This window comes from Rhamphochromis longiceps, linkage group LG19 (genome assembly GCF_057381845.1).
Source record: "Rhamphochromis longiceps isolate RC_006_pf linkage group LG19, R_longiceps_female_GT1.1, whole genome shotgun sequence".
Classification (NCBI taxonomy): Eukaryota; Metazoa; Chordata; class Actinopteri; order Cichliformes; family Cichlidae; genus Rhamphochromis; species Rhamphochromis longiceps.
This window is the reverse complement of record NC_140575.1, coordinates 5,666,405-5,810,583: the sequence shown is the minus strand read 5'-3', so window position 1 is coordinate 5,810,583 and position 144,179 is coordinate 5,666,405. Positions and strand designations below refer to the sequence as shown.

Sequence of the window (144,179 nt, the reverse complement as noted above, 5' to 3'; positions counted from 1 at the left end):
TACCTTCTATTGTCATCCTTGCTATTCAAAAGTTCAAGTGCATTCACACAGACAAGTACAGCTACATGATGTTTGCCCACTCCTGATCTGGTCCATGGCATTAACAACCACTCTATAGTTGTCTTGTAAGTGCCTTTGCATTCTCAGGAAAAGCATGCAGCTCCATTTTCCACTTCTGAAAATGTTCTGAAAATCAATCCCTCTCATCAGCTGTGTAGCAAAGTTACGTTCACAGCAGCAGGAGGACAATAGCTTTCCAGGGGCCAGATAAAACATACCATTCTTGCTGTTGGTGGATGCTGCTGTCAAGTTCTCCTCCTTATATTCTCCACATCTTTGTGGAGAATGTAATGACATTGTTACCAACCAGTCTACCAGTTCAACCAATGCAAAACCCACTCCACTGATATGTGAAGTGATTCCTCACATACACACTTCACAACGAAGGGCAGGAAAAAAGTGTCTGGTCATGGCAAAGATGTTGATGGACCACACCACTGCCAGGGTCCGCATTCAGTTTCCAAAAGGTTGTTGGGAGTCTGCATTTGGTCCCTGAGAGGATTCCGATTTGTGGTTTTACCTAAGGCTGGTACGGTTGCCTTTGGAGGCACAACTGCACTGAAAGTTGAAGGTAGCTTCCTTTTAAAGTAAGCATTTGGATACTCATTCAACTTACATGGCTGTTTTGAGATATCATCTGTGGAAAAAGTGCTGACAAATTTCAGGATGGCATACACATGATGGCATAAACCAAGTACTACCAGTTCTTTGGATTTGCCAAAATATGATCAACAGCACAATCATCTTAGCAGTAGTGCAGAACTCTCTGCTGCAATATCATTCATATGTGGCACCCCTCAGGGCTCAGCACTAGAGCCATTATTTTTCTGAAAACATTCAGTACTTAATAATCCATTTTTACTCTATGCAGACGACACAACTCTATGTTAGAACAAGTTTGCAGAAGTGAGCGATGATTCAACTGTTCTTTGACTTTTTTCACTGTTAAATTTTTATCAGTGTACTTTTTTCTATGAATCAACTCTTTAAAAATGTGAAATGAGCACAAATGTGTTTACAAAATGTATTTAAATAATTCATACTTTTCCCAGTGATATTAACAAGTATAGAAAATATATTTCCCATCCATCCATTTTGAAATGGACAAACAAAATCAAACATAGTTTTTTTTCACAGTGTTCTTGTTGAGGTCTGTTCAGCACTACTGAGCCACCTCAAAAACAATTTCTATTTTAATATCCCCATGAATGTTTGCAGAAGGATGACATTTTTTATGTCAGAATATTCCAGTTAATTTAGCTTGTTTTCATGTTTACTTTATGCCTTATTTCTTGTCTTTCTGTCAGAAGTCATCTTTCATTTCAAAAACAGATGTATGTCTTAATTGAAGGGGAAATTAAACTTTAAGTCACTAAATATGAATGATACCTAATATTTAGTTCATGAAGTTGCTTCTGCTTAACACTGTGCTTGTTAACAGGCTCATTGAAATGTATTTAACCTTTGTGTTAACCTCTTGAGAAAAACATAGAACTGCTCCAGCAGTATAATGTGGATAATGAATATCACAACAGGCTAATTCACGTTTAATTTCCATATAACATTTTTTCCATTTATGATTAAGGGTGACTTATGAGAAAATATGTGTAACTTCTGACCATTGACTTCTCTAGTAGTGTTACTTGGAGAGATGGAACATAACCATTTTACAATATTTAAACACACTGAAACTTCTTTCCCACTTTTTTTTAATTTGTCTTTAAATAATACCTCTCAGTGACATTTGTTGCAGTTCTATGCAGACAATGCACAAATATGCATACCTTGCTCCTACGTTACAGTTAGTCTGCAGTGTGTGATTTTTTTTAAAGTTGAGTGCCAATTTTGCAGCGCATATTGGTGTATATTTCTGATGCCCTATCTATCTCATCAGCATCTGTAGGATATTTTTTAAAAATCTACTCTTCAGGTTTACATCAGCTGAAATGTTAAAAAAAAAAATTGTCTTTCAAGAAACTACCCGGAGTGGGTTTAATTTCATATTGTGATAAAAACAGGGTTATGTGTCTGCTTTTCTCTTTATTAGCTTCTGCGTTTGAACTCTAAAAGCCATCCAATCTGTGTCCAGAGGCTTTGCTGAAAAGGTGTAATAGGAACATTTCTAGGAAGATAGATGACAAAGACAAATGACATCATACCTGTTCTTACATAAAAACTACACTTTGTCTTAATAAGTCTCCTAGTTCCCTACTTCTAATGCTGCACATGACTCCCAGCCCATCTGTCTCCTCTCTCCAGGGAGACAGAGGGGAGTAGAGGGGGGAAGGAGGAGCAGGAGGAATGGAGGTAAATTAACAAGTTGCCACATGTTTCCAGGCTGTAGGTGAAAGTGGCTCTGCTGCTTTTAATTACACCTGGAAGTCACTCTCAAGGCCTTAATGTAACCAATTGGGAGAGAGCAACACACAGCAAGAGAAAAGAGGGAGTTAGAGAAAGGACAGCACTTCTCAACAGCCCTGCAACTAACAATTAAATCAGTCAAGCCACTGCTCATCAATAACTTTATTGTTTTGCTGTTTTGTTTTGCACAAGTTAAAAAAAGCTGAAAGCGACATCTTTAAATGTCTTGCTACAATCTAAACCACTCAAATGTTAATTTTTGTCACTATTTATACCGCTGTTAACACCCCTATTGTGTCTATCAGTTTAGCAGAATAATGCATAACTGTTGTTGTGTCTCAGTTGCACCTCTATGTCATTTTGGTCACTGTCAGCACATAAATAAACCTAGAATCTGTGAAGCTTTGCTAGAAAAGATGTTCTGAAAGCTGGTTTCAAAATACAGCGTGTTGTAGGTGCATTAAAAACAATACGTTCTATGTATGAATATAAAATTTTATGTAAGTGAGTTTGTATCTAAGTTGGGTTTAGTGCAATTTTGAAACACTGAAATGTTGATTTACATTTCAGTAAGAAGAGACCCATTGTCCTGCAGCTAGTACACCATGGTTCAAAAATCTAAAATAAAATATATATTATGTTAACAACATAACCAATTATAATACAGGCAATAACCAACAGCACAGAAAAAGAGTCAAGGCTAATCATTTTATAGAAAGTTGCTTAAATAATCCTTGCCAAGATTTACGTTTTAGCACTTTTTATACCATCATGCAGGTAAAGGAATACCTTTATCATTAATGTACACTTGCTGCCATCATAAACAGGAATCATAGTTGTTCTTTACAGAAGAAGTATATTTTTCAAATGAAGTATATTCTGCAAAGAATTGGCAAAAGGTAAGATCTGAGGGTTTGGGGTTTTGGGGGGTTTCTTTTGCTCTTTTGCAATTAGATGGAACAAAGGTGTTTTTATTCAGTTAATGTACAGAATTCACCTGCTTGCTGCTTACATGCTATTACTGCACATTCACCTAATGTATATATTATATATAATGTCCCCCCCTCTCCCCCCCTCAACGTTTTTGCACAAGTCGAGGAGTGTGTCAGGTTACAGTTCACTGTGTGTTATACCTGTATAACTATGCATGTGACAAATAAAGAACCTTGAACCTTAAGAGGTTTTACTTACTTATGTACAACATTAAGTGGTCCTTGGGATATTATCCGTTGTCAAAAGAAGCTAAAAGATGAACTTAAAAGACAAACATATGATCAAGTGAGTAGCAGAGTATTTTTTACACAATCTCTGGGCATCAGAAATGATGGAGTGGAATTTTTTAAATAAAAATTTTAAATGTGAGTAGTTAAAAAATATTAGGGTGGATGTTTCTATACTTGAAATAAACTAAACTAAATGATGGTAAGCATTTGTTTGTAGTAAGCACAGACCCATCCATCCACCCCAACCTCTCATTTGTTCTGTTCTCCTGACACTGTAGCTATATCTTTACTTTATTCCTGCATTTGAGTCAATCGAAAATTTTTTGAGCCAAGAGAAGGTGCTCTTGTTTCAAAATAAAACTTATACCTATACGGCATTAGCTAATAGACAGGTTTACGTTTTTTTTATTTATTCCACATATTTTTCCTGCAGTGCAGTAAAGTCTAGTGGAACTTTTTTCAGGACACAAACTTTGCATAGTTTTTTTTCCCTCTGTCTTTAATCACATATTTTTAAATTCTTTTCACACTTAATTCCGTTCTCTCTTTCGCTTCTGTTCCTCTTTTCTTTCCATCCCCTCCTCTCCTTTTCACTCTCTTTGGTATAATTGGTCTCAGTGTGTTTTTCTGGTTCTATGCTACATTAATTATCACAGCAATCAGACCTGGGACAATATGGCTTTATTTGTTCCTGCGGGAGAGCACTGTGTGTGTGTGTGTGTGTGTGTGTGTGTGTGTGTGTGTGTGTGTGTGTGTGTGTGTGTGTGTGTGTGTGTGTGTGTGCGCGTATGCATGTGCAGACAGGTAATATTCACATGCATGCTAGATACAGCTGAGCACTTTTATAGCTCATTATAAGCTCTAACAAGGCATCAGTAGCTGTATGTGTGGAGCCCACTGGGAGCTGCTGTGAACACCTTCTCTCAGAGGGCAACTGAAAATACACATTGAAAAGACAGAAAAAAAAACACAATAAAGAAAGAAAACAATTATAGTGAGTTATTCTGTGCATGTCCATCTCAAATGTCAGAGGTCCACAGACAGTTTTCTAAATTTATTTTGTTTTCTCTCTGTAGTACCTTAAACTCTTGAATGTTTCCCAGAATGTTATTAATGTGAATATTAACATTACAGTGTGTAAAACACCATCGTATTTCCGTTTTCGTTCGTCCTATTTCCTATTTTTCTTATTGCTGGTGTTTTCTTAAGTTGTAGTCCATTCCACTCAAGGACACCGTACCAAATTTTAGCTCTCATTTCAAAGCAAACAAATTTGGCTGAGAGACTGCTCGGACCTCCTCCTGGTGGGACATGCCCGGAGCACCTCACCCAGGAGGCGCCCAGGAGGCATCCTTGTCAGATGCCCGAACCACCTCAGCGGGCTCCTTTAGATGTGGAGGAGTAGCGTCTCTACTCTGAGCCCCTCCCGGATGGCTGAACTTCTCACCCTATCTCTAAGGGAGAGGCCAGCCACCCTTCGGAGAAAGCTGGCCTCCGAAGGGTAGCTTCGGAGGCCAGCTTCACCGCATCACTGCGACCGCAGCACCAATCCGTCTGTCGATCTCCGGTTCCCTTCTCCCATCACTCGCAAACAAGACCCCGAGATACTTGAACTCCTCCACTTGGGGCAGGAACTCATCCCCGACCCGGAGTGGGCACTCCACCCTTTTCTGGCTGAGAACCATGGCCTCAGATTTGGAGGTGCTGATTCTCATTCCCGCTGCTTCACACTTGGCTGCGAACCGTTCCAGTGCGAGCTGGAGGCCATCACTCGATGAAGCCAACAGAACCACAAAAAGCAGAGATGAGAGTCTGAGACCACCAAAGTGAAAGCCCTCCGCCACTTGGCTGCGCCTAGAAATCCTGTCCATAAAAATTATGAACAGAATCGGTGACAAAGGGCAGCCCTGGCGGAGCCCATCACCCACCGGAACAAGTTCGACTTATTGTCGGCAATGCGAACCAAGCTCTTGCAACGGTTGTACAGGGATCGAATGGCCCGTAGCAATGGGCCAGACACTCCATACTCCCGCAGGACCTCCCACAGGACACCCCGAGGGACACGGTTGAATGCCTTCTCCAAGTCCACAAAACACATGTAGACTGGTTGGGCAAACTCCCATGCACCCTCAAGTATCCTTGAGAGGATAGAGAGCTCGTCCAGTGTTACGCGACCAGGACGAAAACCGCATTGTTCCTCCTGTATCTGAGGTTCGACTAGCGGACGAACTCTCCTTTCCAGCACCCTGGCATAGACTTTCCCAGGGAGGCTGAGGAGTGTGATCCCCCTGTAGTTGGAACACACCCTCCGGTCCCCCTTCTTAAAGATGGGGACCACCACCCCGGTCTGCCAGTCCAGGGGTACTGCCCCTGATCTCCACGCAACATTGTAGAGGCGTGTCAACCAGGACAGCCCTACAACGTCCAGAACATTCAGGAACTCGGGACCTCATCCACACCAGGGGCTCTGCCACCAAGGAGTTGTTTAACTGCCTCAGTGACCTCGCCCCCGGAAATTGGCGAATCATCCCTCATCATCCCCAGACTCTGCTTCCTTCTCGGAAGATGTGTCAGTGGGATTAAGGAGGTCCTCGAAGTATTCCTTCCACCGCCCGACAATTTTCTCAGTCGAAGTCAGCAGTGCTCCGCCAGCACTATACACAGTGCAGGTAGAGCACCGCTTACCCCTCCTGAGACGCCTGATGGTTTGCCAGAATCTCTTTGAGGCAGTCCGAAAGTCTTTTTCCATAGCCTCTCCGAACTCCTCCCACACCCGAGTTTTTGCTTCAGCCACTGCCCGAGCCGTATTCCGCTTGGCCTGTCGGTACCTGTCAGCTGCCTCTGAAGTCCCACAAGCTAACCAAGCCCGATAGGACTCCTTCTTCAGCCTGTTGGCTCCCTTCACCTCTGGTGTCCACCATTTGGTTCGGGGATTACCACCACGGCAGGCACCAACCACCTTGCGGCCACAGCTCAATGCAGCAGCTTCGGCAATGGAGATGCTGAAACATGGTCCATTCGGACTCAATGTCCCCAGTGTCCCTCGGAATGCTGTTGAAGCTCTGCCGGAGGTGTGGTTTGAAGATCTCGCGGACTGGGGCCTCTGCTAGGCGTTCCCAGCACACCCTCACTACGCGTTTAGGTGCACTGGGTCTGTCCAGCGTCCTCCCCCACCACCTGAATCCACTCACCACCAGGTGGTGATCAGTTGACAGCTCAGCTCCTCTCTTTACCCAAGTGTCCAGAACATATGGTCGCAGGTCTGGTGATACGATTACAAAATCGATCATCGACCTGTGGCCTAGAGCGTCCTGGTGCCACGTGCACTTATGGACACTCTTATGTTCGAACAAGGTGTTCGTTATGGCCAAACTGTGGTTTGCACAGAAGTCCAATAACAAAACACCGCTCGGGTTCAGATCAGGGAGGCCGTTCCTCCCAATCATGCCCCTCCAGGTCTCGCTGTCGTTACCCACATGAGCATTGAAGTCTCCCAGTAGGATAACAGAGTCTCCAGGTGGAGCACCTTTCAGCACCCCACCCAGGGACTCTATGAAAGCTGGGTACTCTGAACTGCCACTCGGCGCATAAGCGCAGATGACAGTCAGGACCCTAAGGCGCAGGGAACAAACCCTCTCATCCACCGGGAAGAACCCCAACGTACCGGCAGCAAGCCGAGGGGATATTAGAATACCCACCCCAGCCCGCCACCTCTCACCATGGACAACTCCAGACTGAGACAGAGTCCAGCCCCTCTCCAGGAGACTGGTTCCAGAGCCCAAGCCATGCGTAGAGGTGAGCCCGACTATATCTAGCCGGTACCTCTCAACCTCACGCAGGTTCTCAACTCAGGCTCCTTCCCCACCAGAGAGGTGACATTCCATGTCCCAATTGTCAGTCTTGGTAGCCGGGGATCAGCCCGCCAGGGCCTCCGCTCCTGGCCGCCGCCCGGCCCACAATGCACCCAACCCCTACGGTGCCTCCTGCGGGTGGTGGGCCTGCGGGAGGATGGGCCCATGTCCCCTTTTCGGGCTGTGCCTGGCCGGGCCCCATGGACTAAGGCCTGGCCACCAGACGCTCGCCCTCGGGCAACCTCCCCGGGCTTGGCTCCAGGGCCGGGCAGGGTAAACTGTTCCCTCGATGTTTTCCTCATAAGGGTCTTCTGAATCGCTCTTTGTCTGGGGACTCACCCAGGACCAATTTGTCATGGGAGACCCTACCAGGGGGCAAAACCCCCCAGACAACATAGCCCCTGGGATCGCTGGGACACACAAACCCCACCACCACGATAAGGTAGAGGTAGATTCACGGAGAAGGAAAATGGCGCATCAGGCCAAAATCCTTTCCACGCCCACCCCCATGACATCACGCTCCAAAGCCCTATTACTGATAGCATCATTTGTTTACAGAAAAGATCAGTTACATAGATAGATGGATGAAGAGCTGCTTATGTCTCCTGTACAAAACACGCTTCACACAGTCCCACTCTTCCACAGAGACACACACACACACACACACACACACACACACACACACACACACACACACACACACACACACACACACACACACACACACACAGTCAAACACCTGTGCTAATGAAGCTGAGCTGTCAGTCAAGAGCTTACTAATGGCCCTCTACACATGCACACGCACACACGCGCGCGCGCGCGCACACACACACACTTAGTGAAACACGTGCGAACACTTAGTAACACACAAATGCACACATACACTCACAGCTGTACCTTCCAATTGAAAGGGATTTCATTGAAAAGGCTGTAATCTGCCCACACAGACTCTCAGTCAGCAGGATAATAAGAGACAGGGAGGATACATTTTAACAAAATAGTCACATAAAATGAAAACATGTACATACAGAGATACAGTGCCCTCCTTAATGTTTGGGCCAAAGTCACATTTTTTGTAGTTTTGCCTCTGTACATAACCACAGTCGATTGTAAATCAAGCAATTAATATGTGATTGAAGTGCAGACTTTCAGCTTTAATTCAAGGGGTTTTACAAAGCTCTGGGTGTTTCCTCCTTTGGGTTGCTAGATTGCTAGTTGCTAGCTAGACTAGACCTTTACAGCAGACACTTTGAGTTGCTGCAGTCCCCTTGCAGGCCCCGAGCTGCTGGGGAAACAGGATGGCTGGGTGATGGTGGGGAGGAAGCATAGTACTAAACAGAAGCCCCAGAACCAGCCAGTTCATGTGTCTAACTGATTTTCTCCACTTGACGACCAGTAATGTGATTACTTTTTTCAAGTAACGAGTAAAGTAAGGGATTACTATTGCAAAAACGGTAATTAGATTACCGTTACTTTCCCGTAGGAACGCTGCGTTACTGCGTTACTAAAACCGTGATTTTTTGCGAGAATGTCTCACGACAGTGACGTAAGCAAGTGCGCCGTTAGTGACAACAGCTGTGTGCAGATCAACAATGGATCACATATCGATTGTGGGAGAGAGTATGAGCATGCAGCGTTTAAAGCGTGGAAGTACTGACCTTACTTTGAGTTTCATTCCATAAAAAGTGACAAAAACATTAGCGTCCATCGTGCGTGGGAAGAAAACTTCTTTTTAACAGTGAAAAAAACCTCTAAACTTCCAAGCAAGCACAGAGTGCGCTACGACGTAATGGGAAACTCACAGAGAAACTCGCGGATTCTTCAACTGACCGCGGCACACCTGAACCAGGGTAAACCTCCGCCTACCTCAGTCCTGCTTTACAGGTGAAAATAGAGCAACAGGACCGCTGAGTCTTTGACTTTATTTATTTTCTGCTGTGTTTTACTTGCATCTATTTGAAAGAGTGAGTGTAAACACAAAAAATATTTTTATTTTATGTGCTGGAATGTGTAGAAAATAGGTTTAAATGTTAAACAAATTTATTCAACTCAGAGAATGTTGCATATAATTAAATTTTTGCTTGATGCATAAAGTTAAAAGATTAAAACTGATAAAACAAGTTAAAAAAAGAGACTTTTCCATTTGATTAAATTTTGTATGATGGATTATGTAGAAAAAGTAGAATTGGGCTGAAAGATCTATCACTTTATCACCTCTTCAGGTTGTAAATCGTGTTTTTAAAAAGTAACTAAGTAACTAAGTAATTAATTACTTTTGAAAATAAGTAATCAGTAAAGTAACGGGATTACTTTTTTGGGGAAGTAATCAGTAATTAGTTACTGATTACTTTTTTCAAGTAACTTGACCAACACTGTTGACGACACACCCACTGAGGATCAAACTCTGGTAAGTGGCGATTTTGTTCTGAGACATGTGAAGCAAGAGACACCAGCAATCATAGTCAATTGTCTTCCAGGGGCCAGAGTAGGCGACATTGAGTGGCCTCCGACTGTTTCATCAGCAAAACGAAAAACCAGCAAAAAGCAACTTAATTATAAAAACAATCACAAAGAAAGAACAATACAGTACCCTCAACAGGACCAAAGAGTAAAACAGTGAAATGTGGATTATTAAACATGAGGTCTCTCCCTTCATACTATCAGAATTCTCAAAGTGCAACAATTTTCCACACCAGCCTATTAATCAACCAAAGACCAAGACAGACTTATAATTAATTTGAAAGACTGATGCTTGGCCTTGACCACCCTAGCTGCAAAACTCAAAAACCAGTCTTATTTGTTATCATCTACCATCCACCTGGGCCTTACATAGAGTTTCTGTCTGATTTCTCAGACTTTTTATCTGACTTAGTGCTCAGCTCAGATAAAATAATTATTGTGGGTGATTTTAACATTCATGATCCTAAAAATGACAGCATAAACATGGCATTTAATCTGTTATTAGACTCAATTGACTTTTCTCAAAATGTAAAAGAACTCACCCACCACTTTAATCACACTCTACAGGGTGGGGCAAACTCCTCAAGATGGGTGGTGACCATGGTGGCCATTTAGAAGTTGGCCATCTTGGATACAACTCTATTTTTTTTAATAGGAAGAGGGCCATGTGACACATTGGTAATGTCACAAGAAACACAATGGTGTGCTTGGTTTCAATGTAACTTTATTCTTTCATGAGTTATTTACAAGTTTCTCTTTGTTCACAGCCATTGACATGTTGAAGAGGTTAACACGTGAGGAGCGGATCGAAATTGCGTTGATATCTGGTGAACGCAGTAACTGGGTCATTGCAGCAGATTTCAATGCAAGACACCCTACGAGACCACCCATCTCCCATGCTACAGTTAGCAAACTGCTTGCTAAGTTTCGTGAAACTGGTTCAGTGTTTGATTTGCCAAAATGTGGACTCAAGAAAACTGTCACTAATGAAGAAACATCAGTGGCTGTCCTAGCTTCATTCAGCAAGAGCCCACAGCGTAGCACTCGCCGCATGTCACTGGAGACTGACATTAATCAAACATCCCGTCGGCGGATATTAGCTACTCACAAATGGCACCCTTTTAAACTCCAGCTACTGCAGCATCTCAACGAGGATGACCCAGATCGGCGCACAGAATTGGCAGAATGGGCAAAACAAAAATTGGAACAGGACCCTCAGTTCACGCAGAAGATTCTGTTCAGTGATGAGGCAAACTTTTATGTGAATGGTGAAGTTAACAAACAAAACCACCGCTATTGGTCTGACACTAACCCACATTGGATGGAGCCCTCCAAGACTGTTGGAACAACAAAAGTGATGGTTTGGTGTGGTATATGGGGTACAACGATAGTGGGTCCATTCTTCATCAATGGAAACCTCAAGGCCGCTGGATATGTGAAATTGCTACATGATGATGTGTTTCCCTCTTTATGCACTGAAGCTGGCACGTTCCCTGAGTTTTTCCAGCAAGATGGTGCACCACCACATTATGGGTGCCAGGTCCGAGCATTCCTAGATGAACAATTTCCTGGAAAGTGGATTGGTTGTCGTGGGCCAGTTGAATGGCCCCCAAGGTCTTCCGATCTGACCCCCTTAGACTTTTATCTTTGGGGTCATCTGAAGGCAATTGTCTATGGTGTGAAGATACGAGATGTGCAGCACCTAAAACTACGGATACTGGATGCCTGTGCTGGCATTTCTCCTGTGGCGTTGCTATCAGTGTGTGAAGAGTAGGAGAAGAGGGTTGCATTGACAATCCAACACAATGGGCAGCACATTGAACACATTTTATAAGTGGTCAGAAACTTGTAAATAACTCATGAAAGAATAAAGTTACGTTGAAACCAAGCACACCATTGTTTTTCTTGTGACATTACCAATAAGTTTGATGTGTCACATGGCCCTCTTCCTATTGAAAAAACAAAAGTTGTATCCAAGATGGCCAACTTCTAAATGGCCACCATGGTCACCACCCTTACAATTGATCTTCGTATGGCCTCTGACAGTGGACTCATCTCTGTGCTTGTCCTGCTAGACCTTAGTGCAGCGTTCAATACTGTTGACCATAATATTCTATTAGAGCGATTAGAACATGCTGTAGGTATTACAGGTACTGCGCTGCAGTGGTTTGTATCATATCTATCTAATAGACCCCAATTTGTTCATGTAAATGGACAGTCCTCCTCACTACGGTTAATTGTGGAGTTCCACAGGGTTCAGTGCTAGGACCAATTCAGTTTACATTATACATGCTTCTCTTAGGCAGTATCATCAGAAGACATAGTCTACATTTTCACTGCTATTCAGATGACACCCAGCTCTATTTATCCATGAATCCAGATAACACACACCAATTAGTTAAACTGCAGGAATGTCTTAAAGACATAAAGACCTGGATGGCCTCTAATTTTCTGCTTCTAAATTCAGATAAAACTGAGGTTATTGTAGTCGGACCTGAAAATCTTAGAAATATGCTATCTAACCAGATTCTTACTCTGGATTCTAGGCTGGACTACTTTAATTCATGACTATCAGAACATCCTGATCCTGAAAAACTCCCTGAAAAGTCTTCAGTTAATCCAAAATCCTAGAGGGACTAGAAAAAGAGAGCGTATTTCTCCTATATTAGCTTCTTCAATGATCCATGATGCATTGAGTATTTCTTCTTCAGTCACCTTTCTCACCTTTCTCAGTCACTGTTAATAGACCTATCTGCCCTGAATCTGCACTGTCATTAATCTCTGGCTCTCTTCCACAGCATGTCTTTTATACTGTTTTCCATCTGGTCGCGGCAGATGGCCCCGCCCCTCCCCAAGCCTGGTTCGGGGAGGGGCGGGGCGATTCAGAAGACCCTTATGAGGAAAACATCGAGGGAACAGTTTACCCTGCCTGGCCCTGGAGTTTTCTTCCTGTTAAAAAGGAGTTTTTCCTTCCCACTGTCGCCAAACTACTTGATTGTTGAGTATTTCTCTGTGTGCATTATTGTAGGGTCTACCTTACATTATAAAGAATTGAATTAAGATTAGGTGATTGATTTGGCCATCGAAAAAAAACTTCTTTACCCTGTTAAATTTTCTTTTCATGTATGCTCTGGGTCATTATCCAATTACACTTGATTAGTTTTGAACTTCCTGGTATTGAGTGTAATCAATGGTTGCACCTTGCTGTAAACTCTTGATTCTAGACTTTGACAATGATACAGCTGCCTCCTCAAGACTGTTCTTGATTTCAGTATGTTGTGAAGTTAGAAACAATTTTGCCTTCTGTGGTCTTTCATGCCTTTTGGTTTTGCAGAGCTGGCCGGTGCATTCATTCTTTTTAACAATGAACCAGACTGCTGATTTTGCCGCTTCTAAAGTTTTTACTATCTCTCTGTTTTTCAGCCTAATGATAGCCTCCCTCACTTACTTTAACATCTCTTTTGGCCTCATATTTACAATTACAACAAAACTACAATGGGAAGCTATAAGATACACATTCAACACTTTGAACCAACTTTAGATAACATGTCTGCTTCATTCATGACATAACAAGTGACCAGGCCTAACCTGGCCGTGGAACTGCTTGTCAGTCAGTTGTCCCATTAATTTTGTACATCTAAAGTGGTGTGATGGTGTATAAAAATTGCTGTTTTGTTTTTTTTATTTGCAATTCACTGTGATGGTGTACCGATCCAAAATGTAAAAAAATTGTGCCACTGTCCCAAACATTATGGAGAGCACTGATAAAAAAATCAAGACAAAGACAGAAAATGTATAGCAAAGAAAAACTAAATAATAACTAATAAAATATAAACCCAGGACATTTCATTCAGTTCATGATTGCATTGTGAAGAGAAAAAGGAGCAAAAAAATGTAGTTGGTGAATGACACTTTACATGCAGTCAAACCCAGCACTGTTAAATCGCACGTGAAATTGTCAATTATTCATCTGTTTGTACTCAGCTTATTATTCCTCAAGCCTTGGGGGTGTTGGTAGGCATATGTTTGTGTCAGGGTTCCTGGGTCGTTGACCAAGTGTTTTCGGTTTTGTCATGTTCAGTTTATTTCCCACTCATTCTCATTGCCTGTGTATTATGTTCCAGTTACCTCCATGTGTCTTTATTCAGATTAAGTTCAGCTGCTCACTCACCGGTTTTTAATCACTCATCATCCAGCCTGTATTTAAACCCTCAGCTTCTCTCTTTTCAGCGTCTTGTCGTTGATGTTGTCACTGCCGTCATACCCGTGTGTGTTTTCAGTTCAGCCAGCCTTTCAGTCATCCAGCCAGTCAGCGTTCGTTCATGTTGTGTTCATCCACTCACTATAATAAACTTCCGTATCCTGCACCATGAGTCCTGCGTTTGGGTCATCTCTTCCTCGCATCCACACACGACCCCTGACAGTTTGCACTATGACTTACTGTTTCTCCCCCATCTTCGAGTAGTTTCTATATTAACTTAAGTGAAGTTAGCTACTAACTAAAACTCCTGTTTCAGAGGTATTAATTTATTCCTATAATGTAAATGAAATAATTACTAGTAGACTGCATTTTAAGGCATCCAACTTAAGCAACTGTGAAGGTCAGTGTTATGCAACTAGGGGCCCCCTTGCCAAATGTAGAGCACCATAATAAATTGTCAAATAGTGCTCTTTAATTAACTGTATAAACAATATTTTTTTTATACAGACGAAGAATTTATAAAAAGGTTTATAAATTCAAATAAATGTGGCCTTTTAACACCCGTGTTGTTCTTTTTTTTTTTTTTTTACTGTAGCAAAAGCATTTATTTATCAATTTTCATCAGAATCAATGATTGACCTTTAAATTTGACCTAAAATGATTTCTTCTTCCATCTTTAGAAAATCTCCTCTGTCTGTCAAGTTTAGGACTCTATTAACATATTACTGGCTATCAAAATGCTAATAATGTGTGGGGTCTCTTCAGTGTAGTCATAATTCATTACATTTTCCATATCAGTTATAATAAATAAGAAAACAATGAAGAAAAAAATAAAATATATATTTTTATCTGCTTTGGTTTAGCCGATAATGAAGAAAGATGCAAGAATATATACTATACCTGAATTTACCATATTTTACTATTTGATATGGTGAAATTTCAATCATTAGGCTACCTCTGCAAAAGAGCTAAACCACAAGTGTTCTTTTTTGCATTTGTATGTTGTTGTGTTATTGTGTAGTGAGCCATGTGTGAGCAAGGGGTAAAAACTACAGAGAGAGAGTATTAATGGATTCTTGATTGGGCAAAAAACTCAACAGCAGCCCGGCTTATATTAATTTTGGAGGAGAAAGTGAGTGAGGGATAAGAGGAGGGATGAATAAGAGATGTGTGATGATTTTGCAAGTCAGCTGTAGCAAAACCACACACACACACACACACACACACACACACACACACACACACACACACACACACACACACACACACACAAAGGGTATAGGTGTTTGTGAGGGTGTGACAGTTTTGGTTGTCCTGCTGCGTATTGTTGCTCTTTTCTTCCAACAAATAAACATCATCAAGATCCTGAAGTCTACAGGATGTGGCTGTTCAGAGATTATGGTCCCCATGTGAAAATATACACATCCAGTAGAAGAATTATCAGATTTTGGAACAAAAATAAGAACATCAACAACAACAACAACAAAGAAGAGCATAAATGCATAAATGACAGACCCACAGCCAGGATTTTCTGCAAAATCATGAATCATTGCTTTTATATGGTTCACAATTGTTAGACTTTGCCGCTTAGCTTTGGGTCAAATAATGTTAACCAGCTGGACACAAGCAATGATTATATATACACTCTATACTGAGTGTTATAGCTACTGGTTGAATCTTCAAAAAGAAAAAAAAAGAAAACAAAAACTTCATGAACAATACCAGGATGTGATTGGCTGGCAGGTTTATAATGGAGCGACAAACACCTGAGCTGTGCTTTTAGCACAAACAGGGCGGGGTCTCACCCAAACTCCCACGCTCATCCTTTATTGGTAAACAGCAGTGCTCTGTTCGCTCAATAGATTTTTTGAGTGGGAGTGATGCTGCATTTAAGAACACAGCAGTGGACTGACAAACAACAACAAGATGGGTTTAATGAAAGAGACATGAGGATGAGATGGGGGAGGGTATGGGGGTGTTTGAAGGGAGAGAGGGCTGTAATTGGTTGTTAAGATGTCAATCAGAGAAGAGACAGAGAGGCTGCAAAAGGAACGAAAAAGAGAATGAGTGGGGAGGGAAAAACAGAGGGGGGTCGTCATGGTAACTACGTAGTAATTGGTTGTTTGGATGTCAGTCAAAAAGAGTGTGATGAAAGCAGAAATAGAGAGATTTAGATGTACCTTTCATTATTTGTTCATCCATACATACGTCTTTATGTTTGCATGTACAGAAGGTAAGCTATGTTCAGGGTATAAAACTGCTCTGAATAGCTTGTTTCCCCCTTTTTTTTAAATGAAGTTGCACCTTGCAGTTTGACTTTTATGCATAAGAGTAAGTGTGAGATAAATTTCAGAAGAAGGGAAAAGAATAAGTTTCTATTACAACTGCGTTTGACCTCTAACTGATCTTATACAAATACATGTTCAAGAAGCCTTGGTGTTACAGTGGACCGTCTTTAGCATGAGAAACATAATGCTAAAAGCTGTTATGGAACAAATGGGCTTAGATTTTTTTGCATGTCACAGTATTTAAATATTGGAAAATTTGACTTTAATTTAGTACAACAATACAGATACACCATTTAGGTTTTAATAATCATGTTGTTATGGTTAATATCTACACCCCTTATTATTTTCAAAAGGTTTTGTAAAAGTACCAGCGATACACAGAACACAGCTATTGTGGACATCATTTGTTTTACAACATTTTAAATTTCTATGCTATGAAGCAAACCTGCTTTGTTAGTACTGTTACTAATTATGGTCAAGGCAGTAAAGCAAATTTGAATTTTAGAAAAACGTGAGAGAGTGAGAGACGTAAACAAGGAGAAGAGAGAAGAGGATGAGTGAGCAGCAGTAATTGGTGTGAGGCTGTTTTGGAGGCAGATGAGGGTCGAGTTAACGAGCTGAGCCTCCAGCACCAATTAACCAACAACCTGCAAACATGAACAGAACAGAGCTGTTGCAATTAAACACGCACTCACAATTTAAGGTGAGGTGTGAGAAAGAAGAATCTGTTTTTCAGATGGTCAGATGGTTAGCATGTCACTAATATAACTAGAATAAAAATGAGAATTAAAAAAAAAAACACCTGCCGCAGGAGCAGGAAAAATGTGTTACCCTTATGATAACTTTGGCAGAAAACAGACAAGAATAACAATTGGTCTTAATTGATTCTGTCACAGACATTATACCTAGTTGGATATATGTTAGGTTTTATTATTATAATCACAGTTTTGCAAATCAAACATCCAAATCAGTTGCTTCATTCCATAATGGAAGGAAATAAATGACTTGCTGTGGTCACGTCCGAAGGGAGGTGGAAGAAAAAAGTTATCATATTTACAATTTAATCTTTTGTGGGAATGGCTCCACCCACTCATATCATGTTCATTTTACAGGAACACAAGCTAAAGCACAAACATTAAGAGGAACGCAAACAGTCGGTTTTTCCCGGCACAACAATAGATGTTGAACAGTGCAAGTCCTGCTTAGACGACTTGGCATCACCCGGCCCCACAGTTCCAAAATTTTCAGCTAATAAAATTCTAACCTGAAAAATATAGATAGATAGAACTTTATTAATCCCTCGGGTGGGTTCCTCTGGGAAATTCGATTTCCAAAAAAGCACAGCACCGACAGAAGTTACAGAGTTATACACACACACATATATATATAAATACAGAGACAATATAAATAAAATATACGAAGCGGATAAATAGAATAAATAGGAATAAAAATAAAAATACAAGTGAATTGCACATTTCATATAACCTAATTAGGGATGCTACGAAAAAACATACAGTAACAGCGAATACAGCCAAGTACCAGTTTTTTTTCTTTTGGCATGTGTTCTGTTTTTGTAATGTTTAACAAGGCAAATCACCTAAAACTCCTTATTTAATTAAATATAAACACGCAAAATATCAGATGTTGTTGTTTTTTGTTTTCCACACAGTGCTTTCTGCAACCTCGAGATCGCCACCATTCAGTACTAGCTTCAGGCCTTTGGGCTTTTTTTTGTGTACAACTTTATTCTGAACCTTTTATTGCTGTTACTTTTGCTGATATAAGAGCATAATCTTACTTATGATAAAACCTAAATTAGCTCTACCCCTACATGAGGATATTTGCTTTATTTTTAAATATGTTTCACTTTTGTGTCTGCTTCAGCTTTAGGGTCACCATACCGTGACCAGGCTGATGGTCTCCTTCTTGGCTTTGGGAGACCACCAGCCTGGGTCAGAGCATGCATCAAGCGCATGAGCCAGACAAAAAGGAGCTACACACAATTGCATGCAATTTATTAAATCGTTCCCAAAACAATATCCCAATAAAAACTGTAGAAACTCTTATCTCAATAAAAATATTGCATTAAACACATATATAACTTCAATTCATAATTATTGTAAAAACAGCAGAAAGCATCTCGCACTCAAAAAACAAAGCAGACCATTAAATTCTAAATCACTGATCCTGCTGATTCACCTCTTCATCAACTCGACCCACAACACTTAATAAAAAATGTTATTCTATCAATTAGCTTGAATACTTTTCCACTGTATTCTCTTTTATTTATTTTATCATGTGTTTTTATTTATCGTCCCGTCTTCTGTGAACACAGAGTACAGACTGATTATCTGTCTGTCTACATCAATGACAGTCCCTCTGACCTGAGGAGGGCTGAAAGCTCTAATTATTAGTGCAGCAGTGTGACTCTCGTAGGTCTGTGTGTGTGTGTGTATGAGTATGTGTGTGCGTGTCTATGTGTGTGAGAAACAATAAGGGCCTGTGGGAGAGATAACAGTTATTATAGCTCTCTGTGGACAACCCCCTCCACATACACACGGGTCAATTTACAGCTAGTAACTGTAGACTTACTTGTGTCCCAGTGGGCTCTATTACTGTGTGTGTTGAGCCATGGACTGATGGCCCACACACATATATGCACAAAAACAACATGGGCATTGTGGGTACAGAGGTGTGTAAACAGCATGCAAAAACATGCAAGCTGCCAAGCACAAAAACATGCAGACTCTCATACAAACATGCTGTAATTTGTGTACACACTATGACAAACAATTTGTGTATATGTGTGTGTGTGTGTGAAGGTGCAGAGGTGAGTAAACAATCATAAAACACTCACACACAAACGCACAAAATTAAATGCATGTAAACCAGTGCAATGAACACATACACACCGCTGTAAACTGTAAATGAGACTGGTCTTTATTCACACCGCCTTGCACATAACAAACATGTTTTCTTATCACGCCGCTCAGCATCATGGGATGCTGCTCAACCTCACCATTCACCTGCCTCCTCACTGATTTGTTCAATCACTCCATGTTGCTTTCAGGAAAAAGCAGTGTCGGGTGAAGGTTTATTTTCAAAACAACGTGACAAGTGTGGAAAACGTGAGCAGCATTTTCATCAAGGTTTTTGTGTGAAGATGGAAAATGAGAAAGGCTTTAATAAACAAACTGTCACGGCTGGCGGAGGGAGCCGTGTGGTGTGGAGGAAAAGGAGGACCCAAGATGCAGCAAACTGATGATACGAGTGATGTTTTATTTACAAAGGTGGTGGTGACAAAAACAGGCAACGAGGTATGAGTACTTTACAAACGGAAACCTAAACTGGGAGAAACTAAGTGACAAACCTGAGACCATACAAAAGGGGTGCGGGGCAGAGACAGGAACACCATAGAACACAGAGGTAGACGGATGAATGCAGACGAGCCGACAACAGGCAGGAGAACACACAGGGCTTAAATACACACCAGTAATCAGGGGATGAGGGACAGGAGGGCAACACAGCTGGGAGAAATCAGAACTGACGGGACAGGGGAAATGTAAACTGAACACACTCACATCAGACAGAGACCTTCACAATAAAACAGGAAACTCAGACACGGGGAACCAAACAAGACACAGATCTAAACAGACAGCTTCACAAACAGATGGGGTGACACCATAGACAGACAGATCCAGACGCAGACTCAGAGGCAGACCGAATATAACACAGAACTAAAACAATCATCATCATGAAAATGATAACAAACTAAAAGCGCTGGGTCACCGACCCAGGACCATGACACAAACAAATAATAGCAAGGTGAATGAGCTTTAAAACACTACACAGAAAGTATATGCTGTAAGGTTTGATTACTGGGGCAATAAAACATTCATTTGATTCAATAAAACCTCAAATCATTTGCCTCTAGCAATAAACTTTGGGTTTTAATGAATGCACACTGACACTGGATTATACAACAAGCTGTTTTATCAGCTTTCCCTGAAGGACAGTTTCTGGGTTACACTCCTGAAAATTATGCTGTTGTTGATGAGCTATTGTATGTTGTGACATTCGTATTCAGATCATATAAAAGCAGAGTCACAGTATAAGATCACAAAAATGTTCAAATACGTTGGATTACTGGTGAAGCTGTTATATTGTTGTTGTTTTTAGCCTTTCTATACCTCACATGAATAGTTTTTCTGGAAAATAATCAATACCTGAATCCAGAAGATCTTACAACATTGGCCTTCAGCTGCCAGACAGAAAGATGAGCCATAAATCATCGGTTTGGCCAGAATTAAAACTGATTCAACTAGCAGAAAAAAAGAGAAAAAAATGCCTCATTTGTCCATCCATGGTTGACCCTGACAGAACAGTGGAGTGGCATAATGGTGCATCTTATAACCATGAGTGCTTGACCATGATTAGTCATTACTGTGCTGAATGATTTGGGTGTTTTAGGTGTCACTCTAAGAGACGTTACAGTAACTGGCACAAGAATTCTAAAATATGCAGTCATAATCAAAGATATTCATTGAGTTTGTTGTTGTCAATGACATAATCTAGAGTGGTAACAGCAATATGAATCTTGAATTAGACCATGACTGTATTTGTCAAGGAACAAATACATGACGGACAGAGCAAAATGGCTGAATCAAAACTGAGAAAAACATTTCATGGCATTAAAGGCTTGGTGAGTTGTGGAGTAATCTGCAGTATCTGTCAAGTAATCTTTAGAATACCTGAAAAACGAGGTTCTGGTGGTCCAAAAGAGTTTTGGAAAAGACAAGGATGTTGTCCATGTAGATGAAGATGTAGTGGTTGAAGAAATCCAAATGCGTGTGATTAACTAACACCTGGAAGTGGGAAATCACAACAGGAATCGCATCTTGTATTGTAAGGTAGAGAGCTTACAATAATAGAGAAAAAGGATCCAAAAATCAAAGGACCACCACTTGGCAACATAGGGAATGAACAACTCCCTTTTAACAAGAAGAAACCTCCAGCAGAACAAAGCTCAGGGAGTGGCTACCAGTTGGGGTGATGGGAGGAAGACAGGGCAAACTATTTAAAACTTGGATATAGATGGACAGATGAATGATCAGGCAAATGATCTGCAACTCCAATCAGCCAGTTATTAAAATACCACCAAAGATTGTGCTCCATTTCTGCCCTTGAAAGACGTAGGTTTGTCCCAAAGCTGCTGAATTTGCTGCTACATCCTGATAAAAGGTGCTTCATTTAGCTGTGAGTGGCTACAACTATTTAATTTGAAAGTCTTGACATATTTGTTTGCAAGGTCACATGAAGAATCTTCTACAGTTAAATGCTGTTCCAAGCTAACTTACCTTAAGATGAAATGAGTCATAAAGGCCTATAAACTGAGCTTGCAAAGGTGCATGTCTAAGCACACAACATTAAGGAATTAGGATCCTTTTTACAATTATTATTACTGATATTATTATTGTTTTATATATTTGATGTTTTAAATGTTGATGACAAAGAACTAGAAAAAGTTCTCATTTAAACTAGAAAAAGTTCTCATTTATGCTACTGATAGTAGCATAAATGAGAGAAATTGATGAAAGGTTCCCCTGTGAGAAAGGTGAGGGCATCCCAAAACGTGCTGCTGTGTTTATACCTGAATCCTTAATTAAGACACCCTTCATCAGTCGCAAATGCAACTCCACAGAGGCATACTCATCATAGAGTAGGAGAGTGTATGGACTGGATAAGAACTGTACCTGATGAGAACGAATAAGGTGCAGGTGTGTTGGCTGTTGAATGTCTGGGGATGTGGAAAGGTGGGAAGACAGTAGGGACAACTGCTGGACAATGAAATGGCAAGTCTGAAAGGGAACCACAGGTTAGAACTGACAAGTGTGAATAACTGGAAGAAAAGTACAGAAATATATGGTGAAGGCATCGTGTTGCATGGTGGGTGAATTCATTCAATTAAGTTGATGGAAAGGCTTGTTTGAACAGCACCTCAGGTTTTCAGAGCTGCTGGGAGTACCATAAAAAACAGGTTACACTCTTACAACTATTACAGTTGGTTTCTTCATGCATAAACATTTTAGAGGTTAAATCAGCATCCTGCGTTATAATTAAAACAGGCCTCCAAAACCATCAGTTATTTACTTTCTACTTTTTCATAAACGTTATTATGTAATAAATGAAATTGTGTTTCCATTCAGCATCAGTATCACTGATATTAAACATGTTTGGCTTATACATTGTAGATAATGGACAGTCACCTTATTCACAGCTTCTAATTATCATTGTTGGATGCTCACACACACACACACACACACGCACACACACACACACACACACACACACACACACACACACACACACACACACACACACACACAGAGAGAGAGAGAGAGAGAGAGAGAGAGAGAGAGAGAGAGAGCCAATTAAAGTTGTTTGTCAGAGTGGGAAAAAAATTAAATATTTCTTGTTGCTCCTGTTGATGTCGCTGTGTGTTTACAGAACTGTGGCAGTGTGTGAGTAATTCTACCTTCTCTTCATTCATTTTTAAGCTCGGGGGACACACCTGGTCTTTAAAAATCACACATCTGATCTGTTACATGAATAAAACAATAATCCAAATCAGTAAATTTGGTTTATGCTTCTTAGAAGTAAAGATGACAATGAGCTTTCTGCTTTATTTATATTTCTTGTCAAATGCCTTGGTGGCATTGTTCTGTGACTTTACCTAACAAATGTACCAATAAACAAAAACTATTCATAATGTTTTCATAGAAGTGAAGTGACAATGTTGCTTCAGGAAAAGACAACTGCTTCTCATGTGAGCATGTTACCAACAATTTCTTTGATTGATTTATTAAAGTGCTCTCTGAGAATTCTTTCTAGCGAGACACATTCAAATTTGGGACACATTAAGGCAATGCTATAAAACCTTTAGGAAGATTTAATTATTCACAAGTTAAGGTGGTAACCAAAAATACAACAATTCCTCTAAAATAACTTTGTGGATATTACAGAGCCTGCTGGAAGAACAGCTTTATGACTAAAAAGCACCTCTACCTGGAGCAGAACTCCAAGCGCTGTTTCTGCTAAATGTCCTCCCAACAGTGAAGCATGGTGGTAGTATACTAACAATATAATGAAACAATTATCTTAATGTATGAATGCTGTAAAAGCTATAAATAAAAAGCCTACAACAGACTGGTGACCCATCCCCAGCTGAGGTAGCTGTTGCTATCCTCATGGGGACATTTCATTGACATAATGCTTTCCCTAGCTGCTTACCCTAACCATCAAAAACGAATGCCGAACCCTTACCCTAAACCTAACCATAACCCAATTGTAACTCTGACACTAAAACCACATTTTGAGTGTGAAAAATGCATTCAACCCCATGGGGACCTGGATTTTGTTCCCCACTAGGGCTGTTGGTTCCAACCAATATAGTAAATTTCAGATTTAGTCCCCACCAAGATAGGAAGAACCGGAATACTGTTGTATAATATGGATGTAATAGTTCACATCTCACAAAAGAAAAAAAAACGTAAAAACAATACTTAATAACTGTAGTTAAAAAACAGCATATGATGGGGACAAGTCTCTGAATGAGAAGTGCTTGAATGGTCTACTCCAGTGGTTCTCAAACTTTTCACAATGAGTACCACCTCATAAAATATTTGGCTCTTGAAGTACCACCCTTATGACGAACGGACATTTTACATGAGACAATTTTATTTCTTATATGAATGCTATTTATTTTAACTGTAATAAACAGGATGTGACAAGTGATAATAATAACAACTGTACTGCATTAAAACATTCACAACAGGTGGAATATCCAATCTTTAAGTGATGACCTGATGACACCTGCTTTTGGGTACAAAACAAAAATCGTCAGGCAAAAAGAGCCCCAGTCCAAAACATTTCAAAAACCCAGCTGCACTTCCAGCAGCGGGGCACACAATCCCAAAAAGAAAAAACCGACTCACCGCAAGTCCGACGGTGGTACAACAAAGTTCTGGCAGCCGGCCCGATAGATGGTGACAGCAGGAAAACAGCTGGGGCAGCCTGGCACGGGTCCGGCGGCAGCGGCATAGCAGCTCCGGCGGCCTGCCATGGGCCCAACGGCAGCATTGCAGTTCAGGTGGCCTGCCATGGGTCCGGCAGCAGCAGCAAAACAGTTCAGGCGGCCTTCCACGTGTGCGGCAGTGGCAGCGTTGTGGCTCCCGTGGCCTGCCAAGGGTCCAGTGGCAACGTCGTTGCGGGTCGGGTGGCCTGCCACGGGTACAGTGCCGGCAGCGTTGCGGCTCCTTAGTTGATGGCCAGTGTTTATGGGTCTTGGCTGATGGCTGGTGTTTGGTTGCTGGACATGAATGTGCAGGCCGTGCTGGATGTGATCGGTGTGCAGGCCGTGCTGGACGGGGTCGGCGTACAGGTCCCTCTGGCTCGCTAACCTCTTGCTCGGACAGCACGGGCCCCTCCAGCGTGCTGAGCTCCTCCCGGCTCGCTGACCTCCTGCTCGGGCAGCACGGGGCCCTCCGGCTCGCTGAGCTTCTCCGGCTCGCTGACCTCCTGCTCAGACAGCACGGGCCCCTCCGGCGCGCTGAGCTCCTCCAGCTCGCTGACTTCCTGCTCGGACAGCACGGGTAGCATGGGCCCCTCTGGCTCGCTGACCCCCGGCTTGGACAGCACGGGCTACAGCAGGGCGATATGACCAAAAATATTTATCACGATATACATTTGAAAATTTGGGATAACGATATAACTGACGATATAATTGACACTAGACAAAATATTTTACAACTCCACAACTTTATTAGTGCAAAAAAAAAACCATCAATGTATTTTCACTTAAACAAGCAGCTGTGTTTTATGTGCATTAAAGTTATATAAAAATGTAACAGTGCAAAAGCAAATTCCTTGCTGACAGTTTAACCAAAAGGCATTTCCAGTGGAAATTGGCCGACATATCCTCAGCATAACCATGTATAATATCAACAAAACTTAAGAGGTTATACACACACAACACGGTAATATTATGTTGAAGCACAGTACGTATCACTCCGCGAGGCTCCTGCCTACGATAGCCGTAATGCTCCGACAATCCATCAAGCGGTGCGGCTTCGTAACTTAGCGAAGTTGTACTAAAACATTTGACAGATTTTCGAGCGCCGTGCACACATAAAATCGTTTCGAGGTCAGTAAACACAACCAGAATTCCTACATAAGGCACACAGGATTATAAGGGGCACTGTCGATTTTCAGAAAAATCAAAGGATTGATTTCAAGTGTGCCGTATTTTCCAAAAAACATGGTAATAATGACAGCCCGCTAACATGCTCTACCAAAAATAGTGCTTTGTTGTGTATCTGACGGACGCAAGCTAAACCAGTTCCACACCACTGAAGTTGCAGCATTTTTACAAACCAATTCTGGTTCATCCGTTTCATTCAACGATCCGCTTTCGCCCTTCTCATTCTCCGTCGCCGCCATGCTTTTTCCGCCATGTGCTACGGCGGGCTGTGCTGATGATTCTGGGTCCTCTGGCCACAACTCACACACCCTAAACCAGAGCCCACAGTCTCAAAGTCAACCTTTTCAGAGATCAAAAATACCATTACAGGTTCTGCCGGTTTGGGGTTTACAGCTTCAAACCTAATAGTTACTGGGCTCACTGACTCTGGGTTCACCGTTCAGGCTCTGAGCCTACATAAAACACTACCCCTGAGCTGGCAGGCAGACAACACTTATTGGTCGGCAGTTCAGAAATACAATGTCCATCCACCCTTGTGGGTTTAGCCACACCTTTAACAGTAGTCTCAGATGCCGGTAGCGGCACAGGGCGTCAGCAACGTTGTCACAGTCTTCTCTTAGGAGCCAAAACAATAGAGCTGATTGCTCCCTCCTCACATTGTCCTTTAACATTAGCTGAAGCAGTGTCACTACTAGGCTCTGAGACAGAGTAATCAAAACTCTGTCTGCTTAACTGCTCCGGGTCTAAAGGCTCAATAAAACAATCCTTCGACCCCGGAGCCAAACCCCAGTTCTCTGTACTTCTCCGGCTGGCACAAAACATGACTCCTGTTCTGATTACCCGACCAGGCCCACTACACACCTTGTCGGTGGTCTTAGACCCCGAAACACACAACGAAACAGGCCTAGCCAACAACCCGCCTTTCTCAACACTGCCTTGTCCCTCCGCTAATGCGGGTCCAATTACCCTTGAAAACAACTTGGTATTGCCATACGCATAGAAAAAACAGTCTCCATTCCTTGCCTCACAGTGAGCGAATTTTCCGGAGTGACAGAGGCTGTTTTACTCACCGTGGCGAGTACTCCAAGCCGGCGATCCAAGTCAGTGGTCCGACAGCAGCTGCTCCTGTTGCAGCCGCTGAAGTGAGTTTAACTGTGGTGAAACGATGGTCTGAGCGTCGCTTTTCCCAAAAAGGAGGGTCGAATGAGCAAGTGACGGAGAAAACATCGTCCAACGATTTCGGAAATACCAGGAGGCGAGGGTTTCCTGGAGGATGGCGGCACTCACCTTGCCTGGGCTGCCAAAGCCGAACAGCTCAAAGCAGGAACTTGCTCTCAAGTCGGTGGTTATTTGACAGTTTTCTCGAATGTCCAGAAATCTCTGGGAAAAAGGGCAGGAACTCATCCAAGAATACCGCATGCCAGTGCCTCTGGTTGCGATCCGTGGCCCAGATTATGCTCCGGCAGTGGTCCCAGAGCCGTGCGACAAACTCCTCCTCCGAGCCAGATCCTGAGTCCATGGTGGCGGGATGATTCTGTCACGGTTTGCAAGGGCAAGCCGTGGGGATGTGGAGGAAAATAGGACCCAAAGCACAGGACTCTTCACTGCAAACGGTGCATTTATTTACAGTGCGATAAATGATCATAAATCCCCGTGCTCTCCCTTACTCCCGTGTCGTCTCTTTTTCCCAGCTTCATCGTGCTCTCCCAGTGCTTGCTGCTCTCGGGCTTCCCACACTCCTCATGGAGTCTCACTCAATCATCCCGCGTCAGTGGAGGCTTCACCACACCATTAAAACAGTAGCATCCCCAGGCTTCTACCTTTCTACCTTTAAAACCCGGAGAGCAGCCAAATGGCTGGTAGGCTTTTAGCTAAGCTTTAGCTTCAGCCAAGTGGAAGCTAAATTGGCTAGTCATTCATATGTATATTAGGTTGTTACCTGGGAATTCTGGAGGGAGGGGAGTGGGGGTTTGAGTGGATTGAGGAATTTCCCTGCGAATCTTGTTGACTGTGCAGAGGATGGTGGTTTTCCGTCTAAGAAGTTTTTGCGCAAGTGAAAGTGATGTGAAAAAATTGTCCGTGGTAACATTTCTGCCCTTGTCTAGGAATGGTTCCATCAGCCTCATTGCTACATTTTCAGAAAGTCTCTCCCCAGTGGGACGATTGGGGTCCTTGCCAAGATATGGGAAGACATTGCAAATGTACTTGGATTTTAGGTCGCAAGCCACCCAAAACTTGATCCCAAACTTGTCAGGTTTACTTGCAATATACTGCAGGAAACAGCACCGAGTCTTTGATGGGAAAAGCTGTTCATCAACAGTGATATGTAGACCAGGGTTGTAGCACGTGATGCAGTTGGTGACAAATGATCCCCACACACTGGAAATTGCAGCGAACTTATCAGTCTTTGCTCGATCACTGCGGGTGGACTTGTCATCAAAGCGTAGGTGTTGCATGATGTCTTGGAAGCGGTTTCATGCCATAGTTCCAATTATCTGTGGGTTTCCCAGGTTTGCTGACCAGCAGTCATTTAGAGATGGAACCCTGTTAACCCCCCGCAAGATGACAATTGCAATAAATGCCATTAGTTCAGGGAGGTCCATGAACCAATGAACATGCTCCATGAACCACTCAGCAGGCCATTTGTAAATATGTGTACAAATGGTTGGTTTTTTGTACTGTTTTTATCAATAAATGTCATGGTCCGCGGCCCGGCATCCGAGGTGCTGATGGGATGCCCACTCCCGTGGGTGTGGCTGCTAACTCCACACCTGCATCCCATCCCAGGCGATCACCAGGTGGACTATTTAATCCTGCCCAGCCTGCTGCTCCACGCCAGTCCGTAGTCGTCCTTCAGCGGTAACGTACACCTGCGGGAAAGCCCTTATGCAAACCTATCCGTGTGAACTAACACTAACTCTGCCTTGTATACTCAGATCAGAGCTCGGCGTGTTTGAGCCACCAGCCTGTCCACCTGCCTGTCCGGAATTTGGATCACGATCAGCCCCAGCCGCCTCGACCTTTCTGAAGCTTCTCCCCACGGACCCTCACCCCTCCCTCCGGTTCCCTCGGCCCCGCTATCATCGTAAGACGCGTACTCTACTTCCCCTCGTATGCTGCCGTTTTCCCCGCACCCCAATAATCCTTTTTTCCTTTTTCTGTTTCAGCCTCCCACAGTCCCGCTCTCGGCGTTCCTGCGCGATTCACCTCCCGGTCCCTCGGTTTTTCTGGTTCTGTGCGTTTTTTTCCCTTCTACCCTCCCGGGACACCCTCAGTTATAATAAAGTTTATTTTTTGTTCTCTCGTACCGCTGTGTGTGTGTTCTGCTCCTCCGTCCAGCTTGTGCGTGGAACTTCGGTTCATGACAATAAATCTCAGCAAGGACATACACCCATGTGTGTTGATTTCTCCCTAAGATGGCAAACTGAAACACTCCAAGTTGGTGACTTTTGGAGATTTATTTCCCTGGATGATTGAGAATGCATCAAGATGAAACACAAAAGGAAGTTCACAGCTTTTAGCAGCTCCCCCACCCCCTCAATCACACACCCCCACTCCCCTCCCTCCAGAATTCCCAGGTAACAACCTAATATACATATGAATGACTAGCCAATTTAGCTTCCACTTGGCTGAAGCTAAAGCTTAGCTAAAAGCCTACCAGCCATTTGGCTGCTCTCCGGGTTTTAAAAGTAGAAAAGCCAAATGGCTGCTCTCCGGGAGTTTAATTAAGTAGCTCCCTCCGCCGCCCTACTACTACTCTTTATAGGGGACTCACGCTCGGGGACACGTTTTCTGGTTGACTCCGGCTCCCAGAAGAGCCTCGGGAACTCTCGTGTCATCTTTGCATACCTCCACAATAGTATATTATTTAATCTTAAAAACAATGGAGATTTCCCACGTACCGCCAGAGAGAGCTCTAGACTGGTCTAGCCAAAGCTCAGACATAAACGCCAAAGAGCGTCCGTGAATGGGCCTAGAGATGATTTGGCTGATTAGTCAGGTGAGTGAGATAAACTGTTCAAACTTGGTGAGTAAACTCAAAAAAATAGCACTTTTAACCACTGCCAAAGAAGAAATTTCTGAGAAGCGTTTTGAATATAAATAAAAGAACATGGTTTTTTTGTATAATTACCAACAAAATAAAGTGAAGAATCAATCCACAGTAAGAGTAACAGTAACATTCAAATAAATTCATAAATCTTGCGTTGATGAATTGTTTTGATGAATATCAACTGTTGTTTTTCTCCAGATGATTATTTCACATCATGTTTTCCTCGAATGTTTGTCTGTAAACAAGCAAAGTGTGTGTGCATAGTGGTATTGTTCATCTTGTGAGGACACAGATCTGTTTACGTAGTTAAACCGTCAAGTTTGAATTAGCTTGTGAGGTCGCATCCTCAGGGTTAAGGCATTGTTTAAGGTAAAGCAAAGGGGATGTAAGGTTAGGCTTAGGTCAAGTCTTCAGGAAATGAATGTAAGCCTAAGTAATGTCCTCTGGAGTGAGGGAAACACAACGGCGTGTGTGTTTCCAGTGGGAGGTCTGTTTCTTAAACACAACACAATCACTAACAGGCTGATTAAAGCCTCACCTCCACTCTGCCTGCCTTTTCTTCTTTATTGATGTAGCATTTAAATGTTAAATATTCATTATATAGACAAAAAGCTTAATTCAACTTCGCTCTAATCACAGCAGGAAGCATACATTCATCTCACCATATGTCAGATTCTTTTTTCCAGTGCATTATTTAATTTTACTCTGAATAAATGCTTCTTTTTGTTGGATGTTTGTGCCCTTTGGTTTGTGTATATCTGTGACATAAAATGTGTGTTGTCATTTGCAAATTGATAATTGATTCACAGCAGGATGGGTCACAGTCAGAAGCAGCCACAGCAGGATTTTCCACAGACTTGTGGTCGTCAAGTGAAATGCATAAGAAGCAAAGAGCATCTGCAGACCTTTCACAGAAGCCTTGCGGTTCATATGTCAGCACTTTCACAACAAGCTGCAGCGCTGTTGTGATAATATTGACATGTTTACATTGTACAAGTGAAAATTTATGAATTGACACCTGGCTTTCTCCTTATGTACTTTACTATTTTCAGAGTAAATGAGAAAAAGAGTAATGACATGAAATAGTAATAAAAATGAATAACATTTTAGTTGCATCAAAGTCAAGAGAGCAGGCTGGATTTGTTATTTTGAGTTCCTTTATAGGTTTTTTGGATGGAATTACATTTAGTAATTATTATCAAATATTATGGATGGATTGTGGATTTAAAAATGTATTTTGGTTAAGTGTAGTATTAGTTATACACTTAACCAAAATAAAAACAGAGTGCTCATTGTGAAACACACATTTTAAAATTGACCTCACAGTTGGCGACAACAAAATTGAAAACATATTTTAAAAAACTGATTAGTATAAAAGTACAACAGCATCCAAATTTGCACCAGACCTGCACCCCCTCTCTTTCATCCACTGTTCACACTGCTCTGCCTCAGTTTGCAGCCCTCAGCTCCTCATGTATCTTGTTTAGGACTGAAACCCATTCGATTTGGCTGCTGTGCTCCAGATTTTACTCTTTATTTCCTAAGTTTAGTTCTACACACTTCTGCATAATTCAGCTATGGTTTCCTCATTGCTCTGCACACCCAGCATCTGAACCTGTTTTTCACCTATCAAAATAATCCCCTTGGCAGTTCTAGTGTACTGAAATCAAATGCCATCATGCCATGTTTTACTAGAATAGGTTCATTCACAATATAGTGGGTTATACTTACTTATAAACACCAAGGATGTAATTTTGACAACAGAAATGAATGAATAAAGGCAAAATGACAACGCCTGTGAACAAGTGAACAAAATTGAGCCACAATGCAGAAGTAGCATATGAAAAATACTACTGGTCAAAAGTTTTAGGACACCCCAATGTTTCTAGATTTTTTTTTATTGGAAAAATATGCAGTGTCTCATTGCACTCTGAAATCAAAGCATAATACATATACGCAAATGGAGTTAACATTTTTTTTAAATAAATCATGGAATCAAATGTATTCTAAACCTTTGACTCATTAAAGTAGTCACCTTTGGCAGATATAACAGCTGAACACACCCATGGAATTGTTTTTACAATAGAAGTTATTCCTATATCTTTTGCAGAAGTTCCCATAAATGTGTGGTACTTGCTAGTTGCTTTGCTTTTTGTCATGGTCCTGGGTCATTTGACCCAGTGTTTTGTGTTCTTGTATTTTCACATCATCTTGTATTATGGTTAAGTTCATTTGGTTAGTCTTGAGTTCATTTCTATATAAACTGAGACTTGCGTACTGTGACCACTATGAAGCTTTGTCCCGCCAATCACGCAAGCTTTTAACTTGTCCTCTGATTCACTTGTGGCTTTAGGTCTGTCAGACCTCTTCCTGTCAGTGTTTTCCCCAATTTCTGAGTGCTGTTTGATTGTGCAAGGAAACTGTGTACTGTGCACCTTGACTCTTCTCTGTAGCAAAGACCTACATTTTTAAGTGTTATGATGGTCTGTCTCTTCCATTGTTAATTGCCTTTTTCTCACCATTAATTTTCAAGGCTTGATCAAACGCCACTGTGGCAGAACAGTTTTAAATTGTTAACCCATTTTGTGTTCCTTGAAAAAGGCCTTTTTTGTATAATCCTGAAATGTACATTATTTTCAGTTTGGGGGTAACCTTACCCTTTTTTTTAACCTCTGGCAGATCACCACTAACCTTTGTAGCCATTTCAAGGTATTTGGATTTGAACAACCTCCATCCATCCATCCATCCATCCATCCATCTTCATCCGCTTTGTCCGGGGCCGGGTCGCGGGGGCAGCAGCCTAAGCAAAGAGGCCCAGATCTCCCTCTCCCCAGCCACCTCCTCCAGCTTATCCGGGGGAATACCAAGGCATTCCCAGGCCAGCCGAGAGATATAATCTCTCCAGCGTGTCCTGGGTCTGCCCCGGGGCCTCCTCCCGGTGGGACATGCCTGGAACACCTCACCCAGGAGGCGCCCAGGGGGCATCCTTGTCAGATGCCCGAACCACCTCAGCTGGCTCCTTTCGATGTGGAGCAGCAGCTGCTCTACTCTGAGCCCCTCCCGGATGGCCGAACTTCTCACCCTATCTCTAAGGGAGAGGCCAGCCACCCTTCGGAGGAAGCTCATTTCTGCCGCTTGTATCCGCGATCTCGTTCTTTCGGTCACTACCCACAGCTCGTGGCCATAGGTGAGGGTAGGGACGTAGATCGACCGGTAAATTGAGAGCTTCGCTTTTACACTCAGCTCCCTCTTCACCACGACGGACCGGTGCAGCGTCCGCATTACTGCAGCTGCAGCCCCAATCCGTCTGTCGATCTCCGGCTCCCTTCTCCCATCACTCGCGAACAAGACCCCGAGATACTTGAACTCCTCCACTTGGGGCAGGAACTCATCCCCGACCCGGAGTGGGCACTCCACCCTTTTCCGGGTGAGAACCATGGCCTCAGATTTGGAGGTGCTGATCCTCATTCCCGCTGCTTCACACTCGGCTGCGAACCGTTCCAGTGCGAGCTGGAGGCCCTCACCCGATGAAGCCAACCTAAATTGAAATAAATAATTGGGGTGTTCTAAAACTTTTGACCGGTATATAAATAACCAAGAATTCCCCTCTCGCCCCTGCAGGAGGTCTATCCTTAAAGCTTTTGTCATCTACCAGAGGCCTGGGCACTTGAGGGTCCTTTGCAGTATTTTAGCTGTTCCTAGGACTGTGCTCTTCTGGACAGAGATCTCCAATGTTGTTCCAGGCATCTTCTGGAGCTACTCACCTAGCTTGAGAGTCACCGCACCTAGTGCTCCGATTACCACTGGCGTTCCAGGTGTGCCCTACCTGCTAGCATCTTACACCCTGCTGTTATGTGCTGGGTTGTCTCAGGGGCATCTTTACACAGCCTGCACCTGGGGTCTTGTCTAGTGTGGTAGACCCCAGCCTCTATGGATCTTGTACTCAGAGCTTGTTCTGTGCTGACATGATTAGTGCCTCTGTGCTTTTTTTCAGGCCCGCTTTGTCCAGCCACTGGTAGGATTTCTGGATCCCAGCCACCTCCTCTATTTGCCGGTGGTACATACCGTGCAGGGGCTTGTTCTCCCATGATGGTTCCTCGTCTCCCTCCTCCTTGGGTTTCTGCTGCCTGAGGTATTCACTGAGCACTCGGTCAGTTGGGGCCATCTTCCCAATGTATTCTTGGATGTTCGTTGTCTCATCCTGGACTGTGGTGCTGACACTCACCAGTCCCCGGCCCCCTTCCTTCCGCTTAGCGTACAGCCTCAGGGTGCTGTGCTGGACTTGGGGTGAAACCCTCCATGCATGGTAAGGAGCTTTCTTGTCTTTATGTCAGTGGCTTCTATCTCCTCCTTTCGCCAACTTATTATACCAGCTGGGTACCTGATCACGGGCAGGGTGTAGGTGTTGATAGCCCGGATCTTGTTCTTACCGTTCAGCTGACTCCTCAGGACTTGCCTGATCCTCTGCAGGTACTTGGTGGTTGCAGCTTTCCTAGCAGCCTCTTCGTGGTTCCCATTCGCCTGCTGGATCCCCAGGTACTTGTAACTGTCCTCTATGTCTCCAATGTTGCCTTCTGGTAGCTCCATCCCCTCAGTTCTGACTACCTTCCCTCTCTTTGTTATCATCCGACTACATTTCTCCAGCCCGAATGACATCCCGATGTCATTGCTGTATATCCTGATATTGTGGATCAGTGAATCAATGTATCGTTCACTCTTGGCATACAGCTTGATGTCATCCATGTACAGGAGGTGGCAGACAACTGGTCCGTTCCGTAGTTGGTATCCGTAGCCAGTCTTGTTAATGATCTCACTGAGCGGGTTAAGGCCTATGCAGAACAGCATTTGGGACAGAGCATCTCCTTGGTAGATTCCGCACTTGATGGTGACTTGTGCTATGGGCTTGGCCTCTAGTGTTGTACGCCACATCCCCATTGAGTTCCTGATGAAGGCTCTTAGGGTCCTGTTGATCTTATATAGTTCAAGGCATTCCAGGATCCAGGTGTGGGGCATTGAATCATAGGCCTTCTTGTAATCAATCCAGGCAGTGCACAGGTTGGTCAGTCTGGTCTGATTCCCTTATCGATTCCAGTCGCCCCGAATGACGTCACCACGTTGCGGAGCGTCATTTACCTGGCAGGAAACATGGCGGCTCAAACGCTCAAAAGTTTGATTATACTTTACGAGAACGGATGACAACAGGGCAACTTGCAATACTTGCAAAGTAGCTATTTCATTTAAGGGAGGAAACACTACGAATATGCAAAAGCATTTGCTCACAAAACACACGATGACCTTAAATGAATGTCATGTTTTTAATTCCGCTCCGGACTCGTGAATCTCAACCCAGCAGCAGCGGTAACGTTTGCACGTCCTAATGCGGCAGGTAAATAATCAACTAACAGTGCATATTATGTTAGCGCGATCTGCCTTATTACAAAACCTGCCATTACTGTGCATTTAGGTGACCATGATGAGAGAGACAGACAGAGTCTGGCTGGCTCAGATGCTGGCAGTTCTCGCTGCAGTCTGTCGGTAGTGTCTCCTTTCAGGCCAGGATAGACGAATGTCACCGAGCAGTGACTAAGTTTGTGGTAAAAGGCTTGCACCCATTTGCCACAGCAGATGCCCACGATTTTCGGTAAGTGAATGTGTTTAATTGTAGGCAGGGACATTACTGGATATTCTTGTGTAATTGCTACAGAATACCTTTTCATTACAGTTTTCCAAAGTATTCTGGACTCTTTCAGCTTTCCAAAAGTGTGTGCAGGTTGCTCTGAATTTCTTGGTAGAACATCTGCAATGCTGGAAGAAAGATGTGGATAGATGTCAACAATTAACATAACTGTTTAACATAACTCAAGTCGTGTTTGTGGAGAAAGCTAACTCCATTCTTAGAGGAATATCTTTGATGTATCAAAGAAATACAAAAGAATGTGATTGCCATTAGGAATGTTCGGTTTTACACACACACATGGTGTGATTGCCCCAACATGTATCAGTACATTATAAATGAACAATATAAATAAAATCATTGATCTAACAGGCCATCAATGTGCTTTGAGAAATTGTTTTCCCTATTGTTTCCTACAGTGTCAGGTACCTGCAAGTTGACTATTTTGTTAATGATGCTTGAACCTCAGAGCATATGACACTAGAGCCTCTGGCTTCTCTGAAGTTCACAAACTCCTTAAAGCAGGTAAACAGAAGATAGATAAATCTCATTTTGTATTTTTTCTCAGTAGTAGCACTTTCATAAGCTTTTTTACAACTAATCTTTAGTTATACTGCTATGCACAACCTATGTAGCTCATGGGTTTAGTCCACTGTGTTAAACTAACTAATTTAACCCACATACCATTCCAGCAACATAAGAGCAGTTCAACAATTTCAAAATTTTGAAAATAAAGTTGGCCAAATTCACAATCAGTTGTAGCTGGACAATGCTTAAACACCGGGAACACAAGGAGAGGGACGGAACGGGAACTTTGCAGAGCAGTATTGATTAGTCCTCCATGGGGAGGGTGTCCATGGGAGTCCTGTAGGGAGAGAGCACAGTGAGAGGTAAAGGTACTGTTCCAGAGAGTCCAGAGGGGGTACAGGAGAGTCACAATGGGCAGGAGGGCAGGCAGGTAAGCAAGGTGAGTGTGGAACCCTTGGATTGTAGACTGGCTGTAGAAGCGGAAACAAATAGGACCAGCGCTGGAGAGCACAGCAGGGAGAGAATCTGATGGAACTGCAAACTGGAGTAGAGACACAGAAAGGCAACATGGAGGCCTAGTTACCACCAAAAATAGCAGGACGAACTGGCAGAGAGTGGAATGCAGCACTGGTTTTAAAACCCTCCTGCTGATCACTCTGGAATCAGGAGCAGGTGAGATGCAGGAAACTCCTCCCCAGAGGATGAACCCTGGAAGTCCTCCCGCACAAACAGCATAAACCCCAGACACACTATGTCATGGTCCACGGCTCGGTGTCTGAGGAGCGGTGGGGATGCCCACGCCTACGGGTGTGGCTGTCGTCTTCACACCTGCATCCCATTCCAGGTGATCATCAGGAGGACTAACCCCGCACGGCCGGCTGCTCCACGCCAGTCCGTCAGTCACCATTCAGTGGTAACTTGGCCGCTCATGAAGGTTGATGTGGAATTGCTGGTTTCTATGAACTGTGTTAATCCTGTTACCGCATGCTCAGGTTATTGTCCGGCGTGTTCGACCCTTCACCTGCCTGTCCTCCTGCCCGCCTGGAGTTCAGATAAACCACCTGTCATCATCCTCTCCGTCTCCCTGCAATCCTCTCCCGTGGACACTCACCCCTCCCTCCGGTCCCCACGGTCCGGTCCCGAACGTAAGATAAATAGCTCTACCCCTTTGTATGCTGTCATTTCCCTGCTCCCCAGTAACCCTCTCCCTTTTCTGTTGCAGCCTCCCACGGTCCTGATCACGGTGTTCCTGAATCGTTTATCTCCCGGTCTCTTCTGTTCTAACATTTCCCTTTGGTTATTCCAGGTCACCTAGTTAAGAAATAAAGTTTATTCTGCGTGCATTTCCTGCGTATTGTGTTTGCTTCTGGGTCCAGCTTGTGTGTTAGAACTACAGTTCTTGACACACTAGCATGGAGCATGACAAAATGGACATCAGTTTTTACTTTTTTGTGCCTATAAGGATAATTTACTTGTACATGTATATTTCAGGCAGGAATCCTAAAATTGCAAACCTTGAAACAGGTTGCAAATGCTAAATTTTAACCTTGATATTTTGGGGTGTTTAAGTCTAACCAAGTAGTTAGACACCTAAAAATAGGTCTCTGACTGTCACGGCTGGCGGAGTGAGCCGTGTGGTGTGGAGGAAAAGGAGGACCCAAAATGCAGCAGTGACTGATGATACGAGTGATGTTTATTTACAAAGTGGTAGTGGCAAAAACAGGCAACGAAGCGTGAGTAATTACAAACGGAAACCTAAACTGGGAGAAACTAACTGACAAACCTGAGACCATACAAAAGGGGTGCGGGGCAGAGAGACGCAGAGACAGGAACACCATAGAACGCAGAGATAAATAGATGAACGCAGATGAACGCAGACGAGCCGACAACGAACACAGACCGACACCCACTAAATATACAAACACAAGGTAATAATAATAATGGATTGGATTTATATAGCGCTTTTCAAGGCACCCAAAGCGCTTTACAATTCCACTATTCATTCACTCTCACATTCACACACTGGTGGAGGCAAACTACAGTTGTAGCCACAGCTGCCCTGGGGCAGACTGACAGAAGCGAGGCTGCCATATCGCGCCATCGGCCCCTCTGGCCAACACCAGTAGGCAAGTAGGGTAAAGTGTCTTGCCCAAGGACACAACGACCAGGACAGAGAGCCCAGGGATAGAACTGGCGACCTTCTGGTTACAGATGCGATTCCCAACCCCCTGAGCCACGGTCGCCCTAAGGTAACCAGGTAATCACACACAGGAGGGAAGAACAGCTGAACCCAATACACATGAGGACCGGAGGAGACAAGCTGAACACAATGACAACAGACACAGACTTTCAGAACAAAACAGGAACTCTAGGACACGAGCCTTCAAAGTAAAGCAGGAAACACACAGACTGATTTACAACACAACACGGGGACATGAACAGAGCACCAAGGACAGACACAGGTAGAGCTGAATATACACCAAACTTCAGGTTCAACCCTAAACTAATACAAAATCAGAATAAACACAAGGCACAAAAATGAACTTCAAGGAAACACAAAACGCTGGGTCAACGACCCAGGACCATGACACTGACAGCACTGAGCAGCTCCTTCAGTGGCAGGCTGCTGCACCCACGATGTGGGACGGAGAGATTTCGCAGGTCTTTCCATCCAGCTGCTGTCAGACTCCACAACATGGTCACTGCAGATGACCACACACACATCCCATACCCAATGGTAACTTTTCGTCCTGTCTCCCTGATGTGTAATAGTACCAAGTGTGCCAAACCAGGGTTTTAATAGTTTTGCAATTTTCATTAGTTTTTATTTTTATTTAGTTTTGACTTCAGATTTTCAATTTTATATCAGTTTTAATTAGTTTTTACCAATTGTTTGCTAGTTTAGTTTAGTTTTTATTTTTTTTGAAAATCCTTAGTTTCAGTTTAGTTTTGATTAGTTTCAGTTATAGTTTTAGTTGTGTTTGCAATAATTAAGTGTAACAAAATCCCAGTTTCATCATATCAGTCATTCTCTTCTGCATAAGCAGGGTGCAGGGTATGGTAGCTGGAATAGCAACATACCCGGGTATGTTGCTATTCCAGCTACCATACCCTGCACCCTGGACAGGTCGCCTGTCTGTCGCAGGGCTAACACGCAGAGACAGACAACTCACATTCCCACCTATGGGTTCTTTAAATAAATAAATAAATATAGGCAGATGAACAACCATTGATACCAGGCAACTATAAAGTTATATCTTGGCCCCAATGAGACTATTAACTCTTGCAGCACCGGGTGTTCGTAATTTTGTTTCAAGTGAATTGATAAACTTTTTGAAGGCAATTGACTCACACAGTTATGTAGATATCCCAGTCCTGTTGTCTCGGGATGCATCATGCTGCCTTGCCTGGGGTTAGCGTCTGTTTCTGGGGATGAGGGTTGAGTGTGCTCCCTTCTCAAGATAAGCTAGGTTAGCCTTCTTGTGTGAGCTTTTCAAGTGCACTTTAAGGTTTGTGGGATTTTTTTCCCTTTAGAAATGTCCCTCATAATTTGTCTCTTTCCACTACAAGACACTTGCTTTATCCAAAACACAGTCATATTCAAAGTAATCCCAAATTGGACTCTGGCGCTTTCTCCCGACTTTTCCTGACATGATTCTGTGCGTGGACGGAGCAGCAACACAGACGACTCGACTAACGTACTGCCACCTGCTGGCATAATGAGACACAGCAAGAAAAAAATCTGGAAACTAAACTTCATTTTCACCCTTGACTATTGTATGACACGCACACATCAATGAAAACTAAACACATTTTTGCTATAAATTCAGTTAATTTTAGTTAGTTATGTGAACACTCATTACAGTTTTAGTTAGTTTTCCTTTTTTTTTTATAAATTTTTATTTCCGTTAACGAAAATGTTTTTTCACTTCTAGTTTTCGTTATTTCGTTAGTTTTCGTTAACGATAATAACCTTGTGCCAAGCATTTTGTTCTATTTTGTATAGTATGTTATTCTTTTCTTTTCTTTTATCTTATTTTATTCTATTGGGACTAATAATGATCTAATAAATCTTATCTTAGCCTATGTGAGCTAGCCATATGAACTTCTGACTCTGGTTACTTTGTATTATTTTATGTAACGTAATTTAAAACTGTTACTTGAATGAATTTTGGGCCTTATTTACTTAAAGTCTATTTAACTACATCGCTGTAAGACCTGCAGTTTTCCCCCAATTTTCCACAGAATGAAGTATTCTAATGTTTTATTTTCTCTCTCTAATAGTCCCAAACCAAAAAATATTAATAGTGGTTTGTGGTCAAACATGGCTACCAGTTCTTTCTTCCCTTCATGCTAGAAGTATTGGGATTGTGATCTCTTCTAACATTGACATGTGACATCAGGTTGAGGACACTTGCAGGCTCTATAAAAGAGAAACAAGATGAAGAACAGAAATAATGAAAGGCAGTTCACTTTCTGTTATCAACAATAACTGAAGATTAGATCAAATAAATTGCAGGCATTGTCACTTTTTGCAGTGCCACGTCTACCCAGTTGTTCATCAACATATGTCAAAGGAAATGAAACATGAAAGCTGACGGCTCCTGCACAGCAGTTCAGCTGCAGGCATAGGCACTCATCAGTATTTACATAAAACTCACAGGGGAAACAGCTAGCATCGAAGAGGGGGTGGCACTGTCACCTTGATATTCACAATGATGAGTGTCTGTGTGTGTTTGCATGCCCCTGTGTTAAGGTTGCAAATTGTGTTTGGTGAAACTTCAGGACTTGCTATTGTTGATGCCTTTAGGGGGAAAAATAATGAAGCTGTTCAAGCAAACACGTGATCATGAAAATGCCTCCGGAACACGATTAATTATCCTTTCATTTTCTGCATATGGATGGATAATTAAAATGACAGGGAATGAAATTAACAGAAGATCATTTCCACTTGCAGACAAAGTAAAGTATGATCATTTATACTATGTGGCTGATTGATTGATTGAAGTTGTGAAAATATTAAAAAATGACGCATTGCAGATATTGCTTGGTTCATTTATAGTGAAAATACTCACCATGGGAAAATGCTTAGCAATAATAAGAACACAAAATCATGAAATATAAAACAAAATTATGCAAGTCTGATCAAGATGTCAGAAGTCCAAATAAAGAAATCTGACTATGGTGAACCAAAAAAGTTATTTATGAGGCTTTTGAACACATTCAAAGGCCTCATAAATATGTTATATTCATGTAATTTATTCATGTATATGAATTTCTTCCTGGTCATTTGCAGTTTTTCATGGTTATTTCTTCTGGTTTTCTTATTCTCTTTGCAGCCATTTTATATGTATTTGTTTTGTGCGTTAAGCACAGCCTTTGGGGGCCTTTTGGGGCCCTTTGTAGTCATCTTGCTTTTCAGTGTGGTAATTTTCACTTTCACTTTAGTCATTTTGCATCTTTTGTTTGTCCTTTTTGTGTGTTTCTTCAGTTGTCACATATTTTATAATAGTTGTCAGATGTCAGTCGATTTGTTTACGTAGCATACTTTTCAGTTACATAAACACGTGCAAGTTTAATCTGTTCATCTTGGAAACTGTCTTCATCATTCTGTTAAACATTTCTTAATTAGACCAGATATTATTATCATTTACATTTTCATTGCCTTTTAAAGTTTGTGATATAATTGATGATTATAGTCATTCACAGAACACCTTGCAATCCTGCATCAGTCATTCCCAGGAAGCACTGTGGCTTACTATCCGATATACTTTTGCACACATGCATCTTTTGCAAATTGATGAGTTTCCCCACATCTCTCCTGGGCCCCTGAAATGTGACAGTTCTTGTCTTGCAACAAGAACTTATGTCTCGTTACATGTTGCCATATAGCTATTGTGTATCAGTCATTGTGATCCACTCCACATAAGTGAAGTCATTCAAAATAAGTATTATAATCTTCTATTACTCATTTCCAGCAAGCATTGCAATCTTCTGTCAGTCATTCACAGGATACCTTGTCTCTCGCATCATGCCCAATCGGTCATAGCAGATGGCCACCCCTTCCCGAGCCTGGTTCTGCCGGAGGTTTCTTCCTGTTAAAAGGGATTTTTTCCCTTCTATTGTCACCAGGTGTGTGCTCAAAGGGGCTTGTTTGATTGTTGGGGTTTTCTCTGTATTATTGTAAGGTTTCTACGTGATAATATATCTGATATATCTGATATCATATCTCACAGTACAATAATATTGAATGGGTTGCATTGTTGTATTTTGTCATGTTTCTCAGGTCTTTGTCTGAATTTCTACGAACATTATTGCTAAGGATTGTCTTATTGCATTGGAGTCACACTGGGTTAAATATGTACACTTGGGTTTTAAGGGGTATTTATTATTTTCTTCTTTTTTTTGGGTTGTATGGAAGCCCCAAACGCAATTTCATTGTTCTTGACAATGACAATAAATAAATAAATAAATAATAAATAAATAAATATAATGAGCCTTGAGGTGACTGCTGTTGCAATTTGGTGCGACATAAATAAAACTGAAAATCTACTGAAAACACATGTGATCTACTGATAGGTTTGTAGCTTGAACCTATTCGCTGGAACGTTGAAGACAGTATAATTACACAGCAAGCAAGACACGAAGTAGGCAAAGTTCCTCATGTTTCTCGTGCACGGGAGAGAACCGGACAAACGCCGTTCCTTCGCTTGACCCCAGTTGCTCTCGTCCGCTCCCCCATAACACTGCTCTTCTATTGAGGTTACATGAATATACATAGGTTCATTAACATATGACGTCTACATACAAACAAAGAGTACCTTGCAACTAATTATAAAACACTAAGCATATATAAGTAGATATTTCTAAGCATAAATGACAATCAACAATACAAAACCTAACATCTACTGTCAGTCATTCACAGGATGTGTCTCCCAAGTGCTTTATAAGAACAAGTCTATTTGCCATTTACCATGTATTAACATAGTACACACTTGTTTTGATCTTATATTTGGCATTCCTACCATGGATTGCGATTTACTGTCAGTCCTTCACAGAAATGATCTAGAATATAAACAAGGAAGAAACACCTACTTCACAGCAAATATCTAATGTATAAATAAAGAATAATCACCTGTTGTGATCTGCTAAGAGTCATTAAAGTAAAATGTCCATAAACAGTCATAGAAATACACCCGTTGAGATCTACTATCAGTTATTCACTGCATACATTGTGATTTACTGTGAACCATTTACAGAAAGCTTCCAGCACCTACGTAGAGACTAGACAGTTCTAATCTACTGTTAGGCATTCAAAGCACACACAGACATCTTCTATCAGTCAACAAAATCTGATTTCATTGTAATACGTAGCTCATAATCTCATGCTCGTGTCATCATTCCTTTTTAAAACATTCTAAGGGCATTTAATGACACAGTTGCTAGGCAACAGTTGCATGGTAACAGTAAACATCTTTTTTCTCTGATGTGGTTCCTTGATTGCCCATCTGTAGCAGAAACCTGATTTGTTTTAAACATGCAAAAATGGGCCTACTTCCATCCCTGTAACCGTTTAAAATGAGTATTTTTCTTGCTGCTGTTGAATGGACTTTGTAAGATGAATGTTATGTTCATATCAATATCAATTTTGCCATGAAATACATGTGACATGGTTTTGAATTTTTCTTCTTATAGGACCATTAATAGCTGATTTTTTTTCTATTGCGGTACACTTTGGTTTTTCTTTGTTTGTATGTGGATGCGTGTCTGGGTGGTTATGCTTTTAAATATAGAAATGTATAAAGGATACTTGACTCAAAGTATACGTTTATTGATTAATTATAATTAATAAATATAATACATATAATTAATTATACAAATAATTAATTTAATTATTTGTATAAGTTTATTGTCACTTTTACTGTACCTCTGAAATGACTGGTTGGCAATAGTTCCTGGAAGGTGTTGTTTGGTGAAAAAAACTGAAAACACTAGAAACTTAAAAAAGGTGCTCTTACCATTACTTCCATTCAAGCCTGCAGTAATATGGCAGTGGCCAAAGCAATCACAATATTTGGTTTGGAAATACACATTTTCCATAGCGACTAGTGGTTGCTGGGGGGTCACTGACCAGTATGTAGGTCTGTGGAACTGGGGATTTTGCAGTCATTTTCCCCAACCACTGGCAGGTTGTCAGGAATACTTATTTCTCCCAGATTACTAGCAGACACATGATTGTTCAGCAGTCTCTAGCTCTGTGTCACTGGGGCCTCCTTCAATTGTTACACATCCAAAATGGTGGACACGATAATGCTGCATGTTTATTGGTCAAGTGGAAAGGACCAGACAATCGCTTGCATTGAAATAAAGCATTTTGTGATTTAACAATGAAATATGCCGTAAAATACAAATTAGCGTCTCCATTTAGCATTTCCATGACTCTTTTGGTCCTTGTAGAAAAAAAAAGCAATGCAAATTAGTTATAGACACAAAGGCTAGCAGCCTGGATTTTGTTGCTTTTTTTAAAATCTGAACTGAACGGAATCGCCATTTTAATATGTTGGGGAAAAAAATCTGTATTCCTAATTTAGTTTTTGAATTCATTTACTTATTTCTCTTTAAAATATGTTGAAAATCTATTTTTTTAAATCTGCATCTGAAAGTGGATTTTTTTTAGGTTTTTACTGAGAGTGTCTGTAAATCTTTTTTCATGTTTAATAGCTCATTAATTAATTAACAGTTGTTAGTTGATTAATAAGGTTAATTGTTATTTCAAAATATTTATTTATAATCCCTTTGTTTACATCTAAAAAATGAATTATTTTACTAATTTCTAAATAAATAAGCACAATTAAACATTAATTTGTAAATGAATCACTAATGCATTAAAAGGTACACTGATTCCACAGTATAATATCGTTGCCATTTGTATAGATTCAAAAAAAGGGAAATTGGAACAAAAATATTTGTTTTTGCAACAGGCTGCTAGTAACAAAGTGCCTCAACATGTATTTTCAAACCTCAGTTTTCTGCAGTGTTGGGGAGTAACGGAGTACATGCACCGTATTTAAAATACAAAATATGAGTAACAGTATTCCGTCACAGTTACAGTTTAAATAGATGATAATTAGAATACAGTTACTTTGTTGAAATAAATGGATTACACGGCAATCTTTTCCTGTGTCATATTTTAGGCTATCCCCTCTCTAACTCTCGTGATTCCACTCACTGAAACCCAAACAAAACACACAATAAGAGGCTCTAATGTAAGCGTCTTGTTAATATTGATGATGTCAGTTACACAATGGACCCGAAGCCAGCACAACAGAGCCAGCAGTGCATGGGCAGGAATGCATTTCTTACTTGGAAATTCCAACACCACTTCATAATCATAGAAGAAAGAGATGGGTGAAATCTCACCGTGCAATGCAACTTCTGTTTGCCAGAAACCAAGCTGCTCTCAGCATCAAAAGACTCCAACCTAAAGAAACATCTGGAAGTAAGTTCTTTTTTAAAAACTAATGTCAGCCTTCTGCAACTACCTTGTTTTAGTTGAGGTAGCTACCTGGGTTATGTGCCACTTCAGTATCTTTGAAGTACTATTGCTGTGGGATTTATTACTATTACTGAAGGCTATTCGCCACCGAGCTAACACTGTTAGCTGGTGTTAGTTGAGGTTAGTTCATAGACTTGATGGTTAGCATCAACAACCTGCTAGCTGCAAATAATCATGTGCAGTTCTGAAAGCAGACAAAAAGAAAACATATTACTGATACAGAAATATTTTTACGAGTCCACTGCAAAAAGTGTAGCCTTACCTAATGTCCACCTTACTGTTACTCATTTTATATTAAGATTTAAAAATCTAGTTGGTATTGGTATGGCGATTAGCAAGTAAAAGAATAAAGCAAGAAAAATAAAATAATTATATAATAAATAAGTAAAGCAACACAAATAAACACATTCCCCTCGTATTCCTCTCGAAAACAGCAGCCTAAGTGCATTTATTCAACATTAAGTGATATTATTGCTTTAGGATAGAAACTCTTTGCTAACGTCACCTCAGCCTTTAATTTCACATCATCAGCTTCTCTTTACATGTTGCTGCCTCTTGCTCACTGGCATGAAAGAAAGAAACTCAGCTTTAACTTGTCCTTTGACAGTCCTCAAGCTATAGATGTCATGGATGTTAGTTGCTATTCAGAGGATGATAGAAGATGAAAACACACAAAAAAACACCTGAGCCATAAATCACTGTTCAAACAGTCTTCTGGTTTTTTCAATGGTTTTCTTTTTTTTCTTTTTTGCAGGGAGGGGGGTGTTAGGTTTAGGTGCAGGGGTTAGGCTTAGAGGGTTAGCAGCCTCACTTATTGGAGCGTTCTTTTGATGAATCAACATTCAGTACGAGTTTGGAATTGACACTAGTTTAATCATTTTTCTACTCACAGATCATCTACATTTCTACACATTTTTGCAAATGTGGCTTTGCACTTAGCAAATTTGATTCCTAATGTTTAATATTTAGGTTAATTTAGTAATTAGCATTCAGCAGGTTACTGGATGGAAATATAAGCATCACATAAATATGACTCCCCTCTCCCAGCAACGTATATCAGAATTTCAAAATCATAGAGGTCATGTCCAAAATAAAAAGGAATAATGTTGCAAAAATAAACAATTATACTACCAAAAGGAAACAAAAGAAAACAAGAAAATGGGTGATGTTCCCTTACAAAAGGGATAAGTAAGCATTTTAAGGTAATAACCACCCCATTCCTAACTTTAAACAGGTCAGCAGTTATGGCAGATATTAAATGTTAACTGTGGTATAGGACTGAGGTATATAAAATCTAATATTGAAGGATGCATGCACAAAAACATTTGGGACATTGTGGCTTAAGTTTTGCACAATGCTGAAGAAAGAATGCGAGTACTTTGGGAGGAACAGAATATTACTGGGTGTAAGAAAACACACACGCACACACAAACAGGGTGTCTTATGTTTGTGTCTTTGTTTTGAATGTTTTGTGAAAGTGAAGTATGATTTCAGAAAATGTGAAAATAATTAAGACAAACAGTAACATTCAGGAGGCGTGCCCTGTGACCTGCACACTGACACGTGTGGACTTCCTGCGGAGTACTCCAATCCCCTCCTACTGCTGCCCTTTGACTACTGTTGTGCCTCGCCATGCGTCGGCATCAGCAAACTTCCTCTCAAAACATTTGCACAACAACATACAACAACGGCACCAAGTTTACTGGGAAAAGACGACAGCTTTTTAGCACTTTTTCCGCATCTCACACACCCCACGGTGACGGGAATAGCACCCATGGAGGGAGGAGGGGGCTGCAAAAATGTAACGACGGGTGGTGGGTGTCAAATCTGCCGAAGTGGAGTGTGTTCATTCTGACACAAGTGTATATGTGTGTACGCGTGTGAATAAGCGGTTTGTGTTCATTTTGCCACAATGGTGTGTGAATAACTGAGAGTAACCAAGTGGTGCGTGAGTGTGTTTTGAGGTGTTGCAGGAAGTCCAATCATCCTGAGGTTGCTCAGTGGAGCGAGGCAGACATCTACAACTTTGAAGGAGAGAGAGGGACAGGAAGGAGTCCCTGTCATGTAAAAGCAAAGACATTTACATTTCATTTTATTTGTTCAACAACTTGTGCACCCTGTTACCTTTTGTTTTTGACAATTTCTTTTTGTCGGCACCTCCTGCTGAGTATTTGTTTGGGGTTTCACACATTGATGTACATCCTTAGTCTTTTGTTTTTCCAGGATGATTGCTTGTAGAGTCAGAGGGACTTAAAAAACAAGCAACTGCTGTTTGTGATGATGCAACACGGTTGTCTTATTCGTTTTGTCCATATTCTGTACATTTTTACACATCAGACTCAACTTAGTTTTGTTTGTTTCAGCCTCTTGGTCAGTTCATGGACTTCTGAACCATACTGCGGACTCACTTTAAGCCAACTACTCAGTGGTTGCCCCCTCTCGAAAAGAAAAGAAAAAAAAATATATAACAAATAGGAGAGGTTTCACTGCTCACAGCCAGAGGTACATAACTGAGAATAATGTTTTCACTGACATTATAAAAATTACTTTCATGTATGCTGACCTCATAACGTAAAACTTTGTCCACGTTTAATATGAGCTTCCATTATTTTAGCAGTGAAATAAGAACGTGCACAGTTGCAATAGTATGACAACTTTTGCCAAGTAATTGTTTGTTTTCATCTGTGCATCCCTTCCATGATAGAAAGGGTACCTTATTTTCAACTATAACTATATGCAATTTTGTGTGTTATATAATGGGATATAATTAGCTTAGCACGAGCCTTACTTGAAGAAAAAAGGTGAGTGTGAGCAATGGTGTTTACATCAGGCAGTGCCCCTGAAATAAAATCCCTAGTGTAGTTAGCAAATGTCCAATCCATGTCAAGTTCCATGTTTATTTTTCTAAATTATAACAAACATTCAAAATGGTTCATTTAAAAATCACATCACTTTTTTGGGATGTAATTGAATGCAAAGCTAGTTCCAAAGAAAGTGCACCAACTAAACCAGAATTCTCCCATAACAGGCTTTATTTGGTTCTCGGTGCGGAATCAGGGAAATTCCCACCCCCTGCTGCTCTTCTTGTCCTCTTTCCAGCCTTTTGTTCAGTTTGTTTGATGCACTATAAAAACACCTTCAGAAACACATTTCGCTCAAACATGCACATCTCTCTGGTTTTTCATTCAATAAGGTAAGACCCCCTTGTGTCACATTCAGCTCCACACTAAATGAAACTTGCAGCGGGATTCTTGTATCACTCCATGTGGTCCAGTTTCACCCTGGTGGCTCTAAGTTGTGACTCTCAGCTGACATGTTTTCACACCGTGGGCCTCAGCTGCTGATTTCAGGTCCTGTCAACTTTTTGGGCCCCCAGATGGACCGAGAGAACTCAAACAAACATATCTGCTCCGAGTTGTTAATGTCACAGTGTGCTTCACACATTATATGATAGTGACCATGGAGGAGACAGTTCAGTGTCCAGAGCTGCTACAGTGTTGATCTCACTTTACTATGGAAACAGTGGACAAATCTGAGATACTAGTGTAACTGATTTGTTGGTTGATTGGTTTTAATTGACTGACTGAGTTTTTCTTTAGCAGTTTTGTATATGAAACTGATTTATAAGCTGTTGAGGAAATGGCAAACAAATTATTAGCATATAAAGGTAACTGGAAGTAGATAGCTTTGCTGATGGGGAAGACACATTCTGTTGTGGGCATGCATGTATTAAGCTATTTTTATAACGCACGCAAAAAGTGAGTGGGTCACTGAAGGCAAGTATTCAGGAAGAGCTGTCAGGCTTGGAGTGGGAGGATTTCCTAAAAGCAGACTGTCGAGCTGCTGACTCACCTCGTATTATGATTCAGTTAGAAAGATTCTTTCATTTGTCTCTAACTCAGAAAACAAATGTGTTGTCGAGTTCAGGGAATAAATCTATGGCTTTACAGTTAAAGACAGTTGGTAGGGCTTAGGAGATGGAAATTATGGAACAAATTTGGATCATATGGTTTATTTTCTGTGAATATCTAATTTCGAGTTGACCCTTGGTAAAATGCAAAATGTATATTTGTGCTGCTGGACATAAATGAACTGTCTCAAGAGAGAGCTGGATGGTCCAAGACAGAACCTCACATTATTAATGAACCGATTTCACATCATTCATGGACAGAGGTTACCCGCTCTGTCCATGAGTCTTCTCCTCATTACCCTTTGAGGAGTTGGTAGATCAGTACCATAAAACATTAAGAAATAACTTTATATTAACAGAAAATCACCATAGAAATGTTCAGAGAGGCCATAAAGAAACAATGTTTCTAACTTTTATATAAGTAATCTACATTTTTGAATGCACAACTTGTAATTAGCTATTTTCATATTGTAATCAGCTTATTGCATATACCTTTTATTTATATACTGACCAAAATATAGAAAATGATCCAATCGTTGTCTGAAATACTGAATATTACCTTTAAAGGTAAAACTCTGGGAGTGGGGGCAGACAGAAAGGCAAGCACAAAGCACACAGAGAGGAATTTTAATGAAACGAACACAGAGAAGGGAAGCTACAGTTACACCATTTCTACCACCTTATAACAAATGTGAGAGACAAGTAATTTCAGCAGCCAACTTAAATAGAACATGGAAAATAGGAAATCCAGAGGTCAAACAAAAAATTATATTAATATTTTTAAACTAATCACAGTTTATTTGGGGGAGATTTTAAACCAAAATGAATTATTAAAAGTGAGTCAATGCTTTTTCTTATATTCTGTCAAATATAAACACATTGGTTAACGCTCATAATTAATAAGGCTGAAGTTTAAAATAATGAAATCAATGTGGATATAAGTACACCCTGAAGCCACACTGCTTCACAAACAAGGGTAACCACTGCAAACAAAGTATGCATATTTCACTGATAAAAGCTACTTTAGGCTTTCCCCTATTTATAAAGTATCACCTGATATGTAAAGAGGAAAATTGCTCCAGGATGTTTAAAAGTCTGGGATTTTTTGGCATCAGAATTATTGTCTAAAGGCAAAGAAAGATGCCCAACGGATTTACTTTACCAAATCGACCAACCCAGCCTTGCAGTATTCGTCTATTTGATTCACCTTTTATTGTTTATTTTATTTTAACCTGCTAAATACGGGACAGACTTGACTGGGGAAAAGAAAGGGGAGAAAGAAATGGGGAAAGAAAAACAGCGGGGAAGAGGAATGGTGATAAAGAACAAAAACCAACAAAATAAGCAGACAAAAAATACATATATCAATCACCTGGATCACCTATTGAGAAAGAAAAAAGAGAAAAAAAACAAATGATCTCAGTTCCTTTGATCTCAGCTGTCAGGCAAGTCAGCGTCAAGTCAGTTTAAATTCTAATTATGTAAGTTAGGCATAGTCTCTTCCACAGTGAAAACTCAGAGCAGCTCCTCGGGTAACGAGGTGACCAGGCTCCTGGGGTGGTTAGCCACCTGCTTCGTCATTGAGAATCGCAAAGCAATTTAGATAAGAAACTGAGCTTCAATGGAAATGCCACGACAAAGGAAGACGCCTTTAAATCTGGTCACCTCCTTACTGTGAGGAGCTGCTCTGAGTTTTCATTGTGCTGGACAAGGAGACCATCCCTGCTTTGTTCATTTCAGCTGAGTTTAATCCAGGAGCACTTTGGAACTAAACCAGACTGAACACTGACTTGTTTGACTAAAGCCAGCTATAATAAGTCGTTATAAAACCTCCACTAACACACTCACAAAAAAATAGGTATAAATGTGCATCTAAAGACATTGTTGAACCATTAACAGCTCATAAATAAAGTTTTTTGCAATTTATATAATATTTTATTAAGAAATTGCTAAAGTATAAAAATACTGACATTAAAATGTAATATAAAAAGCAACACCAAACTATGTTTATATCCATTTATATCCATGTTTTTAACTGACATACTGAGAAGGAGTCATGCTTTATAAATGATGAAGTATTACTAATACCTTATTAATGATTGTAGTTATCATAAAATGTTACCAACTTCTCCCATCGTGAAGTTTTCTGCCAAAGCATCATCTGCTACGAGTCATCAACATTGTCCTGCTTTAGCAAATGTTTCTAAAAATACAGATTCTTGCAAACTGTGCATTTTCAGCCTGGATGGATCCACGGGGAGATGAACTCTGGCACAGTGAATCGCTTGCAAGTAAACGCAGAGTGGAAAACAACATGCCAGAGCTGAGTATGATTTTAGAGATTTGTATTTATGACTGTTAAAGATGAAATGTTGTTGGATGTCACAAGCATTCTTAGCAGAACTTGTGATGTAGTCATAGCTGGACAGCACGTCCTCTCTGCCAGACTGAAAATGTAATCTAATCATTCCCTCTTAGTTCATTTGTCCTTCATAAGGGACACAGTGTACCTGGATCCATTTACTTTTAAAAATGATTTATAACAAATACCCAATTCTGAAACAAACTGTTTGCTTCTGTGAATTTGAATATGCTGTGTGAGTGTCATTGTTCTTTACTGTGCAGAGCAAAGTTTGGCTGAAATTCCAAAACTGTCTGGGAAGTTGCTCCTGTATGGGCACGTTTCTCAGTGAGCCTGAGCCCTTGTCATGCCAGCTCACCAAAACATTGACCTGCTCGGGGATGTTCTTGGAAACTCAGAGTGTGTTGGAGTTTCCCACAAACTCCAACACCCCCTTGCTCTAAGAACTTACTTAATACTTTCCTGTTTTTATAGGCTCCGACACTAGTTTTTAGTGCTACGGGATGCAACATGATACCTATTTTTTTAAATTGTGGTCCTTTTTAGGACAAACAATGATTGTAAAATTTACTTTGTGATTGAGAAAAAATCAGTAACTGTGCTGTGACTTTCAGTTTAGATCCAAGCTTGTCTTTTTACATCATTTAAAAACCTTTAAATGGTTTTCATGGCAGAGATGAAAACGCTCAGTTTAAGGATCACAATGGAACATTTCAGCAGGTTACATCACTGAGTCTTTCTCCATCTTTTGGTATTGCTTACAGTGAGTGTATTTTTTCTCTTAACCCCTTACATACATTTAGACTTCTGGTTGTAGCTGTCATACACAACTGCTGCCAATTATCAATTCAGGCCTACTGAATTCATAAATGACACTTGCCTCAGTTTTGTTTGACTTATTTTGTCTCCTATTGTTGTTTTCCTTGTGTTGTCATGTTCCTAGTGGTTGCTGTTTTCTTTCTGCCTGCCTCTAAGCCTGAATTTAGCATAGCACGACTTTTCCTGCCTCCCGGCTGTGCATGCATTAGTCCATACTTTCAGCTCTCAAAACATGACAGTTTTTAGCTTGATTTTATAATTGGGTTATAAAACACTGTTAGAGACTGCAAACATGCTCAGTAAAAATATTGGGTGTGTAACAGACTCTTATTACTGCACACGTTCTGACACGTCAGAGCAGAAAAAGGATAATCAACAAAATGAAACTAAAATTATGCAATTTAAGACTGCTGGCTACTTGTGGTTCCAAAGGCATTTAAAAATAGAATGGGAGGCAGGGCCTTCAGGCTAAAGGTTTTTCAGCAAGAAACACACCCTTCCTGATTTTGTTTGTTTTTTGCATATTTGTCGCATTTAAATCACCAGAAATTGCATATCAGACAAAGATAATCTGAATAAATACAAAATAAAGGGAATAATTTACAAAGGGAAAGGCTGTACAAACCATCCTGGCCCTATCTGAAAAAGTAATGGTAATGGACTGATTCTTAAATAGCGCTTTTCTACTCTCCCGGAGTACTCAACGCGCTCTATAGAACATGCCAAATTCACCCAGTCTAACTTTCTTAGTGCTTCCTAACTACCATTCATACTTCGATGAATGCATCGGAGAGCAATTTGGGGTTAGTATCTTCCCCAAGGATACTTGGCATGCAGAGGAGCCAGGGATTGAACCACTAACCTTCTAATCCGTAGATGACCTGCTCTACCTTCTAAACTACAGCCACCTCAATTGCCCACTCTTTCTAACTAATGAATTAACTCTGATTAACCTGTTTTTTTTTTTAAAGTTGAGTTAATTTTAATTGCCACAGCAAGGCCTCATTACTCCCAGAACTGTTGAAGACATCGCTTAAATAAAGCGTGTCTGGAAAAATTCTGGAAAGGGTTAATCAAAGTATTTCAAAGGCTAAAACCTGGAACAGAAGTGAACCTTTCCAGGAACCTACCAAATTAGTTCAGACCAGGAGGTCACAAAAAACCCTTGTAGATGACGCTAAAGAGCTGCAGGCCTCACGTTCCACAGTCAAGCTCAGAGTTTATGATTCAAGAATAAGAAAGTGACTGTGCAAACATGCGATCCATAGGAATCTATGGATGCCTGGATATAAAGTTCCAAACACTTCTAACCAAAAAGAACACAAAGGCTCTTGACATCTTGATGATCCCCAAGGAAGGTTTTCACAAAGGCCAAGATAGAATTGAAAAGCTTTTTTCCCCTTTAATAAATGAAATGATAATTTAAAGAACTACATTTTGCATTTACATGAATATCTTGTCTAACATGAACATTTGCTTGATGATCTGAAAACATGTAAATGTGACAAATATCCAAATAAATAAATCAGGAAGGGGGCAAATACTTTTCAAAATCACTTTGACTGCATTGGCACAGGGTCATAAAACTAACACCAATCCAAATTTTACAATCAGTTTTAGGAAATCCTTCTGACATCTCTTGTCTGATTATATTATTACAATTAAAATGATATTTTATAATAATAAGCTAATGTTCAGTGCTACTGCACAGACCCTAATGGCTCTACAGGCTCACTACATAAAGAGGGAATTTTCATTTACCTTTATTTCTTACAGAAAGGCTTACGGTGTGTAATTATGTGCTTCCTGATAATTTAGAGGATGTTATCCATAACCAAACCAAAAGTAAAGGAAACATATGTCAGCAAAACCTGGAAAAAAATACACAAAAAATACAGGGAAGTCCTGACGTTTTTGCAAGAGTAACAGTAATCCAATCATATGCGTTCACACATCTACAGTATGGATTCATTACATGTAACATTCATTACATTGGAGTTGCTAAAAATAAAATGTTGTACTTTTAACAACAATATGACATCAGAAGGGCTCAAATATAGGGCTCAGGAAAAACAGCAGTACCTGCCTAAAGATACACGAACAGCATGTTAACATTGATTTATTGTCTTTCCAGTTTCATATATATATATATATATATATATGTGTTTTGTATATGTTTTTGTTAAAATGTCTGCATCTAACACATAAATGTACTGAATTTCACACTTTGCTGATAAAGTGCATGGAAAGAGAGGTAGAACCTTCACAGATGAAGATGAATAGGTAGATTTATTATTGTTGCTCAGGGGATTCAGAATCATTGAGCAGGGTTGGTAAACTTGAAATCACACCACATAATCCCCTATAGCCAAATTTCTTGCATGAATGTGGTCTCGCTATTTTATTTAATTACATTTCTGTATCCACTGAATCTTTTACAAGTTAATATTAATTATATTTAGTTGCTTTGACCCTGTTGGTTGTTTGCTACGACTCTTCCTCTCTCTGGAGTCACACATTTGCACTTCCCTTTTTGGCACAATGCCTCTTATGCAAAGCTCAACTTTAAAACTCTAGCCTTAACCTACACCTGATCCTTAGACTCAATTTGAACTCTCACCCAGCTTTTTGAACCTCTGTCCGCAAGCGAGGACTGGGATGTTCTCGTTTTCCAAAAATATCCTCCGCCTCATGCTCAGAAACTCAAATCGGTCCTCACAAAGATGGACACACAAGTACACACACATACCATATGCCACAATTCTGGCATCATCCTTGGTAATAAACGGGACTAAATGGAGGCAAGGTTGAAGCGTAGGAGGGCTGGCTGAAGTGTGTCTTTGTGTATATATATGTGCATGTCTCCTAGCAACCAGTACCCTTCACTCTCAGTCTGCAGTGAGCCGACAGAACATTATCAAGCTGCAGATGCAACAGGTGCACTGTAAAACATGCTGCTGGAATGAGGTAGAGAAGACTTTATTTATTGTCATGATTAATTTCAAGTTAAAACAAATAGAATCCTTTAGTTTTAAAATTAAAATGAGCATATCTGCCTATTTTCTTTGAACCAGTCAGTCTCTGTCATCTATTTTCAAAATGTCACAAAAGAATTCCTACTGGATCAATTACTGAATGTCATTCGGTAATTGAGCTGTTAAGAGCATCATTACCTGGATTTGCTACAAATTCAAGTAAAATTCCCGACGATATCTGGCAACGTTAAGGTGTCATGCTGCATCACATCCTCTGCCCACCAGTCCAACACAGTGCTTTACTGTAAAGTGACCCCAGTCCAACAAGCTCACCTGTTTGTTCTGCACTAATATGTTGAGAGCTTGAATAACACAAAGTTAGTATACTTAACTTTGTTTTGCAGTGAGCAGTACTGAGCTGAACATTATGCTCACTTCTCTTCTGTAATGCTAGCTAGATGCTGAAGCACCGCAACCACAGCCTATGGACATCTTCACCAAAAATACTGTTCCAGCTCATTCCAGCCCAGTTAAACCCCTGAGCATAGAGCTATGAATGATGTATAAATTATATGGTTTTGCCTCTTTCATCACTTTACATGTGATAAGCCACCATGATGGATATGCCATCCCACCATTTAGGCTCAGTTTGATGTTCAAAGACATGCAGCGCTCTGAAATCGTCCTTCAAATGTATTAAACCTGAAATAAAGAGCCTGTTTGGGAAATGTAAGGAGTTGAAAGTACTGATATTTAAAAATAAAGATAAATACTGGAGTAAAGTGCAGATATCTGAAAATATTATTTCAGTACAGTACTAAAGTATTTCTACTTCCTTAATTCCCACCTCTGTATTCCAGCATGTGCATATTTAGTAGACCAGCTACTACTCACCACCTGATCCTGTTGTAATTTACCTCGAACTGTAATGTTTGTTTAACCCCGAACAAGTGATTTTGATGCCTAAGTAAGACTCACACACTACTCTACAACTCCGACCTCTCTGTAACTCCACAGTAGGACATTTACAATATTATTCATAGTCTAACAAGCATAGACACTACTGTGGTTCTGTCCCCAGTCTGTTCTCAGATCTATAGTTTATTCAACTACTGGAAGTCCTACTTTCTATAGTTCATAAAATAAAAACAGGGGGAAAAGGTGACTAAAATGATCAAATTCATTTTTCACCTCATTTTCTTAGGTTCTGTTAACATTTTTCAAATTCCTATTAAATACCATGTTTTTATGTTAATATTTTAGGTTTTTAAGCAGGAGGGTATCTCGCATTTTTATTAAATAGAGAAGTAAGAGTCTGTCAAAATTCAATAAAAAAAATATTATTTAGTCAGTCCATCCATCCATTATCCCATTCTCTTCCACTTATCCTTTTTTTTGGGGGGGGGGTTGTCTTAAGGCGAGAGAAGGGTACACCCTGGACAGGTCGCCAGTCCGTCACAGGGCTTTTAGTCATTTAAATTCAGTCTTATTTATATAGCATGAAATCACACTAACCATCACACTTTATATTGTAAGGTAAAGACCCCACGATAATACAAAGAAAATGAATGCATCCTTACTTTGTTCTTCACCAAGTCTATTTTTTAATTGTATTCTATTTATTCCCTTCTGTCTGCGGAGACTGCAATCCATTAGATTTAGGTGGACAAAATTAAATTGTTTCCAGTGGCAATAATCTCTGTCTTGATTAAAGAAAATCACAGACAAAATTATGTTACATGAAAACAGATTAACTTTATTACAAATTCCATTTCTGGTACAGTCTATGCTTTTCTGCACTGCAAACCAAAAAAGAGGCTGCATACAAGAAGAAAGCAAAATTACCTTTAAAAAAAGAATCTGCTCCTGAGTTAACTGCTTGACCCACGTTTGCAACCACATTAAACATCCTACATAATTAATCTAATCGTAAAAAGCCATCTCAACATTACTGGGAATTAATGGGTCTACGGCAAAATGGCAAGCCCAGACAGTAACCTGACTGCCCGACACTTACCCGAATCAAACCAGTGAGGAGAGTTTCAACCTGTGTTTTGCCTCCTCTGCACTTTACTAAAGTCACCCTAACCCCCCACCCCCCACCCCATACATCCATATTAGGGTAACAAATGCCTTGTCAGCAAAAGACAAACTCAAGAGGTAATATTTCACTAGTTTTAGATTAGTATATCCAAAAATCAATTTCTCAACCATAACTGCATATATTGTTAAGAAATTAGTAGTTGAATACAGTAATAATTACTGGGACAGTAGATGAAGAGAGGATAGACGGAGTAGAGACAGAATTTGGGATTTTGAAAATCTGCAAATATCTGGATTTACATAAGTGAACAGAACGCACAGTCTCATCAGCTTCTGAATTCTAAACCTCTCCATTCATCCATCATTCATCCACCATCCCTCAGTCCAGGACATTTCCCTCTCTCCTCTCCTTTCCTTTACTCCCCTCCTCCTCCTCTCCAGCCACTGTTGACGTCCATGGCTCTGTCACCCGCATCACCGGTTTCCACGCTGCTCTCTGGTCCAGTCATGTAGTCATTATGGCTCTTCTAATTGCCTCTGTGTTCACACCCGCGCTGTTTGTCTTCTCGCGGCTCCCTTTCTTTTTTCAGTTAGTTTTATTTTAGTTAATCAGTCGTCTTTTTTGTCGGAAACTCTTTTTATCCTCTTGCACTTTTCTGACGCTTTGGGGAGTTCCGTGCGTCCGAGCCTCTCGCACCTCTCCACGGTGTAAATCCCTGCTCTGGCTGCTCCACCTGGACGTGTCGCTAATTTCCCTATTCATTCACCCGTGCGGTCGTTTCACGTCGTCGTGACTCCTAATTGTTTCTTGGCAGAGTTAGAAACCGGTGGTGAAAAGGCTCATATGAGTGCGCCTCCGCTGATCCGTGCGCCCAGCCCTCTCCCGTTCTCAGGGGGCACAAACAACACCAACACCGGCGCCGGGGGAGGGGGTGGTGGTGGTGTAGGAGGAGGAGGAGGAGGAGGTGGTGGTGTGATCTCCTTCCACATCCAGATCGGTCTGAGCCGGGAGCCCGTGCTGCTGGATGCCGCGGAGTTCAGCCTCAGTCAGGTCCGGGAGGTGGCGTGCTCCATCGTGGACCAAAAGGTAACTAAAGAGTTTAAACCAAGTTCTAAAATCAAGTTCTAAAATCCTCTAAGTCCTGACAGAGTAATCATAATGTAAAGAAGTTACATTGGTGACATAAATCTTTCACGGGTTTAAAATTCATTAAATATAGACCATAAACACAGATAATTTCATTTCACGCTTTTCGTCTCTCTGATCTACTTTAAACTTGCCAAGTGTTTTGTTGAGGACCAAAGGAAGTGCAATAAGGAGTTTGGATTTTTCAGTGGGTTTCTTATTTGGGGGTTTCGTGACCTCACAGATGATGTCACAGTCCTCTCTGACCCAGTATATATTTTAGTTTTTTTTTTTAAAAAAAGGGAAGTGGACACTGCACTACAGTATTTAAAACGAATATGATCTACAGATCATAATTTTTTTCTTGAATTTTTAAACACTTTCTGGTTTGGTTTTCTTCCTTCAATAAAACAAACAAACAAAAACATTTGAAGGTTAATGTTGTAGGTTATTGTTTGTTTTAGTTTATTTTTTAATTGGGGGTGTCAGACATATATTAATCAAATTGACCCGCAACTGGGTACAAACCAGCCACTGGATTACTTTGCAAATTAGGAAGTCATCAATAATGAGTAGTCAGCCATCAATAGTGGGAAGACATCCATTTCTTAAATAAAATGCATTGCTATTCTTGGCACAGTGGTGCCAGCTTTCAGAACTACAGGTCAGACTCCAAAGAGAGATTTATCTCACATGTGTCAGATTTAAAAGGATTATTGAACAAGTTGTTGGATAGTTCTGGGAACTGGAGAGTAGTTCAGAAAGGGATACTGGTTATCAGAAAACAAGTGGATAATCTGTACAAGAGGAAAGAGAGTGTTATTTCTGGCCAATCTTAATATCGGAAGAATCTTGTGAAGCAATGGAATTGCCTTACTTGTGGATTATCCGGACATGAATCATAGAGGAGGTTATACGTTACAGGCAAGTATCCAGCAAGAAGAGACAAGTGGTGGTGGAGAGTGGGAAGGCAGGTCAGTGGGGTTGGAGGCTTGAGTGGAACTCACTGGGAATACAGGTAAGTCAGAAATCACATCCACAGAGTGAGACTGTGGGTGGTGTAACAATCTGTTGTCCTTCCTGGATGATAAGGAAATTCAGAACAGGTGTAGAAGGCAGAGAGAGTCATGCCCAAGGGTAGACCAAGGGAAACATTTACTCATCAATCCTGTATCAAGAAAAAGGATTAAAAAGTGAGTGAGATGAGCAGGGAAGGGCATTAATAAGAATTTACCAATTCCGATTCCGTTACGGATATCACTTATTGATTTAATTCTTTTACTGATTCTCATTAGGTTCTCTTTGGCTTTTAGACTCACCACCATCGCTAAGCAGCATCTCAAAGGCATTACAGTCATGCAGATTAATTGCGTGCTGTGTAGTCAAATGTTTGTGCATGTTGGAGGTATTTCTCATCTTTGTTGTGATCAGTGTTGGGCTCATCATTCAACAAAGTAATGTGTTGCACATTACACAGACAGAGCATTCACATTCCCAACGCGTAACATACCGACGATTTGTCGCGGTCCAAGCCGTGTCATAGTAACGCGAAAGCTACCCCTCCGTGTCCTTATTAAACGCTCCAGATTCCTAATTGAAGTGAATAGAAAGCTGCTTCGTGGCTTTCTATTTGCTTCCTTTTTATTCTCTTGCCAGCTTTCTATTGCAACCCTAACCATAATCTTAAATTTATAGATTTATTCCAACCTGCTCTCATGCCTCAGAACGCGCAACATGCTGATGATTTGTCACATAGTGTCTGCATGTTACGTGTTGGGATGAAAACGTGTTGACACAGAACAGTTTTCTTAAAAAGTAATTCAAAATATTAATTAATTCCAGGAGAAAGTTTTTACACTACTGGTTACATTGAAATGAACTAAAACACATTGTCTCATAATTACAATTAAACACAGTCTACAGTACCACATATCAGCACAAATCTCTATCCTAACAAGGACACACATACATGATTTTTCTCTTAGTATTTAGGTATGAAAACAAAACCAACAGAACAAAGCAAACATGAAAACCAGCACAAAGATACTTTAAAACAATCGCCATGGTGATTCTATATTAGAAACAAGAACAGGTAGAAATGGAGGCAGCAGTCTGACTGCTCATCACTTCTTGTTCTTTCTTTTTTTCCTGTAGAAGTTCAGGGTCTGGCTGCTGAGTTGGCTTTCACTCAGCTTCAACATAGCTCTTGGCTAGTTTAACAATACAGTAGCACGTTGTTTATGCTTGCAAAGAGCCAAAGTTATGTTAGCAGCATAATGCAATTGTTTCCGTCCTGGATGTTAAAATAAAAGTAATGTTCATATGCAGGTGTTTCACCTCACTGTTTTTGCACTTTTTGTAAAATAACTTTTTAAAACTGAGAACTCAGTTTTACCCTTTGAGAATACCTTCAAAACTTATAGATGATGGTGCAACTGTGAAGGGCTTGAGAGAGTCAGAAAAAAATACTATGTCATCATAAAAAAACTTACTCTGTACCAGTTATTCAGCAGCATAGACCAGAACCTTAAATCTGAGCCACAACCCTTACCTAATGAGACTGAATCAAGCAAATACCAAAAGACTGAATATTGAAAAGGCAATCTCTAAATGATGAAATGGGGATTTTAATTTGAGAATAGAAGCTGAAATTCTTGAACTGAGGATCAATGAGAAGAAATCATCCAAGAGGTGACACACAGCTGGAAGCTTAACTTTATTCAACACAATCCATCAGAGAGTTTCAAAGACTAGGTTGAAAATGACGTCTTTTACACCTGAACATTAAAATAACAGCAAAATAACATTTTGAATTCCAGAAGGATGCCACTGAGCCCAAGGAGCAAAACTGGCTGAGTGGAAGAGATCAAAGGTGAGTGTACGCAGTTTGGGTTCTCCATCACTTGAAGGTGAAAGTCGACGGCATTTAGAAAAGGCATAACTGCGTCACATCCATGTTGCTGGTAGATGGCCAAGGATCCGAGCTTCACGGAATTTTATGCTTTTCCTGTGGAAGGGGAGGTGATGCAGCAGACTTCCTGGTTCTATTTTGCTTGCACGTAATTGTTTTAGAAGGAGCAGAAACAGCAGGAATGGGGGTTTGTTGAGGAGGTGGACTGACTTGCAGTCCAGACTGAGTCATGTCTAATGCAACAGCAAGCTCTCATATTTTCTCATGCACTATGATTGGGCAAGAAGATGCAGAGAAGAGTACTTCTGATGGGACACAATACAGGAGCTCCCTCTACTAGAATTTCACACAGATGAGGATTCAAATGGCTCTGGCTGATCTTGATCAGGAATAGGTTCGAGGATGTCACTAAGAGGGGGACACATGATTAAAAATGTGATAGCATGACAAAAGAAACATCATAAACACCACTGCATGTATGAAAGGCAGAATGACAGAAGTGGTTTGTGATTTAAACCACACAGAAGTGAGTCTGATTGGCTCAGTTGAGGAAGAAGATGATTGGACTGGAACAACGATGCCAGTGTTGAGTTTGACAGTGTGGGAGAGCGGTAGTGATGTAAAGAAGCTGAACACCTAGGGAAGTGGGCAGATGATTGCAGAGCTTAATACTGAACTAACACATAGGCTTAGAATAGTAGAAAGGGGAATACTGTTGCTATGTCACTTTCCACACCTTTACAAATCAGTTTTTATACACTATACAGGTTTGTTTCCAGTACAGCAACTTTACCTCAGGAATGCTGACTAGTTGTGACAAAGCTTATATTAAGCTTTGTTATATACGTCAACAATAATAAGGATGGTGGTTTCTATTCGATTCTTTCACCAGCAGATGAAACAAAATTTGGCACAAAAGAATTTAGTATATCACCGAGGGTAATTTGTTTAAGTTAATTGCTGTTAAAAAAGATTTATTGTTGACAAACAGTTTCATGAATTGTTTGTTTTAAAATAACTGTATTGACAATGTATCAGATGCTCAAATAAGGCATTCGAATGTATCCATCCTCGCAAACATGGCTGCATTTTTAGACTTTTGATACAGTGTTTTTTATTTGTTACATGCAGCAGGAGATTTGAGGTGCAGCAGCAAGCCTTTGCTGCTGAACAGACTAACACATGAACACACAACATTTCTCTGATGGCGTGCAGTGTGTTTAGCAGTTTTTCGCTCTATGTGTAAAGCCTACAGTATGTGAGTCTGGAAAGGAGTGTTAGTCAGTTGGTGACTCACTCTGAGGCTTGTTTCTCATTGGAAACATGATTAATTCTGCCTTTGTTCACTCGCTCTGCAGGGGTTTTTCTGTTTTTCTGGCTTTTGCTTTATGAACTGAATTGAACTGCAAAGCTGTTACCGAGCACTCATAATTAAACCACGCTGACACACACACAGACAGTGTCGATGTCCTTATGAATGTGATAGATGTCCTATTTCTCACATAGGCAAGCAGAGAGAAATCTCAGAGGAGTTTATGAATGCAGGCGTGTTTTTATTCTCTTATTTCCACAAATAACAATAATGTTGTTGCAAATTACTTTTTCTCTTTCTCCAACACCTAATCAAACCAACGTCCACTCCAAAAGCTACAATGTAAAACATCAAGCCCTTCAGTATCAATATAATTGCAATTAATGTCTATTATTTTATCTTAATTTTAATTTTATAAATGGGACTGGGTAATATATACCAGTGGCCCCTTAGCTGTTGTGCGTGTAGTGCATTCCAAAGTGTCGTGTATTGTAATCACATCACATTTTTTCAGTAATGCAGCACGAAGTTAAGTAATTACATTACAGTTAATTGTAACTGTTGACAAAAAAATTGTAACTGTTGACAGAAAGTTACAAAGTTTTTTCTTCCTGTGCACTGGGTTGTATGAGCTGAGCTACAGTTTTTGGGGAGTAGAGATACAGACAGTACTTTTATTTTTATTGCACAAAAGAACAAGAATGCAATGGTAAAGTGCAAACTGCCTCTAGGACAAAAACAATTGCATTGTGTTCCTAACACAATTCTTTGCAAACATCTGCGCAGATAGCATGCTAACAAAAAGCTAGTGAAAAACCTACAGGGATGTTATAGCTAAATGTATGCTGGCCCCAGCAGCCAGGAACTAAGGCAAATTCGAGTAATAAACACAGTGATGAGCAGTCAGGCTTGCAGCATTGTAGCCTCCATTTCTACCAGTAGAATCACTGTGGGATGATTTTTAACTGTGCATTTTGTTGTCAGTTTTGTGTTCATAGATAACAAAAACTAAAAGAAAGATCATAAATATGTCCTCATTATTAATTATGTGACAATGGGTTGCAGGTCATTTTATGGAGTACTGTGGAAGTAATGTAACAGTAATAGACTTACTTTCACCAGTGAGACCCCAACACTCTGATCATTAGTAATAAACGTCCATAATATGAGAGTAATATGCCATGCACAATGACATTCTGTTGTGATAAAAATATGACTTGTGATAGAGGAACCAGTTGAATTTTGTGTTTTATTTCTATAATGCATTTCATCATTTCAGCAGCAGAGTCACTTTATCAATTCAGTATTTACCAGGAATAATGTTAAAGTGGGAATACAATAATGGTCTTTTTATGTCTTAGGTTGATGTTAGAGTAAATAATATTTGTGGTGACTCAGGTCAAACGATTGCTTTTCTCTATTTTTAAGCTTGTTGAATGCGTGTTTTTAAGCACTCAGTTTATTTCAACTGACTAACAAAATGTTTAAGATGCTTAAGATGTGTAAGAAAAGTTAGGTTGCATTTTGCCATAGTTTTGGAGTGTAGTAGATGTTACCTTCCAGGTGTCTTAGAATGTACTTATGCCTTACAATTACATTACATTATATGTTCTGGCTATGTTAAATAGTAAAAATTCCGTAATAATTGACAGTGAAGATCTGATTTGTCTGCAAGCGCTTATTCAGATGAGTTCAGAAAGGGAAAGAGAATGTTGCTAGAACTAGGATCGGGTTAGAAGACCCAAATGCCATGTTGCAATACTATACAGCTATGGTAGCCTACGTTTCAAATGCAGATTTGACAGCTTTGTGAGTGTACACTTTATCAAAAACCTAGTGACGGTTTACCCATCTCTGCCAGTGGGTGGCTGTAACTCAGGAGGTAGAGCAGGTCACCTACTGATCGGAAGGTTAGTGGTTTGATCCCTGGCTCCTCCAGTCTGCATGTGTATGAATGTAGTTAGGAAGCACTCAGTTTAGAGAGATTGGGTGAATGTGGCATGTTGTATAGAGCACGTTGAGTAATCCAAGAGAGCAGAAAAGCGCTATAAAAGAATCAGTCCATTCACTGTCTGAACAGTGTTTTGTCATGTTACTTTTGCACTGTTATGTTCCGGTACATTGTTATTACATGGCTTGATTAAGGTACACATTAGGCTGACATCTGGGCCAGCACAGGGCCAGCAGTGTGTCTGCAACTGGCCCGTGGCTGCACACAACTTACACATGGCCCACATACCGCAAAGAATGACGGCCCTTTGGTGGCCCAAATCAGGGTCTGCCAGAGGTAGTCCACACATGGGCCGGCACAGGACCACCAGTGTGTCTGCAACTGGCCTTGTGCTGGCCCATGTGTAGGCCACCTCTGGTAAACCAGATCTGGGCCACCAAAGGGCCCTCATTATTTGCGGTATGTGGGCCATGTGTAAGCATATTGTGTGGGCCAGGTCTGGGCCATGCCAATTTTGCTATGTGGGATTTTATAATAATAATAATAATATTAATAATACATTTTATTTGAGGGCGCCTTTCAGAAACCCAAGGTCACCTTACAAAAAACACAATTAATAAAAGGAACAATAGTCATAAAATACATAAAATAAGTTAAAATTACAAAACAGAGCGTGACAACAGATAAAATCAGCATTAAAGCGAATAAGCCAGTTTAAACAGATGTGTTTTGAGCTGTGTCTTAAATACGGAGAGGGAGTCAATATTTCTTAGTGCAGGAGGAAGAGAGTTCCAGAGCCGAGGAGCAGAGCGACTGAAAGCTCTGTTCCCCATAGTGATAAGGTGTGAGGACGGAACAGTAAGATGAATAGCAGATGATGATCTGAGAGTGCGGGAAACAGTGGTGATATGGAGCAGGTCACACAAATATGAAGGAGCAGATTTATGGATACACTTGTATGCAAGAAGTAAGATTTTAAAATTTATCCTGGCTTCTATGGGCAACCAGTGAAGCTGCTGAAGAACTGGGGTAATATGAGCACTTAACGGAGTGCAAGTTATGACCCGAGCTGCAGAATTTTGAAGAAGTTGGAGTTTATGAAGGGACCTTTTTAGGGAGACCAAATAGGAGGGAATTACAGTAATCAATACGGGATGTAATAAGACTATGGACAAGGATGGCAGCAGCATGGGGAGTAAGGAAGGGACGGAGTCGGTGAATATTACGTAAATGGAAGTAAGCAGACCGTGTTATGTAATTAATGTGAGACTGGAATGAAAGAGTATTATCAAGTATGACACCCAAACTCTTAACCTGAGGGGAGGGAAGGGTGCAACCCGTTCTCACTCCCAAAGCGTAACATTTTACGCTAGGTGACAAATCGTCACCATATTACGTTTTCGGCTACCCACCACGTTCCTAAATGACGACCTCGGAAAAAGAGGAAATATGAGAACCGTCTGGACTGAACCTACACATGTTCGCTCTTATTCTTCAAATCGCTTAGAAACACGCTATTTAACATCATTAAAGTCCTGGTTAAGGTCAGGAATAAGGTTATGGTCAGGGCTAGGGATAAGGTTAGGTTTAGGGCTGGAATACAGGGCTGGAACGTCTACTCCCGCGGGAGCGTCATTGCACTGGATTCCAGCCATAACCCGCCGCGTACCATAAGAACGCCGAAGGTCTCCTTTCGCGTTCCTCAGGAACGCCGCGGGACGTGACAAAACGTCGACATGTTACGCCTCGGGAGTGAGAACGCTCTGGAAGGGTGGGAGAATTTTCAACATTAATGGAAAAGCTGTGGGATTTGGTTAAGATAGATGGTGTACCAACAAGTAAAACTTCAGTTTTATTACTGTTAAGTTTGAGGAAATTGGAGGAGAACCAGGATCTAATCTCAATAAGACAGTCTGAGAGGGAGGTAGGTGGGAGGGATGAATTGGGTTTAGAAGAAAGGTAGAGCTGGGTGTCATCGGCATAACAGTGAAAATTTATATTATATTTTCGGAATATATAACCAAGAGGAAGCATATAAATAATGAATAAAAGAGGCCCCAATACTGAACCCTGGGGCACACCAGCAGAAACAGGATAGAGAGCTGAAGAATGGGATTTAAGTTGGATAAACTGAGTGCGGTCTGAGAGATAGGAGGTAAACCAGGTAAGTGGGGTATGACTAATACCAATGGAAGCTAACCGGTTCAGGAGAATATTGTGAGAAATGGTATCAAACGCCGCACTAAGATCAAGAAGGATGAGAATGGATAGGAGACCAGAATCAGCTGCCATCAGAAGGTCATTGGTAATCCTTAACAGAGCAGTTTCTGTGCTATGATTGGGGCGGAAACCAGATTGAAATTGTTCATAGAGATTATGGTCATTGAGATGTGAATGAAGCTGGGCGGCGACAACTTTTTCAAGAATTTTTGAAATAAAGGGGAGATTTGATATAGGGCGAAGATTATCAAAGTTATTGGGGTCTGCACCAGGCTTTTTGAGAGTTGGAATAACAGAAGCCTTTTTCAGTGCTTCAGGAACAATCCCAATGTTCAGGGAGGAATGAATAATATTGGTTATGAGAGATGCTAAAGAGGGAAGACAGGCTTTAACTAACACAGTAGGGAGAGGGTCAAGTTGACAGGTGGATGGCTTAGATTTTTTAATGAGATTAGATACATCAGTTATGGAGGGAAGAGTAAAGCTTGAAAATAGCTGACAGGAAGACAGTGGGGGAACCAGGAAGTCTACTTCAGAGTCAGGAGCTCCTAAAGAGTTAAGTTGACGGTGAATGTCTGAGATTTTACAAGTGAAAAAAGAGATAAGAGAATTGCAAAAATCAACAGAATACATCTGGGAGGGGAATGTGTCTGGAGGTTTTGTAATGTTACTGAACAATGAATAGAGGGACCTGGAGTTACCTTCATTAGAACTAATTAAACCAGAGTAGTAAGCAGATTTGGCTGAGGCAATGCAGTCCTTATAGAACAAAACATGATCATTGTGCATTTCTTTATGTACAGTAAGTCCGGTTTTCTTGAATAGACGTTCGACGTTATACAGCATCCTAACTGGTTTGGATTTGGAGTTATAGCTATAGTGATCAAAGCTGCCAGCATTTTATTTCTTGGCTGAAAAGTGTGTAATTAACAAAAAGAAGTGGATTTGTTTTTTGTCACTTCTGCATCGGCTTTAATGTTCTGTCCCGGTTGTTGCTGCTTGGTTTGATGATATAAATCACCAAAACTAAACTAGCAACTACATTTTGCTCTATTCAGCGAGTAAGAAGAATGCTATTCTACATGTTCTAGACTCTGAAGGTTGATCAGAGCTACATTAATATATTTTTTTCACATTCCTTGATACAAACACCCTTCCTCTTACAAGGTACAAGCAAAAACATGCAATATATACAGTTCATCATTCTGGCATTGAACATGTAGATGAAAAATGTGTTTTATTTGAACACATCTGTCCCAAATGTCTCACCAAGATATATAAATAATAATATAATAGATAATAATAATAGTATAAGGCATTTCTTTTAGTCATATGGGACATTCTTACCTTCTCAGCTTTATTATGTTATCATAATTTCTTCTTTTTTCACAATAATTGTCAAACTACTCCAAAATGGTATTTCAGTCTTTTCATCAGCTTTGGATTTCAGTAGGGATGCAGCTATGGATTTGCACATTTCTTTTTAGTCACATTTGACAATTGTAACAATGCCATGCTTTTATGTGTATCAGCTATACTGTATAGTCTCAACTATACAAAATCTGTGTAGTTTGTGGCTTTTTGTTTCTGGCAAATTTCTTCACTGTCCAAAGCACTGGTAGCAAAAGGCGGATTAACCAGTAGTTGACTTCCACTAGATAAAAGCCAGATTTAAAGACAATCTGTCCCCTGCAAAAATGTGGCATATCATCCTAATATATTGGAAGGTACCAAATGAAATGTGACACCTGAGTGTGACGGCTAAGATGAAACATTCCTAAATTGGAAAGTCTGTTGATGACATAACCCACATAGCAAAATTGGTATGGTCCGGATCTGGCACACAATGTGCTTACAAATGGCCCACATACCACAAAGAATGAGGGCCCTTTGGGGGCCCAGATCTGGTTTGCGAAAGGTGGCCCACACAAGGCCAGTTGCAGACACACTGCTGGCCCTGTGCTGGCCCAGAGCAGTTTCAGCTCTGGCCCTAAATGTCAGCCTAATGTGTACCTTAATTAAGCCATGTAATAACAACGTGCGTAATAGTGCAAAAGTAACACGACGAAACTCTGTTCAGACAGTGAATGGACTGATTCTTATATAGCATTTTTCGAGTCACCCAGATTACTCAAAGTGCTCTATACAACATACCACATTCACCCAACCACACACTTTCTCTTAACTGAGTGCCTCCTAACTACATTCACACTCACGACATGCAGACTGGAGAAGCCAGGGATCAAACCACTAACCTTCCGATCAGTAGGTGACCTGCTCTACCTCCTGAGTTACAGCCACCCACTGGCAAAGATGAGTAAACCGTCACTAGGTTTTGGATAAAGTGTACACTCACAAACCTGTCAAATCTGCATTTGAAACGTAGGCTACCATAGCAGTATAGTATTGCAACATGGCATTTGGGTCTTCTAACTAAAATAGGAACATAAATAGTGCATCATTGCCAGACCTGGCCCACATCTGGGCATACACCCTGCCATGACACTAGTCAGTCAGAGGTGACAGCTTGATGCCGGATCCCAGCCAGAGCTGTTTTCTATGGGCCTGGGCCACATAAACCAAACCATAATCGGGCCAGATATGGCATGCCATCGCATAAACAGTGGCATCATTGCCAGACTTGGCCCACATCTGGCTGACATACACTCTGCCATGACACCAGTCAGTCAGAAGTGCCAGCTTGATGCCAGAGGCCTGTTTTCTATGAGACTGGGCCACATAACCCAAACCACAATCGAGCCAGATGTGGCATGCCATCACATAGACAGTGCCATCTATGCCAGGCCTGGCCCATATCTGGATGACATACGTCTTATCATGCCAGAAGTCAGCCAGCAGTGCCAGCTTGATACCAGATTCGGGCCAGACCTACTTGCTATGTGGGAAGTTGTTATATTAGCATCAGCATAGCACCACAGTCTGCACAGTTTAAAAGTGATGTTGGTATGAACGTTTTTTTCAGTCTTGTTCAAAAACATACCATGCACTGTGGTCAATGGTAATGTAATGAACAGCTCTATGAACATTATGATATAGCATGCCAGAAAAGACTTTGGGTTTCACCAAGGATTGGTTTTCTTACCATATACCACAGACACACACACATGCACACACACACACACAATGGACGCACACACACGCGCCTCTGCCACTCTGTAACAATAATAATGAAGCCGAGTGTGCTGTGTTTCTGTCGGTAGTGGTTTCTCCTTGTTGCCTGGCAACTGATGATGATTGCAGCTGTGAAGTGTCCTTCTGAGGGCCATTATGAGACACACACACTTTGAATGAGACAGAAGATGAACAGATGTATGTGTGTTTTCTGTCCATGTCATTGTCCTCGCTCTTGCTCTCTTTCATCTCCTTACTTTTTATTTATCCATTCATGCCTCTTTATTCTTCCGTCTTCTCTTCATCTCATTTTGTCTTCCATTATTTTAAAAAATGTATTTTTTTTTCACATTTGTAACCGATCATTCTTGTGTTTTGTAAAATTTAATTTTCACTATCAAGTAGAAATTTTTTAAAAAGCTGTTGGACAAAGTTTAACCTGATAATGTGCATATGCACACTGCCATGGGTCTGGTCTGATGCCCTTTTATAAAAAATAAATATTTTGTTTTTTGTTTTGTTTTGTTTTTTAAATGAAAATCATGCAGTGGTGCATAATCTGATTAACATATATTATTCATATTATTTATAGGCACGTAAGCAACCAAATTACACGTTAGACTATTTAGATGTCTCATACTTATTTGCTATTAAGTTTTAACTTTAAATTGTTTACAAAATTTACAAATAGTAATGCATTTAGACTGAGACTTTAAATCATTTTTGATAGCAGTCTTGTTGTGTTGTTAAGGAGCTAATTGTAGATTTTACTCACCTTTGCAGGAACATTAATTTTTATAAATACCACACATGTAGTTTTCTGCATTGGGTTGACTTTGAAGTCGAGTTCCACATATGGATTCAAGTTCCTACAAGTAAAACAAGTGCATGCACATTTGAAGATTATTTCATGTTCTGTTTTTATAGTGACAGCCTACTCTTGTCCTCATTATGTTATAAGGATGGATTGCTGTCTTTATGTTCAAATGTAACAGCATCCATGGGCTCTTTTAACACCCCCGTGTTCCTTAGCAGCACCATCACAAATAAAATAACTAAATAATATCAGTGATGGCTCAGTGACAGCAGGTCCTTAGAATTAGCTAACCTAACAGGATTCAGTTGATATTAATGTCACTGATCATTCTTGTGCTTTTTTCTTGTGCTGAGATAAAAATAGATACGTATTTCTATATTTAATTAAGTACATGCTGGACTAAAGGGTTTGCCCCTTTCTGGTACGGCTTTTTAAGCCCATCTGCCTAATCATAAAATCTTTACAGCACAGAGGCACGGTGGTTAGCACTGTTGCCTCACAGCAAGTAAGTTCTGAGTTTGACTTCACCGTGTGACTGGGATCTTTCTCTGTGGAGTGTGCATGTTCTTCCCATACTCTGACGTCCTCCCAAGTGGGGATAGGTAATTGTTGATTCTACATTGTCCATAGGTGTGATTGTGAGTGTGAATGGTTGTCTGTGTTATCCCTGGGTCACACTGGCTACCTGTTTATGATATACCCTGCCTCTTGTCTTATGGGCTTATGTCAATAACCCTGATGAGGATAACCTGAAGAGAATGGATGGGTTAACTGACCTCAGTTAAAATATATAACTGTTATTTTTAAGTAGACATTATATATTGATATATTGATTAGACAAGATGGACACAGTTTCCATTAAAAAAAAGATCTATCCATGAGTCCATGGATCGGATCCATGAGTTATTGTTTTTTAACCACTTATCCAATTTAGTCATGAGGGTCCTGGGCCCTTTTTCTGCTGTCATAGGGAAAAAGGTGGGGTACATCCTGGATAGGTAACCAGCTTATTATGGGGCATAGCTGAACCTAACTTACTAAAGTACTACATTCAGTATTTGTGACAAATTTTGGCCTATTGATTGATAAAACTTTTTGGTTTGGTTTTATTTTTGCTTTTTTGTTTAAACAGTTGAACCTACAACGGCTGTGAAAAACATGTCAGTTGCTGAAAAAGAACAGGTAGCACACTGCAGTGTTTGTTCCTCAAACACATCCAGCCTTTGTTTATAAAGTTATGAATGCAGTTGGGTTATTCAGGGTTACTGCTGCCAATGTGGACCAAGCTATGGGGTTGTATAGGGACTGAATGGATTGTAACAACAACCAAGACATCTGATTGTCCTGAAGTATCTCTCACAGGATCCCCTGAGAGATGCAGTCATATGTCCGCAAAACACATGCGGATTGGTTGGGCAAACGCCCACAAACACTCGAGAGGACACTGAGCTGGATCAGCATTTGACAGCCAGGATAAAAGTTGTATTGCTCTTCCTGAGTTCAAGGTTCAGCTAAGAGATGGACTCTCCTTTCCAGTACTATGACATACACCTTGAGGCTGAGTAGTGTGGTTTGGCAGAGCACACCCTCCAGTCCCTCTTCTTAAAAATGGGAACTATGACCTCAGTCTGCCAATACAGAGGCACTGCCCCAGATCTCCATGTGATATCACAAAGGGGTATCAACCAGGAAAACCCTAAAACATCCAGGACCTTTATGAACTCTTTAGAGTGAGCCTTATCCACCCAAGGGGTTCTGCTACCAAGGAGCAGTGTTGGTCAAGTTACTTGAAAAAAGTAATCAGTAACTAATTACCGATTACTCCCCCCAAAAAGTAATCCCGTTACTTTACTGATTACTTATTTTAAAAAGTAATTAATTACTTAGTTACTTAGTTACTTTTTAAAAACACGATTTACAACCTGAATAGGTGATAAAGCGATAGATCTTTCAGCCCAATTCTACTTTTTCTACATAATCCATCATACAAAATGTAATCAAATGGAAAAGTCCCTTTTTAAAACTTGTTTTATTAGTTTTAACTCGATATATATGATCCACTGTTGATCTGCACACAGCTGTTGTCACGAATGTCGCACTCGCTTACGTCACTGTCATGAGACATTCTTGCAAAAAAATCATGGTTTTAGTAACGCAGTAACGCAGCGTTTCTACGGGAAAGTAACGGTAATCTAATTACTGTTTTTGCAATAGTAATCCCTTACTTTACTCGTTACCTGAAAAAGGTAATCAGATTACAGTAACGCATTACAAGTAACGCATTACAAGTAACGCGTTACTGCCCATCTCTGCCAAGGAGTTAACGATTTCAGTGACCTCACCTCCAGTGATGGGCAAATCACCCACCTCATCTCCAGACTCCGCCTCTGCTACAGAAGAACTGAGGAGATCCTCAAAGTATCCCTTTGACCTTCCTGAGTTGAAGTTAACAGCACCCTGCACACATTATATACTGTGTGATTAGAGAACTGTATTCCCCTTCGGAATAACCTGATAATTTCCCTGAATTGCTTGGAGACCAGGGGAACATGCTGCTGTGGTGGTTAGCACTGTTGCCTCACACAAAGAAGGCCCTAGTTTTGAATCTATCATCTTGCTGGGCTTTTCTGTTTCCTCTTGGTACTCTGATTTCATCATATGGGCGTAGGTTAATTGGTGATTCTAAATACCCCATAGGTGTGAATGTGAGTGAAAATGGTTGTCTGTCTCTCTGCGTTAGCCCTGTGACAGACTAGCGACCTGTCCAGGGTGTACCCTGCCTTTCACCCTATGGCATCTGCGATAGGCTCCAGCCCCCACCAACTCTGAATTTGATAAGTAAAAGAGAATGGATGGATGGAAGCTTCAAGATTGACCGAAAGTCTTGTTCCATGGCCTCACTGAACCCCTACTATTTTGATTCGGCTTGTGATTCGGCTACTGTAAGAGCTGCACACTGCTTGGTTGAATATCTTTTTGTTGAGTACCACACCAAAGACTCATTTAGCTTGACGGCTACCTTCACTTCTGTTGTCTGCCTACTGGTTTGACAATTACTACACGGGCGCCAGCAAGAATGTCAAGAATTTTCACTGATGGAAAATTCAGACTAGAACAAAGTCCAGCCCCTCCTCTAGGAGACTGGTTCTAAAACCCATGCTGTGTGTTGAGGTAAATCCAACTCTTAACCTCACACACTACCTAAGACTCCTTCCTTCTCTGCTGGGGATCGTATTGCCAAAGTTTGACCCTCAATGGCTGCAACCAAACACTGCACCCAACCCTTATGATTCCTCCTGCAGGTGGTGAGCCCATATCATGTAAAACCAAAATATTGAATCAGTTTTTCATTCATAAATATATATTTTTTCTGCTAAGTTTAATTCACTGTCAAATTAGCATTTTTCAGTATATACAAACATTAACTTCTACTTCAGAATCTGATAGTGAGGAGTACTTTAACTCCAATACATCAGTAGTCCTAAAAATTGGAACAATGATTCAGGGCATGGTCTGGAGTAAAGAGATTAGAAAAATGAGAATACATGCCTTAAAAATTTGGGGAAATAAAATAAGCTCATGGCGAAAATTATAGAGGAAGTGACATCAGGACCTTTATCACATGTTCTTAATTTAAGAAATTTTATTTTGCTTTAGAGATATTTGTTGGACAACAAGATGTTAAGAGAACAGTCAGTCAGGCTCCAGCATCCACGATGCTGTAGTTCAACATATTCAGCACAGGAAGTCTTGAACTGAGCTGAATTGGATAAAGAGAGCTGGAGGAGATGGAAAGGAATCGGCCCTGAATTCCTGTTGCCATGACAACAACGGCGACACCGCTGCTATGGTGACACCACACACACATAATGATGCAAGCGTGCTGATCGAAAGGAAGGTTCAGGGCAGTATGATAAAGCGTCTCCACTTTTTTGTTCTATTATGTTCTTGCTCTTATGTACCTCATTTTCAACTTCTTTCCTCTCTGTTTCCTCTCCTCACCCTTCTCTCTCCTACTGCTGTCCTTGAAATTCATCATTTAGGGTGACAGAAACTGCTAATTCTTGCATGTCAGCTTCAAGGAGTGATGCTAATGTGGGCAAAATATCTTGTTGATGGCAGAAGTCAAACAATAATGACTAGAATGTTAACAGTAATTCAGGTACAAGGGACACTAAAGATGGACTGCTGTAGAAGAAGAACACACTCGGCCAAGAAGAAGATACTGAGGGCAGTGGCTCATCAAAACTGGATAATTTGGTGTAAATGATATGAATGCAGGGAATCCTCCCCACCTTTATTCATTCTGACCGCTGCTGCTGCTGTAATGGTGCGCCGATATTGTTTTGACACACTCTGAGTCACTCTATAGACTGAGGCTCATGTTAACAGCAGCGCCTGAGCGCATGACCATGTCCATATCAGAGTGTTTTTCTGGGAATGACAGTAACTTCTCTGTACTCCCATAGCCTCCACCATAGGTGGAAATTTCAGAGTAAAATCAGGGGGACACAACATTCCAGTATTTTTAGAGCTTATTTAGAAAAAATAAAAACTAACATTACTTACCAAGGTAGTAGTGCCGCTGTGTGACTTTATTTTCACTCCCAAAACTTAAATATGGATAAGGAGTTCATACCATTGCCAAATCCTTACTCACTGCTACTCAAAATCTAGTGCACAAAAAACACACAAATATACAGTGTCTGTCCTTCTCTGATATTTGCTCACACAGACAAGTTTCTGATCATGAAGGAGCCAGAAAGAAAAGGCAGAAAAATAGCTGTAGCTGCAGTGACACACTAACTGTAGGTTACTCCAATAAAACTTCCACGTCGTACATCAAATATTCAGTTTTCTGACTACCAGACAGATCCAAGAGTAGAAGAAAATGAATACTACAAGGTGTATGGCACTCGTGGGTAATCCTTATACATATGCTGAATTCATAATTTTATAATTTATAAGGAGAAAGAAAGAAAACAATGACTTCCTAACCACATAACTGGAAAAAATGGATGCTTTCAATCACATTTCAGTGCTGTGGTATCTTAAAAAAATTTGATTTGGTCTGACCACATATATGTAGCAATGGAAGTGACGTATGTAAAAAAAAAAATAGAAGTTTGATATAAATCTTTGTTTTCATGTATGCTATTGTATGCTATGGTGTGTGTGTCTTCTTCTACCGTGGAAGAGTGTTTGTGTGTTTTTGTGGTCGATAACAATCTCAGTGGTGTTCTACACTTGGTCAATGTGTTGCTCCTTTCAGCAGTGCCTCATCGATCTTTAACATAACAGCGAACTGCACCTTTAACTTCCTGTGGTTACACTCGGCTGCGTTTGTGCGTTTGCTCACATACACCTGTCTTTGTGGGGACTAGTTTGAGCAATTAATCTTCTGTTTGTGTTTTTAAAGTGACAACTCCATGTAGAGTCGAGGCTTGAAGTCTTACTGATTTTAACACCTTTTAGCACTTTGGCAACTCCAACACTTTTAGCGATTTAAGTGAAACATCTGAAACTTCTCCTGCAGTGTTATCGTCTTCTGTATCCAGTGATTATGAGACAGATAGTCCCTGGGCACAGACCTGTGAATTGCCCCCCACCCACCAGAGAGGAACCAAAGACTGAAATAGAAAGAACAGCTACAGATTCTAGAGTTGGGTTTCATATCTATTCCACTTTGTTGTGTGTTTCTCTGTGGTTACTTTGCATCTCTTACTCATACATTTGTGCCCCTAGTCTCTCGTTGCTTTGGTCCTTTTTATTTATTTTATTATTAATTATTATTATTATTAATTTTTTCAATTTCATGGCCTGCATGGTTTCCAGCAGAACTGGTAGCAGTACAGTTAGTGGGAATAGCACTTTAAGGCAGTTGGAGTTTGATCTGACAATGGAAACAGCCGAATGCCATCCATCACTACCACAACGTCACATGATATGTAAAAGAGACGATAGTTAGCAGAAACTAAACTTTCAAAATAAAAGTAACATTGTTTTCCAGTAATAGATGATGTTGATATAATATAATATATGCAGCTTTAATACAGATTTTGTATTCCTGAAATGGAAGCCTGTCAAAAATGTAGCAGTTTGAATTAAAAGTAGTAGATTTGAATCAAATTTACTGTCAAATAGTAGGAGGACTATCAGGCTGCTGTTTGTTATTATATCATCATAACACAATTAGGAACATGAATATCTTTGATAGAGTTCTGTCTCTGCAAATTTACAACATCATTGTATTTGTGTTAATTTATTTGGTGAGATCGGTCTGTCCATCTCCTTCTGATGATAATCTCAGTCTATTATTAATCTGTTGATAGAGATCAAAGCTCTTCTCTTTCTCTGCGTCACTACTCTTCATTTTTTTGTCTCTTTTCATCAGCTCTCTCAAATTTGAATTTACTTTGACGTGATCGCAGTAGAAAGACAGGCTCATGCTATTTTAAAAGTCTGTGTGTAAAATGTTTTTATTTTCAGAGCAGTCAACTGATGACATTGTCCTGATTCACAGCTTTGTGCAGGAACCAATTGTGCACAGATAAAAAGCTCGTACAGAGACACAAAATATCCACATGAAATGACCATAAGGAGAAAATAACAGAAAACTGTTATAAAGAGAAAAAGTGGACATACTAGACCAAATGCAGATATGCAATGAGTACAAAGTTACTCAAAACTATGATAAAGAATGGTTATACGATCAACAAATCCCCATATTAGCAATTATGAAAAAGACGTAGTTACAACTAACATAACTTTTTTTGAAATACAGATTTTGCTGAGATAATATGCCTTTCTGTCTCTGTTAGTTACCAGAGTGCGGCTTCTATGGGATGTACGAGAAGATCCTCCTATTCCGTCATGATCCTACATCAGACAACGTGCTGCAGCTACTGCGCTCTGCTTCTCAGATCCAGGAGGGTGACTTGGTGGAAGCCATACTGTCAGGTAAAAGCAAGGAGGGGTACCCATGTCAGACCACTGACGTACAAAAAATAAACTGAATCCGTGCTCTGTACTTGTTTCCTTCGTAGCTTTAGTTTTTCTCCAGCCTTAAAGTCTTCTGTTATTGTTCCAGAAAACATGTTTTTTATCATTATAAAATTATAAGTGTGAAGGAGCTTAAGAGTCATGTGAGCACAGTAACAATGAGCTTAGGACAGACAGATAAATGACTGTACCCCTGGGAATTTTGTCCCATGTAACAGTCACTCTGTATTATATGATGGCAATATTTACGTCATGAGGTAAGGAACAAGATCACTGGCTGTTTTCTGAGCACATCCAACTAGAAGCTCATGGCCCAAACATTGAAGGGTTACCACAAATAAACACAAATTTTAATCAGCTTTATGCTATAATGAAATGTTCCTAGAATTTATGTAACACAGTGCTTCTACCATCACACCAGAGTTGGAGAATCAAATCGAATGCAACCAAGTCCACACTAGCCCGGATAAATTTGAAAACAGCGTTTTCGTCTGAAAACACTCCGCGTCCACATTATCGTTTTAGTCAATTTCACAGAGTTGTGCGTCCACATTGAAACAGCCGAAAACGTTTACATTCCAGTACTGCGCATGCGTGAAGCGCAAGACGATTAGACCTGCCTCATTTCTGTCTGCTGTTTATTTACTTTCTGGCTCTTTGAAACATTGCTGCAAAACTTTGAGGAAAAGCACAGAGTGTTTTAAATGGACTAAGAACGAAGTGGAGTTGTTGCTGCGAGTAACACAAAAGTACAAAGTTGCAAAAGCGAGTGAGAATTAAAGAACTTGAAGAAAAGCTATCTGGAGCATGTACAGACTGATATTAATCTTTAACAGGGCTGCCAAAATTGAGAGCAAACAAACCAACTGCTGTATAATGCCCTCCGCTATCTTAGTTTAATTGGTCTCATGACTGCATCACATGACTAAAATGCGTCATCGTTTTCGAAAAGGCTCCGGGGTTGCTGTCCACACTGCGACACGAAAACGGCGTTTTCAAGTGTATCCACTTTGGAGAGCGTTTTCAATGCGCTGCATTTTCCTTGACCAAAAACGCCGTCTGTGTGGACGGAAGGCCAAGACGTAGAGAAAAAGATGCGATTTCAAACAAAAACATATTAGTGTGGACATGCCCTCTTTATTTATACACTACAGAAGAAACTCCAACAATCAGACAACCAATTCTGAGCAAGCACTTGGTGACAGTGGGAAGGAAAAACTCCCCTTTTACAAGAAGAAACCTCTGACAGAACCAGGGAGGGGCAGACATGGTGGGGGTGAGGGGAGGAAGATGGGACAAAAGACACACTGTGGAAAAGAGCCAGAGATTAACAATAACTCATGTCATATTAAAGCTGCCTTGGCATCAATCATTCTCTTCTAACCTAGATGTCACCATGCTGTAACTGTAATCTTAACTGAAAGCTATTCTAACCTGCCGATAAGCTAGAGCTACATGTGTTCTTAAGTTTTTCCAACTTCTCTTACTCAGACTGTGTAACTTAGTCTCTCTTTGGGGAAATGTTTGTGTGCCCCACAGGGAAACTGACATCCCATAGTGTACCTGTGGAAACATATGTATTGTACTATGTCTCCAAAATAATCTATCACACACACACACACACACACACACACACACACACACACACACACACACACACACACACACACACACACACAGACACATTTGCCTTATTAAAAAGAACAACAGCAAAAAAAGCAAGCTCCATGTTCAACAACAACAGCATGTACTGTTAATGTAATCTGGTTGCCTGAAATGAATTAAAAAATGTCCAGATGTGTGTAATGATTATCTCATTTTGGAGAATTCTTTATTAGGCTTGTCTTTCTGGCTGTCATCCAGCTCAGGACTCAGGTGTTCACACGATGCTATGCTAATGGCCCGACAGCTGCTTCTCCCTAATTTCCTGCCTTTCTTTCACCATCAACTGTAGTATGTGTGAACATTTGCATATCGTTTGTCTACATTTGTGTGTGTTTGCTTTAATTAATATGTTTACATTTTTCTCTTTGTCTACAATTTTAGCTTCTCTTTAACAATAAATTTTAATGGTGATAACAAATTATATATTGTGTACTATAACACTGTACTTAGCATACTATATGTGCACAAACTTTTGAAGATAAAAAAAACCCCCAAAAAGCCAAAGAAGTGCAAAACAGGTGTTAGCAACATTGTAATAGAGGAAATGTATGCACTGAAAAAATGGCATCCAAAGTTAAACAAGACAAACATAGAGAAAGTAACAGAGAAAGAAAAGGAATGAAAAAAAAAAAATCAAATCTACACTGTAAAAAATGAATGCAAATCCATGACTGGCACCACAATCTGTTAACAGTTGGGAGCAGGTTCAAATAGTTTTTGGTTATCAAGGAAAGATTGGCAACCAGCTCCCTACTGGAAGTGTTTTCCCCCTTTCCCATTTTTCATCCATGGTTGTGATTTATCTTGAAGGAACATCTATAAAAAAAATGTAATAAGTAATTAAATATGCTCTCCACTGTCACATAGGGGTTTTTTTTTTCTTATGTTATCAATCAAAGTCGGAAACTGCTGGTTTTTAGGTGGGAGTCTGCATGTTATTCCTCCAGGGTACATTCTCGTTGAGGGTTTAGGTATCCTACCGGAAGGAAACCCTGAGGTAGACCCAGGATTCACTAGAGAGATTAGATCTCTTAGCTGGGATGGGAATGTGTCACCATTTCCCCAGATAACCTGGAGATGTGTAGGAGGAAGGAAGTCTCAGCTTCTATGATTAGCCTGCTGTTGTCATGACTGGTAAGTGGGGGAAAAAAAGAAATGGATGGGATGGATGGGAATTTTAAAAAAAAAGTTATTCTGTGGAAAAGTATTCCCCATCAGTCTTAGCATCAGTATTCTGAGTATTTTAAGATTAGGTTTTAAGTTTCCTTTTTGATAAAGATACATTACTAAGTTATGTTGCAATAGGTGTAGGCTGCGGAGGCTTCCCAAGAGTGTTTCTCTCTTACCTTTTTCACTCAGTATGTGTTTTTACACCACTCTACATTTAATCATTAATTATTATTCATCTCAAGCTCTCTTCCGCACTGTCTTTGTTCTGTCTTCCTCCCATGATCCCCAACTTTTGGCAGCAGATTGCCCCAAATGGCCTGGTTCTGCCGGAGCTTCTTCCTGTTCCCCTGGAGTTTTTCCTTCCTACAGTCACCAAAGCTTGCTTATAGGGTGTCATATGATTGTTGACTGTTTTTGTCTGTATTATTGTAGGGCCTTTACCTTACAGCATAAATCACCTGCAGGCAACAGTTGTGTCATTTAGGGTCAGTCTTTTTAAAGGGGCATGGACAAGAAGGAAATCAAACATGCTTCCAAGGATAATATCCTACCCTGGCAGCAATATGGAAGCAGTTTAAAGGATGGATGCAAAGTGAGAAAATATATTTGTCTGAGAAGCGATCTCTTTATAGTTAGTGGCCAGCTGATTGTGCCACTGGGATCTGTGGTCGGTCTGGTGAACTACAAAAGCATCTGACTTAAACAGGCTCTTCTCCACACAGTACTTGTGGCTAACAGGTAGATTGTGCCATTTCAATGCTGCTAGCCAACAATGAAGAATCACTTACTGTTTAAGGGACAGAGTGAGGGTGGACAGTATGGCATTGTTTTTTAATATAAAACTCATTGCAGCACGGGACTAACGCGTTATTAAGTAATGCGTTACAGTAACTACGTTATTATTGTGGTAACGAGCACAGTAACTAGTTATTATGCCAAAATCAGGAACGTGTTAATCGTTATTGGGATTTAGATATGGTCGTTATTCGTTACTTCGGGTGGTGGCTATCGCGGAGCTTCCACAGATTCAGTAACATTAGCAAGTGGTGGAGGCCAGCAGGTGGATGAGAGACCCGAGGCGGCCATCGGTCCGAGTGTGAACTGAACTTCAGGTAAGAAGTTATGACCTGCAGTCTATCTGGGTCAGATATAAACCAAGTTTAGGTGGAGTTTATTTTCGTTGTGCTGACTTTTTCCGTACTGCGTACTAGCTAGCATGATGGAGTTTCTATACAGCTGGGTGGGTGCTATGAAGTTAATGATGAACCGTTGAACTTTATTTTGTTCATAAGGTTAATTATTAGAGTTGCCAACCGTCCCGTAAAAAACAGAATCGTCTCGTATTCAGAGAAAATATTACGCGTTTCGTATTGAGGTGAAAAGGAACACAGTTTGTCCGGTACTTCAGCTACAATGAAAAAGACACAAAGGTGGAGCTGCACAGCTGCCTCTTCTTCTCTCATTCTCTCCCCTCCCTCTCCTGTTTCTACTTCAATCATGAAAACTGATCAATGATCAGCTGATCGGCTTTTCTCTCTTGTTTGTTTATCGCCCGCTTTGCGCCAGAAAGAGGAAACCAGCCGATGTCGCGTTAAACAACAGCAGCACGTTTAAGCTTGATCAGCTGTTGTTAGAGTTTATTTAATATTAATTTCTATTATCAGCTGATGTTTGCTGGAGCCACAGCTGTAAACCTGCTGGTCATGATGTCGGTTTGGATATTTGGTGAGAGGGAAACATGAAGATGATCTCTGTTTCTGAGAAACAAATACACCAGGATCCTTTTTTATGTAGCTGACAGCTGGTAACTGTGCAGGGCCGGATCTAGCAAAGTTTTGCCAGGGGGGGGGGCAATTAGGGCATTAACAGGGAGAGAGGGGCACAAAGAAATACTTTTCTTTCTTATTCTCATTTAAAATGTCTCACTTTTAAAAAATAATTATCTGAATCTTACAACAAACGATTGATAGATTGATACATATATACCATCAAAACAGTGTACATCACTGTCACAACAGCGTTTGTTTTCATTCAAAGGCTTTATGATTTTTCCTATAATGGCTAGTCAAAAAGCCCGGGCCAATTTTTTGTCCCAAACCAGCCCTGTATGCAGCCCATCTTCAGTCTGGTGTTACCTACATCTTCCTATTCGGAAGGCAGAATTTCCGAGTTCTGAGTACAATCGAAAGCACCACGACTGCAGTTTTTGTGTTGGATGTAAAAAGCGCACATCATGCTGTGACGTAGGCTAGAATCATGGCAGCGGTCAATGACGGTCCAGGCGTGGGATTTCTCTCGTAGAAATATGCACATTATTTTTTCCTTTCTATTGGTAGGTGGCACAGGGCACTTGTGGCAAGTAAGCAAGCTAGAAGACTGGCAAAGTTATGGAAGCAACACATTAACAAGAGAATTCTGAGTAAAACCAAATTTACTTTCCCTAGTAACTAGTTACTTTGAAAGTAACGAGTAACTTGAAGTAACGGAGTTACTTTTGATAGAAGTAACTAGTAATGTAACTAAGTTACTTATTTAAAGTAACTTACCCAACACTGAGTACCAGTGACCCCCTTAGACTGCTTTTTAGTTTTATTTTCCTTGTTTTGCATTGAATTATCACTTCTGTCACTAGTTAGCTAGCATAAAAGAAAGTAAGTCTATTAGCAGCAACCAGCCAACCAACCAGGGAAATCACACTTTGTACTCACACAACATGCCGCTAGACATGGGCTGAAAAACGGAAACTTTAAACATTTACCTTTTAAATCCAGCTTCACAGACAGTGTTAACTCTGTGACAGTTTTTCAGAGTAGGGCTTGTGTAAATTAGCTTTAATACTTGTAGTGTAGTGTAATATCCATTTCAATGGTAAATTATTGTGTTATAATTGTACCAGATTTAAAGGACTGACACAAAGGAACTGCTTGCTGAAACAGAAGCAATGAAAGAACTTTAGGTGCTGAAAGTGTCAGTTACAACAAAAGCTCTAAAGCTTGGTGACATGCAGTTCAGCTGAAAATAATAAATTGGAACTGGAAAAGGTCCTAAAGTGTAACAAATACATACACGCAACAGATGACATTCAAGCATTTAAAGACACGGAAGCACCGAAAGTTGCCAGCTGAATTAAGCACTAATGATGTGAAATAATCATTTTCTTTTTGTATCTTTTAGCATTCACGCCTGGTATTTTCCATCTTGTTTACAACACCCTACATGTTTGACTAATCCTTCGTACCTTCCCCTTCTCTGACTCAGTCCTCTTTAACTTGTCTCTCTCTCTCTCCTCCTCCGTCAGGATGCTGCCACTCAGTTAAAAACACATTTGTTAACAGCTCCGTGCCAGTCTCAGCAACAGCTGAAAATGTGGTGGAAACAAACAGGAAATTAACACAAAACAGAGATGCAAACTCCAACAGAATGCATGTTCTGTCATATAGTAAGCAGGGGTGGACTAAAACAATAATAAAGGCTCGGGTGGTACACGAAGCGAAGCAAAAAACCTTTAATGACCTCACATCTAACCCAAAATTAGCCCCCAGTCGTGCCATAGTTCAAGCCTAAGGAACTGTGTTTCATACCAGGTCACAGAACAGGGAGTAACTGTTCTTTTAATATAATGGTACCATTATGTTTGTCCATTATATTAATCTACAGTAAACAAAAGCACTAAAGCTTAGTGAGCAAGATCTCCATAGTTGTCCACCCAGACACTTAAGCTTATTGTCCAGCATTTAGCTGCATTTGTGGTAAAGCTGTTTTACATTTTTTTTTATTATTTTCTTAACTTGCCAAGTCATGGTACATTCAAGGACCTATAATACTGTAAGTCATTACATTTTTTTCTGATTTCAATCTGGCTCATCTTTCATTCCACATCAGCTTCTCATGGACATCTGGACCATTTTCAGTATAGCTGCTATTAATAGATCACTTCATGGAAATCATGTTATGTCCCCTTGTAATTGCGCATCTGTAATATGTGCTGGATTTTTTCCAGTGTGTGAAAACTGTAATCTTTCCACTTGATTAATTTTTGTTGTTTACAAAGTTGCATGGAGCCAAGTGTGGAAAGAAAATGAATGAAAATGCTCACTGTGCCATCACATGCTGGCACGTACAACAGCTCAGACATTTCTGCTGACCTTTAGGAGCCGGCATTTTCAGTCTCTAATCCTTGAACAGTTGCAACAATCATGAGCCCGGTTTTCTGCCTTACCTGGAGCCTGCCGGCCTTTCAGGTTTTGAAACTGTGAAAAGCAGCTCTTATTGCTACAGATAAGAGCAGTTTTTTAGCTGCTTGCTAATTAATATCTTGTCATGTTGACTCTTAGCAGGCAAAACATCCCTGGGTCAATTTCATGACATATTTCTTCTGTGAGCAGTAACAGAGTCAAAAGTAGAACACAGCACCAGCAAAAGTTATTGAATGAAATGTCTCCACATCTTTTTTTTTTTTTATTTATTTGTTTTATTTGCAGGGTGCTGAAATGTTTATTTTACTGTACATACAGCCTATTTTGACATATGAAAGCAAACACATGAAAGTAAACTTAACACACCGCACCTGCTTATGCCACCGCCGCTGGTCTACACTTTCTTCCCCTGCAGTGTTTGTTTTCTAGTTGTAGGATAACAAGTTAGCAACGAGCACTCCTAATTCTACCACACAGCCATAAACACAGGCATTTATATCCAAACAAGGGCTACCTAGGAAACCTCACTCAAACACACAAATACATGCACACACATGCACATAAGTCATTTTCTGAAGCATATAATAACAGTTTGGGAGCTTGTTCACACATCCAGACGTATGTTGGCCCTCCAAACAAAAGCCATAAACAATAATTTGAATAAATGGAGGTAATTTCCTACAGCAGAATGTCTAATCAGAGCTGTATTCTACTGGAGGACCGCGACACAGGCCGAGTGTGTGTGTGTGTGTGTGTGTGTGTGTGTGTGTGTGTGTGTGTGTGTGCGGGGTTGTGTGTGTGGGTGTGTTAATGTGTGTGTATGTAAACGAAAACGAAAAGGCGATAGAGAATCGGAAATACATGCAGAGAGAGAGAAAAAGAAAGAAAATGACCGAAAACTGTGTACCATAAACTACCCGTCCTGCCTTGCCAAGCCTGCTGGCCAACTTAAAAGACATTCAGTCCATCTGTGCCCACTAAGAGCCTCTCCTACCTCCAAAACATTTACAAAATACCCACTAACAACCCATTCATTAGTCTTTGTCTCTGTTGTTCTGTTTATCTCCCTCCCTTCTTCTCTCTTCCTCTATCTCCGGCTAGTTGAATATATTCTGTAGTTTTCCTTTTTTTCCAACAAATCCCATGTGGCGCTCCAAGTATCTACTAACAAATGTGTGTGTGTGTATCAGAACCTGATACTGACTATTCCTTTTAGCTCCACTGTTATCCCGAAAAATCTCAGGGAGCCACACAGTTCCTTTAACTAACTCCTACTAGCAAAAGTTTGCATTACAGCAGTTATGATTTTCGTCAAGGTGAAATAATTTGGGAGAAAAGAGTAAGCTCTGACATCCAAGTATTTTTGGCAATTACGCCAAGGAGAAGCAACATTATGGAGACACCATAGTAAGTGTGCCCCCTCCCCCGACACTAAACGTTGGTGGCAGTGTAGCAGAGTAAGCAGATGGTTCATGGAGAGTTTGGATGAGATGTTCTAGACAACATGGATGAGGAGGAGCTGGTGTAAAGGAGCGACAGATCACAATGAATTAGAAACAGCATGGAGTGGAAACCAACTGGCTCTGGGAACCCAGGAAGGTTGATTATTGGACAATTGTAGTGATGCTGAAATGTTGAACGATGTAAATTTAACAGCATGGGGAAAAGGAAGTGATCAGAGAACAGATCTTTGGTGAAATTGTTAATTGACAACTCACTTCTTGATCAGACTGCAGGCAAAGGTGGCTTAACTCAAAATGTGTTAGAAAACCGTGTGAAAACCATGAGTCACCTTTTCCATTTAGATTTGGTTCACTTCCATCCGTAGTCTTAGGTCTGACAGATCTGACTGTCCTGCAGTACAAACAGGTTGAACACTCACATCGGTAATAATGCTACTCCACCTATATCTGTATAATCAGCACCTGTTGCCAGCCATTACAAGCCAGTTCAGTTCCTACACACTTTCTCTGGGAGATGGATCACCTTGGCAGACTGTCTTTACAGGAAAGTCCTTTGAAGAGGTGCTGACAGATGTATGTGGTTAAGTGTCCTGTCATATTTTGGAATTTTGAACAAAATCTGCTTTAGTCAGGCCATTCAAGTCAGGATCCCAACACCCGTGTCTCCAACTCTACATCCACCCACACCCCTATACAGGAGAAGCATCCAATGCTCTACAAAATGTGCCTTCTTCCTCTATGTATTCGTCATCATGTAATCAATTAGGTGTGTTTGATGCACTTCATCTTTACAAGCATCCTCCATGTTTACTCCTTTCTCAAATTCACAACATTTTTAGAAAGAATTCAGGCAGAAAAAAAGCAAATCAATTAATAAACAATAAGTAAGGTTATTACATATAACATATATGTGGCACATTTCAACAATAAATTTCTTACAGAATTACATCTGACTGAATCAGTCTCAGCAGACAGAATACATGATATATCCAAACCCATGCACTGGCAGTATTGAAAATTTATATGCAGTGTGTTAATAATGTAGAAAAAAAAGATAATTTCATAATTGGTTCTGATTTGCTGCCAATTTACACTGATAGTATTAAAACTAATAGACAACAGATTAGAAAATAGATTATTGGAGTTTACTATGATAACACCATAATACCTATTATCTCATCAACTTAAAGTAGGAATTTGTTGAATTTGGTTTGTACAAACATTGAGAAAGTCAAGCAAGAAGACACAATTAAGTTGGCTAGGTTTTTTCATCTTTTACCACAGCCCCCTATATATTTACTTATGGCTCCTGTTATATCATGTTTTGCTACACTATCAGGGGTGCATGTTAAACCCAGCGTTTTACATGGATTTCTATCAGGGTCGCATTGACTGCCTCAGTGTTTCTAGGTTTAAATGTATTCTTTTTTTTTCCCAGTCAGTGTGGCAAATGCAACGCTATTATTATCATATTAATTTGACACATCTAGAATAAATAAATATCTATTTTATCAACTACGTTATTTACAGGAAATTTTTATTTTCTTAGTTGGGAATCTGACTTGTATAACAAGTTTCAAAAATATGTGTTAACTTTTTGTAAAATACAATCTAATACGAAAATGTCAAAGTTCCTATACTCTTTGAGCCAACAGGCGTTAACAATCTAAATAACGATAAACATTTTTCCACCCTAACAGGTGTAATGGGAAATGTTAATCAAGCACAGGCTTTACACACCCACTCAATCCTTAAAAAAAGGTTTAATGTGAAGATATGTGAATAAGGTCTAGCATGAAACAAGCTTTAGAAATGTGGCTTGTCTTTTTCTCAAATGTATAAGAACACTAAAAGTAAAACTTTGTACATGCTCCAAAATCAAAAAATATCAGATGTCAAAAGAAATCAAAGAAACAAGAAATTTAATGGAGTCTAAACTATAAGTAACTATTAATCCCAGTTCATGGGTAATCTCAGTTACCCATGAAGCTTTGACAGAAGTACAAAAGTAAAATAAAATAAAATCTGAGTGGTAAATGTTTCTGGTTTATCTGGTTTATCTTTTTTCAGTATTTCTTTTTTCTTTATTTCTGAGACTTTCTTTTCACATTTCTCACCCACATATTTAATCCAATAAATAGGCAAAAACAAGTTGTAAATATTACAATTACATTTTTCTAGTTTTTATGTTGAGCTGATTGGCCAAAGTTGGCTGTTTGTAGACTCAGCAGCTACTGACTAAAGTTTGCATTCCTTAAATTGCGCTCTGTTTTAATTTCTTTTTTTGAATTACTACCAAACTCCTTTGGAGCTACACATGCCAGTTCTAAGTCTGAATCAGTAGTTTGGTGCCAATGACTGTAGTACAAAGTGAGCTTTAATGCTTTCTATTTAAAAACTTTAAATGTAAAGCTGCAGAGTCAGTAGCTGTTTCTACCAGAAATCCCATTCACTTTGCCCCTGTTTTCATTGTCTTTTTTTTTTTTGTTTGTTTTTGTGATATTATAAAAACAGCAAAAACTGATTCTTTGTTTGACATTACGAGTGTCACAGCAGGGGTTATCGGCACTGCCTGTACACCCAACTGGGTTTTTGTCAAAACAGCTGGAGGATATTTGGGCTCAGATGGCTGCTGTGGCCAAGAGCCCAGTCACCCCAGATAAGCAGCTGCTCATCTCTGAAATAAAATTAAAAGCATGGAGAAACACTGGAAAATGTGGAGGAAAATATGGTGCCACAGATTGGTTTGTCAGCAGTGATTAAAAGTCTAACATTCAGGATTGCTATTATGTTGGAATGTTCTTATTTTTCACTTTCAGTTTTCCTTGATTTGAATATTGTTATCCTTTAAGTGGGAAAATTGCTCATAACTTTATGGAGTGTTCTCAAGTCGGAAAAACTAATGTTTTGGTGACAGTTCAGATGCACTGCAACACCATCAAATAGAAATGCTGTAGAAGGACATTAAAGAAAATGGAAGTTGAATAAAATCATTGGAAATAAGAAAAAAAACACTATGGAAGCTGAATAAAAGAAAAAAAACACCACATAGTTTAAAAAAAAACCTTAAAAAAACACAACAGAAGTGTTTTAGGTGAGACAATAACATGACGAAACAGTTGTGGAAATGACAAGCTAATACTAAACAGCTTCTTACAACACTGATGAAGCTTCTGCTTTTCTTAACCATGTATCAGTGTAATCCTTTCGTCACTTTCTTTAAGTTGTGTTTTGTGAGATTTTGCTGAAAGTTACTTTTATTGATCCAACTTTTTGATTTAACTTTTGTTGTGATTTGTGTGCTTTTGCAGCATTTTTCTATTTGCTGGTGTTTTCCTAAGTTGCAGTGCATTTGAACTCTCAAGTACACCATAGAGCAATGTGTATAAAAAGGGTTTCATCTGTTTATTGAAATGTGGAATGACTCATATGTATAATGTCAGAAATGGAGTTTCAAAATGTACTGTAACTGCTCCCAGTCCTTACACTAAACCACTGAACATAATTTTACTACGTATCATGAGTATTGATAGTTACGGTACAATACAGTAGTAAGTTCATCGCTAAAATTCATCACTAAATACTGCAACGTGTTTGTTAAAGAACAGTACACTTTTTCATTTCATGCAACACTTCAGCTGCTTTCACTGCTGATATGTCTAATGACACTTTGGCAGACAACATCACATTTAGTGTGTGTATAATGTATAATGTCCACTTACACTGACTCAGGTACATCTCAGGTCGTTATCGTAGAAATCCCTTTAAAAAATTATGCTTATCCTTCATTTGAAGTGACACTTTCTCTTCAACTGCAAACTTCATAGCTGACATGTGAAAATGGATTTCAGGTGATGTAACAGCATACAGTCCAGCTCACATTTCAGCTTCTTATGATTAAACCCCATTAATTTCAGTGCATTCACACACCATTTGTCTTCACTTTTCCACTTCTCCGAGTTTTACATTTTATGTTGTGTTATATGTTTTCAAGTGACTCTTAACCCATGTTTTAATGAATCTCCAGGTTTATCTGCAGTTCTTTTTTTAACTGCCACTTTTACTTCCTTAGTTAATACACAAAGAAGTAAACAATGTTTAAGAAAGAATATATTTATTCTTTCTTTTAACCTTTATTTTTAACTGAAACAGTTCAACACAAATATGAAAGTACAGTGTGTACTGACATTTCAGTTTCTTAAGCACTTACATTTCACGTAATGTTTTTGTTTTGCAAATATTTGAAAAACTTTTGTAATATGATTTCTCATGCATATGTACAGCCATTCATTAGTGTGTAATGTGTTACCCTCACAAGTGCAATTTGAGGTTCTACTTGCCTGAGGACAATTTGATGTGTGCACTGTAAGTGTCAGGGACTAAAACCACCGATCTTCTGAATAGTGAACAACTTTTGCCACCTCCTGAGCACCAGCTGCCCTAAAGTTTTTGTCATGTTTACACTTTACTGGTGATGGGGAACGAAACGGCTCTTAGAGCCGACACTTTGACATGGACAACACGAGCCGACTCCTTTTTGGGAGCCATGGGTTTTTTTTTCCTTTCTCTCACCCTCTCTCTCACACACACTTTTTTCCCGCTTCACTCCGTACACGAGCCTTGTGCTTTGCGCTGGGCAGAGGGGGGAGGGGCGGTAGTTACACTCACAGTAGCACAGGAACAGAGCGGGAGGGAGAGAGAGAGAAAGAGCCAGGGACAACAACGTCACATTAGAAAGGTATAGTAATCATCCGCAACTATTTTCAGTTGCAGATGATAAAGGATTCAGAAAGTTTATTCATGCAGGCCCATATGACAGAGAATGTGCATGTTCTTTTTGTTTTCATATTTTTTCATATTTATATTTAATTGTGTTGTGGTTTGCAGTGTTTTGTGTTGTTTCACTTTAAACTTGTTTAAAAGGAAAAAGCTGAAAATTTAAATAGTTAAAGTTGAAATGTAAATAGTTGGTTTTTGTATTATACGATTTATTTATTAAATTTTATGTGGAGTGAATAAATAAAAGTATATTTACGGTGGCCCCTCGAGACAAAGCACAAAACTTCAAAACATGTAAAAACTCCAAATCACGTAAAAACTCCAAAACACAACAGAAGTGCTCCAGGATGAGCTTTGTTACCTAGTGGCCACACAAGCCAGGAAGTATCAACGACCGGATTTGGTGTGTGGTAGTAACAAAAATTAACATTTTTTTTTAATTATTTGAATACATATGAGTGCTTGTGTATAAATACACAAACAATACACATATGCTTTCAATTGTGTAATTTAAGTGATCTAGGTAGCTCTGTTTTGGAAGTTCAGTTAACGCTAGAAATGTGTTTTGGAGTTTGTACGTGTTTTGTCTCTGGGGGCCACCGTATATATTTATATATAAACATATATAAATAAAACCACTTTTTTTTACATTAGTAATTCCTTTTGTGAATAATTTTATATTGTTGTCAATAATTAATTAATTAAAGCAACAAAACAACCTGAAGAGCCAGTTGGGAGCCGAAAGAGCCAGCTCTTTTTAGTGAGCCGAGCCGAAAGAGCCGGTTCTCTAAAAAGATCCGGAAATCCCATCACTACACTTTACCTGAAATTTAAGCTCAAGTCATTGCTTTTATTTCAGATTTACATTTCAGCTGACCCTTCTATACTTCTATTTTATTACTTACACTTAAACTTTTTTCAGTTTTCAATAAGTGCAACTACAACTCTTTTAAGTGCATCAACCCCCTAGTACACATATAACCTTACTTGACAGACACAAAAACTTGTAGTTGGAATTCATTTATATCTTATAATTTTCTACAGCTTCAGCCACAGTAGAGGACTTCCAGATTCGTCCACACTGCCTGTTTGTCCATTCGTACCGAGCTCCAGCCTTCTGCGACCACTGTGGGGAAATGCTGTGGGGACTTGTACGCCAAGGACTTAAATGTGAAGGTAAAATATCCTACTCCCATAAGATGAAATCATGAGAACATTATGGCTGAGGTAAAATTTTAAAAAGAGACACTATCCTTTTCTCCAGGTTGTGGTCTGAATTACCACAAGCGCTGTGCCTTTAAGATCCCCAACAACTGCAGCGGGGTGAGGAGGCGTCGTCCCTCCAATGTCTCATTGACAGGCGGGATAATCAACATCGGGCGTCCGCTCTCTGCTGAGCCTTCACCTCCCCACTACAGTGATGATGCTTTATTGGTCAGTACAAAAGCACAGACCTGTGGAACACAGTTTTTCAGAAATGTTGAAGTAACTTTTTTTGTTCTTTTTTTGTTGTCCAGTCTCCAGTCAGTCCTAGCATGGAGGTAAGTCCTCCCATCTTTTTACATAGAAATACTTCTCTAGGGTCATTTTTACTTATTGCATAATAGTGAACAGGCAGCCAAGTTAAATTATACTGTGCAATTCATTCTCCCATCTGTTAGTCTATTTATCATATAGTTCTTGCAGGCAACGGTAACCCCAGAGCTGAGAAACCAAACTCTAAATCTGCTGCCATAAAAAATCATTTTAAGTGTGACTTATCATGGAAAACAGGTCCACTGGCAAAAACTAGAAACGTATGAAAAACTTTGAAATGCTTTGCTTGTTTCTCCCAACAGCAGAAGAACCAGTTAGATTACTTTCCTGGTAGAGAGCGGCGATCCAGCTCACAATCATATGTTGGCCGTCCCATTGAGCTTGACAAGATCTTACTGTCAAAAGTCAAAGTTCCCCACACATTCCTGATTCACTCTTACACCCGGCCTACTGTCTGCCAGCACTGCAAGAAGCTGCTCAAAGGCCTCTTCAGGCAGGGCCTGCAGTGCAAAGGTGAGCTGTTGTTCTGAAAACCTGCTGTAGATGTTTTTCAAAGCTCTAGATGTCAAACTTAAAACTGTCTCTGCTTGTAGCACAGCTTGTCCAGTGTCCAAAACATTTTGCATTAAGATGCTTAAAGAAACCTTGTCCTTTCAGAATCATTGAGACATTTCTTTGGCTCAACCATGTAAAAACTACCAGTAGGTTTACTGTTTACTTGTTAATGTAACCATTAGATACTGTAATACAGTATAATACAGAATAATGATTTGCCATGGTGCTACATGTAATGTTGCTGTAAAAGGACTAGTAGAGAGACTGAATACTGAATGTGTAAAAACATTACCTGGATAAATAAAGACTCTGCTGATTGTACTATTAAAATATAGAGTTTAGATAATGTAGGTAGATTATTTTAAGTACCTGGGATAAATTCCAGGCAACAGAAGCAGTGTTGAGGAGAGGTGAAGAAGAGTGTGCAAATGGGGGGAGCTGTTAGAGACAAATGTCAGGGCTGATTTGTTACAGAAGGATAGTGAATGGGAAGTTTATGAGATGTTCGCGAGACTTGCTATGTATGGTTAAGACACAGTGACAAACAGATAGGAGGCCAAGCTGGTAGTGGTAGAGTAATGAAGATGTTAAGATTTTCATTGGGACTGAAAGTTAGTAAATTCTAGGGACAGCTCAGGTTGAGTGGTTTGTAGACAAAGTGACATAGTGCAAAGGAGGAATAGCAGATATATTCCACAATCAGTGATAGGAAGGTTACTTTTACAATGTATTCCACTACTGATTACAGAATACATGCCCCAAAATGTATTTTGTAACCTATTCCGTTACGTTACTCAATTAGAGTAACTTATTCTGAATAATTTGGATTACTTAATATATTATCAGGCAATTATGTAGGCAACTAAATGAATGTACTATTGCTCTGTGATCTTTTACTATTACTGAAGAATACTCGCCATACCAATACCAACTAGATTTTTAAATCTTAATATAAATGAGTAACAGTAGGGTGGACATTAGGTAAGGCTGCACTTTTTGCAGCGATCTCATATAGAAAACTATTGCGCGCATATTTTTTCAGGTCCGCGGCTCCGAACTGTAGTAAAGGGACCTCTGGCTAATACGTCGGGTTCCGTGTCGGGCTCGTAACCGAAAACTAGCTTTACTTTGTTGTCTGGGTCAACTTTGCTAGCGAGAGACAGAGAGAGGCGTTGAAAGGCTGCTCCAACGGAGCTTATTGTTTCGGAGGAAAACATGAACACAGTGTACAGTCGAGTCTTAACAGCTTACTTACAACTGGGCTACACTGCCCATGAGGCTACATTCTCCAGGGCTATGCCTGTAACACTCTGCTCATATTGCCTTCATAATAAATAATTTGTTGAAAAGTAATTTTTAAAAATATTTCTTCACATCATTATGCGGGCGCAAGTACAGGTAACATGGGCCGCGAGATTGACACACATGCATTAGAGCCTCTTATTGTGTGTTTTGTTTGAGTTTCCACCGGCGTGGAATTACCAGAAATAGAGAGGGCATAGCCTAACAAATGAAACAGGAAAAGACCGCTGTGTAATCCCTTTAATTCAACAAACTATTCTGAATACCACCTTTTTAAACGGTAACTGTAACGGAATACAGTTACTCTTATTTTGTATTTTAAATACGTAACGTCGGCACATGTATTCCGTTACTCCCCAACACTGTCCACTTTGTGATGTTGACTGGCTCTTGCTGGGAGGTTACTTAGCATTGGTGTTGTGTGACACATCTTTTTCAGCTCTGGGTAGGTCTGCTCCTGTGCTATTTTTCTCTTGTAGCTTAGAGCAGCGGTCCCCAACCTTTTTTGCGCCACGGACCGGTTTATGCCCGACAATATTTTCAGGGACCAGCCTTTAAGGTGTCGCGGATAAATACAACAAAATAAAACTAGTACCGGTAATGAAAAAAAGAAGATTTATTCATAGCACATGTGAAAAGACCCAGGAAAACCGAGTTAACGATAAAAACGATAACAAAATAACGCTGAAAACCGATAAAAACCCTGAAAACCATACATTTCACACCTGAGCCTCAACTCTCGCGGCCCGGTACCAAACGATTCACAGACCGGTACCGGTTCGAAGCCCGGGGTTGGGGACCGCTGGCTTAGAGTACACCCTGGATGGATCTTTGGAGAAAATCCATCCTAGTCACCAGAGCTTTGTTTAACAGTTTCTAGAACCTTGGTTATAGACATCATGTTGTACGCCCTTTCATTTAAGACGTCTGATGATGCAGTTCTATATCTCCCTGTTCCAACATAAGTGCAATTATGTTGGAACAGGGAGATATAGAACTGCATCATCAGACGTCGTAAATGAAAGGGCGCACAACTGGTGTGCAAACCAGTGCACAAATCAAGTAACATAAAGACATGGACAGTCTTGACCTCAACATGATAGAACACCTTCAGTATAAATGAGTGGGGACTGTGAGCCAAGGTGTAAGGTTGCAAAGGTTGGGCCAACATCAAACCCTATGGATTAAGAATAGGACATCCCTCAACTTCATAAAGGCATACGAGGAAATGCTTTTAGCAATATAGTGTAATCTGGCCGTTTTGGAGTTTTAACTGCATCATGTCTTCATCTGTATTAAGATTTTGAACAGTTACTGTGGAGCTGATGTCAAAGCCTCTTCCTAAGCCTTGTGTTCCTCTTTCTTGTTTCTCTCTCAGACTGTAAATTTAATTGTCATAAACGATGTGCGCAAAAAGTGCCAAACAACTGCCTGGGAGAAGTATCAAAAAATGGAGGTACCTACCGACACACAAACACATTTCTTTGTTTTTGTATTATATGAACACAGAGCGTTACTTTAGCCACCGCTACAACATCCATAAACCCCATCATAACTTAAAATTTTATTTTAAAATCAGGCTTGAAACTGAATAAAAATGATGCTTTAATTTCTTTTTCACACACACACACACACACACACACACACACACACACACACACACACACACACACACACACATATGTATATATATATATATATATATATATATATATATATATATATACATTCATGTATCTTTTCTGTGCTTATCCTATTTCCCTCCTGCCTCCATGTTCAACACCCTTTGCGCAATGTAGTCACCATCCCACCACTGCACACGTCTAACATGTCTAAACCTTGCCTCTCTAGCTTTGTCTCCAAACAACTCAGCCTAAGCTATCACTCCGTTGCATTATTAATTCTCATTCCTAATTTTGTCCATTCAACCTTGACACTCATCTCCACCAACACCTTTGTGCACTGACCAATGCTTTGGATGATTGATCCCTGGTAATGGACCAGTCATGTACTTTAACTCCATTTGCCCCGGTTTCACTGTTACTCCTACCTGTCTCTCATTCACACATGTATTCAGTGTAAAGGGGCCAGAGCAAGAAGGGGCTGTAGACAAATACTTTCTTGGCAGTTTCCCTAACCATGTCAGCTGTACTTTTCCCAGTCATCTGGCAGTTCTTCCCTACAACCCTTAACTCCTTCCTAAATGCTGCATAACATTCTTCCTTCAGCTTCCATAACTTAGTCCTTTTCTCATTCCCTTACTCTTCTTGAGTTCCAAAGTCATCCTGCAGACTACCACCTAATGCTGCCTAGCTAGATTTCTGATACTACCTTGCAGTCTCCAATCTTTGTCATGGTCCTTCATGGTCTGTTTGCTGTTTTGGGTTTATGCTGGGTTGGGCAGATCTTGGTATGACCAGATCCAGGGTTCACTCTCCACCAGATTTTATGCCTCCTTTAACTGGTAATCTGGCTCCTCCGTGTCTCCTGTGGTGACACAAGCTTTCAAGTGTAACACCTTCATTGCCATGTGTCCCATTTGTCCCCTGCCTTAAGAGCAGCTCCACCTCCAGTGTCCCCTAACTGTCTCTGTCAAACTGGTCTTCTCCTCCTGAAATCCTTGATCAAGAAACTCTCAATTTCAACTCACCTGCCTCTTCACCTTCCTACGACTCTGTCCCCCTGCAAGTATCTCTTCCAGACCAACCAAGTAGGCAGTCAAATTCACTCTAAACAACACTCTCTGGAGCTATTCTGTGGATTATCCAAGGCTAACTCTCTCAGTGACTCAGTGACAGGTCCTCCTACCTGCTTTGTTTTGTCAGGAATCCGTGTGTTTACCTCCCCTTTCAACTTCTCACTTACTTTAACTCAATAAACCTGTTGAACTTTAGACTTGTCAGTGTTGGGTCCTGTTTTGCAGCCTTGTTAGCTGTATTGCCAATTTAGCATATGACGCCTTCTACAAAAATCAACCTCTGTGCAACTTTCTCCACTCTTATACGTCACCTTTTGTTTTGTTTTTTCTTAAAGCATGTGATCACCACTACTACCTGCTCTTCTGCAATTCCTTACATCATACTTTCCCAACACCTCATCAGCTCCCTACTCTTCACATACATTTCTACTGAGGTCTAATCACTACTGTCTCATCTCTGGGATACTCTCTACAGGTTGTTGAATATATTCTAAAATTTCAATGATAACATTCAACGTCACTCCTTCGATCTAGTTTCAAACTCATGATAGTGTCTGACACTCTTGACCTCCACAACACCACTTGTGGGCTGACAAGACAGCTGAACTTTTTGAAAAGTTTGTGTCCCGTTACTTCTGGCATGAGAGTAAAACAGGAAGCCATAAAAAGACCAACAGTCAAACGTGGTGGTAGTAGAGTGAGGATCTGAATGACTTTCTGTAATTGATGGAATCTTGAATTCTGCTCTCAACCTAAAACTCTGAAGGAGAATTTCCTGTCCTGAAGCTTAGCACACTCGGATTATGTATCAATACAAGGGTTTGAAACACATTAGCATAACACATAAGTCCACCTCTGAATGGTTTAGAAACACAAAATGAAGGTCCTGAATTCTATTGTTGCATAGAACTTCTGAGCCCAGGTGCAGAATCGGATGCCCTCATGGTGGAGGGTTGCCTTGATGACCATGATATTGACAGAGGGGGTAGCCTCTTGGATGACATGGATGAAGCGCTGGCCTCAGAGAGTGGCTTGCTGCTAGAGGCAGGACCCAGCGATCTCTGTGACATGCACGACCCTGACCTAGATGAGTCCAACCGAGCCATCAGGTACTCACAGAACAATTACACACAAAGAAAAATATATAGTACTGAGATGTTTCTGAGGCTGTGTTTTTTTTCGTGCCCCTTAAAGCCCCTCCACCAGCAACAACATTCCTTTGATGCGAGTCGTCCAGTCTGTCAAACACACAAAGAGGAAGAGCAGCAATGTGATGAAAGAGGGCTGGATGGTCCACTACACCAGCAAGGACACTCTGGTACATCTTTCTTTTTATGTTTAACAGTCTATTTACCTCACCAAATTTGTGTTGTGGATGTTGTCTTACATGAAGCAAACAGCTAGCGCCCTCAGGGTTTTTTGTTTGTTTGTTTTGTTTTCGTTCTGTTCACTGGTTCGGATGTTATCAGGCTTTGCCTCAGTCTTAGCTTTGTCATCTACTCCTTTAATTTCACCGATTCCTCTGTCTTTGTGACATGAAACAGTGGCTTCTCAGTCTAATGATTAGTCAATCAGCACCCTGGGGAGAATTCGTGTAATTGTTAAATTTTTCCCAATTACTTAAATATGGTACACTTTAGAATTATAATTTAATTCATAATTAAATTATAAAAAAAAGACCTGAACCATGTGGAAAAACACAGTTTATTCTCATTACATTTCAAGAACAAGCAAAGAATCCAGTTGTGATGCTGTTTCTGAAGTCTTTGAGTGAAGGATAAGAGGACTCAGAAACAGGACAGAACGCGTTGCAGATATTTCACTATTTGTAATCAAAGTGCTGCTTCCAACTTTGTTTGACACATTATTATAAATATACACTTTGAATCGTACAAAGATTGTCTTAAGTGTTTGTGCTTCTTCCTATTTAAATAACGGAGATGGTAGGAAATATCGAAGAAACAAATAGTGAGAAATAATAAATGTTAAACTCATTCCTAATAGAAGCAAGAGTTATTTCTGAGAAAACTGCCACTTGTGGTTTGAGGATGTGTTGCTGTTCTGAAATTCTTCAGCTGCGTGAGTGTTAAAAACAAGTTGAGAGGCATTTACAGGTTGTCATTGTTTGTCTGCTTCATACTTATTTGCTCTCTTTTCTTTCCTCAGTTGTTTTGCTCTTTAATGTCACTCTTTTTTCTTTGTGGTATTCCCTTATTTTTCTTCCTCTTCTCTCTTCCAATGTTTCAGAGGAAAAGACATTACTGGAGGCTAGACAGTAAATGCATTACGCTGTTTCAGAACGACACAGGAAGTAAATATTACAAGGTAAGACCACTACCTTCCAGCAGTTTATTTGTTGCTGCAAAGTCATCACTGCAGGTGTGCCTGTCTTTTAAAGACTAACTGCTAAGTTTACAGTAGTAGTCTTTTTTGAACTTGAGTCTGCTGAGAGAGGCCTGATATACCTATTCTACTTTCTAAACTCAGCAGTCTGAGAGCAATGTGATCTACTGGTATGAGATATATGTTAATTCATATTTGAATGTAAATTACTTGCAACACAGCACACCCCTCAACTACAGATTCAGGAGGTACATCATGTATGGTGTACTGGTGCTGATACTGTAAACTGTATTCCACCCAGACCCCTGTACTTCATCCTCTCTGCAGGAAATCCCTCTGTCTGAAATCTTGTCTCTGGAGCCTGCTCAGAATTTTTCTCTACTTCCTGATGGAGCCAATCCTCATTGCTTTGAGATCGCCACGGCATCACTGGTTTATTATGTTGGAGAGAACCTGCAGAGACCTGAATCATCTGTGACAGGCAGCAGCATTCTGGTGAGATGCAGATTTAATCTGATATGATGCAAGATAGGTTCTCTAAGATCATAATTAGATTTGATATTATTGATAGATTTGATATCATCCTTAATGTGCTTGCATGATATCATGCAAACACTTTAAGGAGAAATGTTTTTCAACAAAGTCTTAAATCGGATACGTCAGAGCTGGCAAAATCAAGACATTTGTCACATTTGTTTTTCAAAATTTTGAAAAACTCACATTTACATGAAAGATTTAAATTCACAGTTGATCAAATGTCACTGAGTACTCCTTACTAAAATCTCTTTTTCTCCAACTCTGTTCTTTCTTACATCTTTCTTCATTCAGTTCAGTTCAGTTCAAATGTGATGATTATTTGCAGCTAGCAGGTTGTAGCCATCAGTAATAGTAATAAATCACACAGCAATAGTACATCGAAGATACTGAAGTGGGACATAACTACCATAGCTATGGTAGCTACCATAACTCGAACAAGGTAGTTGCAGTAGGCTAATGTTAGTTTTTAAATAAAGAACTTACTTCCAGATGTTTCTTTAGGTTGGAGTCTTTTGATGCTGAGAGCAGCTTGGTTGCTGGCAAACAAAGTTTGCATTGCAAGGTCAGATTTTGCCCATCCCATTCTTCTCATGAAGTGGTGTCAGAATTTCCAAGTAAGAAATGCCTTCCTGCCCGTTCACTGCTGGCTCTGTTGTGCTGGCTCTGGGTTCATTGTGTAACTGACACCACCAACATTAACTGGACGCTCACATTAGAGCCTCTTATTGTGTGCTTTGTTTGGGTTTCCGGCAATGTGTGGAATTACCAAAATTAGAGAGGGGATAGCATAACATATGAAACAGGAAAAGATTGCCGTGTAATCCGTTTATTTCAACAAAGTAACTGTATTCTAATTATCACCTATTTAAGCAGTAACTGTAACAGAATACAGTTGCTCATATTTTGTATTTTAAATACGTAACGCCGGTACATGTATTCTGTTACTCCCCAACACTGGTGACATGAAATAATAACACCCCTCAAATGCAATCATGTTAAGAAAGATATTTGAGAGATATTGGTGTAAAAATTAAGGGGGTGAAAGTTTAAAAAATGTCAGCTATAAAAATATTAAACTAAAAGACAGAAATCGAAAAAGTGACGTTTCCCCTCTGTGGTACATGGATTACAGTCTTCTTCTACCATTCATACTTAGTTATTTCTGCAATGAGAAATACTTTCAAGTTAAAATTTTACATAACTTACTTTAAAAAAAATCAGAAACTACTAATATTTTTAAAGTTTGTTTAAAGTGATGAAGTGCGATTTTAAAAATCTTTTCAGATAAAGTTAGATCAAAGTACAGTACTAATAATTCCTATATGTCTCATTCAGGATTCAGACTGCTCTAAAGACTTGTTTTTTAAACTCTTTGCATTTGTGAATTTATGTTTTTCTGATAGGAACTAAATAACTAAATATTTAAAATAAATATATAAAAACAAAAGACAAAATAAAAGCATGAATTCTCCATTCAATTAGCCATGAGGGCTCCCCCTGTCTTCCTCTGTGGCCGAGTACAAGCCCCTTAACCCCAGAAATGGGCCCACTGAAGGTTGCCAGGGATTGGCAGATGCAAGTGGACTTGGATCCCACAGAGATCGTAGCACCTACTCTGCGACCAGACCTCGTCCTTTGGTCTAACTCCCAAAAACTTGCGTATGTCATTGAGCTGACGGTACCATGGGAGGAAGCAATTGAGGAAACATTTGTGCGTAAGAAGCTGTGGTATGCCAACTTGGCAGCTGAGGCAGAGGACAGAGGCTGGAAGATCAAGGTGCGCCCGGTGGAAGTGGGATGCAGGGGCTTTGTTGCCAGTCCAACAGCAAAACTGCTTAGAGAGATTGGGATCAGAGGACAGGCGCAATGGCAGGCTATAAGAGAATTGGCTAACACTGCTGAGAGGACCAGTCACTGGCTATGGTAGGGGTGGGTTTTAATAATCGATTCATCAATTAAAATCGATTCTGGCTTGGATAACGTGATATCGATTCATTAAAATCCTGAATCGATTTTTTAATATAAATGTATTTTGCCCGAAATTCCAGAATCTCAGGTGAAACGTCACAAAATTTTGACAACCACCAAACAGCTAAAACAGTAAATGAGAGCAGGTACACGGCTTCTGCACAAAGACGTAAACACAAAGCGCGGACCCGCGGATCAGAATCAGTGAGATGTGACTTTCTCATCCGACGGCACGGACACGGTCGGGGCTGAAAGCCAACAGCTCGCTGATTCTGATGTTTCGGCTGGTCCGCGCTTTGTGTTCGCGCCCTTTTTGCGCTGATTCTAAAGCTGTTAGTTTTATCTCTCTCCAAACAATATTGACCAAACCAGCAGCAAAAGAAGATCCAAACTACGCTTCACATAAACATCGTCATGAATTCACTCTTACTTTTGCTGTTTTGCTTCCACCACAATAAAATCCCACTTCATGCACAGCTCTCTCTCTCTCTCTCAGTGTACTTCAAGAACAGTTTCCCGTCTATCCCCGAAATCTGTTTTCTGCATTATTCGCTTGCTTGTTACGCACAAGACTACCGTTATTTACAGCGCTGTCGGCTGATGTTTTTTTTTCCCTTTTACTTACTTCCGAAAAGAAAACCTAATTTCTGCCGTTCAATAGGCTTCTGAACTTTTTAAAATTATGCAAAATGCAAAACGCTCAGCTGTGTTTGTAATAAAACCGCTGTAACTTCAGAGGTAATGTTCATGTGCTGGTTAATGGTTTTCTTTGGTTTTTGATGTACTGTGGAATATTTTTATAAAATCCCAGGCCAGGAAAATCACCTTCATGTTTTTCTGTGTTTTATCTTCAGCTACTTTGACACAAAGGCATCTGCTGTCATGCTCACACCTTTGATAAAGTCTCGAAAGTGTCAGCTTCCTTTTTATAGATACAAAAATATGTAAATGTACTGATCTGAATTATAATATTTCTGACTGTCTGAGGCAAAATTTCCCAGATTCAAATCCAATCGAATCGAATCGTGGATCGAATCGATTCAGGACCTTGTGAATCGGAATCGAATCGATTCTAGAAATCAGTGACGATACCCAGCCCTACTAAAAAGGGCTGCCTTGGGTAGCTAAGGCAGTCAGCTAACCGCGAGACACAAGCCCAGGATTTATCAACCCGTGGTGTGCCTACCTCAACAGGGGGCGTCAAAAGGGTAAAATATAACATTAGAAATTTTGCTGGTTGACTGATACAGCTGTCTCAGGGCCTCCTGGGGACTGTGCAGTTAACCTCATGGTAGTGAAACCAAAAGGAGGAATGAAAGAAAAGAAAAATATTCTGCTCTTCTCCCCTCTGCTCTTCCTCCCAGTGGGGAGGTAAAGCGTACAGCCCGATCTGGCAGGGAGGTGTGGGAAGCCAGATTGGGCGCCCCCCTTCCAGCTATCCTCTCTGCTCTCTCCTATCTTGTTCCTTTTTGTCTTACTTCTCTCTATCACCTTTTCTATCCCTTTGAAGAAGTGAGGCTCCATAAATGTTAAAGAGGTAAGTATTATTTCTCAGTTTCAGTGATGAGATAGAAGAAAATAAACTGTAGAAAACTAAACAGAAGAAAGAAGAAGAAAAATAACAAAAACCAGTGACACACTGGCAGGGCCTTCTTAGATGAGGGTGCCTAGTGATAAGGGCCGAAACACCCAATGAATCTAAGGTCCACTATAAGATCCCTAATCCCTAAACCTAACCAAGGAAGAAAAAAATGGCAGATTAGCCTGGGTAAAAGACTGAAAGCTCAGGCACACAACGCTGTATGCCGCTGATAAAGTTTCTGAGCTGCCTTTCCTCATAACAGCCAAGATTTTCTCCATTTGAAGCAATGTATTATCAGGTATTGTAACATCTAGTCCTTTTACTGAATCAAATTGTGAGTACCAGAATTGTGATTTCAGGTCAGCGGTGTTGGGCAGGATGTGGCTCGAATGTGGGAAATGGCCATCCAGCATGCTCTGATGCCAGCGGTTTCTACAGGAATTTGCCACAGTTCCCACCGCAGTGGACACAGTACGTTGTTGTAATATTATTGGCCTGTTAATATTACATGTATAAGTTAGCATTTTTTGAAGATTTTTTCTTTCTATCTTTTTAACAAAAAGCTTAAAGGGAGTTCAAATAAAAATGTGCTGTTACAACCACTTGATTTCAACAAATTAAGTGATGAACTAGTAGCAGACAATCTCAGCCACTCATTGAAAAAATGAGTTGAAGTCTCAAAGCTGTTTACATGTACAGGGTCACACCTATCTCAACCACATTAAAGTATTTCCAGCACAGTTTTCACTTTGTCTCCAGCCAGAGACTATTTGGAACAGATAAATCACAAATTCAATGTATGATTTCTTTCAACTCAAGTATTTGTATCCATGTTGCTACTGAATTCTCCCAGAGAGTCTCAGATCCATTCAGGGCCAACAACACCCACACAAAACCCATCAGAGATATTTCAGGCATTTCACTGACGTCAAACCATCATGACTAACACTTCAGTGTGGTTGTAGTACCTTTTATGATTAAAGAAATGTGTCTCAACTAGCAGATTGCTAACTGGTTCACATTTATCACATATTTATTTCTAATGCACACCAGAAGTGTGGCTTAGAGTAAACAAGTTAATATCCTTTTACAGATGCCCTGTTTTTATTGTTTTTGCTTCACAGAGAGATGTGCATCCGCTGAAATCTGTCCTTCTGATGTTGATGAAAAAAAATCTCATTTCAACTGAAAGACTGTGTTTCACAATGTATATTATCTCAGATGCTTTTTTAATCATACAAAATCACAACAACAGTCAACTTCACATTGATAGGTAAAGACCTCAGAATAACAGGAGGATGCTAATTCACTGTTTTTTGTTATCCTGTTTTTTTTTTATTCTAATCTTACTTGTGTCTCTCATTAACAGAGGAGATTTCAATCAGTATTTCAGTTTCCAACTGCCAGATCCAGGAGAATGTGGTAAGAGAAAAAATACAAATACACACACACACACACACACACACACACATTTTTGGATTGCTTTTGCATAAAGTCTGTGGCTCCATAATGTAGTGGATAACATATTTGCTTGTTAAGCCAAAGCTTTGTGGTTTGAGTCCAGCTGGAAAGCCAGATCAGGAAGTAAGGCCATCCATTGCAGTGATGACCCCTTGTAACAAGGGTGTAGCTTAAGGAAGCTTCTTCTTCGTGCACCATATTACAAGGTTTAATTCTCTTGTAAAGTGTTTTCTGGCATTTGAGGACAAAATGAAATCGCTATGCGATAAGACACTTTACCCTACTTGCCTACTGGTGTTGGCCAGAGGGGCCGATGGCGCGATATGGCAGCCTCGCTTCTGTCAGTCTGCCCCAGGGCAGCTGTGGCTACAACTGTAGCTTGCCTCCACCAGTGTATGAATGTGAGAGTGAATGAATAGTGGTATTGTAAAGCGCTTTGGGTGCCTTGAAAAGCGCTATATAAATCCAATCCATTATTATGACATCGACGACATCAGAATACCAAGAGCCTCTAAAACTACTGACATGGCCGTCTATCTCCATGTCACCTGCTGGTTAGTAAAGTCCTTATGTTATATCATGAAGCCTTGTGCTGAGCATTTTCACCTTTGCTGTCTTGGTGTTTTGAGACTTGAGGGTAATGACTTTTCTCTGACAATTTCTTAACCAATGAGGATTCCTTAACTAATCTCAAACTAGCCTATAAAACCATCAGGAAAGTGATGTCACAAAGTAAGGGAGCCAACCAATTTTTATTTGAGATCAAAGTAATAAAGCTGAGAAACACTGAATTGCAGAATGTCACTGGCAAATAAACTTCCTTGCAGATACCTGCTCTGTAAATAAGAGTTAAAGAAAGTGACAGTGTTCTTTCAAGATCTACAAGTTCACAGGGCAAACAAAGCATGTCACAATCTTCATCAGGCAAGAGTGCATATTGTGTTTTTCTCTCATTTTAAATGAGACACTGACTTGCTTTGACTGAACCTTTGAGACATTTTTGCACCGAGGTTTCACCCGACCTTCCACTAACGGTCAGTCAGTTAAGTCATGTGGTAGGATGTGTCCCCCTAGGCATGATGATATTGGACAGCTAATGTTTTACATGGATGACCCAAACCTGAATTAGATGTTACATCAGCACCATGCTTTCATTCATGCTTTATTTCCTGGCACTCCAACTGACACTGCACTCAAACCAGCATCAGGACATGTTGTTTGTATACCCACACTTATAAACAGAGTCCCCATCTTCAACCTCTGACAGACAACACAACATCCTGTTCATACTCAAATCACCTCCATCCAGTTCTTTTTTTTCCTGCTTTCTGTCACTTTCTTCTTAATTTGCATTTGAAGACTTCTGGGTCATGTTGCAGAGATTCCCAGAGCGTGTCACTATGCTTGAAACACTACATTTACATCAAAAAGATTTACATCAGGCTCCAATATCTGCAAATTCTATTCATTTTTCTATTCATTGCATTGCATATAAATGCAACTGCAGAGAACATCAAGTCCCATTTCTATGCAGACGTGCACCTCGCCGTCTCCAAGGTGAGCACGTCTTCAAACACCTCAAATGGAGATTACTGTGATTACTCACTCAGCCAAACGGTTTCCATGGTGACGATGGTAATTACGCAGTGAGCTCGGGGAAGGGGGAGGAAGTTTATAATATTGTATTTCTGTTCTCTTTGCTTGAGGTGTGATATTAGGCTGTCAGCTAACAGGGGAGAAAAAGGAGACGTAATTACAGACAAATGAAGGAGAAAATATTTTGCAGCTTTGGTGTCAAAGCTGTGGAGGATCACTGACGTTGTGTAGTTACACTGAGAGAGGTGCACAGTAGGCTTTCTCTACCAAAAAATTAATTCCGGAAATCTTCTCTGCCAGGTGATGAATTGATGCATTCACTTTTTTTTTGTTGAACCCACTTTCTGTGAGCCTCCCTTGCTTTCCTTCATTGCAGTTTTCCATTCAAGGAACTTAACCATGACCTGAAACTTTAATTACAGAAACTTGCAGGTTCAGGCTATTTTAAACCCGAGAAAGGTATGTTTTATGGCCCAGAGTGCATAAGAATGTTTTACAACTTGTTGTCATAGACTTTATATAAAAAAGGACCTACGGTGTCTCCTGTGTGTGAAAATGTAAGTCAAGTCAAGTTAATGTTTATTTCTGTAGCACACGTAAAACAAAAAACTTAATAGAGAAAAGTACTATACAAGCTATACAAATGATGACTAAATTAGCAACAAATATGTGCTAAAATACACAGTCTCAGTAAGACATAATCAAAACAACAAACAGGGTTTACACAGTAAAAGCTATGATATACAGCTTAGCTAGAGCTGAAAGCCAAAGAGAATACGTAGGTTTTTAACCACATTTTACAAATCACAGGGTGACTGGGTTAGCTCTTATGTGCAATGGTAGGTGGTTCCAAAGATTAGAGGCTGACACCAAAAACGCTCTGTCACCTCTATTTAAGCCTGGCTCAGAGAACATCCAACTTAGTTGGTCTGTAGACCTAAGTGCTGTGGTCGGAGTGTAGGGCTATAAATGTTTAGTTAAGTTGGGTGGGACCAGTTCATTGAGACTGAGACATTGTTTCTTTCCCAGTAGGTGGGGGGGAAACTTCTCAATTTTAAAATGAGTTGTATTGGCACTTAATTTGATCTATGACCTCAGGAAACAACGAGGAGAATGAGGTTATGGTCTCAATCAGTAGTTTCAAGATTTTTATTTTTTATCATCTTTTTATTATTAGTCTTTTGTAGGTTGTGGTCCCCGTTATAGTCAAACAGAATCCCAAAGAAGGTCATGCTTCAGGATGGACCTATTCTGTATTCCAATTGGTAAAAGTCACTTGTGATGTTAACACCAGAGCACCTCAGTAAAAGCACCAATGGGTGACGTCATAGCGGACGGTGTTTGCTCTGCTAACTTGACTAAAGGATTTTTTTTTAGTTTCCATCTTCTCATTTTGGATCTGCATATGTTATGCTTGGTTTCAAAACATCTGCCATCGCCCAACAAGCATTTCCTAATGCGTCCATTTGTAAAAAGACTGAGGACAAAACATTAAACTTCAGTTCCATCCTCAGGGTGGCATGCCCCTGCAACCAGCTCTTTTATCTCCATGGGCTCATAGATTTGGACACCCTGAACTTCAGCCTCTCCCTGCATCCATTATCCTTTGGCAGGGGGTTTAGGCTTCGCTACACTGGTCTCAGTCATTTATTTCACTTTCATTTGACCCTTTTCTTGGACCCCATCTGATTATTTATGAATTGCTACTCAGACTGTGTTTTGTGTTTTCCAGGACATCAACTCAGTGTATCAAATCTTCCCAGACGAGGTTCTTGGCTCAGGACAGTTTGGCATTGTGTATGGAGGTAAAACCTGAATTTGAGACACGCTGTCATTGCACCAAATGCATAATGTTTTCTTTTTCAGCACAAAAAAATTAATCTTCTATTTCCAATACATGTAAATGTATTTTTTAAAATTCTGTGACTTTATTCTCCTGTGGAACGCATTCTTCATCTATGAGACTCTGCACAGCTAAAAACACAGGAAATATTACTTGGTTTTAACTTAGAAAGAGAGACAAAAAATCAGTTGGGCAACATGAAACTTAATCACAATTCGTTTTTGTTGTTTCAGAAAAAGGTTTTGTAAAACGTGCCACAAAGAGCCCGATTCATTAAGATGAAATGTAACCTCTGTGAAACACAGTGCAGGGAAAAAGTTCAGTGATTTTGTTTGTCGACATAAAACTGCAAAAAAATTGGAAATTTCATCTGTGGTGCCCGATGTTTAAAAAGTTCAATAATCCTGAGAAATATCTTTAAGCATGGGATAAGATCAGGGAGTAATTGTGACCGCCAGGTCCACATGCAACAAAAAGACACGATTCTGTAGTAGAAATCACTGCAGCTTTATCTCAGGGCACCAGCTTCACTTACTACAGTTATTTAATTCTGCTCTCTTCTTCCAATCCAGTATCACAGAAAAATTATACGCACACACACAAGCACACAAGCTCAAAACTCCTTAGCTGAGGCTTGGCTGTCGTTGTGTTTGCCAACACCATACCCATATCACAGATATGTGGTTAGATTTTGAGGATACTAAAAGTAAGACCATAAGGATGTAGAACTTTCTGTATTCACAGTGGTGCTTAAACACATATGTTAATAATGATTATGTTGGTAAAGAAAAGCTCCCATTAAAAGGGGATCCTGGAGGACACAAGGTAAGATAAACTTTGGAAACATTCTTCAGATGTCAAAGTTTACCTAACCAACGCTCCAGAAATCGAGAATATTGAAGAATATTACATTTACAGTGTTTAAACCCATGAAAACCAATTCTCACATTCAGGTTCTTCAACTTGTTGCTTTGATTACATTCTGGAACAGCTGAGTGTGTTTGTGACTCAGATTGGGGTTTTATTCCACGCAGGTAAGCACAGGAAGTCCGGCCGAGACGTTGCCATCAAAATCATCGACAAACTCCGCTTCCCCACCAAACAGGAGAGTCAGCTGCGCAATGAGGTGGCCATCCTGCAGGTAAACACACACACACACATCCATGCTGCTCAGGATACTGTTGGCAGGGAGTAAAAGTTCCTGTTGTGAACCGTGGCAACACTGTAGGGGTGTGACATCTGAAAATATTCCTGCTCTGCCGCCGCTGCTGCTACACACACCTGCACATAAAACACACTTGAGTTCACCTCAGCTGATATCTGTTCTGCTTGGCTGCTCAGCAGACTGGAGCTGTTTGGGAAATGGCTTCCTGCTACCTTTGGGGTCCATATCAGCTTTTTTGGCATTTTATTTGAATGATTGTTGTAGCCGTTAGGGAAATGGGTGAGGATGCTTTCGGATCTTTGAATCTTTAATCATTAATATCGTTTCTATAAGAGGCAAAGTACAGTGGATACAATTTTACGTTCTTCATATTAGAGAGAGAGTTGTGGTCAGTGTACACTGTCACATTTACTTAAGCTTATTGTATAAAGTCATATCATGTTCACCCAAAACAGATTTATCCTCGCTGAAGTGACATAAAGTAATGTCTATGAGCTTGGAACAACCAGAGCTCTTCACAGATTGGTTGGATGGGATCGTTGAACCAAACAAGCACGCTCATTTATACAACTGCAGCGTCTACATAAACCACCCACACATATTACAGTATGACAGTGTTTTTTTCAAAATATAAGCCGTGGCATTCCTTTATATAAACACTCTCAGAACTGCGTGTTTCATGCCTTTCACTTAGCCAAGTCATGCCAGCACTGCTTAAGTTCAACATCCTGGTGCTATACCCATCCTGCTCTCTCTTCTTCATCTTATGAGCATCATGTTTTTGCTTTGGTTTGCTAAATATAAATTATAATGTGAGCCAGGACAGGAAGTACAAGTAAAGAAGTAATATATTTGCCACCGTACCTCCCAGGGAGAGAAGCAGGCACACTTGTTCTTGATCAAATACATCTATGATAACACGATATTATGCTCTCTGTTTCCCAAAAATGACAACATAAAAGCCATAATAATTTAAATATTAGTTTATTGAAAGTGAAAATAGCAAAAACAGCGCTATCCATCCTCCGAGGCCATTAAAAATACTCACAAGTGCCATCGTGATTGTTAATATTCCATATCAGTGGCTTATTGCAAACCAGTCAGTGCATTCAAAGCAATGGTGGGAAACCTTGCATCTGTGGGATTAGGGACTTCGACATGTATTTCCCACGTTTGAAGCACGCTGTCCCTGTTTCGCAGTCATCTATTGCAGAGCAGAAGTTGCATCTCTTTCCCTTCTGTCTCCTTGTGTTGGCTTCTTGTGTGACGTGTTGATCAGGGCCAGGCTCAGATTGCTGTGCTGCCATTGCCACTGCTGCTAAAGCTCCCACGCAGGGAAGATGGTGTCATTTTTGCATGCAAAGAGTCATGAGGGCCTTTGACATAAATGTTTCCTTTGCTGCCTCAGAGCTATCTTCATCGTTCATCTTGGAAGATTAGGTGAAGCGTTTTTTGAACAGAAAATCTTGATGTTATAACTTTCCCACTCTTAAATTCACAGCTCAGATGAATTTATTTTATACTAATATTTACTTATATGTAAAACCCCTCATTAGATCTCTGTTTTAATCTCAGATTAGGATAAAAGACTGTAACGTGTTAGATTATTTTGTTACATATTGTGTTTGTGTCATGGCAGTCTCTGACGTCTGACTTCTGTTCCTCATGTGCATCATATGTGATCAGTCCTGTGCTGTTTTACTATTTCACTGTTTTGAGACTCACCCATAACACTTCAAAGACCTTTAGGTGCCTGTCATTGGAACCTAGACACATGCAGTGAGAACACAGACAGTTCTTGTGACAGTGTCAGGGTAACTCTTGAAGTCTGTTATCACTGTCCCTTAAAAATGTTACAAAGACATGGCATGTACAGTTTTCAGAGTTTCAAGAATCCTCAAACTCGTTGATTTTCGTTCAGTCAAACTGAAACAGCCTCAGTGTACAAATATTTTTACCACCTTTAAAACTGTATAAAATGTTTCATTAATATCATATTTGAACTTTAAACCATCAAATTTCAGAATAAAAGAAGTACACCTAGTTCTTCTGGTGTCAAAAAACAAAACAGGTCCAATTTGTCCCAAAAAGCATGCAAGGGTTAAAATGAAGAAGAAGGTGCTTGTGTTGTTAAATTTAGATGTGGACATAACTCTATTCACAATTCATCTTAATCTGTATTCCAGTTTAATTAAACCATCACTGCATACAAATAACATAAATGCTAAAAAGTATGCAATTCATAGTAAATACTTAGGATTAAAGCATTTTTATTACCAAATATGGTAGGTTCACCTGAAGAAATCCAATTTTAAAAATCTTTAACTGAATCTCCCACCCAGGAGATTGTAAACTGTTCTTAAACTGTCTAAACTGATCTCTCTTGTCCTTTCAGAGCCTGCATCATCCAGGGGTGGTCAACCTGGACTGTATGTTTGAGACACCAGAGCGAGTGTTTGTGGTCATGGAGAAGCTTCATGGAGACATGTTGGAGATGATCCTGTCCAGTGAGAAAGGCCGACTTCCTGAGAGGATCACAAAGTTCCTGGTGACACAGGTGATACTTTGCCTCAATTATAACATCACCCTGTCTGACCCTAACTGTAAAAACAAAGTCACAAAGGTTTGGGTCCATAAATTTAGCCTTTGTTAAGAAAAATCCAGTGACAACATCCAGGACAAATGGTAAATGGATTGATTCTTATATAGCGCCTTTCTACTCTCCTGGAGTACTCAAAGCACTCTGTACAACGCCTTCGATGCTTGTTCCCTCCTGGGAACACGGTGGGTCTGAGCCCGCGCTGGAATGGTAGCGCTGGGCAGGATGGCTACTGTGTTTGCTGTGGATTACTCCTCACCCCCCACCCAACCCTGTGGCTTGTCACGTGTTCCATAATGTTGTGCTGTGGACATTTATGTAATGCTAACGATCTCCGACCTGTATCCCCATGTGATGTCTGTGTTGTGTGTGTAAGGTCGGGGGGGGGGGGGGAATCCTATTTCACTGCACGTGGCGAATAAAGCCTTGATTGATTGATTGATTGATTGACCCAATCACACCCATTCTCACCAGCACTTTCTCTGAACTTAGTGCTTTCTCAGTACATTTACACACATTCATACTCCGATAGATGCATCGGAGAGCAACTTTAGGTTAGTATCTTGCACAAGGATACTTGATATGCAGATTGGAGGAGCCAAGGATCGGACCACCAACCTTCCGATCAGTAGGTGACCTGCTCTACCTCCTGAGCTTAGAGTGTTTAATAATCATGTTACTGCTGATAGGAATTACTGGAAAAATTCTGATTGTATAGGTCTATAATCTCTGCTCACATTCAGCCAAATGATGCAACACTGATCAGACACTTCACTGTGCACATGAACAATGGGTAAGAAAATGAATAGAACATAACTGAAGGCAGAGACTCGCAAACCAGCAGTAACTAAAGATGGATTCAGTAAAGGCCTGGCAGAGCATCTCAAAGGGAGGTTGTAAAGTTCAGACAGTAAGTGAGTCTCATTTGTGTTATGTTGCATTGTGCTTTTGTCAGTTATGTTTGTACTTTTGACTGGGGACTAAAATTGAAATTAAAACTGAATTGAATTGAATTACGGCCTGATCATAGTATTTTAGTGTTCCCCTTGCATAGATTTACTGCCTGACCGGTGCCATTAGCATTGAGTGTTTGACAAGAGGTCCAACATTATTATAGCAAATGCAATCTGTGTTTTTCTGTCTCACTGTCAGATCTTGGTGGCGTTGCGTCATCTCCACTTCAAGAACATTGTCCACTGTGATCTGAAACCTGAAAACGTCCTGCTGGCTTCTGCAGACTCTTTCCCCCAGGTAGTATGTTTATGTGCTTGGACAGTACCTGTTTTTCAAATGGAGATGTGTATCCACCCTAAGTTTAAGTATCTCGGGGTCTTGTTCACGAGTGAGGGAAATGGGAGATCAGCAGACAGATTGGGGCTGTGGCTGCGGTGATGTGGGTGTTGTACCAGTGCATCGTGGTGAAGGGAGAGCTGAGAGTATAAGCTCTGGATTTACCCGTTGATCTACGTTCTCACCCTCAACTATGCACACGAACTCTGGGTAATGACCAGAACAACAAGATCATGGATACAAGCTGCCTCTCCCTTAAAGAGCTTCGCAATCAGCGATGGGGTTAGAGTAGACTCGCTACTCCTCTACATCGAAAGGAGCCAGTTGATTAAAGTGTTTGTGACGAAGTTTTCGGTGGAAAAATGCAAGCGCTTCCAAAAGAAGTCAGTTGATTGGATGGGTTATTTGTCAGTTATCCTAGGTAAACCTCAAACAATCAGATCAACAGAGCAAGCATGTTCTGAACCTGAACTTGCTGAAGCCAGTTGGGAAAGCAAGGCACAAAGCGTATCTTTCAGGCATTGTATGGTGGACTGAAATGGAGTATTACTATCTTAATGTTTTAAACATTAAACCCAATATCCTCATCAGCACTCACTGTTTTTCTCAATTCAGCTGCTGGCGTGTTGCTGCAGGTGCTCTATCATGATTCAGCCTTGGTTCTGCATATTATTCATGACAATATGTAATAGTAATAGAACTGCTCTGTCAAGTAGATGTTTTTGCTAAGGCTGAAGATGATATTTGTGAGACTGTTAAATAGATGTTGTGTTTCCACCCAGGTCCTGCACCGTTTAGATAATATTGACTACCTTTATTCAGGCTTATGCAAATAATCTGTTAAAGGTTTCAAATTCTCAGTTATTAATATCTTGTAACTTTTAGTATAGCTGTTTAAAAGTTGTGTCAGAATTCTTCTAATTTCTAATTTTATCTGAATTATCTACAGAAAAATTTGCATGTCTTGACAACACTGGCAAACAACAGTAGTAAAAAAAATGATGTGTGTTGAGTTCCGAGCTGCAGAAAGAGTGAAGTTATGCAGTGATAGAAACAGAAAATACAAAACACGCACATGTATTAGTATTTGTGGATGCAAGCAATAAAAGTTGGACATAGACACTCCATTAGCTGTCAGTGTAACTATTAGCAGCTTCCTTCAGTGTTCGGTCTTTAGAAATAGCTGTTAGTGTCAGACAGACTAACTGTTAACTCTAGTGATGCATCATTTAGCTGTTTGGCTCATAATTCCTCACATGATACTTAGTGTGTGTATCATCTGCACAGCCTGTTCCTCTGAAATATCATGAAACAAACAAAATGCAAATATCTGGCTCCGGTTGGAAGAGATGTGTTAACGTTCGCGTGTCAGCCGGTTGCCATAAACAAGTGAAATCAATAATTTTAAAGAATAATATGACTTTTATCAAAATCCTCTTTTTTATCTTTCTCAGAATCAGTTGAGGTAATTGGCATCAGATTTATGTCTGTGTTAGTAAAGAGAAAGTATGTAAACTAGTTTAATACGACTGGGAGAAAGAGAGATGTTGTTGGCATAGCTGAATAAAACTGTCAGTTACAGTTCTGTTTAGTCTATATAACTAATGTACACAGTTAGTTTGTGCTACAGGTAGCTAGAAAGCTAACAATATATTTAGCATATGTTAAGAAAGGAATATTAAGTAGGTCAAAAAGTTTGAATTCAAGTTTGATATTTTGAATCATATAGAGAGAAAACACATTCCTAGCCTGACAATGGAAAAATACTCACTCAGCTTTATTGTTATGACACAACATTTATGTGACAAATGAATACTATAGTAACTTCTCTGGTTCTACACTATAAAAGTGCAAGTCAGCAAATGTCAAAATGAAAGATTTACGTGTCTATGTAGCGCTTACCTTTATTTGAACGCTGAACAATTTCTTGTTCCACATGGCGGCATAATTTACCTATCCAGAAAAATGCACAAAGAATATTTAAAAATACATGTAATTGTCTGTACTTTGAAATAAAGTCGCTTGGGGGGGGGGGGGGGGGGTATGGATCACAAGTCTGTAAAATTCATAGTTTCTCTGTATATTATTGTTTTTCCTCCACGGATAGATGATCCAAGACCTCCCAAAACATTTTTGTCCAGTTTTGTCTGTCATAATGGAGTAAATTTTTGTCAGCTAGAGAATAATAGTCAATTCAGTCAATAATGTGACTGAAAACTATGAACATATGATATTTCTTTTTTGGTGGGAAGTACTATAAGGTCATAAAACACGGTAAAATCACATTATTTATAGTTTGAAAAGCTCTAAAAATGAGGTAAACTACTACTAGAAGATCTGCTAGATCACTGTGGCTCTGTGACTACTGAGCTCTACTATGCTAAAAGTTATAAGTTAAGTTTTTATGTGTTATATTTAATATAGAAATAAATTAAAAACACAAGTATGACTTAGTTGATGCATCTGATGTATGCCTAAAAATAATTTGCATCACTTGAGATGGTTTCAGGTGACTAGAGCATCTCAAATTTCCAGGCATCAAATGTAATTTTTAGAAACCAAAACCAAGCAATGCATATGTAAACATTTAGTATAACTATTCATTCATATAATGTGCCAGTTTCATCAGCCTACCATTTTTAGTTATGACCACAGGTGTGGGAATAGGTTAGGGTGAAAAACTGAATTTCCTGAATTCTGGAAGAACACTAAAGTTTGAAAATGCTCTGCCCAGATGCTGATTGATGAGATGCAACAATGTCACTATATCACATAACCCAGGGGTCACCAACACGGTGCCCGCGGGCACCAGGTCGCCCGCAAGGACCACATGAGTCGCCCGCGGGCCTGTTCTAAAAATAGCTCACCATAACAACTTACCAGTAAGCTGCATCTATTTTTATTTTTTCTTGCTATTTTTTTTTTAATCACAATTGCATTGGCGTTAATTTGTTAGAGATAATATATAAAAAAAATGTTTATTATTAAATATTAGATCATGATCTAATATTTAGTGCTAGCTGGTCTCCACGGAAACAGTTGCCGTGAAGACCAGCAAAGGCAAAGGTGAGGAGATGAGGAAAACATGGCGGAAAAAAGGAAGAAAACATATAATTTTCACAGTGAATGGGAGGAAGAGTTCTTTTTTACCTCTGTGAAAGATTCATGCGTGTGTCTCATTTGCGGGGCAACTGTGGCAACGGCAAAGCGGCACAACGTGGAGAGACATTTCCAAACGTGTCACACAAGCTACCATGCTAACTATCCAAAGGGCAGCACACTGCGAGCGGAAAAGGCCCGCGAATTAAAGGCAGGTTTGAGCAAACAGCAGTCTTTTTTCACGAGACCGGTGAAAAACTCTCAAAAAGCAACCGAAGCCTCATTTAGAGCTACACATTTCATGATTAAGAAAAAGAAGGCATTTTTAGACGGGGAGTATTTCAAAGAAGCAATGATGATAATTGCAAAAACTGTGCTTAAAGACGAGAAATATGGAAACGATGTAATCTCCACTCTCTCTGATGTCCAGCTGGGGGCAACTACAATTGTTAGAAGAGTGTCGGCTATGTCCGGGAACTTGGCCGATCAGTTGGATCAGGATCTGGCAAAGTGCAGTTGGTTTAGCATCCAGTGTGACGAGTCCGTCGACAGCAGCAGTACAGCACAGCTGGTGGTCTTTATCCGGATGGTATTTGATGGTTTCTCCACAAAAGAAGAACTTCTGACACTACTGCCGCTAAAGACAACAACGAAGGGAGTTGACATCTATAACGCGGTGAAGGAGTTTTTCGCGAAGAAAAAGGTACCGTTGGAAAAGCTGGTATCAGTGACTACCGACGGGGCTCCTGCTATGATCGGCCGACATACGGGATTCATCGCTCACTGTAAAGGTGACACAGAGTTCCCAAACTTCATGCATTACCACTGCATCATTCACCAGCAGGCGTTATGCGCAAAGGTGATCGGCTTCGAGCACGTCATGACTCCCGTCGTGAAGATCATAAACAGCATCCGCTCCAGAGCTAAACAGCACAGAACATTCAAGGTGCTATTGGAGGAGCTGTCAGCTGAATATGGTGACCTGCTACTACATACGGAAATCCGATGGCTCAGCAGGGGACGGATTTTGCTTCGTTTTTTGTCACTTTTGGGTGAAATCAAGGAGTTCATGCAATCCAAAGGGGAAGACACATCTCTGCTGGAGGACACTGAGTGGACACTTGACCTTGCGTTTTTAACAGACATTACTGGGAAACTGAACCATTTGAACTGTGAGCTGCAAGGCAAAGGTAAGACTGTTGCTGACATGATTAGTGCTTTAAATGGATTTAAAGCCCAGATGAACATTTTCTCTGTGCATTTACAGAGAAAAAAGGTGCTGCACTTTCCCTCTGTGCAGATGGTGCTGAAAGACAATGCTTCTGCATCTGAGACTTTTGACAAAGTTGCAGAAAAGTACACTCAAGTCATAAACCGACTTGGTCAAGAGTTTGAGAACAGGTTTTGTGACCTTGATCAGCTTGAGCCATGTGTCTCATTTGTTTCCAATCCTTTCATGAATGTGGACACAACATGCATTGCTGAGCAACTAAGTTCAATGTTCAGCTTGGATGCTGGACAGGTGGAAATCGAAATTGTAACATTGCAAAATGACGTCCACCTCAAAGCCTATCTGGGTGCACCAAACTTTTGGTGCCTTGTTGACACAGAAAAGTACAGTGGTGTGTGCACAGCAGCTATGAAGGTTGCCAGCCTGTTTGGTTCAACCTATCTTTGTGAATCAGCCTTTTCTGACATGAACTTCATCAAGAACAAACACAGAACACGCCTCTCCGATGCACATCTGCAAGACTCACTCAGAGTTGCAGTGTCAAGTTATACCCCAGATTACAACACACTGGTGAACAGCATGCAATGCCAGGTTTCCCACTAACAGACAAAGAAAGCCATATTAGATGTTCTCAGTGGCAACATTACAGTGTCATGTCAAAGTTGAATTTAATTATTGAAAAACAAATGTGTTTATTAAGTGTAACATGTGACAATTTGCTTTAAAATGCTGCCAATTTGGTGAAAAGTTCTGTAAAATTTGAAAGTTGATTTTTTGTATGTTACATGCATACAAAAATAATGTATGTAACAGTGCATGATTTGTTAAAATTTGTTAGTGGTAAGTGAAAATGTTGTAGAAGTGATCACTTCAAAATGTAAATACTTGCAGAAATAAAGCGTTGCATATTGATATTTATGTTTCCTACCTTGTTTCCTAATTGCATTCTTTATAATTATGGTGAAAAATAATTAACATAATTAGTGTCCGTACATAGATGAATATCATTAATTATTAATGATAACACATAATTAAGTTAAACTGAGGAAATTTGTTATTTGAGAAGTGTGTGTCAAACTGGTAGCCCTTCACATTAATCGGTACCCAAGAAGTAGCTCTCACTTTCAAAAAGGTTGGTGACCCCTGACATAACCTGATAAATCCATGTGGTTCTACAACCTTACAGAGAGACAATTTTGATATCCACTGAAACCACCTTGTGTGGTTATTGCTCGATAAATAGTTATTGATTTTTCCTACATTAAGACTCCAAAACTAAGTCTCAGTATTTGAGTATCAGGATGTATCAGGATGGAGAGACAGCCCATGAAACAACTCGAAATACATTTAGACAACGATGTGAGATTGCATGTTTAGGTCTGCAAAAGAGAAATGATTCATCACAACCTTGAAAAGAGCCAACATATCCATAATAATTTCCATCTTCCTCCTGAGTGTGAGTGAATCATCCAGCAAGCTAACAGCCAACAGTTTTTTTTTTAACTTTTAGTAGCTTCGTTACACTTAGAATCAATCCACATGTCCATTTAAATACTAACACCAGGTTCTGGCTACATGATATTTCTTTCTGGCTAGATGGTTACTATGTTAGATCAGGTGGTTAAAGAGTAATAAATTCCTGTCCAAGACACTGATAAGCCTCACATTATAAAGACAAATGAATGTCAAATGTGTCACACTACACAGAAAAATTGACTGTTTTAGACATTTTTTGTGACAAACCCCATGTTTTTACTACATATCACTGCTATAGTCTAGTATTACCAGTCTGACAGTTGTGTAGGTTAAGACCATAGATATAATGCTGTGAAATGACCAGCCAGCTTTTACATTGTTTTACTTTTACCTCCACTACTAACAGCTTTAGTAATTTATATTGCTCCTGCTGCAGGTGAAGCTGTGTGATTTTGGGTTTGCTCGAATCATTGGTGAGAAGTCATTCAGGCGTTCAGTGGTCGGAACACCAGCATATCTTGCTCCTGAAGTTCTGAGAAATAAAGGCTACAACCGCTCTCTGGACATGTGGTCAGTTGGAGTCATCATCTATGTCAGGTAGGATGATACCTTTACTGATAAACATAATAGTCTGAGTAGATTTTGGTTTAAAATTGTATTCTTCTTTCTGCTTGTCTATTTCTGAGTTTTTCCTTTATCTCATCCTTCTCCTTTTTTAGTTGTGTTACTGTAAACACAATGTAACATCTATAGGATACTATCTATACTTTAATGAATTTCTATTATTATGAAAAGATTAGTGATAAATGTGCAAAAAACTAAAAGTATTTATGTTTTTGCAGTCTCAGTGGGACGTTCCCTTTCAATGAAGATGAAGATATTAATGATCAGATCCAGAATGCAGCCTTCATGTACCCCCCTCACCCCTGGAAAAAAATCTCCCAAGAAGGTGTGGCATGTTGCTGAGCCTCTCAACCAGAAGTCTACAAGACCTAAAGCTAACCCACAGAAAACCTACTTCATTCAAAAAAGATCTGACATGATGAGTAACATCTATTTGTGACATAATTGTCATATATATCTCTCCACAAAAATGTCCAAACTATCCTGGACGAGCCCCCATTTATGTTTTACGGCCTGGCTCAAGCCCTGTGTTTTCTTCTGCTTGTTACTGGTCCACCTGTGTTACCTCTGCGTGTCTTCCCTATGTTGCCTCAGCGTTATCTCTGTCAGCTTTCCCTGTTTCCCAGTTCCTCATCCCCCGGTTCTGCTCCACCCTCAGGTTACATGTTGTGCTTAGTTTTCCCAAGTTTAGGTGTTGTTAGTTTTCTCTGTTCCACCGGTTTGCAGTATTGTTCAGCCGAAGCCTCGCTGTCCGTTCAAAACATTCTCCTGCATCCGTGTCTGCATTTGGGTCCTCATTCTTCTATCATTCCACATGTCTGTTGCCGCAGCCATGACAAATATGGAGACTAATACCAGAATTTAAATGAGAAGAGGTTTTATTATTATATATAGCACATTTTATTATTTATGTAACACATTAGCTAAAATAGCTGGTAATACTAAAACAGAGACTACTGTGCCTCCATGAAAGCCTGCCTCATATATGCCTTTATCCACACCTGACTAGGTGTGGTCAATTAGCAACAGCTGAACACTCCTTCACTACCACTTCAAAGAGATTAGGGGCTGCAGAGGGGCGCAACAAGCTAGGTTAATGCATGCATCACTAATAAAGAAGCCTATTCTTTCAGCCAGCAGAGGATAGCTTCCCTGGTTTCAAAGATGAGCTGAACATTGCTGGTGTCAGTTTCTTCTAAAGCATTTTTACTGGAATTATCTGAGAAAAATAGTTGCAAGGTTCAGACTGTCAAAGAAATCAGTGCTCTAGTTTTGGTATTTTATTAGCCTGTCATTAGCTTGTATGTTATGGACACTAGTTGCTAACAGAGCTTGCTAGCCTTAGCTTATGACATGGCACTCTGGAATCTTATCCAAATATAGGTCGTGTCCAAATTCATGGGCTGAGGACCCAGCCTTCGCGGTCTACGTGGGCCGGGTCGTCAGAAGGTCGGGTAGGCCGGAAGTAAACGGCTGGGGAAATTGGATGGTCTAGCCTTCTGATTAGTGTCACCGCTGTCTCGGTGGAGTTTAATAAACTCAGCTGTCTGCTCCTTGCTATCTAAAATATAACAGGACACTGGCGTAAATTCTCGACCGTCTCATACTTCTGTTTAATCAGTTTTCTATTTGACGTTTAGTCAGCTGTGTAAAAACCAAGGAGGGACCCACCCGGGGGATTAATAAAGTTTTATTTTATCTAATCTAATAACTTTAATCTCAGCCAAACCGATTTACTCACGAACAAACAAAACACTGAAAAAAGCCCAACAATAACATTTTTAGGTTTTCTAAGTGACTTAACCCGAGTAGCGAAAGTCCGCGGTGATCTGAAAATGATGTGCCGGTAGTTGTGCCGTTCTCGGCCGCATCAGTGACCCTCGAGCTCCCGGTTAGCTATCGAGCTGGTGGGTAGCAGACGTCTCCGAAAACGTCGAAGCACTTTTGCAAATATGCGATATCTTGATAAACCGAGCAGATATTTGATGTTTACACAGCTACTTTCTCGCCTAAAAAAATGTTAAAAGTTTATTTTGTGACCCAGAAAGATTAGTATGAGTAATTTTAAAACTTAGTAGCGGCCGCCATTGTTGGAAACTGGAGTTTGGCTGGGCCGCGCTATGAATTCTGGGATATGGTGGGCCACGAAGGACACACCCGACCCATCCTTCAAATTTGGGGAAAAGGAGGACGCATTTGTCGGCTGCATTCGGAGGAGTCTACGAATTTGGACAGCCTTCGGCGCGTCGCTGTGATGTAATCGGTCTACAAATGCGGCCTCAGGAGGATGCAGCCCATGAATTTGGACACGACCATAGTCACTTTTGACCAGTGTTGGGGAGTAACGGAATACATGTACCGCCGTTACGTATTTAAAATACAAAATATGAGTAACTGTATTCCGTTACAGTTACCCTTTAAAAAGGTGGTATTCAGAATACAGTTACTTTGTTGAAATAAATGGATTACACTGCGGTACTTTCCTGTTTCATATTGTGGTGGGTCAGGACTGTTTCGGTTTTGTTTGACAGCTACGTTCTGTAGTTCCAGGCGGCAGCGTTGCGGTTGCCATGGTTACAGGGTGACGCTTTCGCGCTGCGTGTTTCCTGGGTGAGAGAGCGCCTTTTTGTTGTTGTTGTTGTGCTAAGCTAATAGGCAGAATGCAGAATGTAGCATCATAGGCAGTGTAGTCCGTGCTGCAGGGAGAATGGACTGCCATACTCGTTATGTGTCTGTGAGCGCGAGGTGGGAGAAAAAGGAGAGTGGAAAGGTACAAGTTGTCATTGAGCAAAAACGGGAGCTAGAAGCATGTAAATATAATAATAACCACTGCAGCCAAGAAGAGTGCCTGACGAGCCCAGTTGTAAGTAAGCTATTAAGACTCGACTGTACGCTTTGTTCGTGTTTTCCTCCGAAACAATAAGTTCCGTTGGAGCAGCCTTTCAACACCTCTCTCTGTCTCTCGCAAGCAGAGTTGACCCAGACAACAAAGTAAAGCTATTTTTCGGCTACGAGCCCGACACGGAACCCATATTAGTCAGAGGTCCCTTTACTACGGTTCGGAGCCGCGGACCTTCAGTAATAGTAATAAATCACAGCAATAGTACATTCACGTAGTTGTAAAATGTAAGATAGTATGTTAAGTAATCCAAAGTATTCAGAATATGTTACTCTCATTGAGTAACGTAACGGAATACGTTACAGAATACATTTTAGGGCATGTATTCTGTATTCTGTAATGGAATACATTTTAAAAGTAACCTTCCCAACACTGCTTCTGACACTAAAACTAACAAAACAGCAGCCAAAGCATTAATACCAAAGCTTCAAAATTTAGAGACCAATACCTGTTTATTTCTATGTCTGGATTTTTAAATTAGAATATATTAAACAGGCAGATTCATGTCTGCGAGACTGACTGAAATGTTGAATGTGTGATCAAAGATGAATTGCTTGTTTCATCTTTCTGTATGACACCATGTATGACAGCATACAAGCAGAGGTAATTATGTTTTATGTTGCAGTATAATAACTCCAACATTTCCTTGAAATCAGTTCAAGCCATTCTCTGCTGCTGTATGACTCATGTTGTTGCCGTCATTGTCTCTAAATGTGTCTGCCGTGTGTGTTGGCTGGAATTGTCCTGTTGACTATGAGACAGATTTAAAATCGCCTGACTCACTCACTCCTAAACCGGATCCCCGAAGTGCTCTTAACCTTCCCTCCACCTCCTCATGCTGCCAGAATGACTTGAGCTGTGCTTCAAAATAAATACAAGCCATTTCTGTTGGCCACAGGAGGATTAAATGTCAGGGAATAAACTCTAAGTGCGCCAAGAAATGTGCGTTTGCAAAGATCAGTTTTAAATAAGACCCTTTTGCCTACAAGCATACACAATTCAAGTTTTTAAATGGAGATGAAATAAAGTTTTGAAAGTCTACCACATTTATGGTCATGCAGAGGTAGTCTTCCTCCCCCAGGAAAAAAGTATTTTGTTTTACCTTTAAAGGTATAATGGCACATCACTGTGCCATTATATACCAGCATTACCTTAGTGGTACCCTCTAAGGTATTGCCATTGAGCCCTTTATGGGGCAAAAACTTTGTATGCTTCTTTTTTGTAGCTGGTGGTGCAGTCATGAAACTCTGACTACAATTCTGCACCTTAATGAAGGGGACACTTGTTACCCATTCATTGATGAAGGTGCTACTCTTTAACTGCCATTACCTGAGACTCAATAAGATTGCATTAGCCAACCTTCTTGCACATCCCAAATAATACAAGTTGTTTTTAAAGCATGCTGGGGCTTCAGATGATATTATACTAGTACATTTATAAAATATAATTGATATAAAGAAGCAGCCAAAATTAACAGAAGTATACACTAATAACTTTTTTAATATCTGCAGCTTTTAATGATGATGCAATCCTCATTTCTAAATCGTAAATTGCAAAGAGAAAAGACCGAGCTCTCTAGTAGCAGGTCTATTTGTGATAAACGGAAAAGAAAGACCAAAGACAGAGCACTGTGTTCACACATTAGTGCAAGGATATTTTGTACACTGCTCAAAAAAGTTAAGGGAACACTTGAGAATTACAATATAGCACAAAGTCTGGTAAACTTCAGGTATATGTATCTACCCAGTTAGAAGGCATAATCTATTGTGAACCTAGTTCACTTCCTTTGATCCAAATAAAAGCGATAAAGGATTCCTTGGAGAGGCAACAATAGGGAAAATATTAATTAAAGTTGATTTAATTATTGACAATTATTTAAATTGTTTGCATTTTACAATTCATTCATTTGTTTTAAAAAAATGTTTAATTCCTACATATGCATATCACACTACATGAGAGATATATGTTGTATAATTTATCATTTACAGTTATATACAGTTCATATCCTCTCTTTCACTGGGATTGCACTACTTCATATTTAGGTTTATTTAGGACCATAAATATTTGACACAGATTTTGTTATTCTCTGCACATCACCATAGAGTGCAGCTTTTAAATATTTAATTTAAGGCATTTAACAAAATGTTGCAGATATTATTTCAGGGATTATAGTTATTTTCATTTTAGCTATTTTATAGGGCTCAAAATGACAATCTAAGATAGCTTTAAACATGAGAATTGTTTTTAATACTGTGATGAAAAGCCTTTGCAGTCAGTGACTGATTGAAGTCTAGAGTCCATAGATATCAACAAATGTTGTTGCTCTTTTGAAATGCTCTACCAGGTCTGTCAGCAGAGTATCGGCCTTAACACTTCAGAAGTCATTCTGCTACTTTTATCAGGATTAACAAATACTAATGACCTAGTTCCAATGGCAGTTATACATGACCATGACATAGCATTGGCTCCACCATGTTTGACAGATGATCTGCTTGACGGCATGAGAAGTTCCTTTTCTTTTCCATACCTTTCTCTTTATATAATTCTGGTTAATCTTAGTTTCAAAACTTTTGATCTCTTTAATAGGATTTGTTTTTGTTTTGCTTTGTTTGTTTTGGGGCCCTTCTGACTTCTTTAAGTTTTGTGGAAAAAAGTCCAGTTGCTTTCTTTCCAACCTCCTTAGATATAACCATAACCTGGATGACTGAGAACTTTATAGATGTTTTTCCAAATGTCACCAAGAAATTCACACATCCATGCCCTTCTCTTCCCCACTGCCCTCTCCACTCTTCTCTGAACCCCTTGTCAACACAGGAATCAAATATTCTATATCTACATGACAGAATTTTCTGAAATCTATACTTTAGGTGGATTTGGCTTAAAAGTAAGGAAACAACTACATTTCAAAATAGGGTATGGATAGGGTATAAAAGGTGTCCCTGGGATGTCGATCTGGTCAAGTAATAACAATAAACTATTTCTCATTATTTATTCACAGTTGTATGTCTTTAAATCAGGTTTCTTGTGAGACTAAACACTGCAGTTCAATAACTGTTTAGAATGACTGTAAACTAACATTGTTATTCTTTGGCCTTTGGTTTGGATTATCCAAATTATGAGGTCATGAGACAGGTCTGGGAAACAGGAGAGAGCCAGTGCTGCTGAGGAGTTAAGGAGAGGTGAATGTATGTGGTAAAGAAACTTGAAGAACTAGGAGAGTCCATCAGTTTGTGGAATGAGGATCTTAGGTTTGTAGGGGGGGTGGGTTCATATGGTAGTCCATTCATGTGCATAATACCAAGTGATGGAGGCCTCTGTAGACCTGAGGGGCCTTGGGGTCCCAGAGCTGTTCAGACCACTGACCCCTAAAGAAAGGTTAACATCATGTTAGCTTTGCTCATTAGCCCTGACTGGCCCATGACCATGGGTGGGCCTCAACCCCAAATTCTCCTCCTACTAATACTCTGCACTTCCATTCTCCCCCTGTGTTCCCTATGTTCTTTCTTTCTTACATTCTTGTATTCCTCCATGCAGCGATTGACCTGATCAACAACTTGCTGCAAGTGAAGATGAGAAAGAGATATAGTGTTGACAAGACACTAAGCCACCCCTGGTTGCAGGTAGGAAATCAGTCATTTGAATAACTCCATTAAAATCAATTTGGGAGCATTTTTCAAGTTCAATACAAATCTGTAACATAACAATCAAGAATCAGTCAATAATACATTTCAGATTAATATAGCATCATCCAAATCATATAAAGGGTTCACTTTATATGATTACTGTTTCAGTTAAGATTTAGAGCTTTCATTAACCCCATATGTGTAGCATGTAAAAACATTTTGGAGTTTTGGGAATTTTTTTCTTTTTGTTTACTTAACATCAGCAACCTTAATCCATCTTGTTTAACTAAACTTTATTGTCTGCAGGCAAAGTAAGTGGGGCCACATTAAGGTCACAGCTTCTGCAGTAATCAGGAAATGCTGTATTGTGAAAAGGATTTCATTCTGGTATAGCAACCCGACTAGACTTCTGACACACATGAAGTTCCAAACTGAATTAACTGAATGAGTTGAGAACATGTAATCTCACATTCTTTGAATGATATGTAGTGAATAAGAATTAAACATCTAGTTGTTGAATCACAATGCATTTCACTTTGGTATGGGATAAAAACCAGAGGCACAATTCCACAATAATGCTAATGCTGCATTTTATTTGCTATCTGTTAGATTTATATCTTATGTTGATGATAATCAGAAAATATAGTGTAGGTAAAAAAAACAAACAAACAATTTTTGTGTTTACAGCCAGTTTTGCTTCCCCCACTGAGCCAGAAAATCTGTTCATGTAGTTATGGACCAGTTTAGGCGTGAAGTTGTAGTGCCTAAACTGTTCGAAAGTTTAAGTGCTACAACCTCAGAAGCGTGGTCACCTCTGGTTTAGAGTGTGGAACAGTTAGGAGATCCTGATCTGATGATTGGAGAAGATTGGAGAAGTATGATAAAAACTATTTTAAAACAGAGTGACAGGTTCCAGGCTTGAACTTTGATCTGATTCCACTGATTTTTGCCAGGAAAACAATTAAGAAATTTCCACAATCATCAGATGATGTTGTAGGAAAACTGCACAGAGCAGGCGTAAAAAGTCTGTTGATAGTGCTAAAGAGGAAGCTTGCATTGCACTTATTATTGTTAGTCAAGCCAAACAAGTAGGATGTTATGCATATTTTACAAGTTGAGTGAATGTGGTTAGTAGGTCCTTTATGTGCTGCTAGTGCACATAGAAGGTTGTATTTGGTTCAGCTTTTCTGCAGTCTGTTCTGTGATGATGAATATAACCACTCATCCAAGGGGAGGAAATTACAGCATGAGCTAATTTGGATTTTTACATTATCAAGGGCTAATGTACACAGATTATTAAATCAATTCAGAGTTGAAAATCTAGCTGCCCAAATCTAATTAAAGATAATTTGCATCTACCTCTGTGAAGACAAACTGGTTGTAGAACAGACATGAAGAGCGAGTTTAAGGATAGGACAGGAGCAAAAACAAGGTCCAGGATGTGTCCAACATCATGAGTTGGACCATTAACCATGATGGACCTAATAAAACAATTTTGCAGTATTAACATATCTGGTGGCATGCAAAGAGATTTGAATACTCTGTAAGGAATTCAGTAGGGGATTTAGGAGGTCACTAGATAACAATATATCCATCCCTTCATTCTCTTTCAACTATCACAGGATCACAGGACCCTGAACAGGTCGCCAGGCTGTTGCAGGGCTAACACAGAGAAACAGACAACTTTTCACATGCAAATCCAAATACAGGCATTTTGGAACAAACAGTTAACCTTACTAACTGCCTATGGCCTGTTTGAGGAAACTGAAGTACCTGGAGCAAACCTGGGCAACCATTAGGAGAACATGGAAGCTCTATAAAGGAAGTCCCTGGTTAGATGGTGGATGTGAACCCAAAACCTTGCTGCAAGGCAAAAGTGCTAACCACTGTCCCAACTGAAAGTACACTTGCTTTGTACACTTATAAATGATAGTATTTTGAATGACACTAATCAGAAGTAAATGGAACACAATTATCTATATATTATGTATTTGTCACCACAACCAAAGTTTGTGGTTTTCAGACTTTCACCACAAAGTTTTCAGACAAACGCAGACAACGAGAAAATACAACCAGCCACCCATTATCTGATTTCAAAAGTGTTTGCTATTTGTGCTTTTTGTAAAAGAGAAAAGACAAGATAATGGTGTTATTAAATTATTTAGGCTATGGGTGTGTTCATTTTCTCCGCCAGGACTACCAGATGTGGCTGGATCTAAGAAACCTTGAGTCTCGGATAAACGAGCGCTATATCACCCATGAGAGTGATGACCTGCGATGGCATCATCACGCCCAGCTCAGCGGCCTAGACTACCCCATGCACCTAACCAACAGCCCCTGTGGTGAAGTTGGACAGGGGATGAAGCGTTACAAGGAAAAGGAGGAAGAGCTGGAGACCCTCAGTGAGAGGGTGAGTGAACTATGAGGAAGTAAGAAGACTTATTTTCCAAACAACATGAGAAACAATGACTATCACAAAATGAAAAAAGCACAAAATGAAAACTTACAAAAAATTTGATCCTTACTTTACTTCCATAAATCATAACGAATCTTATTCTAATTAATCTAATTAACAAGTAGTTGTTTCGTATTTGCAAGATAAGGCTCTTAGAATTACATCTGTAATGCTAGAGTCACTGCATAATTAGGAGTTAACAATTTTGTATTTAATTAGAAGGTCCTTGTGTTATTTATCCCATAGTTTTTTTTTCAATAGGGTTGTGAAGCTCAAACTATTTATTACCTTTACAAGGCACAGAACTTTCAAATATATTTGAGATTATTGTTATATGTAAGGATCTTGTAATTATTTTTATGTAATTACAAGTCTTTTGTTTCCTGATTTCAAAGAATTATTCTCGCAATTTACAAATGCAACATTTGCTCCTTTTAAATCTCGTAGATGAATAAGCACCTTGATAAACTCACCCTATCCCAGAATACCAAAACAAAAATCCTATGTTAAGGCAATATTGATTTTTGATTAAGAGGTGCGAATTTTTCAAATGACTTCTTAATTTTGACTTTAAAAAAGTTAACGTCATGCAAGATAGTATAATTACGAAATATACAGTGGAGACACATATGATCCACTGTTGTAATTACTGGATCATTATTTCATGCAATTTTTTTCCCTTTGTAATCTTTATCCTTATTAAATGTAGTAAAATAAATTTAAAACAACATAATCGTTCCATCCTTAATTTGTTGCTATGAAACAAAAATGTCATTTCTCCATGAAGAGCTACAAATTACAGTACTGGGCAGAAATCTTGAGACATCTCTCAATTCTTTATGTTTTGCTTGGGAAATGGCAGATCCGTGCAGTGATTTATAGAACAGAATTCTGTTGAATGGGAACAGAATGTAAGGTGAAAACACCTGTGCGCACACTGCTTCAGTAATGTTGAGGTCTGGGTTGTGGCTAGGCCAATTCATGGCAGGTGGGGCTTTTTCTACCAAAGTATGCTTTACTATACTGACTATGTGTTTAGGATCATTGTCGTCCTGGATGATGACGCCACTGGCAAGTATAATAGTGCATCAAAATCTGATGCAACCATATTTTCATAAATTTTGGTAAGATCCCAAAAACCATCATCTGACTGACTGATCTTTTCCTATTTCTTAATGACATGATTTCATATACTGATGATCTGCTGTAGATAGTTTTGAGGTCTGCCACTTCTTCTTTTGTACTCCACATGTCCTGTTTCCTCCGATTTCTTAACCTTCCTGCCTTCTTGGGACCTTTTTGTGCCACTGCTATGTGTTAAATGGCTGCCATTTCCACTGTGTTCAGTGGAATATAACCAAACTTGCCACAGGATAGTTTTTACCTGTCAATGTTAATATTCCAGTGTGAATTCCTTAAATCAGCCTAAAATGGCTGAGCAGCAGAAATCCCCACACCCATCACCCTGGGGACCATTTTCTGCCCATTGACTTCCATTACAAACGCTATTTTTCAACCCCAAATTATCATCATATGATTTTATTTTTTCTTCTTTTCTTGGATGTCAATGAAGACTCAGGGCCTTGAAGTTTTAATTTTTAAATTGCAAAAAAAATGCAAAAAAAATAATGGCAGGTCAAAATGTATGTTGGTGCCAATCTTTGGTCCATCTAAAGGCCTACTTATAATGACAATCACATATTACTTCAACTGGTTTTTTGTGGAAATATTTAGTTTCGTTTTTTGGTTTTTGGGGCTTATAACACAGGGCGCTCATGTAATAACACTGGGATTTGAAGGGTTAAAACAACGAAAATATAATTAAAACTTTACATGAATATTTCAGGGAGAAGTAGTTTTACAAGGTTGGCTAATTTAAAGTGGAATAAAATATGGATATATGGTCTTTTTATGGCGTGGCTGAGAATGGTCCCTAGGGTGATGGGTGTGAGTTTTTTAAAGGATGGCAGGAGGGTTAAGGGAACACTGAACACTGTATGCCAAGATTTGCCAAGTTTTCTGTGAATTTTTCTTTCCGAATCGCCTCGTTGGTGCACAAGTACTGTTTTATGCCTGCAAGCCTGTGCGATCTTTGCCATTTTCATAGAACAAACTAATGACGTAGGGAAAATGACAACAAAGTGCTAAGGATAAAGTGTAAAATTGGTTCTGTACTAAGTTGTCTTTAATGTGAAGATACAACACCGGTTCATGTGTTACGGTCTATGCCTTTTCTGTGATCCGTGGGTCATTGTTAAATGGCTCATCAAACAAAAGAATATTCTCCTGAAAATGATCTGGACTGGACTGAAAATGAGTGAACAAGCAGCCATTGTCCAAAGAAAAAGGCCTTCAGAAATCCTGGAGAAATACAAAAGACCAATTACAATCAAGTTTGGGTCCTTGGAAGCAATATATAAAGAAATGAGGGGTGGCTCAGGAAATTTGCACAGTAGCGTATATGAGTTATACTTAGAAAATAAAAAGATGAATGTGAATTGTTAGGAACCACTACATTTTTTTCACCATAAATCATAGTAAATCACTGAAAATGACACATCAGAAAGTGTGTCAGAAGGCGATCATAAACTAATATTTAATTTATACTGTACAAACATGAAACTTGCTATTTAGGGCTTGTCACATATTCACGAGTTTCCTGCAGCTTGCACAAGATTTTGCAGATGTGGAAATAAGCCATGGCTTCCTTCACAACAAATTCAAAACAAAACACAGAGCTCATTCACCATCAAAACTTACCAAGTGTTTACACTCATATCGTCAGATTAAAGTAAAGAGTATTCACTCTGGATGTTGTGTAGATTAAATCCTTACAATTCTTTAAAAATGTATATACATTATTCATTATAAAAAAAAGTTCTAAACTTGATTTTAAAAAAAGGAAACAGCATTTTTCTTCAACCTTGACAAAAGTCGTTTCTTTTGCTCGTCATGTAAAATTATTTAAGGTAACGTTTGTCTTCTGTCTGATAAACACAAAGTAGAAGGACAGTTGATCTTCACAACTGAAACATAATTCCTAATTTTCCTTTGTAGCAATGAAAAGTCACGAGTTCGAGTTTCATTCCAAAAAGAGATATCCAAGGTACTGTCATTAAGTCATTTACAGATAAAGTGACTGCTCAGTGAAAAGTAATTTACTATGATTTGAGACGTTTTTACTTTCCCCATGTTTTCCAAAAATGGATATGTAGCATTTTGGAATGAAAATCCTCAGTTGCTAAAAACACACTGCCAGTGACATACCAAAAACAACAAGATAAATGTTTTAATGTGTCAGTATTTTTTTTTTAACAGTGGAGCCACAAATATCTAATCCAAATGGGAATATATGATTACTTTGATACATTTGCATTGCTGTGGTTTTCTTTCTTTTCCTATGAGATGAGATAAAAGGTGATGTGTCTGGTTTCGTTTGACAGGAAGTTCACTTGAATGCTATGTTTTGCCTTCTGTAAACAGTATAAATGTTAGTGTCTCAGCAAAATCTAGGACCCAAATACATGCTCTTTTGATTTTGTAAGGGACAACATCAAGGCCATGTTTTCACCTAAGCTTTTCAGGAAATGCTCCATCTTTAGCTCAACATTTAGTTAACCTTCTGAATCTTTTTGAAACATTCATAGAAAATAACACACAAACTAGTTTTCATCTCCCTGTTTATGGTCTTGACTGTCCACCTCTGCCTTGCTTACTAGTAAACATATGAAAATATTTAATATTTAAAATTTTGGAATTTGAATAAAGCTTTAATCAGCAGGTTTCATGTCTTCTTTCTATACAGTTGAGAGACTGGAGCTGATGCATTCCTGGTAATATGCTGTATGTTAATACTTAGCAAATACCAATTTATCCAAAAATACTTCTATGTAGAAACTTTTTTAAGACTGAGGATTAAAGGCTTATACCATCTTTTGGACAAAAGACAAGCCAGTCCCTGTGTCAAGATTCCATTTCCTATCTCTGTTTGTTAACTAAATTACTAGCAGAGGATAAGACGTGTGGAGCATACTTTGAATCAGGTGCGAAAGATATTGTGTAGGACAAGATTTTGTTGACAATGTGTCAGAGATCCTGTTCATACGACGACCTTTTTGAAGTACCAGTGTGTTTTACTTCTCATTCAAAATTTCTCTCAATGGACCCCCCACAGTCATTAAAGCAGTTTTGTCACCAGTTTGCTTAACTCAGGCACCCAGTTCAACCTCAATCCTCGTATCTCCTCTCCTAGCCACCTCCACTTCCCATTTCAGTTCTTCCTAGTAGAAAGTCAAGCCAAAGGAATCAAAAAGCTACCTTTGTGCACTAGCATAATTGTTTCCTTCTACTTTTTGAAGCACTTCCTCAGATCCATGAAGATCCTTATCATCTTCATCAGTGCAGGTCGCTCTGGGTCATCTGGCAATAACTTATTTAGCTGAAACAGCAGAATGTCATCCAGCCAAAACATCTGGATATTTGTTAGTTAAAAATGCTGCTGTTCTCTTGATCCCATACTAAATAAATACTCCATAAAATTAGGACAAGTTTGCATTTATCCAGCTTATTAATATTCACACCAGCAAGTAAAGAAAATTACCTTAACTTGATGTTTTTACATCAACCACTCTTCCTGGGTTTAAATACTCAATCTTGCCATTCAGTCACTTCGGAAAGGCATTTCCGTACTCACATATTCGATGAGGGACCAGTCGCTTGTGATCAGCTCAGTCTGTAAGGATGGATATGTTGGACATCTTTCAGCTTTCAGAATTCAGGAGAGAGCAACTGTGGTACATGGGTACTATCGCTACTACCAACTGTTTACAGAACAAGCCCTTTGTGCGCAAGGTGGTTTGTGCCACTGTACTGAAATAACTATCTACTGTTATTGTAGTGTAGAGGTTAGTAGCAACCAGCGTTATCGCTGTACCTCAGAATTTGTCCCTGAAAAAGAATTTACTTTTTTGAGACACCACCTTCAAATGAACATACACTGATAAAACAACTAACCTCTTCTCAATTGATTAACCATTAATTTGGGGACTTGAATGAGTAAAACAATCAAATCAAGAAAAGTTATTAATATATCAGACCCACAAAATATACTAAATGAGTTATTTGAAACTGGTTAATAATTAAATTTAAAATTACATTTAAAGTTATATCTGAATCAGTAACGATGAGGGATTTGAGAATTGTGTCTACCAGCCGTGGTCAACATCCTCCTATACAACATTAATTACACCAGGATATGTATTAATGAGAATTTATTTACAAAAGTAATGACTGCAAACATGCAAAGATCTAACTAAGGACTAAGACTAAGAGAACAAAGTATATGTGTGTTTGGGGGACACAGACAGAGTGTTTGTTGACTATGTCCCTGCAGTTCTGTAAGGTGGTTGAACATGTGGTCAAAGCCAAATAAAAGGTGTGATCCTGCTTACATGTGTTGCTGTTGTTGCCCGTGGTAAAATTAGCTGCTGTGTCTAACCAGCTAACCTTCTGTAGGACATGCATCGCTGCAGTCAGAAGACTGTTTGCAGAGCATATGATAGAGAGGTTGAGGGAGTGAAGCAAAGCTCTCAGGTCCACACATACACCCATGGCAATCTTTTCCATAATCGATAATTATTGATGACAATTCCTTTTTTTAAGCTTGGTTTTGTTTTGCTTTGCTTTGCTTTGTTTTGTCGTTTTCTTTGTTTTTCTCCCCCGCAGAAAAAATGGTGGCCAGCAATTACTGCAAGTTGATTTTAGAAGGTTATAGTTTATCGGCCTGAGTTCTGCCCAGACAATAAATAATAGTTTAGGAGAGGGCTCCTACCAGGCTCTGCAAGATACTTGTTTACTGATAAGCAAGGCAAAGTTGAACACCGGTTATTTTAACCTGTCCCACACAGAAACAAAGGAGAACAGTATGCATTGGGGTTTTTTTTATATCATGATACTGCCATTAGTCTTAAACATAAGGGCTGTTTCTCTCAAGACTCTATGGCATCATCTTCTTTGTGCCTCTTTCATACAGATCAAACTTCTGTACACTCCAAAATTGGCATTCCAGCTTTAACTGGAATTGAAATGTTAAGTGTCTTGTGTCTTGTCTCTGTAAAGGGTTGACTTATAAAGCATTCAATTAAGTATTTTGTTTATAACATGCTTAAACCATTGTACATGTTTTATTGTGAAGAATCTGTAGATGACTGCAAGCAGAAGTAGAGCTCTAGGTTATGTACACTTTTTAACTAAGCGAAAGTTTGATACAGAAAGCAAAGACTGTTAAACCTGATAATTTTCTTACAGGTATTAAGCCTTTCTCAGAAATTAGGTATTAGATATTTGTACTTGTGTCTCTGGGAATTTCAGAAGTTTAACTTGGTTTAAAAAAATAAAACTGTTAGTTTTCATGTTACAGAATCCAAAAATCTTTTATTGCTATTTATTTCAGTGCTTGAACAAATTAAAGAAACACTTAAATCAGTGATCACATGGATCTTAATTACTCATTCTTACTATCAGTAAGTAATTCTTACAGATATACAACGTAATTTGTTGAGAACAACGGGAAAATCATAGGAAACCAAAATCATCAACGCATTTAGGGCTGGATTTAAAATGACACCAAAAATCCAAGTTTAAAATTGAAATCATTTACTGATCCGACTTGCCTTGTAATATGGCTCAATAGTGTTCATGGCCCCTGTGGCCCTTTCCAGCTCTTTTTGTGGAATGGCAAATCTAGTGTTGCAGTAGATGTGCCATTTCACAAACTTAAGACTGTGCTGGGAGACACAGAAGTACCTGTATGGGCTGCAGGTACTGTCTCATGGTACCGGCAGTGACAAGGACACTAGAAAAAAGCAAAACAGGAGAAAAATCAGTCAGGAGGGATAAGAAGATGTGAATGGTGTGCGGCCGCCATCTGCAAAACAATTCCCCTTTTGGGGGTTGTCTTGTTGTTGGCTCTCCAGAGCACCTGTTAACACTTTCATTTGCACCAGATCAGGTGAAACCAGTTTATGCTTCCTAATTGGACAGACTGATATATCTGTAGTTAATATTACCACATATAATGCTTGAAAAAAAAGACAAATTCATGTTTTTACACTGTAGTATTTTTGTGGATTTAAAAAAAATGTATATGATGTGAGAATTCATTGTTTTGTTTTTTCAACCATTCCACAAAGATATGCTAGCTGTTTGCTCCTGCGTTCTGCTAAGCTAAGTTAGTCATTGCTGTGCTTCAGCTTTGTATTACAGACTGAAATAAGATCCCTATCCATTATTATCTAACTCAGTGAGAACAAACACGAGTATATACTTTACCTGACTTTACATAAACTGTCTACTTTTAGTACAATCTACTTAACTAGCTTATTTTCATTTTATGAACAATCACTGAAGATTTTGATATTCACCAGCAGTGGATATTGGATGAAGTGTAGTTATATTAAAATATAATGAAGAACTATTACCTGGCCTGTTGGTCAGAAAACATGAAATGTATTAGTAGAAGAAGGTCTAAAGGTTTTCTCTGAATGTGTTTCGCTTTGAGCTGTTGAAGTGTCTGTCAATGTGCAGAACGTCCAGCTGTTTCCTGATGCTGTATGGCTTCATCCCTTTGCTGTCTGCGCTCTGAACAGCCTGCCTGAAGTGCTCACAAAGCATTTGCTATCTACAGAAACTTTAAAGATGTATTTTTTCGGACCATGTTCAAATAAAGATATTTTAAAATCTTCTTGGTAGTGTGTTGAGTTTTTTTTTCATTAACTCAAATCCAAATATATTCTGCTTCAAATAGCCAACTAACATTTCTACAAGTCAATCATTGGATGAGATTTTTATGACCAGTACGTAAGGATGGCAAATGCCATAATGTATGAGTTTGTACAAATGAAAATTTAAGGTTAAATACAAAGGCAATTGGATTTTATGTGTATATTAGGTTCCATTTAGTTTCTAGGATTACCTAAATCTCACATTTCATCATCATTAGTGGTTTCTACTACGTTATGCAATGAACCCAAGGTCCGGCACATGGTAGCCGGATCTCAGTTGCAAGCTGTAAAAGCATAAACTGAGAGTTACAACCAAGTGGTTAGGATCCTGTATGAGAACATCTTTGCCACATATGAGTTAGAAGTCCCCAGTTCTTGATGGGAGATACAGCCAAATATGGCTGGAACAACAGGGCTATGGCCCTGAGGGATTCACCAACCAACCAGACATATTGGTTGTCATCAAGCAGAAAACCACAGTGATGTTGCCAGAAGACTTGCGTAGCTCAGGAGGTGGAGCAGGTCATCTACTGATCAGCAGATTAGAGGTTTGATCCCTGGCTCCCCCAGTCTGCATGCCAAATATCCCAAGTTGTTCTTTGATGCATCCATGGGAGTAGGAATGGTAAGCAGTTAAAAGCATAGAAGTTCAATTCAATATAATTTTATTTATATAGCGCCAAATCACAACAAAAGTCGCCTCAAGGCAAGTTAATGCTTGTGTGAATGTTGCATGTTGTATAGAGCGCTGCTACTAGGTTTAAGGAAGTGATTCATCTACTGTTTAATCACAGTGGAGGGCAGCTACCTAAACTCTTCTCACACAGAGGCAGATGTTGTTAAAAATGTTACATCCTCCTGGATACTGTGGCTCCTCTGAAAGTATTTGATAAAACACATTGATAAAAATCTAAATTCTAATTTCCAGACTGACTGGAAAACAATCAGTCATAGTTGTGTAGCAACAAACTTGTAGAGTTGCAGAAATAATTTCCAAAGCTAGGAGCTTCCTCCTACTTCCAGCTGTTCTGCTAAGCATATAGATGCTAAGTACTAACTACTCTTTATATAACTTTTCACAACATTGTTTTTATTTTTGATTATGATTAGACAATGCTCAAATATTCCTTATTTTGCCTTTTCCACACTTATGCTGGACGAAGCATAACAGGCTGCCGAACTAGAGCGCCCTGTCAGCAGACTTTTTGAAGCCGCCTGGTTTTTTTCCTCTGTTTTCTGAGTTTGATGGTAATGGCTGGTGGCAGAAATGAGGCCTCGGGGAGGCATAAGGGGTACGAGGAGGAAACAGCTTTTTAGAGAGACAAGTTGAGAGGGTCAACAACACTGACACCAAGTAATCCCTCTGTCTGACACAGAGAGGTGAAACCAGAAGTCAAGACTACTGACATGATTGCGGCATGAAAATCCATTTTAATTTGTAACGTACATTTTCAAATAGAAATAAAAAACATTAAATCTATTTTATTCTGCCTGAAGTAGAAACACAGTGGAAATGTAGAATAGAGCAGCAGCAAGAGTAGCCCTGCTGCTGTTAGGAACTGTTTTACTTGCTGATGGTGCCAAACCAGTCAAATGATGCTATTGCTAAATATGCCAGAGACAAATAATAATATAACAAGGTAACCCAGTACCTACAGTAGTACTGTTGTAGAGTACTTTAAAAGTGATTTGAAAAGGTCCTGTTAATATTGTCCCATTACAGCTATTGTAACTACCATGGTGTAAATACACTGTACTGTACATGCTGTTGACACCCTTACTGCAACATCTATTAGTAGTAACAGGCACTAATAAAATACTCTAAATGCTAGTATTAGTACTATATGTACTTCTACAAATGCCAGTAATTTATGACATTAAAACACAGTATTACTTATTTTTGTGGATGCTATTGCTGAATGCAGTGAGACAATCATCTGATGTGAAGGTCAAGGGGCAGAAGATCTCATTTGGTGCCCAGACAATGAAGCACCCATTTGATTTGTGGTTGGACCTGACTTTGTGAAGCCTTTTTTCTTCTGATGCTCTATGTCTTTGTGTAAGTTCTCAGACAGATACATAAGAAATAAACACATTCCTTAGATGAATTCACATGCTTCACAATTAAAGCTGATTTTGATATAACAATTTGAGTGCCTCAATAAAGATGGCGCCGGTGAGGTCGGCTGCCGTCACGACTGCTCCGACCACTTTTTCTTTGTCTTTGCTTTTTAAGTTAGTTTTCAGCGTTTCTAAATTGGCAAAATCATCACCATTGGGTACATTAGGTACGACAGTGACACTCTTGTTTCTATTGGTATACAATGTACTCACAATTCGAAGTTTTTAACTCCGGATCCGAGCTGGCCGAGTGAGATCTCGAGGGAGAACAAAGGGAAGCGGCGGCGGCCTAGAGGGAAGCGAGCCGGCGTCAGGAACAGGCTGAGAGCTCGTGCACACCGCACACCTCTGCCTAGCATCCTGCTCGCCAACGTCCAGTCACTGGAGAACAAGCTTGACGACCTCAGGGCCAGGATAAAGTTCCAGAGAGACATTCGGGACTGCAATCTCCTCTGCTTCACCGAGACATGGCTGAACCCAGCGGTGCCGGACCACGCCATCCAGCCGGCCGAGTTCTTCTCGGTTCACCGCATGGACAGGACACGGGACTCGGGGAAGTCAAGGGGAGGCGGCGTGTGTTTAATGGTGAACAACAACTGGTGCAACAGTGCGAACGTTGTTCCTCTCACACGCTCCTGCACACCAAATCTGGAACTACTGTCCATCATGTGTCGTCCTTTTTATCTACCTCGGGAATTTACATCGGTCATTGTAAGTGCCGTTTATATTCCACCACAAGCGGACACGGTCACCGCCTTATGCGAGCTGCATGAGGCACTCACACAGCACCAGACACAACACCGGGACGCTGCGCTTATTGTGACGGGGGACTTTAATAGCGCCAACCTCAAACGCGCAGCGCCGAACTTTTATCAACACATCACCTGCCCCACCAGGGGTGAAAGGACACTGGACCACTGCTACACTACGGTCAAGGACGGCTACAAGGCACAATCCCGCCCCCCGTTTGGCAAATCTGATCACGCCGCCATCTTCCTCATGCCAAAATACAAACAAAGGCTGAAACAGGAAGTTCCGGTTCAGAGGAAGGTCGCGCGCTGGACGGATCAATCGGTGGCCGCGTTACAGGACGCACTCGATGACGCAGACTGGGGCATGTTCAGAAACAGCTCCGACGATGACGTCAACGTGTTTACGGAAGCGGTTGTGGGATTCATCGGGAAACTAGCGGATGATACCGTGGAGACAAAGACTATCACAACGTTTCCCAACCAGAAGCCGTGGGTGGATAAAACCATCCGCGACGCTCTGAGATCCCGCACCGCTGCCTACAACACGGGATTCATGACGGGGGACATGGACCCGTACAAAGCCGCGTCATATAACGTGCGGAGGGCGGTGAAAGAGGCGAAGCAGCGCTACGGGAGGAAACTAGAGTCACAACTCCAACAGAGTGACTCTAGGAGCCTGTGGCGGGGACTAAGGACAATAACGGACTATAAAGCACCAACAACCGGTATGACGAACGCGGCCGTGACTCTGGCAGACGAGCTGAACACTTTCTATGCTCGCTTCGAGGCTGCAGCTAAGGTCTCCAACAATGCTAGTGTTAGCGGCGCTAACGGCTGCAGACAGGAAGATACTGCCAGCACCGGAAACGTGCTCGTCATCTCCGAGCATGAAGTAAGGAGAGCCTTCAAGAGAGTGAACACCAGGAAAGCAGCAGGACCAGACGGCATCCCAGGTCGTATCCTAAGAGACTGCGCATACCAGCTAGCTCCTGTGTTCACTGAGATATTCAACATCTCTTTATCTCAGTCGGTGATCCCCACATGCTTCAAAGAGTCCATCATTGTTCCTGTCCCGAAGAAACCCCACCCTGCTTCTCTCAATGACTATCGCCCTGTAGCCCTCACCTCAGTAGTAATGAAGTGCTTTGAACGCCTGGTCAGAGACTTCATCATTTCTTCACTACCAGACACACTGGACCCACTACAGTTCGCTTACCGTCCAAATCGTTCCACAGACGATGCCATCTCTCATCTCCTCCACACATCACTCACTCACTTGGACACTAGAAGGGGGAATTATGTTAAAATGCTCTTCATAGACTACAGCTCTGCATTTAACACCATAATTCCCTCCACACTCACCACCAAGCTGGAGCATCTGGGACTCAGCTCATATATGTGTCAGTGGATCTCCAACTTCCTAACTGGCAGACCACAGGCAGTAAGGATGGGCGGACATGTCTCAGCCTCCACCACTCTCAGCACTGGAGCCCCCCAGGGGTGTGTTCTGAGCCCCCTGCTGTACTCTTTGTACACATATGACTGTGTGGCCACTACCAGCTCCACCACCATCATCAAGTTTGCTGACGACACCGTCGTGGTGGGCCTGATCTCTGATAACAACGAGACGGCCTACCTGAAGGAGATTAGGAATCTGGAGAACTGGTGCCAGAGGAACAACCTCCTTCTAAACGTCAGTAAGACAAAGGAGCTGATAGTGGACTTCAGCACTAAGCAGGAGAGGAACTACCAGACCCCCGTCATCAACGAGTGCCCAGTGGAGAGAGTGGACAGCTTCAAATACCTCGGAGTTCACATCACGCAGGACCTGTCATGGTCCTGTCACATCAACACCGTGGTGAAAAAGGCCCGACACCTCAGACGCTTGAGAGATTTCCAACTGCCCTCCAAGGTGCTCAGGAACTTTTACTCATGCACCATAGAGAGCATCCTGGCGGGAAACATCTTAACCTGGTTCGGGAACAGCACCATGCAGGACAGACGAGCTCTACAGAGGGTTGTGCGGTCAGCTGAGCGCACCATCCGCTCCGAGCTCCCTGACCTGCACTCAATCTACAGCAGGCGGTGCTGGACCAAGGCCAGGAAGATCGTGAAGGACCTCAGCCATCCCAACAACAGACTGTTCTCTCTGTTGAGGTCAGGAAAGCGATTCCGCTCCCTGAAGACCAACACAGAGAGACTGAGGAGGAGCTTCTTCCCGCAGGCGATACAGTCTCTCAATCACACCACCACACAGTACTGACCCACACATACAGTTCTTACACACACACTGGACTTTCTGGACTTTGGTTTTGCACAACACTGGTCACTATATTCTTCATTTCCGGTTAATACTTGTACAGCTGCTGTTATTGTGTATATATTTATTTATATTTAGATTTCTTCATACATTCTTATATAGTTCTATATTGTGTATTGTGTATTTTGTTGTACAGTTATTTTATTTTCAACTTTAATTTATATATTTATCTTTATCTTATTCTTCCCAGTTAAATTTACCCTTCATTCTAATTTGTGTTGTACAGTTATTTCATTTTTAACCTTAATTTATATTCTATTCCTTCCTAGTTAAATTTACCCTTTTTAATTTTTCATATTTATTTCCTATCTTATTCATAGCCTTTTCCTTTTTTTGTTTTCTTTAGGTCACGAGCAGTTGTCCAAGCATTTCACTACATATCGTACTGTGTATGACTGTGTACGTGACAAATAAAATTTGAATTTGAATTTCAAATGCATGTATGTTGCTGCAAAGAACCAAGAAAATATGCTTAGACATACTTTAAAGATGCTTAGACACAACAGTCCAGCAGCACAGAAGCACACAATAGTTTCATAGTGGGAACATATTCAGTGTCTGAGCATATAAGAAGGATATTCACAGAGATGTGAAAGTGATACAAAATGTGAAGTGCGTGCTCTTTATGATACAAAATGTGTGATCTTTGAACTTTTGGAAATAATAGGTCATTATGATTTAATCCTATTACACATTTGCATGGCTTTTTGTCACAATTTATACATGAATTATTGAGTTATCTGCAATGAAATTACTGTCCCTTGTGAACACCAAATTCTGATTGGTTTATCCACAAGTCCATGGGAGCATTTTTGCTGTTTGGAGAAAAATTGCTAATGGTGCTACTGAGTTAGTGTCTTCAGAGGAATGGGACAATGAAAAACCCACAAACATAAAGCCTTATCTCACAGAAGGAGCAGCTTAAAGATGTGAACATAGATACATGTTAAACACTGGTTTAACACTGATTAATGGATATATTTCTATTTGTAACTGACTTTCAATCCTTTGTCTACCAGCTGAATGTATATATATGAGAAGTAGTGTGTCTATCTTTATGTACACAAAGTTTGTACATGTTTTACAGTAAAAAATGTGAAAAATATGTTATTTTACATATCACTGTTACAAATGAAACTTTAATCTTACTCAGTTTAAACCTGTCTTACAAACAGACAAAGCACACAACTCCCCGTCTTACCTTAGCTATGCTGCAATACTCTGAAAAAAGCAATACATGAATGCAAAAACACATAACAAAACTAACTAGTAACACATGTCATAAATAATGATATTTTTCTGAGACTGTTTACAGCAGTAATATCATGAATTTATTTAGTTTGCAGCTTCAAAAATATGAAATTGTCTTTTTCTTTGTCAAATATCTGCATAAAGTGTTTAATTTGAGGATTTTTAAATGTTGAATGTTTTTCAAACAAAAATGAAAACAATTCTCATATATAAAGATTTATCCAATGGTGTGTTGTATTTAATAATCTTTATGTGTTACAAAATGTATCAGAATCCTTCTAACGATTAAAGTTTGAATTTCTTCTCCTTTTTGTATTTTCAAAGTGGCATATTTGCACAAAAAGCACAAAAAAGCCTTTCTACAAGTGTCTGTTGGTTCTTCTATCGCCACAAGATGGCGCCCCATGAGAGGCAACAGAAGTGTGTGCGTTTGTGTGTGTGTGTGTGTGCGTGTCACTGTCTCCATTTACTGTTTATGTGTTTTTCAGTGTTTCTGTGAGGATGTGCACATTTGTGTGTGTGTGTTTGTGTGTTTTATGCTTTCGTGTGTTTTAACAGGTTTTTGTGTCTGAGCGGTGTGTGTCTGTCTATGTCTGTGTGTTTGTTATGTATTTTGCTGTGTGTATTCCTGCGTGTGTTTTCTGTGTTGTTTTGTTGTTGCCACCGAAAGCGCCTCCCAACACCTACCGCGGTGCTTGTTGGGACAC

At 40.1% G+C, this 144,179-nt stretch overlaps 1 protein-coding gene and 1 long non-coding RNA gene across 2 annotated transcripts; both read left to right on the top strand.

Annotated features, from left to right (window-relative positions):
- The first annotated feature begins 28,446 nt into the window (after positions 1–28,446).
- Positions 28,447–29,023, top strand: LOC146646069 (uncharacterized). Its single transcript, XR_014908749.1, has 3 exons — positions 28,447–28,562; positions 28,640–28,788; positions 28,871–29,023. It is a non-coding gene; the product is annotated as an uncharacterized LOC146646069 (long non-coding RNA).
- A 28,677-nt stretch (positions 29,024–57,700) lies between these two features.
- On the top strand, positions 57,701–136,927 carry prkd1 (protein kinase D1). The gene is made up of 22 exons (XM_085391703.1): positions 57,701–58,708; positions 61,567–61,619; positions 77,912–78,050; positions 92,410–92,541; positions 92,630–92,799; positions 92,883–92,906; positions 93,204–93,414; positions 96,137–96,214; positions 98,364–98,565; positions 98,651–98,774; positions 99,704–99,781; positions 100,127–100,294; positions 104,246–104,357; positions 105,256–105,308; positions 108,676–108,748; positions 109,821–109,927; positions 112,347–112,508; positions 113,703–113,801; positions 120,083–120,243; positions 120,489–120,595; positions 126,704–126,789; positions 128,987–136,927. The coding sequence occupies exons 3-22, from the start codon at positions 77,936–77,938 to the stop codon at positions 129,215–129,217; spliced, it is 2,493 nt and encodes an 830-aa protein (XP_085247829.1). The 5' UTR covers positions 57,701–58,708; positions 61,567–61,619; positions 77,912–77,935; the 3' UTR covers positions 129,218–136,927.
- Positions 136,928–144,179: the final 7,252 nt, after the last annotated feature.

What these genes read in the sequence shown, in the direction of transcription:
- prkd1 (XM_085391703.1), top strand. Translation starts at nt 77,936, where the DNA reads ATGTACGAGAAGATCCTCCTATTCCGTCATGATCCTACATCAGACAAC. An exon ending in CAAAGTTCCTGGTGACACAG is followed by an intron (nt 112,509 to 113,702) that starts GTGATACTTTGC and finishes TCTCACTGTCAG; the next exon opens with ATCTTGGTGGCGTTGCGTCA. An exon ending in GGAGTCATCATCTATGTCAG is followed by an intron (nt 120,244 to 120,488) that starts GTAGGATGATAC and finishes ATGTTTTTGCAG; the next exon opens with TCTCAGTGGGACGTTCCCTT.